The sequence below is a fragment of the Liolophura sinensis genome, chromosome 4 (assembly GCF_032854445.1).
Source record: "Liolophura sinensis isolate JHLJ2023 chromosome 4, CUHK_Ljap_v2, whole genome shotgun sequence".
In the NCBI taxonomy this organism is placed as follows: Eukaryota; Metazoa; Mollusca; class Polyplacophora; order Chitonida; family Chitonidae; genus Liolophura; species Liolophura sinensis.
In genome coordinates this window covers 3621571-3761056 of record NC_088298.1, presented here as the reverse complement: position 1 = coordinate 3761056, position 139486 = coordinate 3621571, and the positions used below count along the sequence as shown (strand labels likewise).

The window sequence follows — 139486 nt, the reverse complement described above, 5'->3', positions numbered from 1 at the left end:
CAGCACAACCAATTAATGTACCAGCCAATCAACCAATCAATCAATTAATCAACCAATCAAATGTTATAGGTACAGCATAACCAATCAGTCTACCTACCAACCTTTTGTGTGTATATCATATGTTATATATATAGCACAACCTATCGATCTATCAATCAATCAATCAGCCAACAAACCCTTTGTGAGTACATCAATCTCTCATTCAGTCAATTAATCAGCCAACCTTTTCTGTGTACGTTAAATGCTATAGTTACAGCACAACCATTTAATCAATCGACCAGTCAACTAATCAACCAGTCAACCGATCAATCGATCGATCAATCAATCAGTCATTGATTGAGTAATTAATAGTTTTTGGTTGTCGTATACGAATGTCTATTTCGATAGCTAGATCTATATTTAAATACAGAAAATCTAATCTTCCTGTTTGAATCCATCCCCAAGGCAAATTTCTGATCCTCGTGTCTCGATTTAATGCGATAACGCACGACAAGTACCTAACACTGACCACTATAGCTGCCCAGAGTTAATTTTGAAGCCTCTTCAAAATCGATGACAAGATCATGAGCTCGCGATTCGAAAACAACTGTCGTGACCCTCGCTATGACAATAATCTGCCGTTTCAATTTACAGTGTTGATGCGTGAGTGGCCTTGCGTTGGGGCTCACGAGTGTAGGATGAGAAAATTGCCAATATCTGCTCAGGGTATTGTCTTGCGCGCTTTTCGCCCCCTCCTTCCTCCTCCATCCAGATGCAATAAAATGTTCCCGATTACAGCAGTATAGCTTTAAAGGGGCTCAAGACGCCGAAGAACATGTGCAAAGAGATTTGTATTGAATTTAGGCCAACCTTTATTCATCCGCACGAGCACTGGCTGTTAGTGAAGTAATGACTAGTGGCCTGTCGTACAGCACGAAACAACCGCTTATAGCTCAAACGTCATTAACTCCTTTATGAGATGACACTACAAATTAGTTTATGTCACCCCTCCCCACCTCCTGTTTATTGGTGGAAACAATAAATGGGTGAGGAGGATGGGGGGGGGGGGGAGTAGATGAACACATGGAACATAAACGGGATTTGTATGGAAGAAAAAAAGAAAGAAGGAAAAAACTGGTGATGTTGATAAAAAAAAAACTCTTTATTTCACACGACGTCAATTTTTTTTTGTTTTTTTTTTCTTTCATGAGACAGCAGACCGTGGCTCATTGGGAAAGGCGTGCGACTCTTGACCACGCGGTAGAAGGGATGTGGCCTCAATCCCGGCCTTGGAGAAGGACTTTCTAAAATTCTCTTACAAATGTTGTCTATGGGGACCTCCGTGGCCGAGGGAGTTAGCACGCTCGTGCGGCGCAATGGCCTAGGAACCTCTCACCAATGCAGTCGCTGTGAGTTCCAGTACAGATGCTGGGTTCCTCTCCCGCCGCAAGTGGGACGGTTTTTCACCAACCTGCGGATGTTCTTGGATTTTCCGCGTGCTTTGCCCAGTTTCCTCCAACATAATGCTGTCCGACATCGTATAAGTGAAATATTCTTGGGTACGGGGTGAAACACCAATCTAATAAACAAACAAATATTGTTTGTTGACAATAAGAGGTCGCCGATGTTCGGTCTTCGTCGTTGAAGATCACTTGTCTTCAATCAATAATTATATGGTTTGCAAGTCTGTACATGTATATGTTGTGAGTCCAACCCATACTAGGTTTCTCTTGGGTCGTGCTTGGGTAGGTCTGCCTACAACCTGCGAATGGTCGTGGGTTTCACCCGGCTCAGCCCAGTGTAACATTCTTGGGTATGGCGTCATTATACTAGTAATGGCAGAAAGAATTTCACTCAGGCTAGAATGTGAAGATGTAGACAAAGTTGTGTGACGTCATCGGCGACATTCACTATCAGTATACAGTTCACAAAGCCTACATTGCAATCAACTGACTGCAACTAATTCAGTCGCGGAGAAAACCCCATTAATTAAGCGCCTTTCTAGATAAAGTTTTTAATTGTCCTTGTACTGTTTAAACAATTAATCTTTCAAAAAACATTAATTGAATAAATACGTGCAGTACAAACAATAATGTACGTGTACACGTGCGACATATCCTCTAACTCCAAATCCCGAGAAGCGTCGATAGTCATCAGAGAAGTAATCTTTATGACAGCGTGAAACAAAGAATGTATACAGGAATAAGTCCGATATGATACGATCCCTACATATAAGATCAGATATTCTGTACGCACTTGCCCATTGCTTCTTTCCCAAAAATTAACAACTTATCCTTGGCGATATATTCGATGTCGTCATACACATGTATGCATACAACATTGCATAGCGGGTATACATTATAATACCTCGAGTACAACGTTAGATAATTCGGTCATATGACGACATAGCAGGCTTGATCCAATGTCAACATATTATATAGTGCTGCCAGACACCAGAGACACCAGACACAACGCACTTTGCACCCAGTCACATTATATACAAACATCGGGCCATCCAGCATACATGATCCATCTCGTTGCTGGGTAACAAGCGAGGTGGTGCCAGGATGCAGAAGTCATGGGTATGAGAATCCCAGATGTACCGTTTACGACACAGACGTGCCACCCACTACGCCATTTCAGCTGTGAGTAAAGGTACCCATACATTTAGCTACAATGATGTACATTTGGTGTTATGGCTGGCGTTGGATGTTCGACATGGTATTTGAGTGAGGCAGCATATCTATATATCCATGGATGATTTGGACAACATCTCATCGCTAACAGTCAGCGCTGCAAACAAAACTAGAAAACGACATTAAACCGCGACCAAACGAACAGGCAAAAAGCAAACAAAAGAATAAACCATGCCAAATACTAGGTATTCTTTCCGATATATACTTTCTTGATCATAAAAGTATCACGAGTCGTCTTGCGGTGACAAAAGTTATATAAAGGAATACTGTAAAGACTACAATCCATTCCATTTATATGACACAGTTTATTACTAGTAGCTGACATTCAGCGTAGTAGGACTAATGCCATGCCTGTATCTGCCTATGACATTACATAACACAGATACGTGTGTACCATGTATGTGACGTGGCCCATGCTACATGCGCATAATATTATGTCAATCGCCCAAAGGATAGATCTAACCCATCATTCGTGGTATATAGCTATGGCTCTGTATATAGCTGTTCCTCGTTTCTCCTCTAGATATTTGTCAAACCTTGTATTTATATATATATATATATATATATATATATATATATATATATATATATATATATATATATATATATATATATATATATATATATACTACTAGGTGCCATAGCATTATATTGCCTAGGAGGTTCTAGCCAGTCTAATGCCCTTATTTAAATCTCTGTTGCTATTTTATGAATTAGTTCAATTGAACGCTAATTAATAAAAGTATAATACAACTGACATCAGATATATCACTTTTTGATAATACTGCGCACATCATGTATAACTGGCTCATATAATTTATTTTATACGAATCATTTTATCGTGCGCTTGTTGATATTTCTACTCTTTTGCAACATTTCGTTTGAAAGTTAAAGAATGTAAAACCAGAGCAGTTACGGGGGTGTGATGCTTTGCAAATGCATAGTCACACATATAACCACTTCTGATCTCACGTACCTCCCTCGTACAGAGCCCCAACAGTAGAGGTTACCGCGGGTCAGCACCTGTCTGAAATGTGCACGGTGAATTATTACAATGTTGACAAAGACGGTTTTCCTCCGCGCGCGTGGCTTACAATGGCGCGATGCGACACCCCTTCCGCTAGAGCCCCGTCCGAACAAATAGGCCTTATGTCTACCGTAAACTCTATATTTAACGGATGGCAGGCGAACAAAGGGGAATATAAAAACTGATCGGTGATAAAACAAGCGGACAAGTTGTTTCATTTTCTTTCCGCAGGGGCCGTGTTGACAACAGATATCGTAGCTAGTTTCAAGAGACTCATAGGCCTATATTATGGTATACATGTACACTAACCTACCCCCCCCCCCCCCCAACAAACAATCCGTTGAATTTAATAGAATATCTGTTGTCTGAGTGATACTATAATGTATTCTCTCATTGCAGCAGATTATTCTGTTAAATATAGCACAAATATCCTATTAATTCAACATAAAGAAGTATGTAGGCCTATGTACTCTTCCGGTTCTACGTTATGTACTTAATAATTTTACAATCATATGACGACGCCGACAAGGGGCTGCCGCCACGGAAATATCATGCTAAAGACACCAGACATGACACCCCGCCCAGTGACATTGTACTGAAACCGGAGAAACTAGTCCTACTTTCTTGTTCAAAACCTCTCATTGCTGAGCGCGAAAAGAATCAGCAACAAGTATATTTTTGTTTTTGGTCTTCGGTAAGATCCAACCTGGGTTTGATCCCATGTCTCCCTTCTTTTCGATGTATGTTGAATATGACTCAGTGGTATTTTATTACAGAATACACTCTGCAGCTTAAAACAAACATGACTTTCTGTTAAAGTTAACAGGTTATTTTTTTTTTTAGTGTATGATCCCGGATAACATTTGTACTCATGCAAGTGGTTGCTTCTAAAAATAAGCTATACGTTTTTGAAGCAGACTTAAATGTAACAATACATACATACAAATATTTACGTCACTGGGCCTGGCATTTTATATCTATGTCTGCAGTGCATGCGACATAATAGAAATACTGTACCGAAATCTTTATACATTTTTCCAGCCACTAGATATAAAAACACTGATACAAGCTGATGTCGATTAACTGATCCTGATTAACTTTTTGTTAATACTCTTTGCGATGAGGAAGTGTTTGTATATGTATATGACAAAGGTTGGCTGCCGCCATCGTAAGAGTGAAATATTCTTCATTACAGCGTAAAACATCAATCAAATAAATATATGACAAAGTATATAATACATGTACCATACAGATGTAATGGGCTTAACACTATCGGGCTATTTATGCAAGCGCATTCTTTTGCAGGCGCTGGAATCGAACTCTAAACCAACTGTGCATATATATAACAGCGCTGGCACGTCACAAATCATCTCGCTGCAAAACTTCCGCCCCATCGAACAGAAGCTCTAAATCACAGTGCCCCGGGGTAATTGCCTGTTCATATTGCATAGAGGTGCAACCAACCGAATCGAGGAGAGCGCCTGTGCGTTAAACAACGTGTTTGCGAATATTCTACAAGTTCTATTTATAACAACGTAATGACAGGTTGGTTTTATTTTAATTACAAGGGGCCCTGAAGGGGGATCTTATTATCTTACAATGGATTGTTGTCACAAATACCACACACACGTAGAGAAACAAGTATGTGTATGACGCAAGGTGTCACGTTTTGTCATGCATGCAGTAGATATGTCGGCATACATTGCCTTAGTGACAGAACAGGATAGCTCATTGGCAAATTACCCAGTTTTGCATGACCGTATTTTTTCTTTTTTTTTTGCTGTGGAGCCACGGAAGGACATACATGAAGTATTTTTTTCCGCTGAAAAGAAAGAGAATAAAAAATTTAATATTGCAATTTACCCACATGCGTTTTTCCGAGAAAAACGTTTCTGATTGGAAAACTAACACGGGTATTTCGACCCTCGTGAATTTTGTTTCATTTGACTGGTACTCAGGAATATTTCACTTAATTGGCGACAGCCAGCTTTATGGTGGGAGAAAAATGGACAGACCCCGGGGAATCTCACGATCGCCGGCAGGTTGTGACAGATCTTTACTAAACTCTCCTTGACGCCAAGGTTTTACTAAAGTCTCTCTGAACCCAAGGTTTTTCTTAGCTCTCCCTCACCCTAACCTTTTACTACCTCTTCCTGACCTCAATGTTTTACGAAAATATCCCTGATCCCAAGGTTTTAATTAAGTTCTCCCTGATCCCAAGTTTAACTAAGCTCTCCCTGATTCCAAGGTTTACTTAGCTCTCCCTGATCCTAAAGTATTACTAAGTTTTTCCTGACCCAAAAGTTTTACTAAGCTCTCCCTCACCCCAAGGTTTTACTACCTCTTCCTGACCTCAATGTTTTACTAAGCTCTCTCTGATCCCAAGGTTTTATTAATCTCCCCCTGACCCCAAGTTTTACTAAGCTCTCCCTGATCCCAAGGTTTTACTAAGCTCTCCCCCATCCCAAGGTTTCAATAAGCTCTCCCCCATCCCAAGGTTTTATTAAGCTTTCTCTCACCTCAGTGTTTTACTAAGCTTTTCCTGACCCCAAGGTTTCACTAAGCTTTCCTTGATCCAATGGTTTTACTAAGCTCTGCCCGATCCCAAGGTTTTCCGAAGCTCTTCCTGACACCAAGGTTTTAGTAAGCTTTCCTTGACCCCAAGCTTTTTCTAAGCTCTCCCTGACACCAAGGTTTTATGAAACTCTCCCTTGTCCCAAGGTTTCACTAAGGTCTCCCTGACCTCAAGGTTTTACTAAGCTACCCTTGACCCCAAGGTTTTACTAAGCTCTCCCTGATCCCAAGGTTTTACTAAGCTCTGCCTGATCCCAAGGTTTTACTAAGCTCTGCCTGATCCCAAGGTTTTACTAAGCTCTGCCTGATCCCAAGGTTTTACTAAGCTCTGCCTGATCCCAAGGTTTTACTAAGCTCTCCCTGATCCCAAGGTTTTACTAAGCTCTGCCTGATCCCAAGGTTTTACTAAGCTCTGCCTGATCCCAAGGTTTTACTAAGCTCTCCCTGATCCCAAGGTTTTACTAAGCTCTGCCTGATCCCAAGGTTTTCCGAAGTTCTCCCTGGTCCCAAGGTTTTACTTAGCTCTCCCTCATCCCATGGTTTTACTTAGCTCTCCTTGACCCCAAGGTTTTACTTAGCTCTCCCTCATCCCAAGGTTGCATAAAGCTCTTCCTGACCTCAAGCTTTTACTAAACTCTCCATAGCTCAATGTTTAAATAAGCTCTGCCCGATCCCAAGGTTTTACTAAGCTCTCCCTCACCCCAAAGTTGTACTAAGCTCTCCCTGACCCCAATGTTTAACTAAGCTCTCCCTCACCCCAAGGTTTTACTTAGCTCTCCCTCATGTCAAGGTTTTACTAAGCTCTCCCTCATCCCAAGATTTTACTAGCCTTTCTCTGATCCCAAGGTTTTACTAAGCTCTCCCTGACCACAATGTTTAACTAAGCTCTCCCTGACCACAATGTTTAATTAAGCTCTCCCTCATCCCAAGGTTTTACTAGCCTCTCTCTGATCCCAAGGTTTACTAAACTCTTCCTCATCCCAAGGTTTTACTAAGCTCTCCCTGGTCCCAAGGTTTTACTAAGCTCTCCCTTATCCCAAGGTTTTACTAAGCTCTCCCTAGCCACAATGTTTAACTAAGCTCTCCCTGACCACAATGTTTAATTAAGCTCTCCCTCATTCCAAGGTTTTACTAGCCTCTCTCTGATCCCAAGGTTTACTAAACTCTTCCTCATCCCAAGGTTTTACTAAGCTCTCCCTGGTCCCAAGGTTTTACTAAGCTCTCCCTTATCCCAAGGTTTTACTAAGCTCTCCCTAACCACAATGTTTAACTAAGCTCTCCCTGACCACAATGTTTAATTAAGCTCTCCCTCATTCCAAGGTTTTACTAGCCTCTCTCTGATCCCAAGGTTTACTAAGCTCTTCCTCATCCCAAGGTTTTACTAAGCTCTCCCTTATCCCAAGGTTTTACTAAGCTCTCCCAAGCCACAATGTTTAACTAAGCTCTCCCTGACCACAATGTTTAACTAAGCTCTCCCTTATCCCAAGGTTTTTGTAAGCTCTCTCTGATCTCAAGGTTTTACTAAGCTCTCCCCCATCCAAAGGTTTTACTAAGCTCGCCCTCATGCCAAGGTTTTACTAAGCTACCCAGGGGGCTCCGTGGATTACTTGCGTAGGGCGATAGCGCAGCGTAATGACCCAGGAGCCTCTCACCAATGCGGTCGCTGTGAGTTCAAGTCCAGCTCATGCTGGCTTCCTCTCTGGCCGTAAGTGGGAAGTTCTGCCAGTAACCTTGGGTTCAGAGAGACTTTAGTAAAACCTTGGCGTCAGGGAGAGTTTAGTAAAGATCTGCAACAACCTGTGGACGATTGTGAGATTCTCCGGGCTCTGCCAGGCTGCTGTCGTATAAGTGAAATATTCTTGAGAACGGCGTAAAGTACCAATCAAATAAATAAATAAATAAATAGCTACCCTGACGCTAAGGTTTTACTAAGCTCTCCCTGATACCCTCCCTGGTCCCAGTGTTCCACTTAATTCTTCTTTTGGTGAAAGTTTGATCATAAATATTTTTTATTGGCACTTATAGGCCTTGGCATTTCCAGGCCACCTTGAGAACTGCTTAAACTGCGCATGTGTTTCAACGCGTGACAATGGCGTCCATTTTTGAGATGAATCCATCTCCGAGATTACACAATCCCGACACAAGTTACAAAGGCTCTGTAAAGACTTTACCCCACTAAAATCGTTGTTAATAATGCGAGGCTCTTTACCAGGCATGCGCGCGCAAAGAACTCGAGGAAAAGAATCAGAGCCTATCACAACGTTGTAATTAGGCCGCGCAAGCAAATGACAAAAGAGTTATTGCGCTCTGATCCGATACGCCGTCAACGAGATTCCGTTCTAATAATGACCACACGTGCTCGCATGCAATATTACATGTTGAGGCTCCCTACGGTCTGCTTTTTCTGTGAGAAGGGTTTTAAAGTTCAGTAGAGTATATAACAACGTGGTAAAAAGAAAAATAAGACAAACTAAATAGATAAAAACAAGTAAAAAAAGCGGGAGGGCCTACATGTTATATATAGAGTACAAACTATATTAGTAAATAAAACCAATAAATAAAAAAATCAAAACTTCAAAACAACTTAACCGCATAGTTTACATGAAAATTGGTATGCGTTCAGGATAAATGTCATATTGCTGACAGACCTACCAATGCGCATGTGTAGAAGGTGAGTTTTTGATTTCACATCCATGCCGCGTGCTTCTAATTTCAGATACACGTCGTGGGTTGTTCATCTCAGATGCAAGTCGTGTGTTCCCCATCTCAGATCCACGTCGTGCGTTTTTCCTCTCATATCCATGCCGTGCGTTTTTCCTCTCAGATCCATGTCGTGTGTTCCTCGTCTCAGACCCATGCCGTGTGTTCCTAATCTCAGATCCACGTCGTGGGTTTTTCATCTCTGATCCACGTCGTGTGTTCCTCATCTCACATCCATACCGTGTGTTCCTCATCTCAGATCCTTGTTGTGTGTTCCTCATCTCAGATCCTTGTCGTGTGTTCCTTATCTCAGATCCTTGTCGTGTGTTCCTCGTCTTAGAGCCATGTCGTCTCGTATTCGGCCTGCATTCGGGATCATTCCGTGAAGCTTACATCGAACCCCCTCGACACTGGCATTTCTTATCCAACAGCATTCGTTATGTCTGCTTTACATCTTCCGCGTATCTTTGCACCGGCTGATATTGTCTCGGTTTCTCAGTTAGTGCGCATATGTGTTCTCTTCAGACGTTGACGACCCAACTGAAAATATCGGTATTCTTATTGCTCGTATAACGCGAGCGCGGACCTTTGTGAGAGCACTGAGCGAGCCACTGATAAACTGTCAATGAATTAGCGTCATGCAAGAAACAGCTGTGCGTTCTTTGTCTAACAGTTGGTTGTAAAGGTTATCATTTAACCGGTCTGTTTGCTTGGTCGCCAGGTCGAAACGAATGAGTAAACAACGTAGTGCATGTACACTGATTCAACCGTATACAACAACCAGAAACGATATTTGATGTTTCAAGAATGCAATCGAACGCCTGTAATTATAAGGCCGAATTCTTTTCTTTGTACGTGGTTCGAAGTCTGTTTGGCTCATAAACTATCCTTGTGTACAGTATACTTAACTAGTTTATGTTCACGGTAACATTTGTGATGATGTGCTTGTTTTTCGTTATTTATGGTGGTGTTTTCTTTGCGATTTTAAATTTGGGTTTAACAATGTTAACGGTATAAATTGTTTTCATTTCATCAGTGCCGCTATGGAATTTGCTGTACATTTCAGGAAATGATGTTTAAAGACACCATGATACCGCCTCCGTCCTCTAACTTGGCCGAGCAAGTAAATAACATTCATCCGCGAGGTAACTATCCTGGATGTGCAAATACTGGAATTGAACCTCGCTTTCAACATTATTTCATTCCTCACAACCACGGCGTTTTCAGTGCAGTAGGCCTGTTTATTTATTTATTTCATCGGTGTATTACGCCCTACTCAAAAATGTTTCTCCTAGAAGTCTGTCTATCTTAATCCCAGGTTTCACGTATAGGACAGCGGCCAGCATTATGGTGGGGGGTAACGGGCCAGATTTTTTTTTTTTTTTGTATAACGCCAAAAAAGTGAAGAAGTTAATTCGCCAATAGAATTCGGGCGAGTTTGACCTAAGCCACTAAAATGTTACCCAGTTTGACAATATTTTCCTCACGGCATATGTGGCACTTTGCGAGACTCTGCGAGACTACTGAGTACCAAACGAAGGAAATAAATGAGGAAGTACAGAGATTACCAGCTAAAAAGACGTCACACACGACCTGACCTCTACGGTGGGGCCTGGGACATTTTCCTTTTTTTCTGAACTTTTATAACTTTTTCTTAGGTTTCCATTTGGGTGAAACTCACATGAAACCAAATGCCTCGTTCTGATCCAAAAATGGCGGAAAATGGAAGATGAAATCATTTTGACTGCAGATAAAATTTTCGGGGCACTCGAAAGGGAGGTCGTGTGGAATTCCATGTAACTTGTCTCATCCACGCCTTTCTTCGTCATGCTGAAGTTCTTACCTATTGTAGTTCATCATCATTCTTCCCACGGTAACGAGAACGATGCTTCTTGAATCACGTGAGTTTCCACCTGGGTGAAAAGGTTTCCACTTGTTTTCACCCAGGTGAAAACCGTTTCCTCCCAGGCGAAAACTGTCTCCATCCAGGTGAAAAGGTTTTCACTCTAGTGAAAACGTTTTCACCCAGGTGAGAATCGATTCCACCCAGGGTGAAAACTTACCTCAGTGGAAACCTAAGAAAAAGTTACAAAAGTTAAGAAAAAAGGAAAATGTCATATATGGGCCATTGTGGCCCTGGGCTGTTATGTTATTTACACAGAGGTTCATTATATGTCGGATAGAGTAGCCTCCCTTATCTGACCGCCCGCCGTTGAGCGTTATCACTGCCATGTAACAGTTGCCTTTACTCTTATTAGTGAAAATGCGACAAATCACTGTAAAGACTTACTCTGCTGTAACGTGTTTCAGGAGCAATGTTCGCAACCATTCTACGATAGTCTATCACATATGTAAGGGCAATCCCCATACGCTTAAGCTCTAATGTAAATTTTAAGAATTCTGTTGTTGTCTAGCCTTTAATTTACATACACATGCACACAAGTGTAGAGCCCGGTGTAAAGCACAGACCCACACCGATTACTAGAAATAAACCCTGACGTAAAACTGCGGTCGAATTAGCTAGAGCTGGATTCGAACTCGCGACCTCACTGATGGCCATCTTGGTGCTACTCGTCTTTCGTCACAGCTCCTTACAATGCCATCGACAGTCCAAGATGTATAATTACAGGCCTGTTGTCGACTTAAATAGTAACATTCCATATAATACTTCTACTCATTCGTTTGTTCTCTTTTTTTTTTCTTTGCTACGTAGCGAGATAACTCACTTTGGCCAAACAGTGTGTTAGCACAAGGATTCATTACAGTTGTCTATAGGTCTAATCTTGTCAGAGCCGACCGTAAACGAGACTCGTATATCCGTCAGGCTATACCCATAATATAAGTGACGTGAGTTTGCCAGCTATCTGTTGTATCGATCGATTTAATTGGTTGGCAAGTCTCCAATCAGGAATGTCCTTATACGTTGATATAGGCTGATAAATAATGCAGGTCGGTCGGTTGTTAATGGGCCCAAGGCATATGTTATATCGGCGTCATTTACGGAAGGCCAGAGGGCCCACATATATAGTAGAACCTACATACGGATGGACTGATCTTAAAGGCGGTGATCTGTTCGTGCCATGACTGCTTTTCTGCCGTTGAATACTTGATATTTTCACAACTTCTGTTTAAACCAAGAACTGGTTAATGATCTCGTTTTCTGTGACTTGGTGAATGTAGGCATGCATAGTCATACAGTAGTCGTAGTTATACATGGCGAGTTTCAAAAATAAATGTGATTTAGTGAGGTAGCGCTGGATAAATTTACACGTATCTATGGCACTGTATATATTGACAGAGACAAATCAGAAAGATACAAACAAAGGTATAGATAAATGAACGGTAAGTTGTATATAATGCCGGATAAACAGAGCTGGAAACCGACATAACCACAGATTGACACACAGTTAAAAGTGTCTATGGGTAGAGATGCAGAAATACAGACAATTCAAGCAAACAGACATTTAAGTAAGCAGACAGGTTAAGACATACAAGCAGAGACGGAGAAATTCAGATATGCACAAATACAAAAACACTAACAACGTACCAGACAGTTGTATAAGCTGACAGACAAGTAAACAGAGATAGATAAAGACACAGACCTACAAGAAGATTAAAGGAAAGTAGAGATGAAACAGATACAAAAATAGAGGCTGACAGACAGCGTGCCAGATAGGAAAAAGCAAGCAGACAAACAAGTAAACGGATAAAGACATATAAGCGGGGACGGAGAAAGGCAGATATGATCAAATGCAAACACACATACAGACAGACAGACAGCGTTTCAGGCAGGTTTTGGCTGATTGACAAGAAAAGAGATATATAAAGACATACAAGCGTAGACGAGGAAAGGCAGATACGCATAAATACTGAAAGGAAAGGTAGGCGAACAGCAAGATAGAAACAGACAGTAAGGTGATACATATAAGCACGCAGAAATACACGTAAAATAAACTGATTTAAACACAGACATACATAAGGAGTCAAGGACAACCGGATATAGATATCTAGACAACGAGTTAACATTTCAACCGAGAAAAGCTTGCAATATCTACACGTATAAACCTTTAGGCCTATACTTGTATTCGTTTTCACTTGCAGTGCAAGCTTCTACAACAGTGCATGTATATTTATACGAAGTCCGTTCGATTTCTCTTCGCTGGTGTAAACACATTCGTCAGCGCTGCACGGAGCAGTCTGAAGCTCAGGTTAACAAAACAGAGGCGGTAAACGGTTTAATTTTGAGTTAATTGCTGCTAAACGTTATATACTCCATAAGAATTTTTCACTTATGCATTATGGGGGTCAAGTTTATGAATAGAGGAAGCAGCACAAGTGGTCTTCAACAAGCGTTCAGATGCCGGACTGTTCAAAATTTCCAGACTGACAAAAGCTTATTGTTACGTCCCTATTCACTAGCAGTGCATGAGAGCCGGGAGAGTTTAGACATTTCAAGGCCGGGTTAGAGTAACCGTAGTATATGATCAACAAAATCCAAGAAATTGACGCTTACTTAGTTTATTGATCCCACGATGGAAGTATAATGTGTATATATAATCCGGATAACAACAAAGATAATTTTGGACTTAACGTGGTACTATTTGCTAACTCCCGTGAGAGGTTAGCGCATGGAAACACGACTGGTTGGCCCGGTGTTAGTAAAATGTGACTGGCTGGAGTGAAGACTTTGTCGGCATGGACTCAAGCTACTACAAGACGACGCAGTATATGTACACACATACCTAATGACTGCTCGTCGTCACATGACTGAAAAATGGCTGAGTGAGACGTAAAACCTTAAGCATACATACGTACATACTCACAGTGACATACCTGACAGTGACATTATATACTTGACAGTGACTTTATTTGACGCCACGTTGACGCCACAGTGACGCCACGCGCAATCAAAGCGCAACTGAGATACATATTTTGTTGTCGACAAGTGATACTCTAGCATGGTGCACGATTTAAGTTTTGATTTTACTCAGTCGCCTAAACCATTCCTTGTGTCTTTCCAATATCATTGATTTATTTATATGATTGATGTTTTACGCCGTACTCAAGAATAATTCACTTATACGACTGCCCAGTATCATTGAGAACTGTTGACTGCTTCTCATGGATGCATGATTATCTAATGTTTTTATTCTTTATATACTTTCATTGTTCTTTTGTGGTTTGTGTCATATGTCGTTTTGGCAATTGACCTTGCTAATATTGACCTGGAATGTCCTTATTGATTGAGAGCTGGTATACGAATGTCTGCTTCGATGGATAGATTTATACCACTTAGTTGGCTTATACCTCAAAGTGACATTATCTACCGCACAGTGACATTATATAACTCACAGCAGCCAACAGTATATACCTCACAGCAGCAAACATTATATACCTCACAATGACATTATATACCTCACAGTGACATTATATACCTCACAGTGACATTATATACCTTACAGTGACATTATATACCTCACAGTGACAATATATACCGCACAGTGAAATTATATAACTCACAGCAGCCAACATAATATACCTCACAGTGACATTATATACCTCACAGTGACATTATATACCTCACAGTGACATTATATACCTCAAAGTGACATTATATACCTCACAATGACATTATATACCTCACAGTGACAATATATACCTCACAGCAGCCAACATTATATACATCACAGTGACATTATATACCTCACAGTGACATTATATACCTCACAATGACATTATATACCGCACAGTGAAATTATATAACTCACAGCAGCCAACATAATATTCATCACAGTGACATTATATACCTCACAGTGACATTATATACCTCAAAGTGACATTATATACCTCACAGTGACAATATATAACTCACAGCAGCCAACAGTATATACCTCACAGTGACATTATATACCTCACAGTGACATTATATACCTCACAATGACATTATATACCACACAGTGAAATTATATAACTCACAGCAGCCAACATAATATTCATCACAGTGACATTATATACCTCAAAGTGACATTATATACCTCACAGTGACATTATATACCACACAGTGACAGTATATAACTCACTGCAGCCAACATAATATTCATCACAGTGACATTATATACCTCACAGTGACATTATATACCTCACAGTGACATTATATACCACACAGTGACATTATATAACTCACTGCAACCAACATAATATTCATCACAGTGACATTATATACATCACAGTGATACCGCACAGTGACATTATACTCCTCGCAGTGACAACATATACATTACAATCACATTATATTCCTCACAGTGACAATATATACATTACAATCACATTATATACTTCGCAGTGACATTATATACATTACAGTGACATTATATACCTCGCAGTGATATTATATACATCACAATCACATTAAATACCTCACAGTGACATTATATACCTCGCAGTGACATTATATACATTACAGTGACATTATACACCTCACACTGACATTATATTCCTCGCAGTGACATTATATACATTACAGTGACATTATATACCTCACACTGACATTAAATACCTCGCAGTGACATTATATACATTACAGTGACATTATATACCTCACACTGACATTAAATACCTCGCAGTGACATTACATACATTACAGTGACATTATATTCCTCACAGGATGTACCTCACAGTGACATTATAGAGAGTGGGACACTTTCTACGGAGGATTCTGAGCTTAAATGACGTTGTCTAGAGGGACTCCACATGACACAACTTGCTGCATGATATATAATTCAACGAGAAAGCCTGTGAATGATAATTTATATCATTCATTCATTTTTTTTTCTTCCTTGCTATTTTTTATATTGTTTGACAAGTGTTTTGGGGGCACATTAAATTATTTTCCGGCGTAAACCCCCGACCTTTGGCAAGTTAATGACGACCTGTCTATCTGTCTGCCTCATCTGCCTGTTGCATAAAAATGTACGGTAGATTCAGGTAAGGTCAGTTTGATGCCGTATTTATAGCAGCTGATGAACTCTTCTTCACTGAAGGTTTATCGCCAAAATCATTTCCTTATATATGATATATATTCTAACACAGATGAGTCATTCTTATATGTATCTTTTTATACTTGTTTCACAGCACAGATTTTGAAGATTTACAGCATTGCACAAAACGGAGGAAATAAAACCCTTAGGGGCTTGGTTTATTCCTCCAGTTATAATATTAATTTATTTATTAGAGAACAGAGTGATGAAAAATAATTTTTGATTGGGTGCGGTACTAAAGGACAACTATAATGGCTATATGGCTAAAATATATATAAAAAAAACTACAACGGTAATAGAATCTTTTAAAATACTTCTAACAACAGTAATAATAATACCAATATGACAGAGCATTAACAGGGGTTGTCATGGTGCAGCGTGTATTGTTTCATACAATGAATTACATGATTTTACATCATGCTTTTTAGTGCATTCTTATTCCGCAAACACTCTTGTCATACAACGGGATTATCACAGTGAGTTGTTTTTACGTTCGCCATAAGGAAGTACATTTTTAACAATTAAAGGTGTCGCAGTAATGTGTACGTTCTATATCGGTAAAACTAGCAAACCTGTTCATGTTTGTTGTACCACACACTGACTATGAACAAGAATCCTTCACACAGTAATTTTGATTAAAATCCCCTTTATCAAATTCGTTTGTTTCAAAAACCGTTTCTAAGTGTCTAAGTGTCATCATATGGTTCTTTATTAATTTTATGTGAAAATCTGCCATAAAGACATTTTTAGGAAATGCATCATAATTAAATACATGTATGCCGGTTTACCATGAAGACGCTTGCAGCACATGTTTCCTCCTTCAGTAGAAGTTAACCACATGTACGGATTTCCGACAGGTGTTTCCTCATTAATTGTAAGTTAACTTCAAAGACATTTCTGCAGCGCATGTCTCTTCATCAGGAGAAAGTTACCCATAAATACATCTCAGAAGATGTTTCTTCCTTAAGTGTAGGTCATGTAAAACATTTCCCACCAAATGTTTCTTAATTATGTGTAAGTTAACAATGAAGACGTTTTCAGCAGGTTCCCATAAAATGTCTCTTTATTAAGAGTAAAATTGCCACAAAACCCTCAGAGCAGGTGTTTCATTAAGTGTATGTTTACCGCAAAGACGTTTCCAGCAGGTGTCTCTTCTTTAAGTGTATGTTCATTAAGTACCGGCCCGGATAGCACAGTTGGTAGAGCGTCCGCTTCGGGACCGGTAGATCCAAGATCAATCCTTGATCGAGTCACACCTAAGACTTTAAAAGAGGAAGTTGTAACCTCGCTTAGCGTTTAGCATGAAGGGGATAGTGCAACAACTGGTTGACCCGTATCAGTATAGTGGCGGGGCGGCTTACTTGCACTAAATAAAAGAGCGGTGGAAATCCGTCCTGCAACAAGGAGGCACATTACACGTACAAGATTCCTTCGTCGTCATATGACTGAAAAATTGTTGAGTACGACGTTAAACCCCAAGCGCTCACTCGCTTTTCATTAAGTGTATGTTTGCCGCAAAGCCGTTTCCAGCAAATGTCTCTTTATCTAGTGTTGTTTACCACAAAGACACTTCCAGCAGGTGTCTCTTCCTTAGGTGTATGTTTACCACTAAAACAGCTGCAGATGTCTATTAATTCAATGAAAGGTTATCGTCATTTCCATCAAATGTCTTTTCATTAAGAGTATGTTTGCCACACAGATAATTCCAGCAAATGTCTCTTTATCAAGTGTTGTTTACCACAAAGACACTTCCAGCAGGTGTCTCTTCATAAAGTGTATGCATACCATAAAGACGTTTCCAGGACATATATTTTCTTCAAGCGTACACTGACCAGGACAACCTTTCCAGCTCCAAGTGTCTCTTCGTTCAGTGAAATTTTATCACAGACATTTCCAGCAAATGTCTTTTCATTAAGAGTATGTTTGCCACAAAGATTTTTCCAGCAAATGTCTCTCCATTAAGTGTAAGTTTGTGCCAGTAGGTTCCTTTAAATTAAGAATGAATTAACCATAAAGACAATTCCAGTATAGATGTATTTTCATTCAATTTAAAACTACTATTGAAAAATGTCCAGCAAATTAGCTTTTTTAAAGTGTAAATTGATCATAAAGACAAAATTCCAAGCAACTGTCTCCTCATTACATGCTAACCACGAAGACATTTCCAACGATGGTGTATCTTCGCTCTCTGCGGGATAACAGTATGGAGATATTTCCAAGATGTATAGGTATGTTTTCACTAAGTGTATCGATTGCACTTCAAACGTGTCACAGTAAAAAAAAAAAGCATACTATTTTACGCCGTACTTCATGCTATTTCACTTATCCGACGCTGACCCTGCAGAAGAGTCCAGGAGAAACCCACGACCATCTACAGCTTGCTGAAGGACCTTCCAACGTACGGCCGGAGAGAAAGCCAGGAAGAGCTGGACTTGAACTCATGATGCTACATGTATTTTTAGGTGTTAAGAAAGTGAAACGGTACATCAGGGGTTAAATCCTGAGTCGAATCATGCCTGAAATAATGGTGAAATCGACGCTAAATCCAAGTGTATAACGATGTTTTATCCTTCCTTCGCAGCTATAAGCTCCCATAATATAATATGGAAGCGATTTAAATCCGGGAACATAGCTAACCGGTGTCACCATCATCTGTTTACTTCCTTTGGCTGGGGTTTAGCACCATATGCCTGCTAAACTAGAATGTTTCGATTATACGTACGTGAACGATGGTTTACAAGTGTCCGGAAACCGAACACGTATTTGCAGAGGCCTCCAGTAAGCTATATATAAGTGTTCGGTCTGCGCTATTTTTCATTGCAAACCATCTGTTTACATGTAAACACAGTTTTATGTGGCATAGGGATTTGGATATTAATCTACAGGCCATTATATTTGTAGTACTCCCTGACAGGCATTTAATCATATCTAAATAAGTTACAACACATGCCAGAGCTTACTAACTCTCTGATATCGATCCTCTTAATACATGGATAAATCTATCAATCAAGATTCCCAAATTCCAGGAAGTGCTCGTTAAATATAAAGTCCCCGTACATATGTTTACCCAGACACCGTAGCTCATTGAATAAAAGAGCCTGATCATATACTATACAGTTTCCGAAGATCAGCTGTGTTCATCAGGCCTAAGTGCACATGTGTCTACTTCCAGTTCGCGGAGGGGTTGACATTAGGTCACGTGACCCGCCGATGTTTGTCGGGAGCTTGTAGCCGTAGCGCGAGACGTCCGGTCATTCGGGCTTGTGCCGTTTATACCAGAGAATGGTTTAGAACTTACGCATCGCTTAGTTATAGGGGTTGCACACATGAGGTAAGGTCCGTGGGGGTGAGACTACAGCCTCCTTGGAAGCCTTGGGTACCTCTGGATTCGTCTGTGAGGAGGTAGGCAGATTTTACTAGGAAGTTAGGAGCGGAGGGCGAGCCTGGCGAAGGCCTAACCAGCTTGGCGGAGCACACCGCTAGGGGAAGGACTGAAGGACAGGCCGTACGGAGAGTGAGGGCTAGAGAGAGGGAAAAAGAAAGAGTAATCTCCCACCCACGGGTAAATCTCGCCCGTAATCCGCCCTCTGGCCACTCCAACCGAAAATCTACTACCGTTGGATGTAGTTTTAATCGAACATTTGCACAAAACCCTGGTGGTTGAGGCGAGGGGAGCTGTTTGTGTGTGGTATAACACGAAAGCCTGAACGAGCCCTTGTTGTTGTGTGACCGGCTAGTACTAAAGCAGTGTTATATGTAAGCGTCACAGGCAAACCCGGCCCGTCTGTTTATCTTTCAACATGACGGTTATTTGAGTGATGATTACTCATTTCCTAAACAATAGCCAATCCTATCCCATGTATAGGTGTTACTAATGGTGTCGGGTGCTTCCGTGCTGTGCTTTGCTGAATCTGTATTATTTATGTTGAGAAATACATTCATAGCAGAAAGGAAAAGTTCCATTTGCTGTTCTAAAACAGTGCACTGTACAAAGTTGGGAAGTGAAAATTTACTGAAAACCACCTTGCTGTTGAACAAAGCAGCAGTGTACAAAGTTGCTGAAGTACAAAGAGACCAAGTACAAAGTCGCTGAATACCTCAATACTATAGTACAAAGTGGCAGAGTTGCAAAGTTGCTGGCATACAGTTTGCTGGAGTTCGAAGTTTGAAGGTACAACAGTCATCACAAAGCTACTAGCATGAAAAAAAATATTGAATGTGATTTAGGTTTCTATGATGTAAAATGTTCCATGTGAGTAACTGAAACCTGTGACTGTTTCTTGATTACAAACATTTCCATGGTATACAGTCTTGTGGATTTACTGGCATCCTGTGTTACATCAGTACTAGTTCAGTTTCCTGGAGTTACGTTCGTGACAACAATTCAAACCACTGGAGTTAATGGAATGTGAAATTATGGAATAGGAAATTATCAGTTGATAAAGTGATTACCAATGTGATAAAACCGTCAGCTGAAATTTAAAAAGGAGCAGAACTGTGAATTTTGATTACAGAGTTGATGGTCTAGAAAATTGCCTGTGTGTGGGCTTGTGGAATATTGGATTACTGGTGTGCAAAAGTTTATAGCATAGAAAAGTTGAGGGTCCAAAGTTCTGGAAAAATTGAGAGAGTATTCAGAATGAGTGCTACGTCAAGTACACCCCAGCCTGCTTCCAGCACTAACACCTCCACGCCTGGGGCGCGTGGGTCAGGCAGAAGTCGTGGTGCCGGACCGCGGGGTCCAAGACGCAGCCGTGCTGCCAACAACACTGCAAGCAACGACAACTCTGAAGACAGAGTGAATTCAGCCCAGCCCCATCATTTCCGAGAAAACACCAGTCGCCGTATGCCGTCTTCAGTGACCAATGGGATGGCGGCGCGGTCAGATGCCTGGGAAATGGGTAGTGATGGTAACTCCGCCTCCTCCTCAGCGACTAACCCAACAGTTACCCTCACAAAGTCTCCAGCGCCCAATTCCGCTAAAAACGCCCGGGCGATGACAACCAGTTTGAGAAGGTGGGTTATCAGGTGTGATTGTGGTTCGCTGTAAGAAATTTTGGCACCTTCATGGATGTCAACCTGCTGTTTCAAAATAAGGCGAGTTAATTATGTAATGTGGAGGTGGAGAGGTGAGGTGGGTGGGGGTGGGGGTGAGTGTGAGAGAGATACTATGACGATTAGAAGAACTGTTATACATTTGACCTTTGTTCCTGTTTCCTGCTTAGTTTAAACTTAAATCCGTATTTACCATTGAATGTAATCTACATTGCAAGGACCAAGTAAAGGCACATAGATAAATGCACAGTTTAATATAATATAATAGGATATAAACAAGAGAATTCTCAAACATAAGAGCCTTTACTTGGTTCTTCCAATGTAGATTACATTCATTTGTAATTATGGATTTAAGTTTAAACTGATCAGGAATTTAGTAACAAAGGTCAACTGTATGACAGTTCTTTGATTGGTATTTTCATAGTGTGGCATTTAATACTTCAGTTTTTATATTTGGTTTTAGTGTATTATGGGTACTAACAGACATTGATGGCTGTTCAATGTAATTTCCCCAAAATCTTTCACTCTGTACAATACTACAATGGTGGTCAGGGTTAGAAGTGGAGCAAATCCGAGTGCCTGAGGTAAACCATCGAATAGGCAAGTTACTAACAAACTTCCTCACAAACATGGTATGATTGGCACACCATTATAGTGGATAGCAAATGTTGGACTCGTGCTGGCTCCCTGTCCAGCCTTGATTGGGTAGGTCTGTCAGCATGGGTTTTTCCTGGGCTCTACCTGGTTTCCTCCCACCATAATGCTGGCTGTCATTGTATTAGTGAAATGTTCTTGAGTACGGCATGAAACACCAATCAGGGAAATAAATAAATAACAAATGTTAGACTCTGGGGAGACAGCCAAATGAGCATTGTTAACCAATTATTCTCACCAAGGCCTCGCTAACAGTGAAAATTGGGGAATCCAGCAATTCCCTGCCCAATGCCAGGTTTGAACCTGCATCTTGCTTGCCCTAGCTGTATGCAAAAGACTTGCTTCTCAATCACTCGAACACTGCCATCTTTTTACTGCAGTAGACTTTGAGAAATGAGACTGAAGCGGGGTCCTTGGGAACTTTTATTTGATACGCAGGAGTACATGTTGATGTTTTAAGTTTCAGTTTCGGGAAAAGAGATTAATCAGGGAACACTTTGTTCTGAACTGCCACATTACGCAGATTAAGGGTTTTCTTCATGGTAGAGAATTTATTTATTTATTTATTTATTTATTTATTTTTTTTTTTTTAGTATGTGTCTCTCCCATTGTCCATGAGGCCTTGCTAGCAATAAGCGGTCCATTTGGGCAGTCTTTATGTTCTTTCACCAGTGTGGCATGGATATCTGTACATCATATCTAGGGAATGTTGGTCAGTAACTTGCCAAATGTCAGTGGTTTTATCCAGGCCATCAAGGTTTTCTCCTCCCACAAAACTGACCACCATTATATATGTTAAGAATTCTTGAGTATGAACTTATATCATTCATTTATCCACAGTAGTTAAAGTGAAAACAGCTTGAGTATGGACTTATAAAGTTCTTCATCCTTTGTTGGCATGTTTGAAAGGTGTTTATTCAAGCATATTCGGAAGGAATTATTATGTGTAGTCTGATAAAGTTACTTTTTGTGAAGGCCTGAAACTGGCCGAACCAGCCCATGTACTTTTGTCTCCAAATTGAACTTGAAAATGTGCATATGTTGCACTGTAATTTCCTCTTTTATATTTGATCGGCCCGCCGATAGCTCAGGTGGTAGAGTGTTCGCTTTCGGGGAGGGTAGATCTAGGTTCAGTGCTGGTTCAGGTCACACCTAAGACCTTAAAAGAGGAAGTTGTAGCTTCCTCGCTGGGCCTTCAGTATGAAGGGGATAGTGCAGCGAGAGGCTGACCCCATATCAATATAATGGCTTAGGCAGTGTGGCTTATTTGTCTTCGGTAAGTCGTCTCAGCAATAGACAAGAAGAGCGTTGGAAATCCATCCTGCAACAACATTACATGCACTCTAAAGACCCCTTTGATGTGACTGAAAAATTGTTAACTACATTGGTAAACCCCAAGTACTCTTTCAAATTGTGGCACAGTGAATAAATGAATCGGTTACTTTCTAGATGTTAACAACATAACCATTATTATATATTAGTTACTCCGAACGAATAAATAAATTACTAGAAGGCTGTTTGTCAAATTATGCCGTGTTATCCAAGCACGCCATATCAACACATTGTAGGTTGTAATCTTCAGGCACGAAAGATGCGATGTGTGATAACCCGAGACTGAAACTTAAATCAATTCTGTTAAAGAAATTATTGATTTATACTCAGTGTTATTGAGGCTGGTTTACAGTAAGTTCAGTAACATTTTCAGTACAACTTGGTCCTTACATGTTCCATTAACTAAGCCAATGGTTCGTAAAATCAAAGGGTTTTGGTTGCTGTCACAAGGTAGAGTGACATCAGTTCGTTAAAGAATCTCTTTTTTTTGGTAATAAACGTCCGAGAAGGGAGTTAGCAAACAAGGAAGACTTCAACCTCCCAGTGAAAGAACTGTGGCTTGGGAAGAAATTAGGGCGTAAATCTTACGTTTTTGTCTCTGGCAGAAAATCATTTTTGGAGAAAAAGTTGTACTTAATCAGAGATTAATACGTGAAGAGTGTCTGTGTGATCTATATGCCTAGATGGGTGTGCCTAATGTGTTTAGGTCAGCCTTATGTCATACTGTCCTGATTCAGAGAGTTGTGAATAAATCGCTTCCACATTTCAGATGGACGGCATTTTTTGTACCAAAAATGTTGCAGTACACAGGGGCTGGGTGCTAATTTTCACTTGATGTGTATATGACTTAACCCATGGCCAGAAATCTGGCTAAATTAAGTATCGTAATTCTTCTAAAATTTGAGATAGATATTAGTAGTGTTGAAGGTAGAATGTTACATTTCTTTACCAGTCTTTTGGAAATGTAAAGATATGAGTATGTTGTTCATTAGATGGTCTAATCATGCGAGAAAAAAGAAACTCAGTATTCCTGCTATAATCACATTTTTATTGGCTAAAATGAGCAGATCAGGTGTCCCAAATTTTAGATGAAATAAGTATCCGTTTCATTGAAATTCTTTGTTGCAAATGAGTATTCCCATTTGAAGTCTCATGCTGACGGGACCAAAACAGTGAAGTAAATGAAAATACCTAATGGAAAGCACTGAGAGGTTAGATCAGGGAGTAGGGCTAGTTGGCTTGCTGTCAGTATAATGTGACTGGGTGGGGGGTTGTTTCTGTTGTCTTTGGCATGACACTTCAGTGGCGGCAGCACTTTAGCGACATGGACTCGCCCTGCTACAAGACACTCAATATGTACACACACCTTATGACTCCTGCTAGTTATATGACTAAAAAATTGTTAAATATGACATTAAACCTCAGGTATACATATGTACATAAGTTATTTTATGTCTACTTACATTCAGCCTTCTTCTTGTGTAATTTAGCTGAATGTGAGTATAACAGTAGTATTATCAGGTGAAACTTCACCAGCATGTACATATTTCTTATTGGACACCCTACTGTATATTAGCAGATAACAGGCTGTGGTTTGAATATACTGTTACCCCTGAAACCTTTTGCATCCCCCTCCCCCCTCCCCCCTCCCCAATGCACACACTCAAAAAATCCTACCCACCGCCATGTACGTTTAAGCTCCATGCATGCAGTCATGCAGGTCAGAGAAGATCAGCCATCTGCCTGTAGGGTCCAGAACACCTGGTATACTGGTGATGCAAAACAGAGGGAGGGAGGTGGGGGTGAAGTCTGGAGCATGGATGTACCACCCAATTCATAACCCCCCCCCCCCCCCCCCCCAAGACCACGGCCAACATTCACAACAAATGAACCCATATTTCATGGGGAGATTCTGGAGTATATGTCATTCAATAATGCGATAAATAAATAAACACTCTGGGGTTGGGCTGTAGGGGGTGGGAGGTATGCATGTGCCTCATCAACCTGACCATTCCTGATGGCACCTGTTTATAATTAACAGTTTGGTTTAATTAATAATTAGCAAAATTAACCCCCAATCAGGCATTATCACCTTATTATAGGTAGGTATAAAACATTACATATTTTATTCATTTATTTTAGCCAGGTGTAGGCCTTTTTAAGTCAAGTAATTTTAGAATGGTTTTAAATTTAGATGACTATTTAGATAAATAAATAATTCAGTTATTTTTTTTTTTGTATTACAGACTTTTATGAATGACAAGAAGGTTACACAATACATTGTTCATTGTGTTATAAAGTAATTCATGTCCTCTCTGCATGTGAAGTAGAATAAGTCTGTATACAGTGTTCGACATTGTATTTATTGTGTATAGTTGGCAATAACAAGTGAGGTCTACAAATCATTTGTGCTTCTGCTTATCGTGGGTAATCACTAGTCAGTGTCTATAGCTGACGTTGTGTTGTATTTATGCTGCCGGCAATTCGATAAGGATTTTAACACTGCCTTTGTACACTGCGTAATAGGGCCTATTATTTTATATCGGCGGTCATAAATAGCGAATTGGCTTTTTATATCATCCCCCCGTAACCATTGTTTTTACTTCACGAATTATATACCATGACAAAGTAAAACACCTCATCGGGTAAGCTTTAGTGTGTAATGCTTGAAGTATAATGAGGATAAACGCGATTCAATCGACTGTTTTGTGTCAGCGGCTAGAAAAGCTCCCACTGTGTACTTTAGAGACACTCGAGCCAGGCTGAAGCCCGGCGCTGTCGGGAACCAGCTAAACCTAGCTCATTTGCATATAAGCTTTGAAGGGCTTTTGCTCAGCGGGCGCAAAAAATCTGCGGACAATATGCACATATTTAAAATCCTCGTCTGCTAAGGTTTCTGATGCTGTAAGCCTTTTGTGCCTGTGCGGCTGGGTTTTGGAAAAAATCACAACACATGATACTGGCGTTTGTGCATACGGCTCCGATTCCCCCACGCCATGTTGAATGCAGCCGCAGTCCAGCTGAACTGGCTTGTCGTTCAAGCCTCGTTCACGATGCAGTCTTTCTTTTTAATACGGTTCCAATCGGATCAATTTTTCTCTGATCTTGGGAGGCTCGTGGGTCTTTTAGTGGCAGGTAAACATTGTCTGATGTTCTCTGGAGACGTGTTAGCTAATTATTACTCCGTAAAGTCGATCGGAAAAAAAACAAAAAAAAAACGATTGACAACTGTATCTGATCGTGCATATAGTACCGCTCAGCGTGAGACGTATATATGCTGTCAAGTATATTTTATTGCTATACCATAAGTAAAAAAGAAAGTATTTAGTTTAAACTCTACAATAGTTACGCAAATCAAATAACGGCGAGATATAGTACAATGTATACAAAAAATACACTCAAACGTTGTGAAAGTTAGGAAAAAAAGTCTAATTGTTGCTGTGTTTTTTTTTTTTTTGTGACTAATTTTGAAATATACTTGATGTAAAGATGTACACATATATTGTACTTATAGCATGTATAACTTTTATATGAGGAACTGGTTGGCTGCCAGAGGGTAGGACTTATATAGAAGATAAACCTAGTTGAATGTAGACCTATACATGTAGACATCAAGCAGTATTTACACATACCTCAGTTCAGGTTGTGAGAAGCATATGCCTTGGTTTGTTGAAATGAATTGAATTAAGTTTTATTATACAAGTGTGGCAGATTTCATAAAGTCAGCACGAACACTGGCTGTGTGCATATTAGGAGTTCACATCAGTGCTGCACTGTATAACTACACTGAAAAAAAAAATAAATCTGTTAAAATATATTCTTTTAAATAGAGTAAACCTACTGTATTTTTTTTTTTTTTTTTTTTTTGATTGGTGTTTTGCACCGTACTCAAGAATATTTCACTTATACGACGGTGGCCAGCATTATGGTGGGCGGAAACCGGGCAGAGCCCGGCGGAAACCCACGACCATCCGCTTTTTGCTGGCAGACCTTCCCACGTACGGCCGGAGAGGAAGCCAGCATGAGCTGGTCTTGAACTCACAGCGACCGCATTGGTGAGAGACTCCTGGGTCACTACGCTGCGCTAGCGCGCTAACCGACTGAGCCACGGAGGCCCCCCCTACTGTATTAATTCAACATAGTTAAAGATTGTGTTAAAAAACTAACAAGATATTATGTTGAATTCAAGCTACTATTATGTTATGGAGAATACATTCTAGACTCGGTCAGGTGAATGTAGTACATTTTCCCCCCTCCGGACATTCCCCCCCTCCGGACATCCCCCCCCCACGCACCCCCCCAGGACATTCACCCCCCTGGACATTTTCACCTCGCTATATATCTACGTGTATATATGATCAGTGGAAAATATAAATATTATCTTCTGAGTTAGGTGTCTTGTAATGAATAGCCCAGGAGGTCAACATAAGCAATGTTTTTTTTTTACGTTTTCACAAAATTCAGGTATTTGTCTTCATATGGGGAAGATTTTAAGGCCTCTGTAGTCTGTCAGGGGGTCAAAACAGTATATACTGGCTACAGTCATTTTATTTGCATTGCCGGTTTACCGTTCAGAGACAATAATTTCCTGCCTGTTGTTGCAAATAATAAAACATCTATTTATCATGAATAAACTTTCCGTTTATTTTGTCTTCTGTCCTTTTCCCATATAAGGCCTAGGTTGTAGCGACTGATTGTCTTGTGAACTTTTGAGTAAATTGAACGCCAAGCTTGGAAAAGACTGCTGCAATTTTGCCAAAACTTTCCAGTTTGTAAATGTGTTAAATGTTCTAATAATTAAGATCCACTCTATGGATAATGGAGGATGGACCACTGAAGATTTTATCAGATATATTCACAAATAGGGAGGAGAAAATGTCCAGGAGGGGAAAATGTCAGTGGAGAGAATATGTCTGTGGGGGAAAATGGCCGTACCCCCAGTCAGATAAGTCTGTGTTCGTGTTAACAGATGATATTTTTTTGAGTGTATACTGCTCTGTTTTATTGCCCCTCAGAATTGTTACTATTCTTTGACTACAGGATTGCTGCCAAACATTAAAAAATTTGCTGTAGGGCACAAGGAGCGATCCAAGCAAAAAACTTAGTATTGTGTAAACTCAAGGTCATCCTTAACAATACGTCTGACCCAACAGACCCTCTAGGAAGGGCCCTATTCCCAAGTTTTTTTTTGAATCTTGACAGAATTTTGTTATTATTATTTTTCTCGGTTATTTTTATCTGCTAATCTCTTTAAAACTAGTCTTTAAAACAAAAAAAAATATTTTCTTGTACATACTGATTGTGTTTTTTTGTGATAGGGTTGGGATATGCCAAAAAAACAGTGAAAACTCATATTTGTGTGAGCAGGCTTTTTAGCTTCGAAGATCTCTGTGGTTATGATTAATATTTAATAGAATTAATTAGAATGCATAATTACATCTGTTAGGACCTCCTTTCCTTCGCACACATCAGATCTGGTTTTAATACTTAAAATGACTACCCATATAATTGGAAAATATACATCTCGATACTTCACTTCACAAGGGAAAGATGCAGGGAAATGAACAAGAGTAGACGATATTCACAGAACTACGAATGATCACAACCGGTGATTATAGCAGGTTAAACAACAGAGCAATCTACTACTTATGTGACTGTGAAGGCCGGTTATCTAGTTTTGCAGTTACAAGGCTATCAAGCAGAGGTTTGTGTTTGCATTCACTCGTACAGGTGTTGTTTAGACAATATTTTTATCTCTGTGTCATGTAGGCGTGAATAAATTGGCAAATGCCCAGATGTCCACGGTCTCGAATAGCGCGAATGTCCATCCACAATTCTTATATGGAAGCCACAGGCTGATACAGAACAGGCTGAACCTCAGGCTTTCTGTGAAATAGGAAACACAACCTGTAAAGAGCTGTATATTGTGTCCAGACCTTGTCACCATTCACATCACATCACATGATCTCTTGTATGTGTGGAACCAAGAATACAGTGTACTTTGTGAGTTGTTTGCCTCCTATGTCTGTCTCACCAGTGTTTTCTTGTGCTTAGATGCGATTATTGACCTGGAGCGCCCTTATTGGTTGATGGCTGGTATACGAATGCATACTTATGAATAGATGATTGCATAGATGATTGCATAGATGATTGCAAAGATGATTGCAAAGATGATTGCATAGATGATTTTCTTATGCATAGAGAGTTTTTGTATATGCATAGGAATGGGGTCTCCGTGGTTCAGCTGGTTAGGGCATCAACGCAGTGTAATGACCTAGAAGCCTCTCACCAATGCGGTTGCTATGAGTCCAGCTCATGCTGGCTTCCTCTCTGGCCATAAGTGGGAAGGTCTGGCAGCAACCTGTGAATGGTCGTGGGTTTTCCCCGGATTCTGCCTGGTTTCCTCCCACCATAATGCTGGCCGCCGTCGCATAAGTGAAATATTCTTGAGTATGGCATAAAACACGAATGAAATAAACAAAATAAATAAAATATATGCATAAGTAGTTTTCTTATGCATAGGAGGTTTTCTTATATGTAGACGATTTTCTTATATGTAGACATTTTCTTATATGTAGACATTTTCTTATATGTAGACGATTTTTCTTATGCATATAGGGTGAGGGTGGGAGGAGGGTTAGGGAGAGATTGCAGCCACCCATATACCAGGCTGGGTGTGGGTAGTGGGTGTGGTGGACAGATGTTTGAGTGTTGTCTTTGTTATGATAATGATTTTGGGGCACTTTTAGACCCTTAAGAAACTTTTGTACCACCTCCTGTCACAGTTCATTCATGAGTCTGCTTTGATGTCGATTAAATTAGCACAGGAAGAAGAGTTAATCAAGAACTTTGATTCATCTCTCTACTTGCGGATGGTCGTGGGTCTCCCCAATGCTCTGCTGGTTTCCTCCCACCATAATGCTCGCCACCGTTGTATAAGTGAAATATTCTTGAGTATGGCTGTCACTGTAGAATTCCAATGAAATAAAAAAACAGTTAAAAGTGTGTTCTTCAGTTCGCCTTTCATTGCAGCTCCCTGCATGAAACCTAACACACAGCATTTAACCAGGGTTACAGGAGGTGATTTGAGAAAAAAAATGATTTACATATGTTTTTTATTTTCTTTTTCATATAGGATTCAGAAGGAACTAACAGAAATCACGCTTGACCCCCCACCAAACTGCAGGTATGTACTGCTGCCAATTTTACCTCAACATCCAGCTGGCTACTCCTTTGTACCTCTTTGACCTTGTGGTAGCTCCCTGACCCCTTGTGGTAGCTCCCTGACCCCATTGTACTTTCCTCGGGACCGGTAGATCCAGGATCAATCCTTGATCGAGTCACACCTAAGACTTTAAAAGAGGAAGTTGTAACTTCCTCGCTTGGCGTTCAGCATGAAGGGGATAGTGCAATGACTGGTTGACCCGTATCAGTATAATGGCGGGGCGGCTTACTTGCCTTCGGTAAGTCATCTCAGTGAAGCAGCACTAAATAAAAGAGCGGTGGAAATCCGTCCTGCAACAAGGAGGCACATTACAAGTACATGCACCCTATGGATTCCTACTGAAAAATTGTTGAGTACGACGTTAAACCCCAAGCACTCACTCACTCACCCGTTGTACTTCCCTGACCTCATTGTACTTCTGTGACCCCACACTACCTCCCTGAACCCATATTATCTACATGTAGCTTCGGGGTCCCATTGTATCTCCCAGTCCCAGATCCCATTGTACCTCCTGGATCCCATTGTACCTCCCAGATCCCATTGTACCCCCCAGACCCCACTGTACCTCCTGGATCCCATTGTACCTCCCATACCCCAGTGTACCTCCTGGATCCCATTGTACCACCCAGACCCCACTATACCTCCTGGATCCCATTGTACCTCCCAGACCTCATTGTACCTGCTGGATCCAATTGCACCTCCAGATGCCACTGTACCCCCTGGATCTCATTGTACCTCCCAGACGCCACTGTACCTCCTGGATCCCATTGTACCTCCTGGATCTCATTGTACCTCCCAGACCCCACTGTACCTCCTGGATCCCATTGTACCTCCCATACCCCACTGTACCTCCTGGATCCCATTGTACATCCCAGACCCCAGTGTACCTCCTGGATCCCATTGTACCTCCAGACCCCACTGTACCTCTTGGATCCCATTGTACCTCCCAGACCCCACTGTACCTTCTGGATCACATTGAACCTCTGAGACCCCATTGTACCTCCCAGACCCCATTGTACCTCTCAGACCCCATTGTACCTCTCAGACCCCATTGTATAACCCAGACCCCTTTGTATCTCCCTGACACCACACTGAGCATCATTTTGATATATCCTAAGTAAAAATTTAGTAAACACGGTCTAATTGTATCATTACAGTCTATGATAAATACTTTTAACTATTTTCTTGATAAGGCTGTGTAGTAAAGCAGTGTTTTGAACTGTGTGCACTCCATCTGGATGTTCGTCAGCATCCTATGGAGATTTGATTGACCCTGTTGTTGGTATAACCAGTGTTATTGTTACGCATTGTATTCATTCCTAATGTATTATGGTAAACAATGAATGTGGTTCAGGCCACTCCAATTCCCATGTTAGTTTTATAGTGACTGGACTTACCAGCTAGGCATTTGAACCAGCAATCTCTCTGTTGGGGTCCATTAGACCAAGGGGAAGTTTCCTCCAGTCCAGAAATAGTTAGCTCTTATATAACACTCTTTTACATGCTTAACAGAAAGGGTTGCCTGCTTGAAATGTTTGAGACCTACCTAGACAAAACTTTGTGACCCCACATTGCCGTTAATGTCATGGTACTGTGTAATTAATTATGTGTACATTAAGACATCTGTAAAGAATTCTTTGTTTAGCGTGATCCAGCACTATCAGAGAAAATTATTCTTTTTGTTGCTTTTTTGGAGAAAAATGAAATGCCCAGTTTCCAGAGTTTACATTATTTACTTCGTAAGATCCTACTTTTTTAACATGCATAGCACACCTTTCCAGCTTTGTAAAGTGAGCAATATATAAAATTTCGTTAGAACATGACATGTTGAAATAAACATTTTCATCTCCCTGATCCGTTTTACTAAGTTCTTGGCTCCTCTTTGGGTCAGAATCATGTTTATTTCCAGTCTTGCTCGGTTTTGGTGGCCAACTTGAGTCTTGCTCTGGTTTGATGGCGGCCTTGATGAGTCTTGCCTGTTTTAATGGATGTCTTGAGGAGTCTTGCTCTGTTTTGGTGGCCATCTTGAGTCTTGCCCTGTTTTGGTGGCCATCTTGAGTCTTGCTCTGTTGTGGTGGCCATCTTGAGTCTTACCCTGTTTTGGTGGCCATCTTGAGTCTTGCTCTGGTTTGATGGCAGACTTGATTAGACTTGCTCTGTTTTAATGGCCATCTTGAGTGTTGCTCTGCTTTCATGGCCATCTTGAGTCTTGCTCTGGTTTGATGACCATCTTGAGTCTTGCTCTGGTTTGATGACAGCCTTGATGAGACTTGCTGTGTTTTAATGGCTGTCTTGATGAGTCTTACTCTTTTTTTTTTTTGGCCATCTTGAGTCTTGCTCTGTTTTGGTGGCCATCTTGAGTCATGCTCTGTTTTGATGGCCATCTTGAGTCTTGCTCTGTTTTGATGGCCATCTTGAGTCTTGCTCTGTTTTGATGGCCATCTTGATGAGCTTTTTCACAGATTTGGTGGTAGGATGTTTCAAATCCTTAAACTTTTTAGAAGATTTCTTTTGATTGTAGGGTGCACCAGTTCTGATTTTTGTTACAGCTGATTATTTACAGCTGAGAATAAGAGAGTATTCACTGACTGGTAATTAAACAGTAGAATTAAGTTTTCATTAACCACAATCAAACCATGCAAGTATTCAGTTAATTAAATTAAATACTTTAATATGTCTTTGTATAAGAATAGTCTGTACTTTAACGTTTGGTGTTGTCATTGTCCACCTTGTCCACAACACCACGATTAATTACCTGTCTGATATTGTATATGCGTAAGAAGCTGACTGAGTGCGTGGTAACATTTCAGAATACCTGAGCTCAGGCAGCAACCTGTTAATCACACTCAGGTGGGTGAACTGAGACAAATCTGCTAGGGTGAGGCTTTAAGTACAATGACCACCTGGCTCCCACGGTCATGTCCGTTAAGAAGTCCAGGTAACGAGCCGCACTTGTAGTCTGGAAGCGGTAACAGTTATACACAAATAATTTTGCTCAAAAAAATACATTTTTGTTATTACCAGTATCGCCTAGAGATCACTGATTCAAATCTCCATCTGGTAAGCCCTGTCACATCAGTATAATGTGACTTTATATTTTGCCCTTGTGTATGGCTTGTGAATTTGTGCTTTAAAATATATGTGACAACAGTTATCTCATAAATAAGCTGTGAATGATGTATAATACATGGCCATTGCTGGCTCAGCAATAAAAGGAGTTCTCATCACTGCTGATCAGTTACTCAGCAAATAGTGTTTTGTCCTGGGAATAGTTCTTTTATGATTATAGGTGTATCAACATTTCATTATGACTGAAAGAGTCTGTTGTGACTTGATCTTTTGACTCATTTAAGACATCATTTATTCAGTTGGTGTCGGTGTATAAACTCGGCTTTAGGGTATACGGTACCTGATAGCATCATTCACTCATGCATAACTGCAGTCTGATAAATACCTAATTTCTTTGTTGTGTTCAAGGATTTTAATTTTGTTTCCATCAAGGTTCATTTATACATAGCATTTAATAATGTGATGCTTTGTGTGAAATATGTAAAACTAGATCTGTGTATGAGGCTGTAGCCCTGAACACATGCATACAAGCACAGGCAGTAATGACATGTAATCAATTACAATATGTAACAATTCAGTGCAGACTTTGTGTTACAGAAGAGAAAAAGTTGATAGCTAGCTTACAACTGTTCTCTTCTTTGCTTAGCTAAAATACAATATTTGGCAAGGCTTTGTACCACAGTAGAGTGCTTTGTGGCCATCAGAGCTGTGAACCGGAACATAGACGTTTCTCCCCAGGAATTTAGGTGGTATAAGATCTGGACGTATACATCCTCATAGAAAGAACACCGCATATCGAAAGGAAACTGAGTTTCACCCACATTTATCTGAGTACGCTTCACACAATCCTTGCTCCTTTGAAGTATGGGTGAATCTGCCTGTATTGATCATAAGGCCTGTAGTCCCCGCCCTCAACCAGACTAGTTGCCTTCTGGATTTGGAAGAGTTAAGTTCCTGTGGGTATGTTTCACATTCTATAAACAATGCGTTGTACTATTGATAAATTTGGTTTGAAATATACTTGAACAAAATTTGGGTTATAAACTTTAGGGTTACAGTTGACTTATAGTTGGGAGACCTCGGCATCAAACCCCTGTCAGGTCATACCAAAGACTTGGAAATGGTACCTGCTGTTACCTGGCTTGGCACTCAGCAGTGAGATGTTAGAGCACGGAAACGTGACTGGTTGTCCCGGTGTGAGTATAATGTGACTGAGTGAGGTGACTGACATGTCTAGTGCCTTTAGCATAGTGCTTTAGTGGCGGCAGCACTTTGACTGCGTGAACTCGCCCTCCCACAAGCAGACAGAATGTACGTACACACACCTAATAAACATAAAACCCCAGGCATACATACAGGTACATACAGTTGATTTTACTCGTTAGAGGAAGCAGTGAGGTTAGATGTTCCAACGAGTTTAGAACAAGCTTACATTCTTTACTCCATCTTGAAAATTGAATGTACGCCTTGAATCCAGTGTTACAGCGTCAGTTGTCATGTACTTAAGCACCTGCGTGAGCCTCTGCATACATTAACATGCACAGCCTCGGGTAAATGTTCACACTTAAAGAGGTGAGAGGCCGTCAGGTTTATCTGTCAAAGTGGGACATGTAATTTACATATACCTGTTATTTGCATTGGGTGCATGTATGTCTTAAAGCCAGATTTCCAGGTTTCATCGCACCGTCGTCATGTAAGTAAAATATTGTTGAGTAAGACGTAAAACACTAATGAAATAAATAAATAAAGCCATATTTACTGCGAATGGTCTCTCGGACTTTGCTCGGTTTTCTTCCACCATGATGCTGGCTGTGATCATATAAAGTTAAATATTAAATAGACAAAGTAAATAAAGCCACATTTAAGCAAAGTTTGTTAGGTGACATGAATGATTCATCCCATAAACAGAATGAATGAAGTAAATCTGATTATATTTTACCTTCTCTAACTTATTTAGAGATCAAAAACACAAGAAGTAAAATATATAAATATATAATAGAAATAAAAACACAAATTCACGAGAAATTTTTCTGGTGAAATATTCTGTTTAGATAGAATAGAACATTGTGTCACCCAGGTGAATAACACCTGTCTGTTACAGTGAATAATAACTGTCTGTTGCAGTGAATAACACCTATCCATAACAGTGATTATATTTTACCTTCTCTAACTTATTTAGAGATTAAAAACACAAGAAATAAAATATATAAATATATAATATAAATAAAAACACAAATTCACGAGAAATTTTTCTGGTGAAATATTCTGTTTAGATAGAATAGAACATTGTGTCACCCAGGTGAATAACACCTGTCTGTTACAGTGAATAATAACTGTCTGTTGCAGTGAATAACACCTATCCATAACAGTGAATAATAACTGTCTGTTGCAGTAAATAGTCTGAGATTTCATGGAATTATTCACTGACCAATCAGATGTGTTTGTGAGAAATGACATATAATTTCAAGTAAGCAGGGTGAGTAGTAGGTGAAAAATTGCATGAAAGAAGTCGTGATTTACTGTACTTGTGGACGAATACATTAAACTATAATAATGGGGGATTCATTGTCATTTTATTTATTCACCAGGTGAAATAAACATTGAATTTAATTGTAAAGTGATCCCTAGGGAATACACCCCCCTCCCCCCAACCCATCCCAAAACCACCCACCCACCTTCCAACTATAAGGTTTGTTTTATCGCAGATAGGTGACAGAAAAAAAGAACTGGGAGATGGTGATAAACTTGTGAATATAATGCGAAAGGTTGATATATAAAAGGTGATGGCTACTGGTATAATTAAGACTTCCTCGTTAGCATCATGAAATTAGCACAAAAAGCACACCAGGTATGATTGATGTTATACCCACAGTAATGATTTTATGACTTCATTTGTGTTTAAGTAGATTAATATTGTCATGCGTGTGTGACAGTGGGCTTGTTTTGTGTATAATACTGTCTTTGTTTTTTTCTCAGGCCATGTCTGCCTGATACAGGTACGGGTATTAGATGACAGGGAAAATTTGCGTTGCTATCATTTATTTATTATCTCGGCTGGGCTGTACAAAGTACAGGTATAGCTTATGTCGTACCTTGAATGGTGGAATCCAATAATAAAGAAAGCATTGTGAAACAAAATGTTAGGGGTGTTATCATAAAAAGTACCGCAGGTATTGAGCTCTGGGTTTGCACACAAGTAGAGCACAATAGGACGAGGGGGATATTCCTATGTGTACGTATTAAATACTGTAAATTATTGAATTCCTGACTTAGTGTGTTGTGTATTAGGGTCAATGTTAAACAAAATGTTAGGGGTGGTTTCTCAAAAAGCACAGCACATCTGAAGGTTTATATGTATATAAAGCGCAGTGACACAAGGAGAATGTTCCATCACTGATGCTCTGTGTGCATATTAATGGCTGTAAATGACCAAATTCATGATTTCAGTACTTGATATGATATGAGCTGAAGGTTTGCAGTCATGTTTCTCCTACAGGTGAGCTCTTTGGTAGTCTTGCTACAAGTGAACACTTTGGTAGCTTTGCTACAGGTGAGCTCTTTGGTAGTCTTGCTACAGGTGAGCTCTTTGGTAGCCTTGCTACAGGTGAGCTCTTTGGTAGCCTTGCTACAGGTGAGCTCTTTGGCAACCTTGCTACAAGTGAGCTCTTTGGTAGTCTTGCTACAAGTGAACTCTTTGGTAGCTTTGCTACAAGTGAACTCTTTGGTAGCTTTGCTACAAGTGAGCTCTTTGGTAGCCTTGCTACAGGTGAGCTCTTTGGTAGTCTTGCTACAAGTGAACACTTTGGTAGCTTTGCTACAGGTGAGCTCTTTGATAGCCTTGCTACAGGTGAGCTCTCTGCTAACCTTGCTACTCTTTGGTAGACATGCTACAGGTGAGCTCTTTTCTAGCCTTGATACAGGTGAGCTCTTTGCTAGCCTTGCTACAGGTGAGCTCTTTGGCAGCCTTGCTACAGGTGAGCTCTTTGGCAGCCTTGCTACAGGTGAGCTCTTTGGTAGTCTTGCTACAGGTGAGCTCTTTGGCAACCTTGCTACAAGTGAGCTCTTTGGTAGTCTTGCTACAGGTGAGCTCTTTGGCAGCCTTGCTACAGATAAGCTCATTGGTAGTCTTGCTACAGGTGAGCTCTTTGGCAGCCTTGCTACCAAATGTAAGTCATGAGAACTTCATGTATGACTACATGCCGGAAATCTGACCACAGGCACTAGTCAGATTACTGTAACTGTAAAAGGAAGCATACCACAAGAAGATGGCCAGGAATTACAGGCTAACTTAACTGTAAATGGAAGTAAACCACTAGAAAATAGCCAGGAATCTGACCACAGGCTAACTTAGCTGTAAATGGAAGGAAACCACTAGAAAATAGCCAGGAATCTGACCACAGGCTAACTTAGCTGTAAATGGAAGCAAACCACTAGAAAATAGCCAGGAATCTGACCACAGGCTAACTTAACTGTAAATGGAAGGAAACCACTAGAAAATAGCCAGGAATCTGACCACAGGCTAACTTAGCTGTAAAGGCAAGCAAACCACTAGAAAATAGCCAGGAATCTGACCACAGGCTAACTTAACTGTAAATGGAAGCAAACCACTAGAAGATAGCCAGTTATCTGACCACAGGCTAACTTAACTGTAAATGGAAGGAAACCACTAGAAGATAGCCAGTTATCTGACCACAGGCTAACTTAGCTGTAAAAGGAAGGAAACCACTAGAAGATAGCCAGGAATCTGACCACAGGCTAACTTAACTGTAAATGGAAGCAAACCACTAGAAGATAGCCAGGAATCTGACCACAGGCTAACTTAGCTGTAAATGGAAGCAAACCACTAGAAGATAGCCAGGAATCTGACCACAGGCTAACTTAACTGTAAATGGAAGCAAACCACTAGAAAATAGCCAGGAATCTGACCACAGGCTAACTTAGTTGTTAAAGGAAGGAAACCACTAGAAAATAGCCAGGAATCTGACCACAGGCTAACTTAACTGTAAAAGGAAGCATACCACAAGAAGATAGCCAGTTATCTGATCACAGGCCAACTTAGTTGTAAAAGGAAGCAAACCACTAGAAAATAGCTAGGAATCTTACAACAGGCTAACTTAGCTGTTAAAGGAAGGAAACCACTAGAAGACAGCCAGGATAGCTACCGATACACCAGACATTGCCAATTATTTTTAACCTTAATCTTCTCATATGATAGAGCAAGTTTGCAGTGCAAGTATGCACATTTTTAATTTGATTTTGAAGACAAAACGACATTGGTAGGATTTGCCAGTTTTAGGGCTTCACAGAATTTTTTTTTATCAATCTACAAAGCATAATTCCTTCAGAATATGCTTGAATAAAAGTCTTGCGAACATGTGAAAAGAGTTGAAGAATTAGAATACTTGAATTTTTCTAGCAACCATTAGAGCAGTAGCCTCTAACAGTAGCCTGTAGGTTACCTGAAACTCTTTAACGCCAGATGACCTGAGGTGCAATTTAATCAATTTCAGAAAAGAGTAAAAATGAGAAATTGTGACATATCAAGCCCACATGTGTACATATGTATATGGATACATAGAAACGAACATTGTCAGACCAAAATTATACGGCATGGAACATAATGAATGATGTACAGCATAGAAGATAAAGCCAGAGCAGTGACGACAGTGTGATAGCTGGCAAATGGTCACACCTAACCTGTGAAATATGCCCTCTTGTCAGTTTATCTCAGTTAGGGTTTTATTCTAACTGGTCAGACCCTCTGCCCCTCCCATTTTAAATGTATACTTTTCTCCTTTCAGAATATTCCTGGGTAGAATGTCAAATTCACCCAGTGCCAGGACTGGTACTACCATTTTCTCTTTTCTATGTGTTACTGGGTAGAACAGCAAGTTCATCCAGTGTCGGTGTCATGGGTTCCCCTACAGGTTGGCCTGGGGTGATTGTAGGCTAAGTTCCCTGCAATTACCATAGCAACATATATTTTTCACATCGGACCTGTGGTATTTAGTCAACTTTGACTATGAAGGCTTGCAGATGTGAAATTCAGTCAAAAAGCAAAACAAACCAAACTGTCATCATCAAATACTTCTGACAACTGTATAAGAAAAATTCTGTTATTTTAAAACTTCCTAGAAGTTCTAAATATTTTTTTATATATGCAACAGTGGATTAATATCCTTTCTCAAAAGGCTGTTGGTTGAAATCTCTGTGTTGTCAGCCTATCACACATTGTTGAGAAAAATCACTGCATATTTAATGGGTTTTTTTTTTTTGCCTGTTGTGTTTTACAGTGCAGGCCCAAAGGGAGACAACTTGTATGAGTGGGCGTCAACCATCCTTGGGCCAACCGGCTCAGTGTACGAGGGCGGGGTCTTCTTCCTTGATATCCATTTTTCTGCAGATTATCCATTCAAACCCCCAAAGGTAGGCTGTGGAATATGTGAAAATGAGTGCAACTTGCAAAACATCTGTGTTGTGTTGCATGAAGGTCCCTGTTAAAGTGAATGGTCGTTGAAAAGGTTGGATCTAAAAACTTTGACAGACAGAGACACCAACTTCTCATAAAGCTGCTTTGTTGAAGATAAAAAGGTACACATTAAGTTGTTGTGAATCAAAATACTTATCTCAGTTGCGCCTTAATTGCAACTGTTCATATGTCCAACGTGTCAGTCATATTCTATAGGATGAATACACCCACCTCTAGCCCTGTGTTAATCAGAATTAGACACAGTCATGAAATAGAGTGCCAAACATTCTGGATGCAACATCTGGATGTGTCCATACCTACATACAAGGGAATTGTACCCATTGGAAAGCATGAGAAACTTCAAGGGTATGTACATACCATGTGCAGGACCCTCTGGTATATTTCTATTAAAGTATTTAAAGGATATTTTACAATGTGAAAATTGAAAGTAACCCTCTTTTCCTGTTGGCGTGACAGGAAAACACTTTGGTTTTAGTACAATTACAATTCCAGATGGGGCCTCCGTGGCTCAGTCGGTTAGCGCGCTAGCGCAGCGTAATGACCCAGGAGCCTCTCACCAATGCGGTCGCTGTGAGTTCAAGTCCAGCTCATGCTGGCTTCCTCTCCGGCTGTAAGTGGGAAGGTCTGTCAGCAACCTGCGGATGGTCATGGGTTTCCGCCGGGCTCTGCCCGGTTTCCACTCACCATAATGCTGGCCGCCGTCGTATAAGTGAAATATTCTTGAGTACGGCGTAAAACACCAATCAAATAAATCAAATAAATAAATAAACAATTCCAGATAAGATGTACCACCTGGAGAGTAGTTATTTTCTGTTTTCTTAAATAGTCTGAATGTAACACACTTTTTCATTAATTACAGCTGCTCTGTCCGGGCAATATTTACAAACATTCTTCTGCATGAAGTCAGTGTTGGGAATTTGTTTGTCCAGCCCATTTGTTAACGAGTAAAGAGATCACATTTTCCAATGTAGTTGTCAAAACATTTGTGTACCATTTCCAAAACAATGTTCTTCAGAAACCACCAAATAACTTAGACAGTGTTTAGTAGGAAATATGGACGGATTCATGCAAGGAAAAGCAGTCAATAGTTTTCAGTGATGATGGAAATGTGCAAGCACTGTTTAAGGCAAATGAATTAAATCAGTATCCAAATCATGTACAATGCTAGTTTATACGTCAGTTGTTGTTTTGCCAAAATGCATATCTCAGTTGCACTTTGATTGTGACATTGCATATCTCCAGTGTTAACCTCAGTTTTGTTGATTGATATTTCGTATTTTCACAAGGAAGCCCATGGTTTGGTGTCAGACGTAGGAGATAAGGAGATTATGTCAATGTGTTTTGACTTAATGTTTTTCATAATTATAATGATTGTCTTATGTTGTCAGGTGACATTCCGCACAAGGATCTACCACTGTAACATCAACAGTCAGGGAAACATCTGTCTGGACATTCTCAAGGACAACTGGAGTCCAGCTCTGACCGTCTCCAAGGTCCTTCTCTCCATCTGCTCGCTCTTAACAGACTGTAACCCCGCTGACCCCCTGGTGGGCAGTATCGCCTCTCAGTACCAGCAGAACCGCAGCGAGCACGACAGAGTCGCTCGTATGTGGACCAAACGCTTCGCAACGGGACTGCAGGATAGCTCATGATGATTGGTGGGTTTAGACAGTCATTTGTGCATGTGTAATGAAGGGAATGTTTGAATGTCTGAGACTTTTCTGTTGTACTGATTATGGCTGTGTGTTTGGTCTGATCAGTTTAACAATAACAACAAAAAGATGCGGTTTACTTCAAACTATCAACAACAAGATGCGGTTTACTTCAACTGTCAACAACAAGATGCGGTTTACTTCAAACTGTCAACAAAGAGTTCTGAAAATATATAACATTGTGTTGTAGTGCTGGCAATAACACAGAACAACATATTTAAGGAAAATTGCTTGATATCATTAAAATGGACTCGCCTGCAATGCAGCTTTGTGATTTTGTGTTGCTTCGGATTTTATGTTTTTGAGTGGAAGGGTGGGGGATAGAAGGCATTGAAGGAAAATTAAGCTTCTGGAGAGTCGACAGACACACACGGATTGCCAGTGCTGGATGTGTAGTCAGGTCTACAAGTCGAGAAAACACAAATGCCGCATGAGTGAAGATAGAATATATGTGATCAAAGAGAATTGATCAAAACTTTTGACCTGTCATGTTATTTATTTCAGCGGAGCACTGAACTTCTGTAGTTGTGAATTTGAGATCATGTAATATTACCTTTGTCGCACAGCCAGTTGATGCCAGCAGCACCTGTGATCATAGATTACAGATGAATTCTGACTATGGACATTGCATTAGTGCAAATTTGCATGGTAGTTGCCATGGTAGTTGCCATGGTATCAGGGATTGTCCACATGTTTGGCATCTTAGGGTAGAAATGAAACTTGTATGTGACCCAGATGTGTGATGCATTTTCTGTATCCATTGTACTTATATAGTTTTCAAGAGGAAAACTTCCTTGCCATAACTTTTGTTCATCTGATTCGCTTTTCAGTTTCACTTGTATGTTGGAGTGACAAAAGGAGTGAAAAATAAGAATAAGATTTTGTTACTGGTACTTGTCTTTGTTTTTCGTTTTCAATGTAGAAGTTATTTGGATAGATCATCTCAGGGGAAGCTTCACATAGGTTATAAACAGTCTGATGTGTAATTTGTACAATTTGTTTGCATGCAGAAGGCATTTGACCAAGAAAGGGTCAATTTGGTGTCAGAAGTGGGATACTGAATTTGCTTTCACTTTCAGTTTACTGTAGGAAAGCATTTTATAAAAGAAGAGAACGTTGTTTACGAGGTAGTCACAATGCTTGTCAAGTAAAGAGATATCAGTGTTTGTGCTGTGTTAATGGACATCAGAAGACTTAAATAGCACATGCTGAATGAAGTCTCCAAAAACTGATATCAGAGCGGTGAAACCGTATTGTACAAGACTTAAGCTTGGATGATGAACTGACACAAAAGTACAAATGGCATATTAAATTGCTTTTTCTTTAAAAGTTAAAGAAAAAGTTAAAGTGTTGTTTTGCTGTATACATAAATTCCATTAACCATGCCCTTTAATTAAATTATTGCCCTTTTTGCAACAGTGTTGCTTTTATGTTCTGCACAATGTTATAGTTTTATGTTCTGCACTGTGTTATTGTTTTGATTTAAACATACTCAACATGACATGTTTCAAAGTTGTGACACTCTTCAGTAAACTATGTTTAACCATGAATGTGAACTTTGAAAGTCAACTTTGAATTATATTGAATATCTACCATTACATGTACTGTATGCACATAAACTAAAATAATGATGAAAAAAAATATATATATGAAAGTCATGATAGGATAAGTTCTCTTTGTATGATTTGGATGAGAGAATTACCACAGCTATGTTATTTAACTACTTTGAAAGAATTTAAATGTCACTACGCTGTATCATGAACTATGAAATAAAATTTTCTTTTGTGAAAAATCGGGATATTATATTTGTTAATTCTTTTATAAAGTTGTTTTTAGATTAAATTGTATAAAGTATTATCAGTGCCTTTCAAAAAAACAAGCCTTAAATGTTACACTACATGTTTGTGTCCGTGTCTTGTAGAAAAAGAGACCGCTTTGATGGCCTAATGGTTAGCGCGTCGGCCTCAAAGTTGAGAAATCACGGGATCATACCCAGGTTGGGTCACACCATTTTTGAAAATGGTACTTGTTCCTGTCACGTTTGGTGCTCAGCACTGAGATTAGAACAAGAAAACATGACTGGGTATGGTGTCATGTCTGGTGTCTTCAGCATGACACTTCAGTAGTGCAAGCACTTTGGCAGCGTGAGTGTGGTCACAAGAAGACACAATATATGCACTCATCTAATAACTCCTTGTCGTCATATGACTGAAAAGTTAGGTACGATGTTAAACCCCAAGCATACATACATGCACAGGTACTTTCGTACCTGCCTCGGGAGATTGAGGTGGCACAGATTACTGGGATAGAATTTTGTTCATTGCTGTGACTCGACAACAGCAGAATACTCTAATTTAGAGATACAACGTTAGAACAAAGGACATTAGAGAAAGTCCTTTTGCATCACTTTGTCGCCATTTTTAGCTCACCTGTATAAAGTACAGGCAAGGCTTATGTCTTACCCTGAACGTATGCACCCAGTAATAGAGAAAGCAATGTTAAACAAAATGTTACGGATGCTATAAAGTACCGTAAATTACTGAATTCCTGATGTATTGTGTATAAGAATCGATGTTAAAGAAAGTGTTAGGGGTGGTTTCTCCAAAACGTACGGCGTGTGTTGAGCTCGGGGTTTGCGCACATGTAGAGCACAATAGCAGAAGGGGGGTAGTCAATGGTTGCTTGAGTGTGTATATAAAAGGTACCGTAAATCAGTGAATTTCTGTGTATTGCATGTGTATTAAAATTAATGTTTACCAGGATATTAAGGTTAGTACCTTAAAAAGTATTGTTTGTACTGACCTGAAATTTTACATGCATGCAAAGCACAATAATGTAAGGGGGATGTTCCATCGCTCTTTGAGCATATTAATTACCGTATATTACCAAATTCATGATTTCAGTTCTTTATGCATTCGTGCTGAAGTTTTGCATTCACGTGTCTCGTACAGATGTGCTCTTTGGCAGCCTTGTTACCAGTTCTAAGTATTGTTTATCAGGTTTATTGTACGGTAGGGTCAATTGGCCAGTTTTAACACGGGGTGCATGGAACTAAATATGTTTATCAGATTATTCTTCTGAATTATGATCTTTGTATGGGTGGGGCTGTCAATTATTCAAAAAAATAAAGTTCTGTGGGTATGCATGTATGCTTTATGTTTAATGTCGTACTTAAGAATTTTGTGATGACGGGGAATCCTTAGGTGTGTATACCATGTCTTCTTGAGGCAGGGCGAGTCCATGCTGCCAAAGTGCTGCCGTCACTGAAGTAGCATGCCGAAGACACCAGACATAACACCCCGCCAAGTCACATTATACTGACACCGGAACAACCAGTCCTGTTTCCTTGCTCTAACCTCTTAGTGCCGAGTGCCAAGCGAGGCAGCAACAAGTGTCATTTTTTCTTGGTTTGATCAGATCTGGGTCTTCTGACTTTGAGGTAGATGCTCTAACCACTAGGCCACCGATGCGATAATATATTTTGTGGGTAGTTTTAAGTACACTGGAAAGCAGTCATTTTAGGAGACAGACAGTAAGCCTTACCTAGCCGTAAAATGACAATCATTTTGCACCAGAGTGTCACTAAAAAGATTTGTATTTTGCAGCCTCAATTCCTCCAACCAAGGGCTGTGAGAAAAAGTTCATGATGTCGATGACATGACACACATTCAGATGAGCTCCTGTCCTCAAGTTTGCATGTTAACGAGCTCAAAACCAATTGGCTAATCAGAATTCATGTACATTATCATTTTGAAGGGCTAAGTGTTTGTAAAACTTGTGAACGCTTCTGTCACCAGTCTCTGTGCTCCACACTAGATGTTGCAAGAAAGATGGAGTTCTACGCTATATCAAGGTAGATCTCATTAAAATGGGTTACCTGAAGGGTAATACTAATGGATAGGGTGTCATGTCCAGCTTCTGAAAGCTACTGTTCTTCCAGGAAAGCACCAGTGCTGGTTAGTAGCGTTGGGGCAAATGTTACTGGTTGGATGGGGTGTCCTGTCCGTTGTCTCCAACACACTGTTCATCCACTAGATAAAAGAGCTGTGGAAATCCGACCTGCAACAAGGAGGCACATTACATGCACTCTAGGAATTCCTTCGTCATCATATGACTGAAAAATTGTTAAGTACGATGTTAAACCCTAAGCACTCACTCACTTGATTACCACGTGAAACACCAATCATAAATAAATAAATAAATAAATTAATTTATCAATGCTGTTTATGTTACTGTACCAGCTTTCTTCACCATAAGTGAGAAGGCCATCCTACAAGTGAAGCTTATCCTGGACCACAATGTTAAACCCACTGTCAATGGTACAAGCTGAGTTCAAAGTCCAGCTCATGCTGGTTTCCTCTCCAGTTGTGCATGGGCAGGTCTTCCAGCAACTTTGTTTGGATGGTTATGGGTTTCTCTTGGGCACTACCTGTGTTTTTTCTCACACTTCACACCAAGTGAAATGTTTTTGAATACGGCCTAAAACTCCAATGAAATATATACCGTAAATAAATAAATAGTACGCCCACACTTGTCAACCTGGCTGGCTAAACCACCCAAGGGAGGTGTTGCGCTTGGAACCACCGGCGTTTGAAAGGAAATCGTGACAAAATACTATGAAGGTACTCCGATATTTCAGTACAGGACAACTGGACTCAGAATTACACCATAAAAATAAATACCGTACCCTATATAAAAATCGACCTCCTGACACGACCGTGGTTTGAACTCGCCTCCAGGCCAGAGCAAGTTGAGCTTAACACTCCTCAGCTGGACGCGACTCTAGCCATCGTTATCATTCATCTGACAAGCAGTCAATAGCAAACACTTCAGTGCAGCAAGTAATCAATAACCGGACCAAAAATAACCAGTCTGTTCATGTTTTAATCATCAGTGGACTGTTCTACTTTTGCCGGATTTTGACTCCGTATTTTCGCATTATCCAAAATGGCGCCCTACATGGATGACATGTGTGAAGTTTATTTAGACTTGGCTGGAGGTCAACAATATTGATTTTGGATAAGCAGATCTTCGAGACTTAGCTAGATTGACACAAAAAGACACCTGCTTCATTGTTCCCATTCTGGTGGAGTGAGAGGAAGGTCTATCACTGCGTCAGAGATTTCCGTCGTACCTCTACTCGGACAACAACAACAACACCAGCAGTTGGAAGTCAGCTCATGTAACATTGACATCTCAGTACGGTACTTCAAATCACAATGTACCGAGTTGTGTGCCAAAGGGCGACAACAGTTCGACAACAGTGTCAGAGGTAAAATGACAAACCTATCACATGTAGATAGTTTGTATTTCTCTTGTCATGCGATTTTATCGTTATTTAGGGAACTGAGTAGGCCTACTGTAGTTCACATAAATTGATTCAGTGTGTAATGCTGTTGTTCTAAATTTCAAACATTCTTCGTGACGATGAATGTCAAAATCTTAACATAACACATATCGATCGACAAGGTGATTGGTTGTCTGGGATTGCTTTGTTACGTGTGGTAAAATTTTATTTGTCCAGGGATAACCCCTGTCCATGAGCACACCCCATTTAAAAACCTGATACAGTTGCTGTAGCAGTTTGTCACAGCATTTGAGACAAAACTTACAAGTCAACTATATCTCCATTTATTTATTTATTTGACTGGTGTTTTACACCGTGCTCAAGAATATTTCACTTATACGATGGCGGCCAGCATTAAACATTAAACATGAGGTTTAATGATGTACTCTGTCAGTGCATTGTTAAATCACTTTCATCATACCTTCCACTAGATACATGGATTGAGTGATCATGGTTTGGGAGCCTCTGTGGCCAAGGTGGTTAGCGTGCCAGTGCAATGCAATGACCTAGGAGCCTTTCTCCAATGCTGTCGCTGTGAGTTCTGTCCAGCTGATGCTGACTTCCTCTTTGCCTGTATGTGGAAAGGTCTTGCAGCAACCTGCGTATGGTTGTGGGTTTCCCCAAGGCTCTGCCCAGTTTCCTCCCGGTGTAATACTAGTGTAATACAGTTTACATTTAAGCTTGGGCCACCACAACTGATGGGGCAGAAATGTTGTTAATGTGGCATTGAACTACAATCATTGAACAGCTCTGAAGTATCTAAGATACCTGTAGTACCCAAATTCTTCAACCTTTTCAACAACCTCTGCAATCAGTATTTTGACACATTCTAAGCTCTAGAGCTACTGGGTGTTGGGAACTAATTTGCACACCTTTATGAAGCTTGCATCTTTAATGACATTAACGAATCATTCTAGCGTCATTTTGTAATGGTTGTATGCTTATATTCCACTGAAAAAAAGTGTTTTATTGGCTGAAAAGGTTGAAGCAAGTTCAAACCTGCTGGAGAACAGTTTTGCTGCCTATAAATGACTCTTGGCCAATGAACAAAAGAAGACCGCTTACTGTGGCCTTAAATCAGTGAGGGAGTCAAAACGAAATAACTAAATATATCACAAAAATAAAAAAATACATCAGATGATGTGTCTGGTACATGGCATAAAGTCGTGGTTTTCCCAAGGTCAAATTGTCTTTCACAAATACTGTAAATCTTCAACAATATCAACCACTAAAACACTCTTTTTCAGTGGAGTTTATGCATACAGTTATTATGAAAATGATGCCAAAATTGATGTTATTGAGGATGCAATCTCTCATAAAACTGTGCAAATTATTTCCGTACACCCTATAGTTCTCTCAGAATGTTTAAAAATATTGGCTGGAGAGGTCGTTGAAAAGGTTGCAGAAGTAGGGTAAGCCTGATTCGCTTTCATGTAAGTGAAATATTCGTTAAGTGAAATATTAGTGAATATCCGGTTGTGTGTTAAACACCAATCAGATAGGTTTTGGGTTTCTCACTGGCTCTGTCGGGTTTCCTCTCGTCATAATGCTTAACGCCCATAGAATAAATGAAATATTCTTGAGTATGGGGCAAAAACACCAATCAAATAAATAAATCAGACCAATCAAATGAATGTAAGTACTGTTATCCCATATAAGTCTTGTTCCACGCTGAAGGCATCTCTTTTTAGTTTTGTTTCTCGTTCCAGGTTGTTTTATCCTCAGAGACGTTACCAGAGTTCGGGAAATTCTTCGCTTGATGTGGCACGAGAGTATAAACCTAATGACAAACTCCATGGCTTCACGGTGAACAAGGTATGTGAACAGTATTTTGGTTGTCATTACATTGTAAGATATGCAGATGAGCCGAGCAAAGTTAAATAAAACGCTGGTGATATTTGAGATACAGTGTTTGTTGTAAACTGATTGATGATTTTATTCTGTTGGGCCTGGTGTAAACTGATTGATGATTTTATTCTGTTGGGCCTGGTGTAAACTGATTGATGATTTTATTCTGTTGGGCCTGGTGTAAACTGATTGATGATTTTATTCTGTTGGGCCTGGTGTAAACTGATTGATGATTTTATTCTGTTGGGCCTGGTGTAAACTGATTGATGATTTTATTCTGTTGGGCCTGGTTTGTTGCTTGTGCCAAATCTCTCTTCTATTGCAACTGCACTCTTGCTTATTTACCAATTTCAAGAATGCCCTATAGACACAGTCTCAAAAAAAAAAACTGTCATCTTTCCTGAAAGTTTCTTTATCTTTTGACTTTATGTTAATTGGTTGACATGCTGCTTCTATGTAATTATGTTATAAATAATCGTATTAGTATTAACATGTAGACCAAAGAAAAATTTGTTCATATTTGCCAAGGTCTTTGTTTCATATTAGGTAAGCAGAAAATGCTGATTTGTTTCCTTTTCGAGTTTTTAGAAGTTATCCCCCTTGTTTATTTCCCCACCTTTAATCAATAAGTCACTCAGTAAATCGTGCTTTGCTCCCCAGGTTGTAGAAGTGCCGGAGCTTTGTCTGGTGTCCGTCTGGCTAAATCATGACAAAACCGGAGCCGAATATCTCCATGTTGCCAGAGATGATGCCAACAATAGCTTTCAGTAAGTCTTCAGTGAGCCCTTTATCACAATGAGTTTGTTGTTGTTGCACCAGACACAGTTCCATCCCAGCAAACAGCTCTTCTCTAAGCAATGCTAAGTGAGTACAGTGCAACCAAACGCACTACCATTCCAGCAATGCTGAGTGGGTACAGTGATAGTAGAATGCATTAGAGTCCATATTGATCTGCCAGCAACCTGCGGATGGTTATGGGTTTCCCAGCGCTCTGCCCAGTTCTTCCCACAATAGTGCTTGTTGCAGTCATGAAATAAATAAATAAATGAATAAATATTTGATATTTCATTCTCCATAGTTAATGTATTATATTCAGTGGAAGTAAATAAATTCATTGTCTGACATGGTTAGTGTACCAGCATGGCGTGATAGCCCAGGTGCCTCTCACCAACACTTCCTGAGCTTTGTCTGGTGTCTGTCTTGCTGAATCATGACAAAACCGTTGCCAAATATCTCCATGTTACCAGAGATGATGCCAACAATATCGTTCAGTAAGTCTTCAGTGAGCCGTTTATCACAATGAGTTTGTTGTTGCACCAGTGTAAAAAAGGATCGTTTCTATGATGAGATCTTTATCACAAACAGTTTGTTGTTGTTGTTGTTGCAGTGTTTCTTTCCGCACGACACCGATGGACAGCACAGGTGTACCTCACATCCTGGAGCACACGGTTCTCTGTGGGTCAGAGCGATTCCCCGTCAGCGACCCCTTCTTTAAGATGCTGAATAGATCCATGGCAACCTTCATGAATGCCATGACAGGTGGGGCTATTTTCAGCTAAGGGTCGATTTGTTTATTTATTTATTTGATTGGTGTTTTTTACGCCATACTCAAGAATATTTCACTTATACGACAGCGGCCAGCATTATGGTGGGAGGAAACCGGGCAGAGCCCGGGGGAAACCCACAACCATCTACAGGTTGCTGGCTGAAATTCCCACTTACGACCGGAGAGGAAGCCAGCATGAGCTGGACTTGAACTCACAGCCACGGCATTGGTGAGAGGCTCCTGGGTCATTACGCTGCCCTAGCGTGCTAACCGACTGAGTCACGGAGGCCCCGTTAAGGGTCAAAGTCGTCATTTCAAATTTATTGATTGGAACAACAAGACCTACCCGTAGCTTGCCAGTAGACAAAATGTTAATTTGGCAGTTGAGATAGTCTTGCATTTGTTAAAGACCACGTGGAAGGAAACCGGGTCAGACAAATTAAATGAAAATAATATTTAATATTTTAAGTAAATATTGTTGAAATAAACACAGAAGAAAATATGTCAAAAAGGATTTCATGTGGAGGGTTTAGTTGTATTTATGCTAATGACTTACTTTTTGCAGCCTATGATTGGACGATGTACCCTTTCTCTACCCAGAATCCTCAGGACTTCAAGAATCTGCTGAATGTTTACCTGGACGCCGTTTTGCAGCCAAAACTGAGAGAGCTGGATTTCTGGTGATTATAATGTTTCTGTTTAACCTTGTTCTCAACATGAAAGATTTACAGCATAGACAGTGAAACTAGAGCAGCGACTACAGTGTGACAGACCTACAGCATAGAGAGTGAAACCAGAGCAGCCACTACAGTGTGACAGACCTACAGCATAGACAATGAAACCAGGGCAGCGATGACAGTGTGACAGACCTACAGCATAGAGAGTGAAACCAGAGCAGCCACTACATTGTGACAGACCCACAGCATAGAGTAAAACCAGAGCAGCCACTACAGTGTGACAGACCTACAGCATAGAGAGTGAAACCTGAGCAGCCACTACAGTGTGACAGACGTACAGCATAGGGAGTGAAACGAGAGCAGCAACGACAGTGTGATAGACCTACAGCATAGTACAGCATAGAGAGTGAAACCAGAGCAGCAATGACAGTGTGACAGACCTACAGGATAGACGGTGAAACCAGAGCAGCGACGAAAGTGAGACAGACGTACAGCGTAGAGAGTGAAACCAGAGCAGCGATGACAGTGTGACAGACGTACAGCATAGAGAGTGAAACCAGGGCAGCGATGACAGTGTGACAGACGTACAGCATAGACAGTGAAACCAGAGCAGCCACTACAGTGTGACAGACCTACAGCATAGAGAGTGAAACCAGAGCAGCCACTACAGTGTGACAGACCTACAGCATAGAGAGTGAAACCAGAGCAGCGACGAAAGTGAGACAGACGTACAGCGTAGAGAGTGAAACCAGAGCAGCAACGACAGTGTGACAGACGTACAGCACAATGAGTGAAACCATAGCAATGAAGACAGTGTGACACTTGTACAGCATAAAGAGTAAAACCATAGCAGTGAACAATGTGTGATAGCCATACAGCATAGAGAGTAAAACCAGAGCAGCCATAGAAAGTGAAACCAGTACAGCATAGAAAGTGAAACCAGAGCAGCAATAACAGTGTGATAATTGGCAAATGGTCACACGTAACTGATGAAATGCAGCCTCTTGTCAGTTTACCTCAGTGATGGGTTTTATTCCAGCTGTTCATGTAAATGCTTAAAAAGTTGCAAATTACACGCTCCTATCACCATGGCGTAAGCTGAATTAGATTAAAACAAATTGTGTTGATGTTTGGTTGCAACTTAGTGGACGTGATTGGTAAAGAATGACTAACAACGCTGTGTTGTCATCAGAGTTAACATACAATGACATTAAATTACTGCAATTGGACCAGGTCTCAGTCACTCTTTGAATGGCAGCATTTTTGGATCAGAACGTTGAAATTGTCTCTTGTTATCACTTATTAATAAGGTGGTTATCAGGTTGGCCAAAACAGTAGCCCAGGTCTTGTTGATTTGGCTGCAGGTGTAAATCAGAAAGTCTGTCCAGTACCTGCAGACAAAGGGCGGATATTTACTTTAGGCACCCCAGTTTCCTGTCGCCATGAAAAACCGATATGATTAACATGTAAATAGATTTACCTTGAGAGCTGTATGTGTGTCAGATCTGGTTTTCTTTTGGCTATGTAGTTCCATAAATAACTCATTAATCTGGCAGTTGTCAATTAAGTTTATATGCAAAACACCAGTCAAATAAATTAAGAAAGTTCATTCTTGTATTATTTTATTGCCCTAACCATTCTAATTTAGGGTGCAGATTTTAGCTCCTAACAAGTGTAAGCTCCTGCTTAAATTTAGATTAAAAAGTATATGCGATAAGTGAAAACAGAAATATTCTTGAGTACAGCGTAAAAAACCCCAATCGAATAAGTAAAAATAAACAGTATGTATGTAATCAACTTTGATATAACCAGTCAAGTAACTAAAAACATTTTTCACTTGTTTGTTGTTTGTAGCCAGGAAGGCTGGAGACTGGAACACACAGACCCTAATGACCCATCCTCACCTGTGATCTTTAAAGGTGTAGTCTTTAACGAAATGAAAGGTGCTCTGGTAAGAATATTGACTAGCTTCATCTTTGGTTTTTGCTTTTTTGTGTTTGGAGTGGCCTATTTTCCATGGTGCAGGAAAGGTGGTTTACTCCGGAGACTCTGGTTACTCCTCCTCATAAACCTGACTGCCTTCATAAAACTGATGCGGCACTGATGCAGCACTATTTACCTACTTATTTGATTGTTGTTTCACTTTTTCTAAGAATTTTTCACTTATACGTTGGTTCTCAGTTTTATGGGAGGAGTAAACTGTAGTGCCTGGCATAAACCATCGACCTGTGGCAAGTTTTTCATGAACTTTCTCACATTTGAAATGTAGATATTCATGCCACACTGGTGATGACATATAGTTAAAAGTATTCTTCAGTGATTTTTACTTTGTGTAAACTACTGCCACATGAGCATCATCAACCACTTATTGTCACAAATGTCCCACAAACACTGAAAGGGGGGATAATGTATAAATTCTGTGTCCTAGACCGGGTTTGAACCTGCGTGAGTGAAAGGGGAGCACCATTAACCACTAGGCCACAGACAGCTCCCACTCTCTATATGATTGATAAGTGTTATATCATGAAAATGTAAAAAACTAAAAATGCTAATGTTTACACCTGCAGCACACAATCTGTCAGTTCTTTAAGCAGTTAAGCAGCACATTTTACTTTGCTTTTCTTTTCTCCAGGCAGACTCACAGAGCCTGTACTCAATCGCTGTCCTCAATAACCTGCTGCCTAGCCACACTTACGGCGTTGTTAGTGGCGGAGAACCTATGGCTATACTAGACCTCACTTGGGAGAATCTTAAACAGTTCCACAGGACGCATTACCACCCGAGCAATGCTAAGTGAGTACATTTCTTCCATCTTATCAATGCTAAGTGGGTTCCATCGGACACATTGCCATCCCAGCAGTGCTAACTGACCACATGTCATAAATGCTAAGTGAGAACAGTTCTTCCCATCCCAGAGATGCTAAGGGGGTATAGTGATGATGGAATGTATTAGAGTCCATATTGGTCTGACAGCAACCTGAGGATGGTCGTGGGTTTCCCAGGGCTATGCCCGATGTCCGCTGACCATAATGTTGGTCGCCGTCGTATAAGTGAAATATTCTTGAGTACAGGGTAAAACACCAACGAAATAAATAAATAAATAGGGTTAATATTTGATTCTCCATAGTTCGTGTATTGTATTCAGTGGAAGTGAATAAATCCAATGGCCGAGGTGGTTAGCATACCAGCATGGTGTAATAGGCCAGGGGCCTCTCACCAACACTGTGAGTTTAAGTCCAGCTCATGCTGGCTTCCTCTCCGGCTGAACCTGGGAAGGTCTTTCAGCAACCTGTGGATGGTCGTGGATTTACCTCAGGCTCTGCCTGATTTGCCCCCCAACACGTGAAATATTCCTGAGTGTGGCATAAAACACCATTGAGAAATATTCTTGAGTGTGGCATAAAACACTATTGAGAAATATTCTTGAGTGTGGCATAAAACACTATTGAGATAAATAGATAAATAAATAAATAAATAAATAAATAAATAAATAAATGAAATTTGATGCTTGGAGTAACTGCTGATTCTATCAGATCATATGAAATAGCTGTAATCAGTTAGCCTAGAGCATGCCGTAGTCTTGTAGCTAGAGGTGCTTGCCTTTCATTCGCTAGGATACATGGTGGGGGATCAAATCTGGCCTTGGACAGGGAATTTTGTTAATTCTTTGAACTCTCACTGCGTGTGGGAGCGTGATGACAGGGAGCGTTTAACAGAGCTTGTGTGGGCATTTGCATTTGTCTCACATTTGTAGACCCCTTGCCTTCCACAAACATGGTGTGTATATATGCGTGTCCAATGCTTGTCAGTTTGTCAGTAATTTGCCCAAGGTCCATGGTTTATGCTGGGTATTCCGGTTTCCTCATAAAGCTGACTGCCTTTGTATAAGTGAGAAATTCTTCAGTATTTCGTGAAACACCGATAAAATAAAAAAGTAATCGGTGTGTTACCCCAAATTTTTCATATTGGTTGAGTGTGATATAAAACCTCTTGTCTGTTTATATTTTCGCCCAAAGGTTTTACTCATATGGGAATTTTCCGCTTGAAAATCACCTGGAGATTGTGAACTCACAGTACCTGGAAAAATACGAGGAGATCAACCCCAATACAGAAGTGCCGTTAGAACCCCGGTGGTCTGAGGCAGTAAGTTTGTGTTGTATACCTTTCCTGAAAGCTCTGAGGCATTTGTTTTCCCTGGGATGTGGCCGGTTTCCTCCCACCATAGTCCTGGTGGCCGTTGAGTAAGTGAAATATCCCTGAGTAGAGAGTAAAACACTGATTAAATAAATAATGAGGAATTTGTGTAAATCAGTACAAGTTTGTGATTGAAACTACCTTATATGGAGGTTTGGTATGATGCTCATCATTTGTGAAGAGTTTAGCTATTATCATGATTCAAAACTCCTGAAAAATAGTTGAACAAGATATATGACGATGAACGCCTTGTTTAATGTTTTTGAATACCATAACATTGACCAAAAACTGGTACTTGTTTCCGTCTGGTTTTTTGACTTATCCCTGAGGGGCTGGAACAAGGAAGCAGGACTGGTTGGTCTGGTGTCAGTATAATTGGGTGACTGGGTGTGGTGTTATGTGTGGCGTGTTCAACGACATAGCGGCAGCACTTTGATTGGCCATGCCTCAAGAATTTACAGTATATGTACACATGCCTAATGACCCCTTGTCATTATATATTAAGTATGACATAAAACCCCCAAGCATAGATACATACATTCATATATACATACATAACACTGATTGTAGACATATTGATTGTAGACATTCTGTTCTGTTATTCGTTCTGTTGTACTGGGAACATTGCAGACATTCTGTTGTACCATGTACATTGTAGACATTCTGTTTTACTGTGCTCATGTTGTACTTGTAGACATTCTGCAGTACTGTGTACATTGTAAACATTCTGTTGTATTGTGCCCAATGTAGACGTTCTACAGTATTCTGTACATTGTAGACATTCTGTTGTACCATGTACATTGTAGACATTCTGCAGTACTGTGTACATTATAGACATTCATTAGTACTGTGCTCATTGTAGACATTCTGATGTACCGTGTACATTGTAGACATTCTGCAGTACTGTGTACATTGTAGACATTCTGTTGTACTGCACTCATTGTAGACATTCTGCTGTACCGTGTACATTGTAGACATTCTGTTGTACTGTGCTCATTGTAGACATTCTGCTGTACTGTGTACATTGTAGACATTCTGCTGTACCATGTACATTGTAGACATTCTGTTGTACTGTGCTCATTGTAGACATTCTGCTGTACCATGCACATTGTAGACATTCTGCTGTAGTGTGTACATTGTAGACATTCTGCTGTAGTGTGTACATTGTAGACATTCTGTTGTACTGTGCTCATTGTAGACATTCTGCTGTACTGTGTACACTGTAGACATTCTGTTGTACTGTGCTCATTGTGGACATTATGCTGTACCGTGTACACTATAGACATTCTGTTGCACTGTGCTCATTGTGGACATTTTGCTGTACTGTCCTCATTGTAGACATTCTGCTGTAGCGTGTACGTTGTTGACCTTCTGTTGTAGACAATATGTTGTACATTCTGTTGCACTGTGCTCTTCGTAGGCAATATGTTGTACTAGACATTTTCAAATACAGTTTTCGTTGTGAGCATTTTTGTCACCTGTGTATATATGAAACATTCTGCCCTACTCTGAACGTTATAATCAGTTGCAAAGCTGTTCAGTGGAAATCGCATAACATGAAGATTTCACGTCATGTTGTTGTTCTGTTTTTCTCTTTTCTTTCTTCGCATTGACCTTTGTCTTTACCTTGACCTTTCTCTCCAGAAAGAGGCTGTGATTTATTGTCAACCAGACCCAATGGCTGCTGACCCATCCAAACAGACAACTGTGTCTGTCAACTTTCTCCTGTCTGAGTGAGTTAATGTACTATACTTCTGATAAAAAAACAGCAAAATATGTTGCCTGATTGGTTCATAGATTGACTTGTTGTCATATATTTCTTGATTGATGCTATAAATCATTGTTGATGATGTTAGATTTGTGGATTTCTGTCACTCATAATCCTGACAGCTACCGAATAAGAGAAATTATTATTAGTGTTAGCTGATAAAAAAAATATAAACAGTTATGAAGTTGTTGTTATCTACATTTGTGAACACAAGTAAACAGCAATGACCACGGACACAGTCTGTGATTGTGTAGACATTTTGGAAGAGATTTTCCCCTCTCTCAGTGCTTGTGGGGCCTTGATGACATTAAGCGGTCATTTGTGCTTGTAGTGTAACATTACTTGAAAATCACTTGTCTTCCACCAAATAGGCGTACATATCTCACGCATGGGAAAGTTCGTCAATAACTTGCCCAAGGTCAGTGGTTTACAACAAGCACTCTGGGTTCTTCCTCCCATATTATATAACTGCACTCTGGTTCCTTCCTCCCATATTATATAACTGCACTCAGATCTCAGATCTCTCAGATCACTCAGATAAATAAATGCTAACTATATCTTCAAAATTTACAGTTGTCTAAGATCTTATTATTCACATCAGCAATGTTTTCTTTTTCAGCATCACTGATATAAACGAAGCTTTGACTCTAACCATCTTGTCGAGCCTGCTGGTAGATGGGGAGGCTGCACCATTTTATCAGGCTCTGTTGGGGGCCAACATTGGCTCGGACTACTCCCCGATGACTGGGTAAAATAGCAGAGTGTCTCACGGGTGGGGAGGTGTGGGAATGATGTGGGATTTGCGGATATTTAAGCAAAATTAGAATAAAACCCAAACTGAGCTGACAAGAGGCCGTATTTCACCTGTGTGATCATTTGCCAGCTATCACACTGTTGTGGATGCTCTGGTTTTACTCTCTATACGGTAGCTGTATTTCACCTGTGTGACCATTTACCAGCTATCACACTGTCATGGATGTTCTGGTTTTACTCTCTATGCTGTAGTGGTATTTCACCTGTGTGACCATTTTCCAGCTATCACACTGTCATTGCTGCTGTGGTTTTACTCTCTATACTGTAGCTGTATTTCACCTGTGACCATTTACTGGCTATCACACTGTCATGGATGCTCTGGTTTTACTCTCTATGCTGTAGCGGTATTTCACCTGTGTGACCATTTTCCAGCTATCACACTGTCATTGCTGCTGTGGTTTTACTCTCTATACTGTAGCCGTATTTCACCTGTGACCATTTACCAGCTATCACACTGTCATGGATGCTCTGATTTTACTCTCTATGCTGTAGCGGTATTTCACCTGTGTGACCATTTGTCAGCTATCACACTGCCGTGGATGCTCTGGTTTTACTCTCTATGCTGTAACGATATTTCACCTGTGTGACCATTTGTCAGCTATCACACTGTCATTGCTGCTGTGGTTTTACTCTCTATACTGTAGCCGTATTTCACCTGTGTGACCATTTACCAGCTATCACACTGTCATGGATGCTCTGGTTTTACTCTCTATGCTGTAGCGGTATTTCACCTGTGTGACCATTTTCCAGCTATCACACTGTCATTGCTGCTGTGGTTTTACTCTCTATACTGTAGCCGTATTTCACCTGTGACCATTTACCAGCTATCACACTGTCATGGATGCTCTGGTTTTACTCTCTGTACTATAGATGTATTACACCTGTGTGACCATTTGCCAGCTTTCACACTGTCATGGATGCTCTGGTTTTACTCTCTATGCTGTAGTCTTTTATATTCTATATATTTAATTGATTAAGTCATGACTACAATTTGTCTGTGTACTGTTTCTTTCATTCAAGGTCTCATTGTTATTAACAAACTGTTGATCTAATTAATGAGTATTAGTAGCTTTGACCTGTGAATGTGAAATATTTCTCATTTTTCTCGGGTACAAACACTGTTAGTGTTTTTTGATTTATGTTATTTTAGATTTCAAGGGTACACGAGAGAAGGGACGTTTTCTATTGGCTTACAGGGTATCCATGACAACGATGTTGCTAAAGTGAAGGAGATTATTGATCAAACAATAGATAATGTAATCAGGTAAGAAATCTTACCTAAAATTTACCACATGGAAAGATGTATATTGATTGATTTGTAACCCCCAGTGGTACAGTAATTGTCCACGTAAATTATAATATCTATAATGGTCATCATTTATTTGATAAGAAAGAACGTAGCACTGACTGTATCAGAATGATGAAATATTTGTAGCTATGCTCTCAACCATGTGATTCGTTGTAGAGACTCCTAGAAACCAAAAAAAAAATAAAAAGTATGCGAAATTCAGAGGTGAAGTACCAATCCCCAGAAACAGAGATTGACTGTCATATTCTGATTCGTCAAATTATTTTCTCTTAGGTGACATTCAGTAATGACATCATGTGAACATGGCTTTTAAAGTATTACAAGCATGTTTTACCCAAATTTTCTATCAATAATTTATTCTTCGTGGGTTTCTCTAAAAAAATGAAATGAATATAGTTATGCTGTATCAACCATATGGTAAATTTACCTAAAATTTTGCCCCCCAAATTGCATTTTTAGAGGCAAATAAATGCCTGGACTTTTTACCTTTGGTTGTAAAACTTACATTTTTCCAGTAGGATATCATCCTGTTTTCCAAACAAACCTCAAAACATCTTCTAAGATCAGTAAAACTTTCAGAATGAGGCAAAATGTGGAACTTAGTCAAGGGTAAAACTTTGGGTCATTTATCATGAGTTAATTTTATTTTTTTTTGGTGTTGGGGGCTGATGGTCTACAAAACGTCCATGGAAAAAATGATGTGCACTAAATAAAGTACATAAACATTGTATTATTTGAAATAACTTAATTTGTTTGCATCTTTGAAGGGATGGATTTGAAGAGGACAGAATTGAAGCCATTTTACATAAAATTGAACTAAGTTTGAAGCACCAAACGTCAAACTTTGGATTACATTTGGGGCTGGTGAGTGTGAGACAAATCAAGGGGTTCTTGAGATTCAGGTTGTTTTTGTTTTATACCATATTAACGATTATCATGTAAGAAAATAGGTAAACTCTGCGGACTTCCTGTTGGGATGTAAAATAGTGAGCGTATAATCAAGATAAAAGACTTCATCAACTCTCAGTAATTAGTTTTACGTTCCATGAACACCCAGTGACGTAGGTGTGAACAATATCCAAACCGTTACTTGGATTCGGGTGAGAACAATGGAAGAAGGTGGGAGGAATGGTCACGGACAAGCCTACGTTTTATTCCTTGCTTGTTGTCGCAGTCTCCCTGCCGTGCATTTGACATCACTGTCAGATATTCCTGAGTACTATGAAAAAAAAAACATGCAGATACAGGCATGATAGTTTAGAAAATTGCAATATACACCTAAAATAACATTTTTTAATTACTTTTGCCGTGTGAAAGTGAATGATTCATTAATCACCACATTCCACACCAACCAATCAGTCGCTTTCTTGTTTACAGGCGCTAAACTCCAGTTGGAATCACGACGCGGATCCGTCTACGTTTCTCCGCGTCAATGATCAAGTGGATGAGTTCAAAAAGAGGCTGAAGTTCAACCCGTGTTACCTGCAGCAGAAATTGGAACAGTATCTTAAGGTAGTGTTCGTGGCATCGCTGGCGTTTTTCATGATTTGGACAAAGGTTTGGTACAATCCGAAAGATCAAAGCGAAAGGTGGCCCTATAAGATGTATGAATCAGTCAATCTGAATGAAGCAAAAAGTGTCTAAACTTTAGGTGAAATAGGTTACATAAAAGTTAAGAAAAGCTTGATGACATTTTTGTACCATAGTGCATAAAGTGGTGGATATTTCAGGAATGTGATGTCATTTTCTAACTAAAGAACTACTTCTCAAAATATGCATATTAATGAGCTAATTTCCATAATTTGTCTTATCAGTCCAATCGCCATAGGCTAACATTGATCATGAGGCCCAATGAGGAACTCTCCAGTCAAAAACAGGCTGAGGAGGAAGAAAAGTTACAGGCTAGACTTCGTGAACTGAATGATGAGCAAAAGTCACAGATTTTCCAAAGAGGTATTGATTTTAAGTTTTAGTTTTAGTGTAATTTAATGATACACAGATAAATTGAAATCAGATAATTCGTATATGTATTCTACCAGAAGTTTACAAATAGTGAGATGTTTGCTGCTGTATTAAATAGGGTATTTTGCATGTCTGTTCTACCTCTCATTTTATTTATTTATTTGAAACTTGTGTTTTACACTAAACCAAGGAATAGTTCACTTCTATGTATGATGAGAGGAAACCAGGTAAAGCCACGACCATCGGCAGGTTGCTGACAGACCCTTCTTCTGGTCTGATAGATCACTGGGACAGAACAATAGTATGAGGCTGGGAGAAGTCATTACTATCAAGAAGTAATTAACAAGAAGAACGTCTGTCATAAGAATTTGTTGTAACTTTTACTTTGTATTTAAAAATAGTTCAATATTATGTCTCTGTTTTTTGTTTTTCCTGGGATTGATGCCATTGATCTTAATGCCAGGTTTTTCAGTAAAATTTTAAGTTTAATTTTTCAAGGGAAAGAACTCTTGGAGAAGCAGATGAAACAGGAAGACATTTCTTGCCTCCCAACACTGAAGATTTCTGACATCTCTCCAAAGATTATTGCAGAGCCTTTTGAAATTATCCAATCAGGTAACATTCTGGAATGTCTTCGTCTGGAATGTATAAGTTCTACCATTAAAGAGGAAACAAAACATTGGAGTAGATATGTCTACTTTTTTACTGTTTGTACCGAATTTGTAGGTGTTGGATTTGTGACTTGGGGACACTAAAGCAGACCCTGTGGGAACTCGCCAACCTGCGCCAGACAGCTGACAAACTCCCTGATATACAGTAGTAGAAATTAAATTGAAAATTTAATTAATTAATTAATTCCATCCAAAATGTTTCCAATGACTTTATGAATCACAAATCAAATTTGTACGGGGTACTTTTTAGTTCATCTATTTTCCAGATGAGATTGTTTGCATATATACATAAAATTTATATCCAATCAGATACAAGAATTATGCTGTTTTTTTACTGACAGAGTGTGCTCCTCCCGCAGAGAGCCTGCCAATCTATCTGTGTGAACAGCCGACTAATGGAGTGACGTACTTCCGTGGTCTTGCCAGCATGGCATCTCTTTCACCAGAACTCAAACCCTATGTCCCACTTTTCTGCTACATCATCACAAAGTGAGTAACAGTACACATATTTACTATTTTCCCCGATTATTGAACTCGGGACGTGGGAGCGGGATAGTGGTAAGGTGTCAGTTTCATGAAGCATACTTAGTGTGAAGTAGCCCTTTGCTAAATACACTTCATATCTCTACAACATACGTCATCGTGGTAGTGAAGAGCTAATATTAATAGCTAATAATGTGCACTTAATTAAGTTGGCCCCAAGTTACCCAACCTCACATGAGCTGTGGATCCAATACCAACCTTGGACACAGAATGCAGTTTCTGACACCTTCATTATTTTTGAGATTTTGATGACAACCATTTCACCAATTTGCCCTGCAAACATGTACAAACATGCGAAGGCTCATCAGTAGCTTGCCAAAGGTTGGTGGTTTTTGCATTGAGAAGCATGACTGCCATTATACATGTACATGTATGAACGAAAATTTCAAATTCAATATTTTCAGACATGAAAATACCGTGTGGGATAAAGTTTAAGTACAAGTTACTATCATGAGTTCGTCTTTAAGTGAATGAATGAATGAATGAATGAATGAATGAATGAATGAATGAATGCTTGGGGTTTAACGGTGTACTTGGCAATTTTTCAGTCATGCATGTATGATGAGGAGGAACCATTAGGTGTGTGTGCGTACAATGTGACTTCTTGTGAAGTCACCAGACATGACACCTTCCCAGTCACATTATACTGACACCAGGCATATCAGTCATCTTTTCTTGCTGTAACCTCTCAGTGCTGAGAGCCAAGTGAGGCAGCAACAAGTACCATTTTTACAAGCCTTTGGTATGACCTGACCCAGGTTTGACATGGGTCTCCTGACTTCATTTTCTTTTGATTGGCTGTCAATGTTGCCATGGTAACCTCCTGTTTTCAGAATGGGTGCTGGCATATATGACTACATGGAGCTGTCTAAGCAGATTGACCTGTGTTCAGGTGGGCTCTCGGCCTCTGTTCATCTGTCAGAGTCACCTGACCAACCCGGACAATTTCAGGATGTAAGTAACAGTGGGCAGTGTGTGTCGTGACCCAGTGGTTGCTTGTCTTTTGCTTGCTAGGAAACACTAGGTATGGGATCAAATCCAGACTTGGACAGGGAGTTGATTCTCATTTACTCACTGTGGAAGCCAGCATGAGCTGGACTTGAACTCACAGTGACTTTGTGGGTGAGAGGCTCCTGGGGTATTCTGCTGCACTAGCTTGCTAACCACTAGACCACTTTGTCATTGTTGATACCTTACATGTGTGTCGATTTTTGAAAATTATCAATATTTTGACGTTCATGTCATCCTTTTTTTTTTTTTTTTCTAAATTAGAATCCGTGCCAGCCTAAATGTTTCAGTACTTGATCTATTGAGCTAAAGTTTTGCTTACAGGCAAAGACCTGTCTATCAAGCGTTTTGTTTATGGTAAGATATCTAGGGCTTTTGTGGCCGAAAGGGTTAGCGAGGAAGTGCAGCACAACGCCCCGGAGGCCTCTCACCAGTGCTGGAGCTGTGAGTTCATCTGCGACCGTATGTGGGAAGGTCTGTCAGCAACCTGCAGATGGTCATGGGTTTCCCCTGGGCTTTGCTAGGTTTCCTCCCACTATAATGCTGGCCACCATCGAATAAGTGAAATATAGTGAGTGAAACATCAATCAAATAAATAAATAATCAAATGTGTACTAATATAGCAGGATGTCATCCGACCTTCCAAACAAACCTCAAAACTTGTTTCAATAAAATTCTGAGAATCTGTCAAAGTAAGCAGTTTGGTCTTGGAGAGAAATTTCAATTCATTTCCAGTGAGTGAAAGATCTGTATGAATTCTCTCCATTTTCACCCAAACAGGGGATTCTGCTGTCATCGTTTGCATTGGAGAGAAATTTTGAGAGAATGCTTCAGTTGTGGACTGAAATTTTCAACAGGTACTATTAAAAATGTTTTATTTTTCTCTAGTATAGTTTTGCGATCCTTAATTTCTTTCTTGAAATAGTTTCATATAGGGATGCACGTTATTGTCACGGTAGATCTTCAACATTTTCAACTACTTAAGCACTTTTTTTACAGCATAAATTATACATATAATCATTATGAAAATGATGCTAAAATGATTTGTTTGTGCCACTGAAAATCCAAACTTCATAAAATTGTGCAAATTATTTCTGTACACCTCGTGGTTCTGTCAGAATTCTTTAAAGTATTGGTTGCAGAGGTGCCTCAAAATATTGGTTGTAGATGTGGTTGAAAAGGTTGAGTGAGGAATAAGGGCATCTGTACTGCAGTCCATCTTTTCATCAATAACATATATCAGACATGATTTTTTTCCGCTTTTTAGCGGAATTCCGCTTTTTCTTTGTTCAGTTTCGATTAATTTACCTGTTTTCCGCAGATTTTTCTAGCTTCCGGGACCTAGGCGGCCCCTGGACCCCAGCCTTTTTTGGGCTATGATAGTAAATTTCAGCTATTTTCTTGGTTCACCACAATCATGTCTGATATATGTATCAGTCAGGTTAATAATCAATCAATCAATCAATCAATCAGTTATTAACTACAGACAAGTGCCATCTTACATGTACTATCATTATTCAATTTTTACCATGTTAAGATGATGATTTTCTTAGGCAAATTTTTAAGGCATTATGCTGTCTACATTGAATTAAATTAAACGTTTTAGGAAACTTGCAAATTACTGCTGGCTGAGGAAGGTTGTTTTTGTGAACGAGGGAGAAATTTTCTGTCCCATTTCACCTACGACAGAAATTATGGCAAGATGTCTTGTATGCAGTGATAATTGGAAAGTTATTGAGCCCTCCTAATAACTATGTAAACAATTTGTTGTGTTTAAGGATTTCTTGTAAATCAGCCGAGCATCTGAAAATTTGTAACTTGAACTGATCAGTCAGTTACGTAGTCTTACATGTGTGTAATCAGCCAATGAATCTGTTGTTTATTTCAGACCAAATTTACATGGAAGCCCAAAGAACATGGAGCGACTGACAACTTTAATCAGAATGTCGGCATCCGAATTAGCAGCGTCTTTATCAGGGTCAGGACACGCATATGCGATGACGCACTCGGCCAGCACACTGACAGCTGCATCAAAACTCAGGGAGCAATTTTCAGGAATTTCTCAGGTGAAACGAGAATTGGGACTCTTAAATGTGATTTATTTACACTTTAAACGTTGCATGTTAATCCAAAAACCTAACCTATCCTAATTTTATTTTGTGTTTTTTTCTATGAGACAAAACTAAAAAATCCAAAAATGGATTAAGAATAAAAAGGAAAATTTGCATTTTTATATGTTTGATCTGTATATAGTTATGAGTTTCCCTGTTTCTCAGGACTTTATGATCATGCGAATATATCAGCAAGAAAAAATTACTGGCACAGTTCACATTTCCCACAGATTTTTAAGTTTTATGTTTATACCCTTCTTCGACATTGGAAAAAGATTTATTCTGCCCGTAAAACAACAGTTGAAATTGGTGTGGCCTGAAGTAACTTTTTGTTGGGAATTTGCTTTGTTAATTTATCTTCTGTTCTTAACCAGGATGCGAACACCTGAAGATTACCTGAAGAACATTTATCTATTTGAAAAGTTAGTGTGAATGGGCCTCTATTTAGTTTTAAAAAATAAACCCTAATTGAGTTAAGGTCCCATCTGTTTTATAGAACATCTTAGATTGAATGCCATCACCGAGATTTTGTTTTTCCTTACAGATAAACAGTATCTCATTGTTATTGATTTACAACATGTATTACAGTTTAAATTGGTAGATAGTAGTACTTGTTACTATGACAACATCCAGCATGCAGAAAGTACAGGACAGACCAAGGCTAATTATTATATGGAACAGAAAGCCAACCTGCACATATATTCCACAATCATTGGGTCATAAACACATCTGCTTCACGTTATTGTACATTATTGTTTCAAGTGGATACAGCGTTTAATTAATTAATCTAATTAAATGAGCTACTTGTGCTGTCACAGTGTTGTCTTTATATTGCCTTCGCCATGGTTTTCACCAAGGCTTCAAAACTGTTGGGGGGCCTCCGTGGCTCAGTTGGTTAGTGCCCTAGCGCAGCGTAATGACCCAGGAGTCTCTCACCAATGCGGTCGCTGTGAGTTCAAGTCCAGCTCATGCTGGCTTCCTGTCCGGCCGTATGTGGGAAGGTCTGCCAGCAACATGCAGATGGTCGTGGGTTTCCTCCGGGCTGTGCCCGGTTTCCACCCACCATAATGCTGGCCGCTGTCGTATAAGTGAAATATTCTTGAGTACGGCGTAAAACACCAATCAAAAAAAAAAAAAAAAAAAAATCAATCAAAATCAATTACCTCCCCTTGTATGTAAAGTAAGCGCGCATGTAATGTTGTCCTAGAGGGAAATGCCTTTGGCACCTTAACATAACCTTTTTTTGGGGTCTTCCAACCGAGATGGTTCCGTTAATGGGTCTGTACTTTGTAATTCTGGAGATTTTTGTGGTCGACGGTGTATAGCACTTCTCGGTCTTTGTTCATTTGTGTGACCTCCCTCCCATTCTGAAGGATGTGTATTTACTTAACTTGCAACAGTCTCCATTATACTTGTGCACGAAGCTGCCATGCAGCAAAGAAAACAAGCCAACTCAACTTTTTCAAGAATTGAGATGTATGGATAAACTTTGATAAATATTTTGGAAATATTTTCCTTCATTTTCTGTTCGATTTTCTGGATCTGCAAAAAAAAAAAATATACTATAGACTCAGGAAGCATTATTCCGTTTTCTTTCGCAGTGGTAAGAATACTGTGCAGTTGTTGATTTTGGCTTAACTTCATTTGGTGGTAGACATTTTGCAGTTATAATATCTTGGGTCAAAAGTTTAATGTTTTAGTTCTGCATAGATCTACTGAAGCATTTTTACATAATTCGCTCTGTGGGAAAATAAAAACATCCTTACAATGTCCCCAAATTATAAATTAACAATGTCATTTTTGTCCTGTGGCTAAAGATTCGACCATATTCTATAACGGCGAACATGGTGAATTAAAAATTATTATGCATTCCAATTAACAAATAGGATATGGACACACATGACTGATGTTTATTAAGAAGCATTCTGATTGGTTACTAATATTTCATAACAAGGATTATAATTGGTTACCACAGGTGAGCCTCATGAAGAGAGTGGCTGAGGCCGAGAACCAATCAAAACTGATCGATCATCTGGAGGAATTGGCCCACAAACTGTTGCAGAAGAGTAACTTCAGGTATGGCGGAATGATGTGGTTACTATGACAACAGCACACCTTGTTGGATCACACGTTGTTGTTTTGGGAGGTTTTAAGCAATAATGAAGGTATTTTGTCTGGGAAAAGTGTGGATTCTCTTGTTAGTCGGTATGTTGGTAAAGTTTGGTTTGTTCATTTGGTCTGTATATTTAGGCTAAAAGCAAAAGACCACTCTAAAATGAAGTATATATCAGATGAACGACCAGTAAAATCTTTCCAGGAAAATAGTTGGATTTATTTTTTGAAAATTTTTCTAACCGAGTGAAATTGTGTAAAAAGATCAGATTCTACTGTGGTCTTTTGTTACCCAGAAGGTATCAGTTACGTCATATCTATACTTTATGCCTGAACTAATTCATTTCAAGGTCAAATGGGTGAATGCATTCATAGATCTATGTATAAACATACTTACAAAAAGCTTATGTGATGTCACTCATAGCACTGTGGTCAGAAAAGGCAACCATAAAATAGAATATTTAGATGCATTTTACAGGGTTAAACTGTAAAAAAAATAAATGCAGCTATTTTCCTGGAAAGTTTTTAATGTTCTTTAATCTGATACATACTTCATTTTAATATTCTCTTTACCTTTAATATGGATACAACAATGCAACGGGGTGTTTTTTTTTTGTTTTTCCACCAAAATCCCACGACACGTAAACTGTCATTAACCCTTTACTACAGCAATCTGCATGAAACACAAAAATAATTTTCAAAATGACTAAATTTTTGATTTCTTACTACCTCCTTAGGACAAAAGGAAATTGATGTGAGTGTTTCAAAACATTGAAGTTAGGAATGTGGAATCCCAAAAAAGAAAGTCTGCTTACTATCGTATGCATTCAAATCTGTTGGAGTCACTGTTTTGTGGTGCCAAATTTGGACCAGATTCAGGCGGATTCCTACATGGTCTATATGGAATCTGAGGTAATCCGTTCAGATTCTGGTGGAGTCCTTCATGGTGTTAGAATCTGAGGGAATCCGTTCAGATTCTGGTGGATTCCTTCATGGTGTTAGAATCTGAGGTAATCCGTTCAGATTCTGGTGGATTCCTACATGGTGTTAGAATCTGAGGTAGCCCGTTCAGATTCTGGCGGAGTCCTACATGGTGTTAGAATCTGAGGTAATCCGTTCAGTTTCTGGCGGATTCCTACATGATAATAGAACCTGAGGTAATCTGTTCAGATTCTGGTGGAGTCCTACATGGTGTTAGAATCTGAGGTAGCCCGTTCAGATTCTGGTGGAGTCCTACATGATAATAGAATCTGAGGTAATCCGTTCAGATTCTGGTGGAGTCCTACATGGTGTTAGAATCTGAGGTAGCCCGTTCAGATTCTGGTGGAGTCCTACATGGTGTTAGAATCTGAGGTAATCCGTTCAGATTCAGGCAGATTCCTTCATGGTGTTAGAATCTGAGGTAATCCGTTCAGATTCTGGTGGATTCCTACATGGTGTTAGAATCTGAGGTAATCCGTTCAGATTCTGGTGGATTCCTACATGGTGTTAGAATCTGAGGTAACCCGTTCAGATTCTGGCGGATTCCTACATGGTGTTAGAATCTGAGGTAAGCCAATCAGATTCTGGTGGATTCCTACATGGTGTTAGAATCTGAGGTAACCTGTTCAGTTTCTGGCGTATTCCTACATGGTGTTAGAATCTGAGGTAATCCGTTCAGATTCTGGTGGATTCCTACATGGTGTTAGAATCTGAGGTAACCCGTTCAGTTTCTGGTGGATTCCTACATGGTGTTAGAATCTGAGGTAACCCGTTCAGATTCTGGTGGATTCCTACATGGTGTTAGAATCTGAGGTAACCCGTTCAGATTCAGGCAGATTCCTACATGGTGTTAGAATCTGAGGTAACCCGTTCAGTTTCTGGCGTATTCCTACATGGTGTTAGAATCTGAGGTAACCCGTTCAGATTCTGGTGGATTGATACATGGTGTTAGAATCTGAGGTAATCCGTTCAGATTCTGGTGGATTCCTACATGGTGTTAGAATCTGAGGTAACCCGTTCAGATTCTGGCAGATTCCTACATGGTGTTAGAATCTGAGGTAACCCGTTCAGGTTCTGGTGGATTCCTTCATGGTGTTAGAATCTGAGGTAATCCGTTCAGATTCTGGTGGATTCCTACATGGTGTTAGGATCTGAGGTAATCCGTTCAGATTCTGGTGGATTCCTACATGGTGTTAGGATCTGAGGTAATCCGTTCAGATTCTGGTGGATTCCTACATGGTGTTAGAATCTGAGGTAACCCGTTCAGATTCTGGCGGATTCCTACATGGTGTTAGAATCTGAGGTAAGCCATTCAGATTCTGGTGGAGTCCTACATGGTGTTAGAATCTGAGGTAACCTGTTCAGTTTCTGGCGTATTCCTACATGGTGTTAGAATCTGAGGTAATCCGTTCAGATTCTGGTGGATTCCTACATGGTGTTAGAATCTGAGATAACCCATTCAGTTTCTGGTGGATTCCTACATGGTGTTAGAATCTGAGGTAACCCGTTCGGATTCTGGTGGATTCCTACATGGTGTTAGAATCTGAGGTAACCCATTCAGATTCTGGCAGATTCCTACATGGTGTTAGAATCTGAGGTAACCCGTTCAGATTCTGGTGGATTCCTACATGGTGTTAGAATCTGAGGTAATCCGTTCAGATTCTGGTGGATTCCTACATGGTGTTAGAATCTGAGGTAATCCGTTCAGATTCTGGTGGATTCCTACATGGTGTTAGGATCTGAGGTAATCCGTTCAGATTCTGGTGGAGTCCTACATGGTGTTAGAATCTGAGGTAACCCATTCAGATTCAGGCGGATTCCTACATGGTGTTAGAATCTGAGGTAACCCGTTCAGATTCAGGCAGATTCCTACATGGTGTTAGGATCTGAGGTAATCCATTCAGATTCTGGTGGAAAAGAAAGTTTGGGAAATAAATCTGTTTTTATTGCATTAATTATTATTGTCTAAATGTTACGCCTGGATACCTTGACATCTTCTCAGTGCTATACTAGTTTCCTAGGTTGAGATTTAATTTCATCTTCATTCCAGATTTGCGTTAAATACATCAGGGCCGGCCATGAGAAAAAGCGTGAGACAGTTCCAGGATTTCTTGTCCTCGCTTCCTGGGGAAAAGATTAGGGGAAAACGAACAAAGGTTGAGGTACAGTCAACTGCAGATCATACCCCAACTTTCTTTTATCTAGTTGATTGGTGTTTGACACCGTACTCCAGAATGTTTCACTTATATACTAGCAGTCAGGCTATTAGTGAAAGAAATCAGAGTAGGCCTGCCCTAAAGGACCTAAAATTTTGTCGACAAAAGTGCATTTTTAGAGGCAAATAAATGTCAGAAAATATTATTTTTGGCGCTGAAACTTACAATCTTCCAAAAGAATATCATCCCATGTTTCAAGCAAACCTCAAAACACTAAAATTAAAATTTCTAAAATCATTAGAACTATCAGAATCAGAAAAAATGGGCAGGTTAGTCATGGACAAAATTTCTGGTCGTTGAGGGTAGAAATCCACAGCTGTTCTCCAAGCACTTTATTTTAAGTCTTTTGTGTACAGAATAGAAATTTTATTGTGTAAAACCAATATGATTGTATTTTGTAATAGTGCTGATCTGAGGCATATCTGTAACTATGACAACCTGTCCTGAAGGTATAGCATCACCATGGAGACCAATACTGAAGGTGTAACATCACCATGGCAACTACTACCAGTACGAAAGGTACATGTGTGACATCACCATGGCGATCAGTATGCCTACCGATATGGAAGGCATAACATCACCATGACAAGTAAAGTCATTACCTAACATCACCATGGCGACCACTACTAAAGGCATAGTACCGCTACTCATGGCATTCACAGTTGTAATGTGCGCACAAAAATACATGTACAAGTGCATATTGAAGCTAGTCCATGAAATGTGACCGTGACTTCTGTCGGATTGTCCTACATTTCACCTTGTCTGATTTCAGCAAACCGTATTTGAGCCGAGCAGTTGTAAAACTCACATAGAACTGCCCTTCCCTGTGAACTATGTCAGTGAGAGCTTCCAAGGGGTTCATTATACACATGAAGACTATGCAAGGTGAGGCCATTGTAAAATAGGAGGGTGGATGGGTGAGTTTCCAATGTATAGCAGATTTACCACAAGTCTGTGTGTGGCATAGGTGTAAAGTATCCAGATAGGTCTGCTCTACAGGAGCTGTAAGATCTTTGTGAACGTGCCTTGAAGTAGTACTCCAGTGAGGAGTGTAGGGGGAAGATACTCAAATTATTTCATCTGGTGTAATCTATCACAGTTTCTTTATAATTGTATTCATAAGATTAAGAGGTACCGTAGTTCACCAGCACTGTAATGTAACAGCAGAGACTGGTGTGTTTTTACTCAGCTTGTATTTGGAACCACTTTGTTTTAGGGAGGAAAGGTTTCCCCGATTTACCAAATTAGTTAAGAACGTAAATTCAGAATTTAGATAGGTGTACATGTATGGTGTAGAAACCATAGCAACCAAACAAGACCACACCCTCGCCGCTGGTTTTATCCAATCCAAGCTTGGGCAGGGATTTTTTTTTAAATTCTCAAACCCCCGCTGTTCTTGGACCCTCTGTGGAAATAAGTGTTGGCCAGTTCTAGTAGAGCCTGTGCATGATCTAACGTGAAGGTTGATGGAGACACCTTCAGGGGCCAATTCCACAGAGCCATTTCTGACTTATGTCAAAATTTGAAATATGATCTGGAAACAGATTTGTAGGACCTTTTAATTAAAATTTCAACTATCTCATAAATGTTGTCATAAGATAAACGTGTCAAAATTTCAACTTCCAGTACCAAAAAAATAAACATCATTTAAAAGGTTTTAAATTTTGGTTTAAGTCAGGAATGGAATCGTGGTTTCCCTGTGTGGATGAAAATCTGTGTATTATATGTGAGAAAGTGTGTCAGTTACTTGCCACAAGTCAAGGGTTTATTCCAGGCACTCTGTTTTCCTTCACCCAGTGAAACTGATACATGTCCTTGAAGTGAAATATTGTTGAGCTGAACTGAAACCTACCAGTCAAATGAATAAATCTATGCAGCAGTATAACGTTTTTTTGTTTTTTTTTTGTTTGTTTTTTTTCTTTCTTTCACAGACTAAGCATTCTATCCAGACTGTTATCTGCAAAATTCCTACATCGAGAAATAAGGTGGGTGAAAAGTGGTGCAGTTGTTTATATCAAGTGTGACACATGTAACTTCTGTTACCCTTGGAAATGTCAAACCATTTTTGAAGTGAAAGTTAAGCAGTAATTTGCCAAAAGTAAGTGATTAATGCTGGGACTCCGGTTTCATTCACACATAAAATGGACTGCCATCATATGAGTAAAAAATTCTTGAGTATGGCATAAAAATGGCTTTAAATAACTAATAGATAAGCAAGTCGAACAAGATTTCCTGAAGATTAGAATTAAGGAATGATTTTAGCTTTACGCCACTTTGCCAATAAATATGTAAATATTAGAATGAATATTTTAATTCACATTCATCGACAGTACTGCAGTTAAACCGGGGCCATCTGAAGATGAGTGACATATATTTTGACCAATCAGATGTTTGCGTTATTTGTGTTTCAGAGAAAAGGGAGGAGCCTATGGCAGTGGAGCGGTCTGCCGCTCCGGACTGTTTAGTTTCTTCTCTTACAGGTAACATTGCATGTCCAGAACGATTTATTTTATAAATGCATTGATATGTAAAGTTTTCAGGTGGTTGCCTGATTTCTGGTTTAATGTTCATGGATTTCAAGTTTTCAGTCCCACGTTAAAGTAAAAGAGAGCTAAAATATGAAGTAAGGTTCATCATACAGACAACTGAAAACTAGGCATAAAAATACTTTCGTGTATGTGTTTACATTTTTTTGAACAATGTTGAAAGGCATTCAAATACATGAATGGTGTCTAGGAACTCTGAGGTCACATCACCTTTTTCCTGATGTTCAACAGAAGGAAGGAATTTTTGAGAACATTATTTCAGTAATCTTTTACTCATGGGTTGAAAGAGTTATTCCTTCCAACATTCAGTGTCGTGATTAGACTTGGGAAAACTTCCTGTGACGTCAGATTTCCTAACCTCTGATTGTATGATCCATAAAGCTCACCCCAGAATTCAAACATTTGAGTGAGTGAGTGCTTGGGGTTTAATGTCGTACTCAACAATTTTTCAGTCATATGACGACGAAGGAATCATTAGGGTGCATGTACGTGTAATGTGCCTCCTTGTTGCAGGACGGATTTCCACCGCTCTTTTATTTAGTGCTGCTTCACTGAGACGACTTACCGAAGGCAAGTAAGCCGACCGCCCGAGCCATTATACTGATACGGGTCAACCAGTCGTTGCACTATCCCCTTCATGCTGAACGCCAAGCGAGGAAGTTACAACTTCCTCTTTTAAAGTCTTAGGTGTGACTCGATCAAGGATTGATCCTGGACCTACCGGTCCCGAAGCGGACGCTCTATCAAACATTTGAACTCTCTTCACAAAAATCTAAAAAAAAAAAAATAAATTAAAGTATGTTTATGCATAGTTTTAAGTGATCAATTAAGTGATGCCTACTTCAATTTTAGAGGTCTTTTCCTTTAACGCAGTAAATTTTTTTCTTATTTGTAAGAAAATAAGATGTAGTAAATAGGTCAGTGGTCTTTTCAGACTTTTTGTGCAACACTCACTTACATGTACATCATTGCTGTTGTCGAAAAAACATCAGGAGTATTCAAATTGTGGTTTGTAATTCTTAACACCAAACGTTGTCCAATAATTCTCATTTAACTCGCTCTAGGCAAATCAATGATATTCAGATTAGTGTTTGTACATATTGTTCTCCGAATCCCGAAAGGCCCACAAGTCAGATAAATAGTTAGCATTTATTCAGCATTCCCACAAAAAGAGTTAATTCCTACAAACAGTTTGAGAGTAACGCAGACATGTACATACATGAATAACGACCGAAACGGACCAATGAGGTCACATTATCGAATTTAGGTCCTGCTTGCTTGCTTGCAGCTTTAATGCCAAAAACTTGTTTGTTTGCTTGTACAGCAGTTCTTTACTGCTGGAACCCTAATATCCTCAGCCCATAACAACATTGAACATCAGGCAAATAAATAAAGGCAACTTGCTGCTTGAATGATTAAAATTAAAAAAAAAAAGGTTTGCAATCTCATCATTTTCATTTATTAAGCCAAATCCAGGATGATGTTACATGTATGTTGTTGTTGTTTTGTTTCTCCAGAGACCCTAATTCCTTGAAAACGCTGGATGTTTTCAAGCAGTCTGTAGACTGGGCTCTGGATGGAAAGTTTACTGATGCAGACATAGATGAGGCCAAGTTGTCCATGTTTCAGCAGGTAAAACCATGTTACCATGGATACAGAAGTTATCTTTGTAAACTCTGTATTTTGTGTCACGGAGCAGCATTCATTATTGATACCTGTACATGTAAATGGGAAGGGTATTTTGTATGACTCCCAGCGTTGGTTAAACAACACCGCTTTTGCTCTCATGCCCTCTTCATTTCATAATAGTATGTTTGAAAAGAAATAGAAGAGAATTGTAGTGTTCAAATGACAGATAATGCACACCAGATGGGAGTTGTCCACTGTTTGAGAAGAAGCCTCCCTCGTTCCCAAACAGTGATAACTCCTGTCTGCTGTGCATTAACCAGGTGATTTGGGCATGGCAAACTACATTCTTAAATATGAAATGGGTGTAAGGCTAGAAACTTGTCTTGGGTAAATAATTTCTGTATGTTTGTTTTATAGCGGTGATTTATTTGCAGGAAAGCAAAAAAAGTATTTGCATTGTATTAGATTGTTCATGGAGACGTAATGTTCAAAGTTGCATGCGACATTGTTAATTCTACAGTTGGTGAGATTATGAGGGTTTGAAAGTCAAAGAAAGTTAATAAATTGAATTCAGGCTTATCAGATAGACACCTAAATAGTAAGTGTTCGTTGAGAACGCCTCTGAAAGTTTGTATTTCTACTCCAACACAGATAGACAAGCCGGTACCCCCAGGGTCTAAAGGGCTGACCTACTTTACCCAGGGGGTCAGTGATGAGATGAGACAGAGGAACCGTGACAAGCTGTTTGCTGTCAGCAGAGAGGAGGTCATGGATGTCACGGCCAGGTAAATGTACAGGTTAACCACGTGATAACTTCTTTTGTTATATATACACCTGAGTTTTCCCTGTTTGGCTTTCCTCCTACCATAATGCCTGTCATAGTCATGGCTCCGACCTCACCAGAATTTCAACACTGTAGATAATAAAGAATTGCTTCACTTAAGACTTAGAAATAGAAAGATCTTGTGTATTTCAGTCATCTCTCAAGGCTGATAGCATTATCTGTTGTCTCTGCCATGGCAGTCAACTCTAGAGGTTCCAAAACTCTTGAGGTACCAAAACTCTTGAGGTTCCAAAACTCTAGTTTGCTGTTATGAAATAAAGTCAAGATCAAGTAATGTTATGATATGGGGACGTGTCATTGGTAAAATGTAGCACATTTTTGTGAGGCCTTGGCTGGGTGTGTACAGCATTTAAGCTGTTGAGTATGGTGGTTGTTTATTGTAGTTTGTTGTTTTTGTGAGGCCTTGGCTGGGTGTGTACAGCATTTATGCTGTTGAGTATGATGGTTGTTTATTGTAGTTTGTTGTTTTTGTGAGGCCTTGGCTGGGTGTGTACAGCATTTAAGCTGTTGAGTATGGTGGTTGTTTATTGTAGTTTGTTGTTTTTGTGAGGCCTTGGCTGGGTGTGTACAGCATTTATGCTGTTGAGTACGATGAAGGTTTATTGTAGTTTGTTGTTTTTGTGAGGCCTTGGCTGGGTGTGTACAGCATTTATGCTTTTGAGTACAGCGGTTGTTTATTGTAGTTTGTTGTTTTTGTGAGGCCTTGGCTGGGTGTGTACAGCATTTAAGCTGTTGAGTATGATGGTTGTTTATTGTAGTTTGTTGTTTTTGTGAGGCCTTGGGTGGGTGTGTACAGCATTTATGCTGTTGAGTACGATGGTTGTTTATTGTAGTTTGTTGTTTTTGTGAGGCCTTGGCTGGGTGTGTACAGCATTTATGCTTTTGAGTACAGTGGTTGTTTATTGTAGTTTGTTGTTTTTGTGAGGCCTTGGCTGGGTGTGTACAGCATTTATGCTTTTGAGTACAGCGGTTGTTTATTGTAGTTTGTTGTTTTTGTGAGGCCTTGGTTGGGTGTGTACAGCATTTATGCTGTTGAGTACAGTGGTTCTTTATTGTAGTTTGTTGTTTTAATTAACTTGCTTGATACTAGAAGTTTGTTGTTTATGGAAGCGTTAATAGGCCTTACAATGTTCCAACTATAAAATTGTTGAGACATTTCTCATATCATTTATTTTATGATTGTATGAAATATTGTTGAAGACTTGCTCTTAGTAAATATTTTTTGGTCAATTATTTCTTCACCCTAGATACCTTGTTCCTGGCCATAAACTGAACTCTGTAACATTCCTGGGTCCTGAGAATGAGGTAACCAAGGGAGACAACTCCTGGAGAGTTTTGACTGAGTCATAATGTGGTCAACACGGTTACCACGCCTACCAACTCCAAAGAGTTTCTTACATTTCTGGATCAGTGGCAAATGAATGCAGAGACATATTCATGAGAATCAACAGGACCGTAAACATTAATTAGGACTTATTCTGCCATTTAAGATCATTTTTAATCTAATTTGGTGCTTGGTTACTGGATTTTTTATTATGAGTACCTACAAAACACTTCACTCACGTGCCGAATGTGTCCATTTAAGGAGTACTGGTATCTAACATTCATTAAAAACCACTCAGTTTCCACCTATAAGGTATGCCTTTCGGCGTGGTACACATGGGAAAGTTCGCCAGTAACTTGCCAAAGGTGAGTGGTTTGACCAGGTGCTCCACTTTCATCCACAATTTAAGCGGAAAGTGAACAGCAGTGCTATATTAACATACTTCTTAAATATGGTTGCGTGATTATGTGGTTAATATTAAGTCTTATCGCAAGATTTCTGTCTGCCCATGCTGGTACAATTTTTGTATCTTTGTGAAGCCTGGAAGTTTGTGAATCCCAACTAAATCAAATAGTAAGTGTTCAGAAATTCAGCCTAAACCTGGATGGTAATAGAGTGTTCAAAATTGGCCGTTAAAAGAGGCACAAAGAATGAAGATTGTAAGAAAAGAAGGTTGAAGAATGAGGATTGTGAAGAAGGGAAGGTTGAAGTATGAGGATTGCGAAGAAGAGAAGAAAGGTTGAAGAATGAAGATTGTACAAAAGGGAAGACTGAAATACGATGATTGTAAAGAAAGGAAGGTTGAAAATAAGGATTGTGAAGAAGGTTGAAGTATGAGGATTGCGAAGAAGAGAAGAAAGGTTGAAGAATGAAGATTGTACAAAAGGGAAGACTGAAATATGATGATTGTAAAGAAAAGAAGGTTGAAAATAAGGATTATGAAGAAGGTTAAAGAATGAGGATTGTAAAGAAGGGTGAAGAATGAGGATTGTAAAAAGGGTAGACTGAAATAAGATGATTGTAAAGAAAAGAAGGTTGAAAATAAGAATTGTGAAAAAGATTAAAGAATGAGGATTGAGAAGAAGATGAATAAACTCAAGGAAAACTGGAAAATTGAAAGTAGATCTAAATCTAACGATTATTCTACTTTCCTCACCAACTCTACATAAATAGTAACATTAATACAGTAGCTACTAGGTAGATGTAAAGCACGTAATACCTTGCTCATCACTGCTGGCACCACTAATAACTGATATGTAGACTTTCTTGCTTCTATATTGGCGTAAATTCAGTCCTGTTCTGTATGAATCTCAAAATGATCGCTATGTATAATGATGCTTATGTGGAAGCTGAAAAATGAAGTGTGGGCCTCCCAAAATATTCACAACTAACGACTCCTGAAAGTATCTGCGACGACATCTTACGCAAAAGTCAGTCAGATACAGTTTTGTGGCTTTTGTATTTGACATTTTGGATTGGTTATAAAAATTCGACTTTTCCATTCAGGGAGGTTTTGTATTTATATTAGTGCTTTGTGGTTTTAACAGTATTCACTGCTTTCACTGTTTCACACTTTGTGTACATCAGGTTTTGTGTGTCAACCCAAATACTTAGAGCTACCTATATAGTATACACAGGTGCTAAATTGTTATCTTAGGAACAGTCCTATATTGGGTTTTAAGCCCTGTAAATAAAAGCAATATCTTTGCAAAAATACAAACCTTAACAGTACTTCCTTGCTTTTTTTGTGTTTTTAGACTTTGTTGTGTTCATTTTATATGTGACCCAACAACAGAATTGGGCGCAAAAAGCGTTGAAGAAAAGTACCTGTACGACAAAGAAGGCGGCTAAATTTAAAAAAAAAACTTTCCCTACAACATTTACTCGCCTCTCATTGATGCATGATTTCACATATTTTCTTCGTTTGATTGTTGCTTAATGATATACTGGTATTCAAGAATTATTCACACCTACAATGGCGGTCAGTTATACAGTGACGGCCAGTTTTGGAGGAGAAGGGTGGTGTATTCATTGTTGAGTAAGATCGCCGTGTTGGTTACATGAACAGTGGAAATCAAGGTGCAACTGAGGTACGCAATTTTATTAACGACATCTTCAGAAATAGCATAGTGCACGATTTTGATACTATTTCAATTCATAGGCTTTTGACATTCCTTCGGACGCCAGCGTTTTTCCGTCGTCATTGATGGTTTGTTTTAAAGGTTGTTTTGAAAATCGATCTTGCAATTACAGACCTGGCCCCGGGATCAGGAAGCAATCTTGGACTTTCAATGATTTCAGTGATTAAACTTGGTATGTTCCAATCCGTTATTTTAGCTGAAATTTGTTTTCCGGTAACTTACCCAGAATTTACGTTGTCAAGCAATGTTTTGACCTTGTTACGTGCGAAATACCAGTTTTAAAATGGTTTGAAATTTTGGCTTAAGTCTAAGATCGCTCCGTGTCCCCGGGACCTGGAACGCTCATTATGATTGACATCTGGCATATGAATGTGTTTCGACGCTTGGATCCAAGAAAACATGAGTTAATCAGCGGACTATGTCGGAGGAGATGTAGGCCTACCCAATGCCAAGCGCTTTCTCTCGTACATTCCAACCGCTACACTCGAGGTGCTGGTTCTAACCAGGGAATTTGTAGATTCACCGGGCCAACACAAAAAGTGTCAGTATGTTATGATAGGATGGTGTGGCATTTCCGTTTTCTTGAAGTCGGAAGACCCGGGATCAAACCCCAGACGGGTCATACCAAAGACTTCAAAAATGGTACTTGTGGCTGCCTCACTCTCAGCACTGTGAGGTAGAGCAAGGAAACAGGATTGGTTGGTCCAGTGTCTGTATAATGTGACTGGGTGGGGTGTCGTGTCTGGTGTCTTCAGCATGACACTTCAGTGGCGGCAGCACTTTAGCAGCATGGACTGGCCCGGTCACGAATGAGAGAGTATGTGTACACACATCTAATGACTGCTCGTCGTCATATGACTGGAAAAGTACGACGTTAAACCCCAAATATACAAACATACATACATTTCCCTTTTCCCTCACAGTCATCCCTGAGTGAAATATTCTTAAGTACGGCGTAAAACACCAATCAATCAATGTCATCCCAGCAATTTAAGTGTGTTATGATGTGTTGTGACAGGGTAAGGATTTTAACACAATTCCTCCCCACAATTACATTATTAAAATCACATCTGATCCACCCTTTAAAGTGTCAAAGCGAGAAAAAAATTCAAAACAAAAAATATTGACTATCAGATTAAATTTTTCTTTCAATTTTTTTGAAATTTTACGTGTAAATATTTGTCAATAAGTTATATACCGCAAAGTTTATTTATAAGTTCAAGACGTATTTTATGTGGTCACCAATCTCACACAATCTTGTACTGATGCTTCAACATGACCCTGAATCCTCTTGGAGCAGGGACTTCGAGAGCACGTTCCTTAAAAAACGCAACGTTTGACAAGTTTAAATTATCGGAAGTTGGTTGAAGTAGAATTAATCGATTTCCACCAGTTGAATGAAAACAGAGCAAGCTTTATTTCATATGATGGGAACTATGGAATTCTAGTTGCTTATCGAGGCGAAATTTCAGATGTCCTATTCTCATATGTCCAGCCGATACAACAATTCTTGTGCCCTTTGTGAACGTGGCTTACAACGAAAACGTCACAAGTAATATAACATTCAGAAAGATGGTGGAAACAGGTGTAAACGCCCACTGCCGTTCTTGCGTGTGTGTGTGTGTGTGTGTGTGATTCACCCATTGTTCATTCCTACCTCTGGGGTGACGTTTTATGGGCAAAGTGGTAATTTACTCAATGGGATACCGGCGGGTTTTCTTCTCATAACAGGTGGCGCTAGTGTGAATTTGGACTTCACGTCACAAGTCTTTTGTTGCGCTACTCCAAACATGCTGCACGCTGCACTTTCATCTGTGACGTATTTGGTCTACCCACTGTGACGTATTTGGTCTACCCACTGTGACGTATTTGGTCTACCCACTGTGACGTCGCGCTGTTGACGCCGTACGTCCCATTTCGGATCTCTGCCGGCATCCCATTCGGGGCCTCAAAATGTCCGCAACAAAGATACGGGGTATACCCTATATATATATATATATATATATATATATATATATATATATATATATATATATATATATATATATATATATATATATATATATATATATATATATATATGCCTTGTGAAACAGACACGATTATGAAACGACTGACGTTATAACAAGTCCGTGTAAAGGACGTCGTTCGATCGGAAAACCTCGGAAGGTGCCGCCGTGCTATAGCCGTCACATGATTTCATGACGTCACAATCGCTCACGCGCTTGGGGATATTGCCCCAGTTGACGAATCGCCGCACAGAAAAGATGAATGTTTTCAGATTTTCTTTGCTCTTTCTTTTCAACTATTGTGTACAGAAGACATCTGCCCTACCGCTGACGGGACGAGGAACTGTTACCAGAACAGCTAAATCGACTGGTACTACCGTACCGACTGCAAACACCCTGCTAGGTAAGATTCGAAAGGGAATTCAATAAGATATTGGTAAGCTAAGACATGTTTGTGAATGTACCCTCTTCATCTTTAAAAGAAGACCTTTGAATTATTTACAACACCAATCTAAATGTTGCGGGAAAGTTGACAAAAGGTGAACAGGTATTTGGGGAAAGAGGTGGGGGTATTTGTAAAGGAGAGAATCTGACGGACTATATATAGAGAGATCCAAACCGTTTGGAAAAACCTTTCGTTGCTTCCCCCATGCCGCCCCATGCTACCCCATGCTGCCCCATGCCCCACGCTACCCAATCCTGCCCCATGCTGTCCTATCCTTCGCATGCTACTCTATGCTGCCGCATGCTACCCCATGTTTTGTTTTTGCCCCATGCTACCCCATGCTACCCCATGCTGGCCCATCCTACCCCATGCTGCCCCATGCTACCCCATGCTACCCCATGCTGCCCCATGCTACCCCATGCTGCCCCATACTACCCCATCCCACCCCATGCTGCCCTATCCTCCCATGCTACCCCATGCCGCCCCATGCTACCCCATGCTGCCCATGCTACCCCATGCCGCCCCATGCTTCCCCATGCTGCCGCATGCTACCCCATGTTTTTTTGCCAAATGCTACCCCATTTTTTTTTGCTCCATGCTACCCCATGCTTCCCCATGCTACCCCATGCTGCCCCATACTACCCCATGCTACCCCATGCTGCCCTATCCTTCCCATGCTACCCCATGCCGCCCCATGCTACCCCATGCTGCCCTATGCTACCCCATGCTACCCCATGCTGCCCCATGCTACCCCATGCTACCCCATGCCGCCCCATGCTACCCCATGCTACCCCATGCTGCCCCATGCTGCCCTATCCTTCCCATGCTATTCCATGCTTCCTCATGCTGCCGCATGCTACCGCATGTTTTTTTTTGCCCCATGCTACCCCATGCTATCCCATGCTGCCCCATGCTACCCCATGCTATCCCATGCTGCCCCATGCTACCCCATGCTATCCCATGCTGCCCCATGCTACCCCATGCTACCCCATGCTATCCCATGCTGCCCCATGCTATCCCATGCTGCCCCATTCTACCCCATGCTACCCCATGTACCCCATGCTATCCCATGCTGCCTCATGCTACCCCATGCTATCCCATGCTGCCCCATGCTACCCCATGCTATCCCATGCTGCCCCATGCTGCCCCATGCTATCCCATGCTGCCCCATGCTATCCCATGCTGCCCTATCCTACCCCATGCTGCCCTATCCTACCCCATGCTACCCCATGTTTTTATTTTGCTCCATGCTACCCCCTCTAACCACGTGCTGCCTGCCCCATGCTGCCCCATACCTAAGTGTGATAATGAGCACACATATACCAAAAATGTGAAATGCTACATTGGGCAGCTCTCTTAAATGCATATTCGCTATTCTAGCTCTGATAATTTTCCCAGCCCAACCAACGTTTATACAACATTTGTATTGGCACTTTGGCTTCCAGTCATGATTTGTTTATGTGTTCATTTGAATATTGCTTCTCAAGAACTTTTGACGTATGGTTTTACGGGTTGAGAAAGCCGGAGTGCCTGGAGAAAACCACCGGCTTTGGTAGGTCATTGCGGCCAGAACTTTCCGTAAACTTTGGCCTAACGATGTACACACCATATTGGTGGAATACAAGCCATTTTTGACAAACGATAGACTGCGCAAACCGCCACGATAGACTCCACAAATGGCCACGATAGACTGCGCAAACGTCCACGACAGACTACGCAAACGTCCACGATAGATTGCGCAAACCGCCGCGATGGACTGCACAAACGTCCACGATAGACTGCACAAACGTCCACGATAGATTGCGCAAACCGCCGCAGTAGACTGCACAAACGGCCACGACTGCGCAAACGACCATGATAGACTGCGTAGACGGCGGCACGAGCTTCATCTCCGGTTTACTGTCAACTAGGCACTACAAACAGCTGTAATTCTTTATAATTGGGAACATTATACTCACTTAGAGAAATTCTGGAAAAAGTGATGTAGTCATGTTGCTCATTACTGTGTTCTCTATGACGTTTTGTTGCCGAGCAGTCAACATTATACTTTTGCATTACAAGAACGATGAACGATTCCACTCAGACCCACTTCGCTCGTGCGTAAGCAAATATGCCCCATAAGCACCTTGTGCTTACGGACGGTGGCTACAGACAAGAACACTGAACATTGTATACGTTACCATTTACATGGCTCACAACTGCTGGACAAGTGGGAACAGGTTATTTTAGACATTCAAAGATACTCATGCTGTGGGCTTTTATATCAGTATATACACTGGCAAGTAGAAGCTGTTGAAAAGCTTCAAGCCTGTAGCTGTTTTCATATTTGCGCGGGCTTTAGGACTTTCACTGAACAAAATGGTTTGGCCTTTTATATGATTTAAAAACAGATGAACGGACTTGAAGTCGTTTATATAAACATTGATTTTTAACTTGACGTTACGAAGTGTAAGACGAGTTTTCACGACGACGTGGGAAACTCACTGCGCTGGTGTCCAGTTAGACATTTTCATTGTTGCGTTGTGGCGATGGTATGCAGATGTCCGTGTGGTTTTTGTTAGCAAGATGGAATTTTGACTTAAAAACCCGAGACCTTTACAACTCGAACCTAGGTTTCATCAGGTTACCACTAACAAGATTCCTCTTTAATATTTCTATAAACCCTATCTGGACCTTAGTGGCACATTGATTTCCTTCGAGTCCTATCGTAAATGTCATGCTATTTGGATGTACGAATAAGTATGTTGATAGTGTCATGTAAATCAATCAATCTATTATTAATACAATCAGTTCGTAGATTAATCTATCGTATTTTGCCTTGTAACAAATACTTACACATGCCTAGAATTGTCGCAAGCCCAAGTTGTCAAACATGTTCACAGGTTGAAACTTTGTGTCATCTTTTTCCTTGAGTGTGACAACGCCAGACAGTTCTGACAAAGATTTGAAAACTGTTGGTCATTAGATATGTATAATATAAACCCTTTAACAAAAATGTGTTTTATTTGAACTTTATTTGAGTATTTTACTTGAAATTTTATTCGAGTATAGGCAACAAAAATATTCTGTTGAATTTTTTGCGTTTTGGTAGGAAAATGACCCTAGCATAAATACAAGTTGGATAACAAACGCTGCGAGTTCATGTTGTACCTATACAAGTTACAGTACATCATTAAACTAGAAAAATATATCTCATATCTCAGACTGTGTCAAAATTCCAGGGAAAATGGCAGAAGATGTCCATGTCTTTGGAAAATCGTTTTAAAGTAGACACTAGTGCTTACATATACTACTGTATATGAAAGTCATTGGTGGTTGCTCTACTGACATGAATGTACACATACTGTGTGACTCGGAAAAAGAAAATGGAAAAAAAAAAACAGCTTGGAACAAAAAATCAGTCTGTTCGTTTAAATATGGAGTAATTCAAATTTTACTGGTATTTCTTCTCCAGAGCCCGGTCCAACCCCTGACACGTCATCAACATCGTCATCACCTGACAATGACATATACATCGTTATGGGCGTGGTCGGCATTTTGCTCCTCCTTCTTTTCTCTATAGTGGGATATTACTGGTATATGTCGTCCAATAGAAAAGCCCAGTAAGTTATTTGCATATTTCCTATACATGGTCACAGTCAATCGTTCAATTTTTTCCCTCTTTTCCTGTTTCTGAGAAAAGAACACAATATCGTACATGGAAAGATCTGCCCACAACGTGCGGATGTTCGTGGGTTTCACCCGGGCTCTGCCCGGTTTTCTCCCAGCATAAAGCTGGCCGCCATCGTATAAATGAAATATTCTTGAATACGGCGTAACACCAATCAAATAAATAAATAAATAAACAAAACAATAAGGTGGATGGAGAACAAATAGTATGACTCCGATAAACGACAAATTTCCTGAAATTTTGGTAACTTGTTTACGCGTGAGCTAAGTAAAAATTAATAAAATAAAATCGACTATTTTTTCTTCCAGGAGGGATTTTGAAAGATACGGTCGTGAAACGGATCCGGGACAGTTTCCCCGTTGTCGAATAGGAAAGGATGGTGAGTTGCTTAATTGTTGTCTTTACATATCGCTAGCGTATTCTGTAAATATTTAAATATTTTATATGTTTTCTATGAATCTGTGCACAAATTATAGGATTAATTTGCGTTCTAAAGCTCCTGTCGGGTCCAAGCTGTTTAATATGGTTTGTTGTTTATTACGACTTCATCTCCTGTTGATCACCCTTTAACTGATATTAATTCAGGTCATGATGCCAGGCAGTGGGAAGTTGATTATTTTGTATTCTGTCTGTTGTTTCAGGTCGAGCTGTGTGGACAGACATGTACGGCCCGTATAACGCCCAGGACGCCGTCGACATGATTAACATATTCATGTTGACCCATCACCGACTCGGGGAGCGGAAACTGCCGATCTACACCATCGAGGGACAGGAGTTAGCCAGCATCGAGCACGCCTTTGGTCACCTCCACATCGAAAAGCGTCCATGGTTTACTTTCGAGAAGGAAACCCGAGACAAGAAGCACGAGGCGTGGCTTAAACGGAAAGCACAGCGAGAGAAGGAGAAGGTGAAAGAGGCGGAGAAGGAGGCCAAGCGAGAACGGGAGAAGGCGAAGCGGAAAAAAAACATGGTCGACATTTCCGGCAGAGAGGATGTAGTCTCGGTAAAGTCCGCCACATTCGGCACGGAGGTCATCCCTGTTCACAGAGTGGACGCCGGCAGCAATATAGCCATTGAACAAGAAGAGTTGCCAGAAGGTCCACGAGAGGAAGTTTTCGTTCCTCCTAACAGCCACGGAGATGACCTCGTCGAGAAAAAACCTTCAGAATTATCTGCTCCTGATAAAGTAGAGGCTCCTCCTCCTCCTGCTGACCCCTTTGCTGCTGGAGAAACATCTCTACCTGTGGCAACAGCCATTATGCCTGAAGAAGACCAGGGAATGAGCTCTCTGCTTCTGAGAATGTAGGCAATGCAAAACTGAACCGATCCCATACAATTAGCCACTTCTTACATTTCAAAAGTTCAGCTTCATAACCGACTAAAACTTAAAGAAAACACACACAAAAATATTTAGATTTGACTTTTTTAATCTACAGCAAAAAAGAACACATTTCCTGACACAAGATGACTCTCGTAACACTACTGCCTGTTACCGAGTAGACTTAGAGCTTGATGACCCGAAATTGTTAGCTTCGATCTGGTAAACATTTTCAACAACTTAATTGTTACACATATCATATCACGCTGTACTTTCTAACTATTTTAGTTAAAATAAACTAAAATACGACCGTGGGGAATGGATTATTTTTTTTTTCCTGTTGTTGTAAATATCGCTTTTATTGTTCATGTCTTAATTACTTAGCGGAAGATTATCAATGAAGCGACGTAAACACGTTCTTTGGCACTGAATATTGCTGAGTTTGCTTGTTTGATAGAATGGAGTTTAACGTCGCTTTCAACGTAGTTTTGTTCATATCACAACTCTGTCTCCTTGTAGCAGTCTGTTTGTAATGCAGACACTGTTTATAGTGCCGCCTAACTAGATCGCCATGCTGAAGACACCAGACACGACGCCGCACCAAGTCACAATATACTGACAATGGCGACATGAACCTTGTCCATCGGGGCCTCCGTAGCTCAGTTGGTTATCGCGCTAGCGCAGCCTAATGACCCAGGAGTCTCACCAATGCGGTTGCTGTGAGTTCAAATCCAACTCTTGTTTGCTTCCTCTCCTGCCGTACGTGGAACGGTGTGGCTTCAACCTGCGTATGGTCGTGGGTTTTCCCCGGGATCTGCTCGGTTTCCACCCACCACAATGCTGGTCGCCGTTGTATAAGTGTAACATTTTTCAGTATGGCGTAAAACACCAATCAAATAAATGAATAAATAAATAAATAAATCACTTGGTCCATTCCTCTTATGCTGAGCGCCTAATGAGATAGTATATGTCAAGAATACTGATGCTATAGCCTTATAGCTATGATCTGGGATTGAACCCTGTACCCGCCGTCTACGAAGCTGACACACTATAGATACTACGCCACGATACGTTACTTCCCAGATACGACTTGTCAGTTGGTGCCAATGTCTTTCTGACAACAGTGGGATATCATCCTTCTTTGATAGTATGGCTTCTCAAAAGATGTTGGGCTGCTTAATAGCTAAACAGTATACGCTGTACATAACATCCATGCATGAAAGATGTTGCGTGTTGTTATGTGGTGTAGTTGTTGGGGGTAGCGCCGGTTTATTTAACGAGTATATAGGTTTGAGATAACATCAGCTCATTTAACGATCTGAGGTTTGGGGTAATAGGCCAAACAGCTCACTTATACATTTTAGGTTTGGGTACTAGACCCACCAGTATTAAACCATCTTAGATTTGAGACACTAAGCCCATCAGCTAATTTCATCGTCTAAAGTTTGTGGAACTATGCCCACCAGCTCATTTAACCATCATGGGTTTGGGGTACTATACCCACCATGTGTTCATTTAACCATTTTAGGTTTAGTCTACCCGTTCATTTAACCATCTTGGGTCTGGAGTACTGGGCCTACCTGTTCATTTAATCATCTTAGGTCCACCGCCTCATTTAACCAGCTTAAATTTGGGGTAATGCCAGCTTGAGTTAGCACTGGTTCAATCACAATCCCTGGTTTCAGTTATTACCAGTTCATTTACAATCAGTGACTTGAGTTAGTGCCGTTTCGTTTACATTCCGTGGCTTGAGTTATCACCGGTTTATTTATCTTAATCTATCAGAGAGAAAGCCAGTTCTTACTGGTGATATAACGACTTTATGTCAGTAAGATTGTTGGATATCTACATGGCTCAGTGCGGTGGTTTCCCAGACTTTGGTTTGGGTTTCGCAAACATGACTTACAAACTGATCGAATGGGGGAACTCGCAAAACTCCTGTATCAAGACGGCCCATAGCTGTGAACTCATTTGTTCTTTCCTTTATTATGTCACAATTATCAGTGTACGTGACATCATAAAACATATATGAAGTACACACGCACTGCAACGATGCAGCAGAAAACAATGGGTTTTACTGTCATTTGGACCGTGTGTGTAGCTCGTCCTTGAGTCGCTCATTATAAAAAGTTAGCGGAAACGACGTCGTTCGATCGGAAGACGTCGGGACGTTCCGCTGTCCTATAGACGTCATATAGTTTTATGACGTCACAATCGCTCACTCGCTTGGGGCTATTGTCCCAGTTGACGAATCGCCCCACAGAAAAGATGAACGTTTTCAGACTTTCTTTGCTGTTTCTTTTCAACTATTGTGTACACAAGACATCTGCCCTACCACTGAAGAGACGAGAAACTGTTACGACAACAGCTAAATCGACTGGTACTTCTGTGCCGACTGTAAACACTGGGCTAGGTAAGATTTGTAATAGAATTCAATTTAACACTGGTGAACTAAGGCATATTTGATCTACTGCTTCCCTCTTCATCTTTAAATGGAGAGCCTTTGGTGCAAAAAGTAAATACGGCACCAACCTGTATGTTTTGGTGAAATTAAAAAACGTTGGACTGAGGGGAGTTTTACGGAAAAGTGGGGGTATTTGCAAGTAGGAGAGACTGTTTACAGAGGTCCAAATGGTAGAGAAAAACACTTCTGCTTGTGTATGTAGCTGAGTGTGCTTATGAGAACACGTACATGAAAAAGTGTGACCACATGCTAGAAGTACACGTAAGAACTAAAGTGTAGCCTACATGGCTTTGGGCGGTTATTTAAGGCGAGATGGCGTTTTACGAATTCTCTATTCTAGTTGTGACAACTTTCCCTGCACACATTATGTGCATATTGGCTCATTCGTTTCCGGTAATTATTTTTGTGTTGATTTATTTAATTGTTTCTTAACACCGCTCTAAAGAATTTGTGACAAATAGTTTTATGGGCAGAAAAAGCCGGAGTGCCTGGAGAAAACCACCGTTTTTGGGTAGTCAATAAAAAGCTTTACGTAAACTAGGGCGGCCGCGAAAAGATACACACGCCATATTTGTGGAATATGCTACAAGTTGTCTTTAACAAACGACAGAATGCGCAAACGTCCACAAAAGACTGCGCAAACGGCCAGAATACACTGTCCAAACCGCCACAATTAGACTGCGCAAACGGCCACGATTTTCACCAAGGCACTACAAACAGTTCTAATTCTTCATAATGGGAAACATTGTACCATGGAGGTATATATATCTCCATGATTATACGCCTAATGACCTAAAGTAATTTGGACTAAAGTGGTATAGCTTCAAGCATGTAGCTGTTTTCATATTTGCGCGGGCTTTAGGACTTTCAGTTAACAAAATGGTTTGGCCTTTTCAAATGATATATAAACAGATGAACGGACTTGAAGTCGTTTATATAAACATTCATTTTTAACTTGACGTTACGAAGTGAAAGGCGAGTTATCGTGTCGATGTGAGGAACTGGTCGCCTTGGTGTCCGGTGAGACACTGTGTTGTATTGTGGCGATGATATGTAGATGTCCGTGTGGTTTTTGTTAGCATTCCCTGAATTTTTTCCAAGTATAGAGTATGGCTGTTAAATAAGAGTTGTGCAAGTTGGATAACAAACGCTGCGAGTTCATGTTGTACCTATACAAGTTACAGCCCACCAATAAACTAGAAAAATATATCTCATTGAAAAATGAGACTCTGTCAAAATTCCAGAGAAAATGGCAGAAGATGTCCCTGTCTTTAGAAAATCGTTTTAAATTAGACACTAGTGCTTACATATACTACAGTGTACAAATGTCATTGGTGGTTGCTATACTGACATGAATGTACACATAGGCCTATTATGTGATTAGGAAGAAAGAAAATCGAAATAAAGGTCAGCTTTGGTCAAAAAGTCAGTATGTTCGTTTATATATTGAGTAATTCATATTTTACTGGTATTTCTTCTCCAGAGCCCGGTCCAACCCCTGACACGTCATCAACATCGTCATCATCTGACAATGACATATACATCGTTATGGGCGTGGTCGGCATTTTGCTCCTCCTTCTTTTCTCTATAGTGGGATATTACTGGTATATGTCGTCAAATAGAAAAGCCCAGTAAGTTAATTGCATATTTCCTATATATGGTCACAGTCGATCGTTCATTTTTTTTCCATTCTTCCTATTTCTCTGAAAAGACAACAATATCGTACGTGGGAAGGTGTTTCATCAACCTGCGGATGGTCATGGGTTTCCCTTGGGCTCTGCCCGGTTTCCTCCTAGCATAATGTTGGCTGCCGTCGTATAACTGAAACATTCTTGAGTAAGGCGTAACACCAATCAAATAAATAAATAAACAAACAAAACAATAAGGTAGTTAGAGAACAAATAATATGACTACGATAAACGACAAATTTCCTGAAATTTTGGTAACTTGTTTACGCGTGAGCTATGTAAAAAGTAAATAAAAAAAAGACTTTTTTTTCTTCCAGGAGGGATTTTGAAAGGTACGGTCATGAAACAGATCCGGGACAGTTTCCCCGTTGTCGAATAGGAAAGGATGGTGAGTTGCTTAAATGTTGTCTTTACATATCGCTAGTGTATTCTGTAAATATTTAAATATTTTATATGTTTTCTATGAATCTGTGCACAAATTATAGGATTAATTTGCATGCTAAAGCTCCTGTCGGGTCCAAGCTGTTTAATATGATCTGTTCTTTATTACGACTTCATCTCCTTTTGATCACCGTTTAACTCATATTAATTCAGGTCATGGTGATAGGCAGTGCGAAGTAGATTATTTTGTATTCTGTCTGTTGTTTCAGGTCGGGCTGTGTGGACAGACATGTACGGCCCGTATAACGCCCAGGACGCCGTCGACATGATTAACATATTCATGTTGACGCATCACCGACTCGGGGAGCGGAAACTGCCGATCTACACCATCGAGGGACAGGAGTTAGCCAGCATCGAGCACGCCTTTGGTCACCTCCACATCGAAAAGCGTCCATGGTTTACTTTCGAGAAGGAAACCCAAGACAAGAAGCACGAGGCTTGGCTTAAACGGAAAGCACAGCGAGAGAAGGAGAAGGTGAAAGAGGCGGAGAAGGAGGCCAAGCGAGAACGGGAGAAGACGAAGCGAGAAAAAAACATGGTCGACATTTCCGGCAGAGAGGATGTAGTCTCGGTAAAGTCCGCCACATTCGGCACGGAGGTCATCCCTGTTCACAGAGTGGACGCCGGCAGCAATATAGCCATTGAACAAGAAGAGTTGCCAGAAGATCCACGAGAGGAAGTTTTCGTTCCTCCTAACAGCCACGGAGATGACGTGGTGGAGAAAAAACCTTCAGAATTATCTGCTCCTGATAAAGTAGAGGCTCCTCCTCCTCCTGCTGACCCCTTTGCTGCTGGAGAAACATCTCTACCTGTGGCAAGAGCCATTATGCCTGAAGAAGACCAGGGAATGAGCTCTCTGCTTCTGAGAATGTAGGCAATGCAAAACTGAACCGATTCCATACAATTAGCCACTTCTTACATTTCAAAAGTTCAACTTCATGACCGACTAAAACTTAAAGAAAACCCACACAAAAATATTTAGATTTGACTTTTTTAATCTACAGCAAAATAGAACACATTACCTGACACAAGATGACTCTCGTAATCCTACTGCCTATTACCAAGTAGACTTAGTGCTTGATGACCCGGAAGTGTTAGCTTCGATCTGGTAAACCTTTTCGACAACTTAATTGTTACGCATATCATATCACGCTGTACTTTCTAACTATTTTGTTAAAATAAACTAAAACACGACCGTGGGGAATGGACTATTTGTTTGTTTTTGTTCCTGTTGTTGTTGTAAACGGCGCTTTTATTGTTCCTGCTTTAATAACTTAGCGGAAGATTATCAATGAAGCGACGTAAACACGTTCTTTGGCACTGAATATTGCTGAGTTTGTTTGTTTGATGGAATGGAGTTTAACGTCGCTTTCAACGTAGTTCTATTCATATCACAACTCTGTCTCCTTGTAGCAGTCCGTTTGTAATGCAGACACTGTTTATAGTGCCGCCTAACTAAATCGCCATGCCGAAGACACCAGACACGAGGCCGCATCCAGTCACAATATACTGACAATGGCGACCAGGACTTTGTTCATAGGGGCCTCCGTAGCGCAGTTGGTTAGCGCGCTAGCGCAGCCTAATGACCCAGGAGTCTCACCAATGCGGTTGCTGTGAGATCAAATCCAACTCTTGTTTGCTTCCTCTCCTGCCGTACGTGAGAAGGTGTAGCTGCAACCTGCGTATGGTCGTGGGTTTACCCCTGGCTCTGCTCGGTTTCCACCCACCACAATGCTGGTCGCCGTTGTATAAGTGTAACATTTTTCAGTATGGCGTAAAACACCAATCAAATAAATGAATAAATAAATAAATAAATCACTTGGTCCATTCCTCTTATGCTGAGCGCCTAATGAGATAGTATATGTCAAGAATACTGATGCTATAGCCTTTTAGCTATGATCTGGGGTTGAGCCTCATACCTGCCGTCCACGACGCTGACACACTATACATACTACGCCATGATACGTTACTGAGCAGATACGAATTGTCAGTTGGTGCCAATGTTTTTTTTGACAACAGTGGGATATCATCGTACTTTGATAGTATGGCTTCTCAAAAGACTTTGGGCTGCTTAATAGCTAAACAGTATACGTTATACATAACATCCATGCATGAAAGACGCTGCGTGTTGTTATGTGGTGTAGTTGTTGGGGGTAGTACCGGTTTATTTAACGAGTATATAGGTTTGAGATAACATCAGCTCACTTAACCATCTGAGGTTTGGGGTAATAGGCCTAACAGCTCACTTATCCATTTTAGGTTTGGGTACTAGACCCACCAGTATTTAACCATCTGAGGTTTGGGATAACAGGCCTAACAGCTCACTTATCCATTTTAGGTTTGGGCACTAGACCCACCAGTATGTAACCATCTTAGATTTGAGACACTAGGCCCATCAGCTAATTTAATCGTCTAAAGTTTGTGGAGCTATGCCCACCAGTTCATTTAACCATCTCAGGTTTGGGGTACTATACCCACCATGTGTTCATTTAACCATTTTAGGTTTAGTCCATAAAGCCTACCCGTTCATTTAACCATCTTGGGTCTGGAGTACCGGGCCTACCTGTTCATTTAATCATCTTAGGTTCGGGATACTAGGTCCACCGCCTCATTTAACCAGCTTAAATTTGGGGTAATGCCAGCTTGAGTTAGCACTGGTTCATTCACAATCCTTGGTTTCAGTTATTACTGGTTCATTTACAATCCGTGGATTGATCTATTACCGGATCATTTATAATCCGCAGTTTGAGTTATTACCGGATCCTTTAGAATCCGTGGCTTGAGTTATTACCGGATCATTTACAATCCGTGACTTGAGTTAGTACCGTTTCGTTACAATCCTTGGCTTGAGTTAACACCTATTCATTTACATTCCTTGCCTTTAGTTATCACCGGTTTATTTATCTTAATCTATTAGAGAGAAAGCCAGTTCTTGATAATGATTCAGCGGCTTTATGTCAGTAAGGTTGTCAGATATCTACATGGCTCAGTGCGGTGGTTTCCCAGACTTTGGTTTGGGTTTCGCAAGCATGACTTATAAACTGATCGAATGGGGGAACTCGCAAACCTCCTGTATCAAGATGGTCCATAGCTGTGAACTCCTTTATTATGTCATAATTATCGATGTACGTGAGATCATAAAACATATATTAAGTACACACGCACTGAAACGTCACAGCAGAAAACGATGCATTTTACTGTCATTTAGACCTTGTGTGTAGCTGGTCCCCCAGTTTCTCATTATAGAAAGTTTGCGGAAAGGACGTCGTTTGATCGGAAGACTTCGGGACGTTCCGCTGTCCTATAGACGTCAGATGATTTCATGACGTCACAATCGCTCACGCGCTTGGGGCTATTGTCCCAGTTGACGAATCGCCGCACAGAAAAGATGAACGTTTTCAGATTTTCTTTGCTGTTTCTTTTCAACTATTGTGTACACAAGACATCTGCCCTACCACTGAAGAGACGAGAAACTGTTACGACAACAGCTAAATCGACTGGTACTTCTGTGCCGACTGTAAACACTGGACAAGGTAAGATTCGTAATGGAATTCAATTTGACACTGGTGAGCTAAGTCATATTTGATCAAATGCTTCCCTCTTCATCTTTAAATGGAGAGCCTTTGGTGCAAAAATTAAATACGGCACCAACCTGTATGTTTTGGTGAAATTAAAAAACGTTGGACTGAGGGGAGTTTATGGAAAAGGTGGGGGTATTCGCAAATGGGAGAGACTTTACACAGGGGCTCAAAAGGTGGATAAAGCACTTCTGCGTGTCTTTTGCATTTAACTAAGTGTGCTTATGAGAACACGTACATCAAAAAGTGTGACCACATGCTAGAAGTATACGTAAGAACTAAAGTGTAGCCTACATGGCTTTGGGCGGTTGTTTTAGGCGAGAATTCTCTATTCTAGTTCTGAAAACTTTTCCTGCACACATGTTGTGCATATTGGCTCATTTGTTTCCGGTAATTATTTATGTGTTGATTTATTTAATTGTTTCTTAACACCGTTCTAAAGAATTTGTGACATATAGTTTTATGGGCGGAAAAAGGCAGAGTGCCTGGAAAAAACCACCGTCAATGAAAATCTTTACGTAAACTAGGGCGGCCGTGAAAAGATACGCACGCCATATTTGTGGAATAGGCTACAAGTTGTCTTCAACAAACGACAGACTGCGCAAACGTCCACAATAAAGTGCGCAAACGGCCACAATACACTGTCCAAACCGCCACAATTAGACTGCGCAAACGGCCACGATTTACACCAAGGTACTACAAACAGTTCTAATTCTTTATATTGGGAAACATTGTACCTTGGAGGTATATATATCTACATGATTATAGGCCTACTGACCTAAAGTAATTTGGACTAAAGTTGTGTAGCTTCAAGCATGTAGCTGTTTTTATATTTGCGCGGGCTTAAGGACTTTCACTTAACAAAATGGTTTGGCCTTTTATATGATTTATAAACAGATGAACGGACTTGAAGTCGTTTATATAAACATTGGTTTTTAACTTGACGTTACAAAGTGAAAGGCGAGTTATCGTGACGATGTGAGGAACTGGTCGCGTTGGTGTCCGGTGAGACACTGTGTGTTGTATTATGGCGATTATATGTAGATGTCCGTGTGGTTTTTGTTAACATTCCCTGAATTTTTTCCAAGTATATAGTATGGCTGTTGAATAAGAGTTGTGCACGTTGGATAACAAACGCTGCGAGTTCATGTTGTACCTATAAAAGTTACAGCCCATTAATAAACCAAAAAAATATATCTCACTGAAAAATGTCAAAATTCCAGAGAAAATGGCAGAAGATGTCCTTGTATTTAGAAAATCGTTTTAAAGTAGACACTAGTGCTTACATATACTACTGTGTACAAATGCTATTTGTGGTTGCTATACTGACATAAATGTACACATATTATGTGATTTGGAAAAAACAAAATCGAAATAAAGGTCAGCTTTGGACAAAAAAGTCAATATGTTCGTTTATACATTGAGTAATTCAAATTTTACTGGTGTTTCTTCTCCAGAGCCCGGTCCAACCCCTGACACGTCATCAACATCGCCATCACTTGACAATGACATATACATCGTTATGGGCGTGGTCGGCATTTTGCTCCTCCTTCTTTTCTCTATAGTGGGATATTACTGGTATATGTCGTCCAATAGAAAAGCCCAGTAAGTTATTTGCATATTTCCTATACATGGTCACAGTCGATCATTAAATTTTTTCCCTCTTTTTCTGTTTCTGAGGAAAGAAAACAATATCGTACGTGGGAAGATCTGTCCACAACCTGCGGACGGTCGTGGGTTTCTCCCGGGCTCTGCCCAGTTTCCTCCCAGCATAATACTTGCTGCAGTGGTATAAATGAAATATTCTTCAATACGGCGTAACACCAATCAAATAAATAAATAAATAAATAAGCAAAACAATAAGTTGGTTAGAGAACAAATATGACTCCGATAAAAGACAAATTTCCTGAAATATTGGTAACTTGTTTACGCCTGAGCGAAATAAAAAGTAAATAAAATAAAACCGACTATTTTTTCTTCCAGGAGGGATTTTGAAAAATACGGTCGTGAAACAGATCCGGGACAGTTTCCCCGTTGTCGAATAGGAAAGGATGGTGAGTTGCTTAAGTGTTGTCTTTACATATCGCTAGCGTATTCTTTAAATATTTAAATATTTTATATGTTTTCTATGAATCTGTGCACAAATTATAGGATTAATTTGCGTGCTAAAGCTCCTGTCGGGTCCAAGCTGTTTAATATGATCTGTTGTTCATTACGACTTCATCTCCTGTTGATCACCCTTTAACTGATATTAATTTAGGTCATGATGCCAGGCAGTGGGAAGTTGATTATTTTTTATTCTGTCTGTTGTTTCAGGTCGGGCTGTGTGGACAGACATGTACGGCCCGTATGACGCCCAGGACGCCGTCGACATGATTAACATATTCATGTTGACTCATCACCGACTCGGGGAGCGGAAACTACCGATCTACACCATCGAGGGACAGGAGTTAGCCAGCATCGAGCACGCCTTTGGTCACCTCCACATCGAAAAGCGTCCATGGTTTACTTTCGAGAAGGAAACCCGAGACAAGAAGCACGAGGCGTGGCTTAAACGGAAAGCACAGCGAGAGAAGGAGAAGGTGAAAGAGGCGGAGAAGGAGGCCAAACGAGAACGGGAGAAGGTGAAGCGGGAAAAAAACACGGTCGACATTTCCGGCAGAGAGGATGTAGTCTCGGTAAAGTCCGCCACATCCGGCACGGAGGTCATCCCTGTTCACAGAGTGGACGCCGGCAGCAATATAGCCATTGAACAAGAAGAGTTGCCAGAAGATCCACAAGAGGAAGTTTTCGTTCCTCCTAACAGCCACGGAGATGACGTCTTCGAGAAAAAACCTTCAGAGTTATCTGCTCCTGATAAAGTAGAAGCTCCTCCTTCTCCTGCTGACCCCCTTGCTGCTGGAGAAACATCTCTACCTGTGGCAACAGCCATTTTGCCTGAAGAAGACCAGGGAATGAGCTCTCTGCTTCTGAGAATGTAGGCAATGCAAAACTGAACCGATCCCATACAATTAGCCACTTCTTACATTTCAAAAGTTCAACTTCATGACCGACTAAACCTTAAAGAAAACACACACAAAAATATTTAGATTTGACTTTATTAATCTACAGCAAAAAAGAACACATTACCTGACACAAGATGACTCTCGTAACCCTACTGCCTATTACCAAGTAGACTTAGTGCTTGATGAGCCGAAAGTGTTAGCTTCGATCTGGTAAACCTTTTCAACAACTTAATTGTTACGCATATCATATCACACTGTACTTTCTAACTATTTTGTTAAAATAAACTAAAACACGGCAGTGGGGTATGGATTACTTGTTTGTTTTTGTTCCTGTTGTTGTTGTAAACGGCGCTTTTATTGTTCCTGTCTTAATTACTTAGCGGAAGATTATTAATGAAGCGACGTAAACACGTTCTTCGGTACTGAATATTGCTGAGTTTGCTTGTTTGATGGAGTTTAACGTCGCTTTCAACGTAGTTTTGTTCATATCACGACTGTGTCTCCTTGTAGCAGTCCGTTTCTAATGCAGACACTGTTTATAGTGCCGCCTCACTAGATCGCCATGCCGAAGACACCAGACACGAGGCCGCACCCAGTCACAATATACTGACAATGGCGACCAGGACTTATGGGCCTCCGTAGCTCAGTTGTTTAGCGCGCTAGGGGCAGCCTAATGACCCAGGAGTCTCACCAATGCGGTTGCTGTGAGTTCAAATCCACCTCTTGTTTGCTTCCTCTCCTGCCGTAGGAAGGTGTAGCTGCAACCTGTGTATGGTCATGGGTTCCCTCTTGAGATCTGCTCGGTTTCCACCCACCACAATGCTGGTTGCCGTCGTATAAGTGAAATATTTTTGAGTATGGCGTAAACACCAATCAACTAAATAAATAAATAAATAAATCACTTGGTCCATTCCTCTTATGCTGAGCGCCTAATGAGATAGTATATGTCAAGAATACTGATGCTATAGCCTTATAGCTATGATGTGAGATTGAACCCTTTACCTGCCGTCTACGACGCTGACACACTATAGATACTACGCCACGATACGTTACTTCCCAGATACGACTTGTCAGTTGGTGCCAATGTCTTTCTGACAACAGTGGGATATCATCCTTCTTTGATAGTATGGCTTCTCAAAAGATGTTGGGCTGCTTAATAGCTAAACAGTATACGTTATACATAACATCCATGCATGAAAGACGTTGCATTTTGTTATGTGGTGTAGTTGTTGGGGGTAGTACCGGTTTATTTAACGAGTATAAAGGTTTGGGATAACATGTGCTCATTTAACCATCTGAGGTTTGGGGTAATAGGCCAAACAGCTCACTTATCCATTTTAGGTTTGGGTACTAGACCCACCAGTATTTAACCATCTTAGATTTAAGACACCAGGCCCATCAGTTAATTTTATCGTCTAAGGTTTGTGGAATTATGCTAACTAGTTCATTTAACCATCTCAGGTTTGAGGTACTGTACCCACCAGTTCATTTAACCATCTTAGGTTTGGGGTACTATACTCACCAGTTCATTTAACCATTTTAGGTTTAGTCTATAAAGCCTACCCGTTCATTTAGCTATCTTGGGTCCGGAGAACTGGGCCTACCTGTTCATTTAACCATCTTAGGTTTGGGGAACTAGGTCTACCGCCTCATTAAACCAGCCAAAATTTGGGGTAATGCCAGCTTGATTTAGCACTGGTTCAGTCACAATCCTTGGTTTCAGTTATTACCGGTTCATTTACAATCCGTGGCTTGAGTTAGTGCCGGTTCATTCACATTCCGTGGCTTGAGCTAACATCGGTTCATTTACAATACTTGGGTTGAGTTAGCACTTGTTCATGTACATTCCTTGCCTTTAGTTATCACGGGTTTATTTATCTTAATCTATTAGAGAGAAAGCCACTTCTTACTGGTGATATAACGACTTTATGTCAGTAAGATTGATGGATATCTACATGGCTCAGTGCGGTGGTTTCCCAGACATAGGTTTGGGTTTCGCAAACATGACTTACAAACTGATCGAATGGGGGAACTCGCAAAACTCCTGTTTCAAGATGGTCCATAGCTGTAAACTCATTTGTTCATTCCTTTATTATGTCACAATTATCAGTGTACGTGAGATCATAAAACATATATGAAGTACACACGCACTGCAACGTCACCGCAGAAAACGATGTGTTTTACTGTTATTTGGACCTTCTGTGTAACTCGTCCTCGAGTCTCTCATTATAAAAAGTTAGCGGAAACGACGTCGTTCGATCGGAAGACTTCGGGACGTTCCGATGTCCTATAGACGCCATATGGTTTCATGACGTCACAATCGTTCACGCGCTTGGGGCTATTGTCCCAGTTGACGAATCGCCGCACAGAAAAGATGAACGTTTTCAGACTTTCTTTGCTGTTTCTTTTCAACTATTGTGTACACAAGACATCTGCCCTACCACTGACTGGATGAGAAACTGTTACGACAACAGCTAAATCGACTGGTACTACTGTGCCGACTGTAAACACTGGGCAAGGTAAGATTCGTAACGGAATTCAATTTGATACTGGTGAACTAAAGCATATTTGATCAAATGCTTTTCTCTTCATCTTTAAATGGAGAACCTTAGGTGCAAAAATTAAATACGGCACCAACCTGTATGTTGCGATGAAATTAAAAAACGTTGGACTGAGGGGAGTTTTACGGAAAAGGTTGGGGTATTTGCAAATGTGAGACACTTTACAGAGGTCCAAATGGTAGAGAAAAACACCTCCGCTTGTGCAAGTAGCTAAGTGTGCTTATGAAAACACGTACATCAAAAAATGTGACCACATCCTAGAAGTACACGTTAGAGCTAAAGTGTAGCCTACATGGCTTTGGGCGGTTGTTTAAGGCGAGATGGCGTTTTACGAATTCTCTATTCTAGTTGTAAAAACTTTCCCTGCACACACTATGTACATATTGGCTCTTTCGTTTCCAGTAACTATTTATGTGTTGATTTATTTAATTGAATCTTAATACCGTTCTAAAGAATTTGTGACATATAGTTTTATGGGCGGAAAAAGCCGGAGTGCCTGGAGAAAACCACCGGTTTTGGGTAGTCAATAAAAAGCTTTACGTAAACTAGGGCGGCCGCGAAAAGATACACACGCTATATTTGTTGAATAGGCTACAAGTTCTCTTTAACAAACGACAGAATGCGCAAACGTCCACAAAAGACTGCGCAAACGGCCACGATTTTCACCAAAGCACTACAAACAGTTCTAATTCTTTATAATGGGAAACATTGTACCATGGGGGTATATATATCTCCATGATTATAGGCCTACTGACCTAAAGTAATTTGGACTAAAGTGGTGTGGCTTCAAGCCTGTAGCTGTTTTCATATTTTCGCGGGCTTTAGGACTTTCAGTTAACAAAATGGTTTGGCCTTTTCATATGATATATAAACAGATGAACGGACTTGAAGTCGTTTATATAAACATTCATTTTTAACTTGACGTTACGAAGTGAAAGGCGAGTTATCAAGACGATGTGAGGAACTGGTCGCCTTGGTGTCCGGTGAGACACTGTGTGTTGTATTATGGCAATGATATGTAGATGTTCGTGTGGTTTTTGTTAACATTCCCTGAATTTTTTCCAAGTATATAGTATGGCTGTTGAATAAGAGTTGTCCAAGTTGGATAACAAACGCTGCGAGTTCATGTTGTACCTATACAAGTTACAGCCCATTAATAAACTAGAAAAATATATCTGACTGAAAAATGAGACTCTGTCAACATTCCAGAGAAAATGGCAGAAGATGTCCCTGTGTTTAGAAAATCGTTTTAAAGTAGACACTAGTGCTCACATATACTATTGTGTACAAATGCCATTTGTGGTTGCTATACTGACATGAATGTACACAAATTATGTGATTGGGAAAAAACAAAATGGAAATAAAGGTCAGCTTTGGACAAAAAAGTCAGTATGTTCGTTTATACATTGAATAATTCAAATTTGACTGGTATTTATTCAAATTTGACTGGTATTTCTTCTCCAGAGCCCGGTCCAACCCCTGACACGTCATCAACATCGTCATCACCTGACAATGACATATACATCGTTATGGGCGTGGTCGGCATTTTGCTCCTCCTTCTTTTCTCTATAGTGGGATATTACTGGTATATGTCGTCAAATAGAAAAGCCCAGTAAGTTAATTGCATATTTCCTATATATGGTCATAGTCGATCGTTCATTTTTTTCCCATTCTTCCTGTTTGCCTGAAAAGAAAAAAATATCGTATGCGGGAAGGTGTTTCATCAACCTGCGGATGGTCGTGGGTTTCCCTTGGGCTCTGTCCGGTTTCCTCCCAGCATAATGCTTGCCGCAGTGGTATAAGTAAAATATTCTTCAATACGGCGTAACACCAATCAAATAAATAAATAAATAAACAAAACAATAAGTTGGTTAGAGAACAAATTATATGACTCCGAAAAACGACAAATTTCCTGAAATTTTGATAACTTGTTTACTTTTTAAGTAAAAAGTAATTAAAAAAAACCGACTATTTTTTCTTCCAGGAGGGATTTTGAAAAATACGGTCGTGAAACGGATCCGGGACAGTTTCCCCGTTGTCGAATAGGAAAGGATGGTGAGTTGCTTAATTGTTGTCTTTACATATCGCTAGCGTATTCTGTAAATATTTAAATATTTTATATGTTTTCTATGAATCTGTGCACAAATTATAGGATTAATTTGCGTTCTAAAGCTCCGGTAAGGTCCAAGCTGTTTAATATGGTCTGTTGTTTATTACGACTTCATCTCCTCTTGATCACCCTTTAACTGATATTAATTCAGGTCATGATGCCAGGCAGTGGGAAGTTGATTATTTTTTATTCTGTCTGTTGTTTCAGGTCGGGCTGTGTGGACAGACATGTACGGCCCGTATGACGCCCAGGACGCTGTCGACATGATTAACATATTCATGTTGACGCATCACCGACTCGGGGAGCGGAAACTGCCGATCTACACCATCGAGGGACGGGAGTTAGCCAGCATCGAGCACGCCTTTGGTCACCTCCACATCGAAAAGCGTCCATGGTTTACTTTCGAGAAGGAAACCCGGGACAAGAAGCACGAGGCGTGGCTTAAACGGAAAGCACAGCGAGAGAAGGAGAAGGTGAAAGAGGCGGAGAAGGAGGCCAGGCGAGAACGGGAGAAGGCGAAGCGGAAAAAAACATGGTCGACATTTCCGGCGGAGAGGATGTAGTCTCGGTAAAGCCCGCCACATCCGGCACGGAGGTCATCCCTGTTCACAGAGCGGACGCCGGCAGCAATATAGCCATTGAACAAGAAGAGTTGCCAGAAGGTCCACGAGAGGAAGTTTTCGTTCCTCCTAACAGCCACGGAGATGACGTGGTCGAGAAAAAACCTTCAGAGTTATCTGCTCCTGATAAAGTAGAGGCTCCTCCTCCTCCTCCTGCTGACCCCCTTGCTGCTGGAGAAACATCTCTACCTGTGGCATCAGCCATTTTGCCTGAAGAAGACCAGGGAATGAGCTCTCTGCTTCTGAGAATGTAGGCAATGCAAAACTGAACCGATCCCATACAATTAGCCACTTCTTACATTTCAAAAGTTCAACTTCATGACCGACTAAAACTTAACGAAAACACACACAAAAATATTTAGATCTGACTTTATTAATCTACAGCAAGAAAGAACACATTGCCTGACACAAGATGACTCTCGTAATCCTACTGCCTATTACCAAGTAGACTTAGTGCTTGATGACCCGAAAGTGTTAGCTTCGATCTGGTAAACCTTTTCAACAACTTAATTGTTACGCATATCATATCACGCTGTACTTTCTAACTATTTTAGTTAAAATAAACTAAAACACGACCGTGGGGAATGGATTATTTGTTTGTTTTTGTTCCTGTTGTTGTAAACGTCGCTTTCATTGTTCCTGTCTTAATTACTTAGCGGAAGATTATCAATGAAGCGACGTAAACACGTTCTTTGGCACTGAATATTGCTGAGTTTGCTTGTTTGATGGAGTTTAACGTCGCTTCCAACGTAGTTTTGTTCATATCACGACTGTGTCTCCTTGTAGCAGTCCGTTTGTAATGCAGACACTGTTGGTAGTTGAGAATGTGGCTTTGGTGTCGTTTTGAGGAGGAGGTTTGAGGAGGAGGTTTTGAGTGTGGTGATGTGGTGGTGACGTCACACCAGCCGCCAGCCCGAAGGGCTGGCGGCAGGTGTGACGTCACCCCCTTCCACGCTTCGCTGGGCCAGTTGGGTGGGGGAGCCATTCTGATAGATATCAACCCTAGCAAATATATATATATATATATATATATATATATATATATATATATATATATATATATTAACTCTACAAAACCCCTATACAGTTTTGGAACAAAAAATAAAGAAAGTTACTATAAATTACTCTTTCCAGACACGTATTGACGTTTGACATTTAGAGTTATACCCCTTATTTCCATTATTCCAACAAAAGTAGTCGCCCCTGCTACGCGTATTCCATCAGGAGTTAGCCCCCTTGTTTACATACATTTGACACCGCACACATTCGTGGATTTCTACTACGAAATACATAAGGAAATATCCTCTAAGCTACTCAGGCTTTCTATCTAGCTTTACTGGAGTTACAAACTATTAAAAGACACAACTATCCTTAAATATAATGAACTAAAACTACTGTTATTTCAATAAGAAATCTAACGATCTCAGCTGTGGATAGTAAATTATCTAGTAAAGAAGTTTTTTATACTTTTTCATATACTGTTACAAACATGTAACATGAGATAGCTCTTACTGTTTTAAATTAACTTTCAAGAAGCAAAGCGGGTTCAGGGGAGAAAAGAAGACATCTAAGCCTATAATGACCACTTATTTAATTGACACTTATACACGTAGAAATCACAACCACCAGCCGATGCAGTATTAGACATATTGCATATATATAAGATATATACATAGCAGGCGAGTTGAACACAACCCCGGCTGACAACAATGTAGCGTCACGCGCACAGCTCTGCCGGGCTGATGATTCTGTATGAAACGGGCGGGAGAAAACATAAAAGCCCGCTCGCACTCATCATCCAATCAGTGGGCTGATAATTCCTTTTGTCGTGCTTTCGCCCAGGCCAGGGTTAGAAGTATATATAGCATAACCGCGGGTTTGAGTTGGTCAGACTGAGCACAAATAATATCTACAGCTTGTATCGACATTTTATTATTATGGCTCTTTTTTTGGGAGATCTCGACGATGAGTGGGCCACAACCTCAGAGAGTGAGGAATCACCATGGGATGACGACAACGAAGGAGCTTGGGTTTGGTCTCCCCCGTCCGACCCAACAATCGTCATACCCGAGTCACCAGAGTCACCAGAACAGTAACAACAACCTACTACCCAAAATGTCGAACCAACAACCGAACAACAACACCACCAGCTGGAAAATACAGAACGACCCGAGCAACAGCCCCAGCTGGAATTGAACCCCAACCGGGGAAGACGAGCTGAGCCCTGCACCTGCGCCGGGTGCGGTCGAGTGAGGGAGGGAGTTATGGCGACATCCCCCAGCACGACCACCACCGAACCACCATCACCAAACATCCAGGGCGGGCGTGGGCGAGGTAGATTAGCCGAATTAATAACCCTCGCCCGGGAGGGGCGTTTAACCCAGCCTAATATTAATCGGTTCTTCAGACCGAGGAGTTCCCTGGGGCGAGGTGTCGGGCGGGGGCTACCCCGGCGGCTTGACCTGGACGATATAACCGAAGGGGAGGATGAAGAACGACTACGTGGGAGTCCAAATCCAGACCACGGCGAGAGTGAGCGGTTGATGGAAGTAACACCACCTCCACCACCACCTGGCTGGCTATCCGCTCGTCGGGGTCGGCCCCGAGTTCACGTCCCACCCCAGCCTCGGGGTGGTGACACCCGCCGTGGGGTTGAAGAACCAACAGCGACAGCTCCACAGCCACAGATACCAGTCGAGCAAGCGGGGGAGGTGAGGCCTGTCAATTCCCAAAATTATATTAGCCTAGAGGATAGGCAAGCCTTAGTTCGCCACACTGAGGCTCGATTGCGAGCCGACCCTCCCCTGCAGTGGTTTTTAATCCCCGCGGCGGTGGGAGCAATACCACTGACGCCAGCTCCGGGGTCGATCCCACCACCACCACCAGCCGCACCACCCGCACCAGCACCAGCGTCATCAACACCAGCCGACCCACCACCAACCAACCCACCATCACCTGAGAGCGGTGCAGGTGAGGCACTTGCTGCGTCCCCACAGGGGAGGAGGAGACACACATCGGACGGTTTTCCGACACGTGAGTGTCGGATTTGTTATGTAAGAGTGGCCGATGCGTGTCTCTTACCCTGTGGGCATGCAGCGATTTGCCTTACCTGTGCTCGTCGTTTCGCACCCCACCGGTGCCCATTTTGTAATTTGTATATATTACGTATTATTCGTCTCTTTTATTAATTGTTTGTCAATCTTGTTTTAATCGTTTTTCATGTTGTGAACCTGTTGTATTTGTTGTTTTAAAAAAGAAAAAAAAACAGCTGGCTGTTTAAAAAAAAAAAAAAATGGCTGTTTAACCCATATCCGCCCAAGTACGGCGTACGCCGTACGTGTTTTGAAAGCTGAATATGCCCAGATACGGGGTATTCCGTATCATCATTTAGGTCACGCTTTTCTTGGTTTGGGGAATCCCCGTAGCATTGATGTGACGTCAGATCTGCTTCAGCGGGCTTCCGTTGTAGTTGCAGTCTTGTGTTTTGCGATTTTGAAGAAATTTACATCGATTGTTCAGTAAAATTAGTGGACAGTGCAGGCGGGGCGTGGCAGGTTTTGTTTGCACACGTGTTTACCCTGTGCGGACTGAGCATCTCGCGCTGTTGGAGGTGATTTTTGTGTGTAAAAATGGCAGAAGACACGGATTCTTCGGATGATAACATTCCTCTCGGCATTGTTCGTGGCATTCAAAGGAAAAACGAGGAAAAAAAATCTTGGTATTTTCAAATGTGTCCAATTACATGTCATACAATGTTTGCAAAAATTGATTTGAGCCATGATATTTGATGAGAATATCCCCAAAATAAATCAGTTTACCTGGACAGAGTGATTGATAGTCTGTAATTTTATTTTATTGTGTTTATGGACATGTTACATGGTTACTGTACATTGAAATGGAGCTGCAACACTTCTGGATATTCTAACTTGTGTAGTGACGTTATATTTCAAAACAACACACCTGTAATTAATTCTCACCTGTTACCTTATACTGTAGCTAAGTAAGTTGTGATGTCTGTCTCTGTGTACTACGCCAATACCTCTACAGTATCCAGGAAAGAAATCATTTTATAGCTTTATTTCTGATTTTATGGGTGCAGATAAACCTACAACTCCACTGTTGTGATAAATTTACCCCCACTATTCTTAGTTTTCACAGGTACGGTAACCATGACAACAGCAAAAATGTTATGTAATAAATCATTCCATGTTGTAGGACAGTTATTAGGCTTTCTAACAGTATATAACTTGACATAGTTCCTTTCAAACCAAATGTGTAGAATCTACATTTTCTGTTCACTGTGCAGAAAACAATAGTTATTTTTCTATAGGGCTGGGCAGATTCAGCTTTATTTACTAAAAATGGCTTGGGCGGATATGGGTTAAAAAAGAAAAAAATGGCTGTTTAAAAAAAAAAAAGAAAGAAAACAGCAGCACTGTCCAACGGCCCTTTTCAGGGCCACCCAACTCTTCCCGAAAGAGTACTTTCTCAAATCTAAGCACTAAAAAAAGAAAAGAAAAAAGAAGCCCCACACCAGACACAGTCTCCCCATTTTTTTTTTTTTTTTATCCCAAATCCTCAAAGTCTTCCTAACCTTCTACTCCACCTAAAACTCTGCCTAATTCATATCCACCCTGAAACAAACAAACCACTGTTTTCTCTATTTATCTATCTATATCCACATCCCCTTGTCTTGTGTATATACGTAATGTATTGGTGTTACTTAAAACTCTGCCTAATTTATACCCAGCCTGAAACAAACAAACCACTGTTTTCTCTATTTATCTATCTATATCTACATCCCCTTGTCTTGTGTATATACGTAATGTATTGGTGTTACTTAAAACTCTGCCTAATTTATACCCAGCCTGAAACAAACAAACCACTGTTTTCTCTATTTATCTATCTATATCTATATTCCATATACTGTTATACTGTGCTCTAGTCTACTACACGCTATATCACGCTAGTATATACACATACATCCCGCGGCGTGGAAAAAAACCACCAAAATTTCTTGTGTGTGTATAATGTATTGCTGTTACTTATGTATTTCCAATGCAGGCTGGTTGGGAGGTAGGCAGGCAGGTCAGTCGGTGCAGGGTAGGGTTGTCAGTATTAGACATATATACATATATTACATATATAGATAGCAGGCGAGGTGAACACAACCCCGGCTGACAACAATGTAGCGTCACGCGCACAGCTCTGCCAGGCGGAGGATTCTGTATGAAACGCGCGGGAAAATGTAGCCGAGATGGATATATGAAAACACGCCCGCCAATGATACATCACTTTTAGTGCTCTCACTTAGGCCCGCGCCCTGCGTTTCCCTCCAACTTTACAAGCCGGGGTTGTCTTACAAAAGGTCGATCACCTCGGTGGTACGCCACTCTACAGCGCTATCTTTTCTAAGACTCAGGTTTTGATGTATAGACAGTGGATCCAAAACTGAAGTCAAGCAAACTCCGTATCAGTCTGATGTATACACTCGCCTTGTCTACACGGACAACAAACCAGGATTATAATGCTCTACTGGTTTTGTTAGTTCTTTGTGGGTTCTTTCATATAATCAACCCGTCTATAAGGTCGAATATTCCGGCCTAGAGGTACGCGAATAAACGGCCCAGAAAATAACATTCTTGATGAGAATCAATTTTTATTTTAATTTATTTAAAAATTATCTTTTTAAAACACGGAGACCTGATCTTCAACTGCCTGATATACGTATACAGCAGGCGCCGCTTGATTACGGAGGTTGAAAAGCCACCGTATTGCATGAATAACCGGTTGGCTCAGTCGGCAGAGCGTCGGGCTAATAACGCGAATGTCACGGGTTCGAGCCCCATACCGGCCAGCTGACATTTTTCATTTTTGTTGGTAGGCATTGAGTTTTTTTCATTTTCGTTTCTTTGCATACTATTTCGTTTTAAATAACGAGTATGTTGACTTTTTGGATAGTCTTTGAAGTCCAAATGTTGAATCATGTGCATGTATGAGTAGTTGCTTTCCACATTCAGCGTTGGTCATCTCAGACTTGGTGACAAAAAGGGTCCGTTTCCAAAAAATCATGCGCACAATAAATGTACATATATAAATCATGTACATGTACACAGGCCTGCACGTACAACGTATTCAGCATATACATGTATGTAGTTATGAGCGAATGTGTTAATATCCATTAAGAAATGTAAACAGTTCCAGGTAATCGTTCAAAACAAACACTCTGACCCCCTCCATGTAGTATACCGTCACACTCTGGATTTGGTGCCTTTTCTATGTAAATTGGAATAAAACAATAATTATTGGACATCGTAGATGACGCTGTAGGGCTCGTCTCATATTTTGTACTATGAACGGTTCAATTTTCGATACTTGAGACTCACGGGTGAACTGCTTTCGCAGTGGCACAGCGAGTGCTACATAACCGTATGCCTCCAAGTTATCAGCTTATTTTTTACCTATATGTTGCCTTACACGTTTCTGTGGTCCTATTCTCTGGATTTGGTGCCTTTTCTATGTAAATTGGAATAAAACAATAATTATTGGACATCATAGATCATGATCGTCGGCCTGGCTGAGCCGTGCGCGTGACGCTACATTGTTCCCAGCCGCGGTTATGTTCAACTCACCTGCTATGTATATATGTCTAATACTGACAAGCCTACCCTGCATCCGTCGACCCCATCGACGAGACCACCTTTGAAGTGACGAGTAGCAAGACCATTCGCTACAATCCCCCCCCTTGCAAATAGGGTGCATGGTCTACCAGTATGCCAAACTCCCCATGCTGGAATTTTATTACGATTTCATGGCTCGTTTTTTCGACAAGGCGGATTGGCAGTACTGTGAGATGGACACAGACTCTGTGTACATGGCTTGGTCTGACCCAGACTGGGAATCCCTCGTCAAACCCGAGCTGCGAGCCGTGTACGAGACCGAGCGGGATTTAATTTTATGCAAACTCATGTCACAATTCATTTAAACACATTGTATTACTTTATTTCACTTAATTTACAATATCCCATGAAAATTAATTATGATTTGTTGTTATTTAAATCGGGTACTCATTTACCATCCTTGAGACGATCGCCAATAGTATGGGTCAGTGTGTCAGTGTGTCATGCTAGGGTTGATATCTATCGGAATGGGTCCTATGTATTATATGTATTATATAAATTTTTAGCGGAACATATGTACATATGCACATATGTAAAAAGATGTGATTGTCTATGTAAGTGATAGAGAGCCCTAAATGACTGAGAGCACTTATTGGCTGTTCCTATTCAGTCATACGTAACCTGACGAATGGACAGCTCAGTATTGCCCTGGATGTTATGTGCCTCCCTGACATGATGGCGGAGGGCATCAAGGCAAATGTAGCGTTTGTAGCAGGTGTTACAAATGTAGTGATTACAGTGCAGCTTCTGATGAGCCTCCATGTCCGTGTCATTGTTCAGTAACAGCTCGCAAGCCTCACAGTACGGCTCTATCATGTTCTTGAGAATGGGCACCTCATGTTGGTAGAATCTGTGGAGGTGGATAAACCTCTCATTGTGGGTGACATACCAGCAACAAGAGCAGAGAAACATCACTTTTTTATCTTCAGAAGTGTTCTTTTCCAGCTCGACTTTTTCTTGTCCTTCCTTAGTGTCTGCAAAGATCAGCTCACCTGGGAAATGTTTACGAAGAATGTGCTTCTCACAACTTTCCACAGAACTAAACAAAAAATGACAGAGGATACAGGAGATATGAAATCCCCCTTTGCAACCATTTCTCACAACAGATTATGGTAGTATCAGTTTTTCCCATCCTTGTTTGCTATTTTGTCCATTGCATCTTTTCCCAGGCTAACATCCCTGTATTTTGAGTTGGGGGCATCATAATTTCTCAATGAATGCGGTGTGCTGTACGAACTTTTGTAATTTTTTATGCCCCGTGCCCGTACAAAGCACGACGCCAAAGCTTCAGTACTTCCCTGGTGATCTGTGTCAAAGGTTGACGGGACAGCAGTTATAGCTGCCGCTGCTGCTGGTGCTGCAGGTATTGTGGTTTTGATCACGCCCTTGCTGATAAGAGTGGCAGGATCTTTCGACTGTTTCACTTCTGTGGTTGTTGTAGCTTGCTGCTTTACAACTTGAACATAGGTCTTGAGCTGGGCGTCGCCGCTGGTAGAAGGAAAGGAGGGGTACTTTGGTAGAGTCTCCTCTTCTGTGTTTCTTACGTCAATAGACTTCTCTACTGCTGTTGTTGTCTTGCCATTCGAGGTGACAGCCAATGGTTGACGAGAGTAGCACCTGTTGGTAGAGGCGCATGTACAATTCTCACAGACTGGTTATTAGTCTGCTCTGTATCTCTCTTCTGCTTTTTGACAGGCTCAGAATCCACAGGCTCTATGGTTTGAGGTTTAACATAGTGAGTTCTTCCTCGCCTTTGCTTCCTTCGCTTATATTTGTAGTACACAGGAGGCGTGTGCGGTTTAGTTGCTGCTGCACCGAATGCAGCGACCTGCTTAACAAGGCAAGGTAGCGGATTAACTGTGGTGGCCTTCTCCTTGTTACTCAAATCAGCAGTGTCACCTCCCAAGCCTATGGAATCTGAGTCACTGACATCACCAATGTCAGCCAAGAAGCTGGGATCTTCTACCTTTGGAATGACTGAGTCCATGTCTGTGACCTGTTGTACGATGTTGGGACTTGTTCCACTTTTACCAGCAGACTCATTAGACTGGGTGACACTGGCAGCTGGGGACATGTCTGGGAAATCGTCAACAGGCTCTTCTTTAACTTTTACCATTTTGAAATCCTGGGTAGGTTTTACCGCGGTGGAATTCTTACCTGGTTTAGCCCCAGCAAAGTTCTCGGAAGATTCATCAGCTGGCTCTATCTTGTTGGGAACGGGTAGAGGCCTGGCATCAGCCATCCACTTCTGTTTGTGACTTGTCAGTTCTCTGTATAGCTCCACTTTATCCACAGGGGGTGGGATCTTACTTTCTGTCAGGCTTGTGACCGTGGACTGGTCAATGACCGGCGGTGCGGGTACAAAGCTGGGGCCAGGCTTAGGGCTGGACTTGGTACTTGATGCATGTGTTGTAGCTACTTCCTTTGTCTGCCCTACTTTCCACATGTCATTTAAAATGGGAGTCTGACTGGTCACACCTATCTGAGAGTCTGCTAGTGGAGTTCCTGGTATGAATGTGGCTCTGAAAAGTGCACAGAGAGCCACCACCTGAGGGATGTGAAGGGTTTTGGCTGCCTTGGCTACACCCTGACATGTCTGTGGGTTTAACTGCATCTTACCACAGTAAAGATAGTTAAGAAGTTCCTTGAGGTCTGCCATAGTAATACCTGATCTGTTCAGATCCAGCACAGCATGTTTCGTGGTTTTCCGGATCTGACTGAGGGCATCACAGAGATCGTTACTCGCCGCTGCCAGAACCAGCTGATGTGCCTGCAACAGAAAACACACTTCTTAAAAATCATCAATGTTACGTCTTATCTATTTATTTGACTGGTATTTTATGCTGTTCAATGTTATGACTTATGTTAACATTACCGTGTACTACCAATGCTCAAAGAATAAAGGAGGCGCGGAAGTACAACAAAACAGTTCCCTGTCTGAAATTAGCCAAAAATTTATGTGAAACTTAAACACACCTATCTTGTAATTAAACAGGTGGCTATGTCCTATCATCTCACTGCTGATCTCACATGCGCATTATTTATGTGGCAATGGGATATCAATGGCTGTTTCTATCACAGAAGGGGTGATGCAGTCAATCAGGACTTGCAGATTTATACCGCACAATGTCAAACATGTTGCATGCTACAGTTCTATTTATGACGTGCATAGTCAGCTCATACAGTAAAATGTTTACATCACTAGAATGATGTAATACGTCCCATTTCAAAATTCCCACTGACCAATGCATGATTCACAAAGCAAGCTTAGTGTTATGAACACTAAAAATTACCTTGATTACAAATACAGAATGCATTATACTGGCGCGGTATTATAAAAAGTTTAGAATGCTAGGAGTGATTTTGTGAAGCAAGCTATTATAGGTTTACTACTAAATACCACTGGTCGATAAGTTAGAAAGCCTCTAAGAGCTTACTTGCACTTCCTGACCATCGGCCCGGAATGTTATGTCCAGCATCTGTTTGTTATTCCATAGTTTCTGTACATTGGTCAGCAAAATATTCTGGTACTGCTGATTCTCAACACCAGTTGAGGTCAATACCAGCGAGTTATCCATGTTGCCGCTAGACTTCTGTCAACAATAAAAACAGTCAATGATTTTACAGTAGATCAGATCTGTAACAGCTTAAGAAAATGGAACATATTGCGCTGTCTAAATCTATCAACCATACATACATTATGACACTAAACACACTGTATTCTGAATTTCCTTAAAATTTTTGGTTATATACCCAGTATGACACACAAATAATGAGTTTCAATCTTTGTTACAATCTCATATTGCGAATATGAATTAGCCCAACCCACCCTCCACCGTTTTTGATAATCATATTACAGCAAAAAATATGCAAATCAGATCTAAGGGTTCCCAAAATGAAGCAACATACAAAATTAAATAAAATTAGACCATATAATGAGCAGTACAAAAACCAATATCCAGTCAGAATCATGGAATGCATACAAGAGGCAAAGCTTGAGGATTAAATTGCTTTTGAAGTCTCCATCTTTTTATACAGCTGATCGAAAAACTATACTTTCACTCAAAACATGACCACATTTTGGTAATAATGTACAGGATGCCACTGAATTACCTCCCCTGAGTTTACCAACATGGACTCTACCTTTCCAATTTGGGTTGCCACTGATCTAGTTACAGGTGCTTCTATAACAACCTTCTCTGTCATCACTTGAAAGCTTTCAGCTTCAGAAGGTAAATGGCTATTTTCTCCAGATGTCTCAGGATCAGCATTTTCCTTGTCTTTTTCGAATTCCTCCAGGAGTTCATCCAGTGCCTAAATAGTGAAATAAGTGTTTAAATACAATATACATAAAAAAATAATAATTTTATGAACTAATGCTTATTGATTATGTTGAACCACAGTAAAAAATATTCCACATATGGTAGCATTGTGGTAGCTTTAATACTAGGTAGAAGTGAACTGGTGAATACTATTGTTTCTATAAAAAAAATGTAAAGATGTGACAAACTGTTTATAATTTAACATCTTCAGTCGCAGTTATACAGGGCTAAACTGAAAAACCATACCAAAAATACATATAACTTTGCAGACACGCCGCAGGATTATTATAAATTAAAAATAACACCGTATACTACTTTTTAATAGTAACTGGACTACATGACAACATAGCTATATATAGGCCTATATATTATCATTATGTACTCTATACTTTGCTCTGAGACTTTTACTGTAGTTTTCAACAGTTTTATTGTTGAAAAAATTAACTGGGAAAATTCAGTTTTTTACAATATTTGCGAAATCATTTTGACACCTACCCTCTTCCTGTTACGTTTTGTGAAAGCTTTTCTGTGGGGTGTGCTGACAGGTCGAACAGACTGTTGTTGTTGTTGTTGTTGTTTCGGTACTTCAGACAAAGGACTCGATATCTCAATTGACAGGGGAATGTCCGGTACAGCACCTGTTGTTAGCCGTGCTACTGCATTTTCATAGCCCAGGCTCGCCAACTTCTCTGGGTCTCGATCAAACATGCATTTGGAGAAATGCTTACTGCACAGTTTGTGGTGGTACTTGAGATCGAAGTCCCTCTTGCAATAATGAAGCCAGACTTTCCTCGTGGTCGCATCTTTTGGAAAGGCAAAGAAAGAAATTCCACCTCCCTTGACAAGCTGACTGTTGCATCCGTAAGCTGCACAGATCACAGGCATAACTACCTTTCAAAAATTTCTCAAACAACAGCAAATTTGGGTCGAAATAAATGCCTTTTGGTCGCGTGTTTATAGCCTTCTATTATAGAACTTCTGCACGCATGGAGCCAGAGTCTTCTTACCGTGACGTCACGGGCTCAGCAGCCTCGCTTTGAAATTCACAATATGCATATTCAGCCGAGCGGTATTCGTCGCCGGTTGCATCAGAACGACTACAAGCAGGCCGTTTGTGGTTACAGGGGCCCAAATACTATCAATATGATCTTTTTAAACAGTTTGGAGGCACAAATAATTTATTTTCTTGACAGTATTCCTTTAAGGATTGAATGTAATTTTTTTGTTATGAACAAAAATAATGCTGTGTGAACTGTATGAATGTACTTATGGTCATCAAATTTATTTGCACAAATGAGGTATGAAGATTGCTGGTGGTTTGAATTATTTTTGAAAAGTTTGTATACGACAGATTGAAAATACATGTTTTACATGGGCCTGGTCCTGTATATTTTTAGTAAAAGTAATCTGGACGTGGCAGAGCATAAATATTTTTTGGGTTCATCATGGTAGGAATGCAAAAAATTAACCAATCAGAAAGCTCGCTATCACCTGAATACAAATGAAAGTTCATTATTTAACGATAAACTTTTAATAGTTATGTTTTTTGTGTGTAGGCATGTGAATCTCTTGGCGTGGTTTTCAATGGATGTCCTGTTTTGTTTTGTTTTTTCCATTCTGTTGTCTAGAAGAGAGTTGTTACAGTAGCAACACAACTGATTGCATCCTTCATTAGGGACGGAAATTCAAGGTAGGTACACCTGCACCCACTTGCACAGTCTGGTTCAAGACTACTTGTTGGGTCACACTTCAGAGCAGGTAACTTACACAGTGTCCATAAATACATTTATAAATAATTCCAGGTGCTGATGTGTGTGTTAATGGGACTTTGTACTTTGAGTCGTGAAAAAATAAATAGTGAAGGCTGTGACCCTGGTCTGTCCACATCCTCTTACATAAATCTGATGACCAGAAACAAGGACTTAATATTCATGTACACATCTACTAAACAGATTTGTAGGGATTGTCTTAATACAATCAGATGGACTTCATGCTATTACTACTTCGTTCGGCTCATCTGTCGCTTTTACAGCACCCTAGTCCATCTGGTATGTTTTTTTCAAATTTTAACTTCATCTTTCCATTACTCTCAAGAAATGTGCTGCACACTTCTGAACGTCAAATTGATGGAACCATGAGGTCCATGCTGATGCCACTCGTTCTTTTTACGCCCTTCTGGGTTGGATTATGAAGACTGAAGTTGTGCCTACAGACAGCAGTGAAAATATGACAGTTTTCTGGAGGATTTCAATGCCAGAGCTTGGTTACAATTCAAACCCATATGCAAATCATTTGACATTTCAAAATGGCTGTCGATGGTGAGGCCCTCAGTTCCACATAAGTTCTAGCAGTTTATGCAACCAATGTAAGAGTCGAGTAGTCTTTTCAATACTCCTAATCATTAGCGTTCTCCTTGACTGGTCAAAAGTCACTAGTTCACTTTTGTAAAATTTTAAACAGAATCGAATGGTATGAATTAGTATGTAAGGCATTGGTCAAATACAGGGCATGGTCGCCATTAAAGGTTGGTTTCATTTTAACATGTGGAGATGATCCTCGAGACTGGAAGGCTGCTAATAAATATGTCAGGCTATCAAAATCGTTGCGCGCATATTTGTTGAGGTCTGTCTTTCAGACTCACTGGGAGACACCCTGTAAGTGCCTCAGGTGCGCATCGACAGAAAACATAAGGATGCATGATTGTATAATAGTGACCATGAAATAATATCGGAGTGAAGGTGCCATCATGCAGCACTACATCCATTCGCAGTGATTGTGGCAAAGCTAATTCAAAAGACCACAATCCGCTAACAAAACTTTTTAAATCATATTCATCTAGCCTTTTATGGACATTCCTTGCCTTGAACTTGTTATGCAGTTTTTTTAAATTGCAAAAAGCTGTTACGGTAGCTGATGGTTGAAAGACCTCAACCATATTCAAAAGCTTCTGATAAATCTTGTATGTAAATGCTTGACACAGAATACATAGGGTAAAAAAGCGCCACCTCGTGGCGGAAGTCTTTTTTCAGACAACTCAGAGACGCCCAATGTAAGTGCCGCAACTCTTGAATCTACTCGCATAGACCGTTAAATTCCATTGTGCTTGAACAACGTAAAATTAAAGGCGCAGTCGCCAATGTGAAATACACTACCGTATCGGTCAAATCTGTATCCAAACGACAGCACAATTTTTCCACGCCGAGCAGAGGGCGCTGTTTCAGTGTTCCAACGCCCTCTTCAGTTTCTTCAGGGGAAGTTACTCTACCAGAAACGTGTACGAGATTCCAGTTCTTCCAGCCAGCTGGTGCATCCATACATAATACATAGGAGCTATCGGGATAGATACCAGCCCTAGCCTGACACACTGACCCAGTCCATATAAAAAAAACAAAAAACAAAAAGAAAACACAAAAACCGGGGATGGATTCCATAGTAAGGTAACAGTATAATTATTATTTACAGCAATGTACAGGTATGTAACACGGAGCGTTGATAGACCTCTGTGTGGTTGGGAGGGAGTCGCACTTCGTACATTAACATGGGACGAACAATCTCTACGTAATACGCTTGAATAGAGCTGAGATTCCATATACGCGGTATGCGGTTTGCGGTATACGGCACGCGGTACGCGGATACGGCATGCGGTATGCGCTTTCTCTGATTCCATTTATGCGGTAACCTATGCGTTTTCTTTCATTCATGGTGCGTTTTTATCAGAGCAAACATGTCGCATTCCTCCATTTCACGACGTGTGGCTTTAGAGCAAGATTCAGACCTTGCCATAATAGCAATGTCATATAAGTTGTTGCAACTAAAGAAGCGTAAAAAGAGAAAACACCGATGGTGGGTCCACAGTATTTTGCGGCAAAGAGCTCAGCAGGGAGCTTTCCGAAAACTTGGTTTCGGAATTGCAGCTGGATGGAGAAAAATTCCAACAGTACTTTCGTCTAACCAGAGAACAATTTAAACAAGTTCCGACCACGTGTCGGGGAAACACCCCACCAGTGACGTCATTTCTTGGGATACCCTGTCCGGTTTTGAAAACGCATACCGCACCGATCGCTACATGGTGCGATTGATTTTGCCGTATACGTTTCCGCATGAAAAAACGGATCCGCGACCGTACCTATGGAATCATTGCAACTTATTTTAACTATTTCGATTTTTTGCCGCGTACCGCATACCGCGTACCGTATACCGCTACCGCATGTAAGGAATCTCAGCTTAGGTCGGGAATCCTCGACATGCTGACAGACGTCTTCAGTGTACGCTCGCAGCACCTGCAGTCGGCTCTCGTTCACCCTACCATCCGCAAACATACTACGAAGTACCCTGGTGTAGCTTTGCAGGTCGGTGACGAAAGCTACCCAGTCTTTCCATTGCGGTGTTGTACGGAGCTTCGCCAGGCTAGAAAAGACATAAAGAAGACACCGTCGTCATTCTAATGCCGTCACCGACCGAACCCTAGCCACATCAATCAAAACGATAGATAGATAGATAGATAGATAGACTATCCCTTCACCAACAGGTAAAGACAATAACCAACACAAAAGACCAGGGTCGTCAACCTGAAAACTTTTTTTATTTATTTTTTTCGAACTCGAACAGTGAACACATCAACGAATGAACGAATAAATACATGCTGTAAGTGTCCATTATTTTGGTGTCACGGTGAGATATGTCTCGTGATGACGATTGTATCGCCAATATGAAAGTCCCGACATTGGTCAATGTTTATAACGCGCACCACCCTAGTCATCTCCCTGTAAAAAACACACATAGGTAAAAACAAAACGAGAATGTATGAAGGGAAAAACAAAACAAAAACAAAAAAACAAAAAAGCAATCTCCATCTCCAACCATTCTCGCGCGCGTATAGGTCCGTTTTGGGGGCCGTCCATTGGTCCGTTTTGGGGCAAATCCCGCTCACCCATTGGTTCGTTTTTGGCGACAAAGAGCTCTTTTCGAGCTGTCCCACTCAACTTTACAAGCCGACGTTTTGCCTCTTTTTTTTTCACTCCCACTACCACCACTGCCCCTATACTATACTCTATTATACTACACTCCACTCTAGTATACACACACCGTCGTGGAAAAAACCCACCACCACGACTACCTGACACACACCTGACACGTCACAAGTGTGACGTCACTCCCAGCCATGCGTAAATAAGGCAAACACAGCAGAGCAGATTAAAATGACTGCATCTTGGGAAGGGCAACCCAAATTACCGAAAAGCTCCTGATTAACCTTTGAATGACGAAGGCAATTCAAGAATGAATAACCATTTATGCGCATGTCTCATAAATTCTTGAATAATGTTGAGTCGTACATGTAGCGATAAGACCATATGTGATATAGGGGACAACAAAAATAAATCTGTACTTCCACTTCACTGCCAAATGTTAACAAGAATGTGGAATAACCCACCTTCCAGCTACAGGTTTTCAAATGACTTAATGCTTGAATTAAAAAGTATACATATGCAAAAATAAAACAAGCATCATTACGTTGTCTTTTTTTACCTGAGACACGCGTAGTGATATCACCCATGACCTAACCACTCCCATCACCATCCGCCCACGCTAAATAGTCCTCCTTACATAACTCGTTCTCGCACGCTTATCTACATGAAGTAGAAAAAAACACATCCACTTTTTTTTAGTGCTTAGATTGAGAAAGTACTCTTTCGGGAAGAGTTGGTTGGCCCTGAAAAGGGCCGTCGGAAGTGTCACAAGAGCACAGGAGCACAGGAGCAGGGTTTGTAGAGTATCCATAGCACCGTTCTACAGATCTAAATAGGTGGTCGTCGAATGGCGTCGGTGCACGTTCACTTGAAACAGGCTTTCCACCGTGTCCTGCGCACTGAGGAGTACTCCGCGGAAATACCTCGGCTCCATCTCCATTTCCTCCAGATACCTGCGGCCTGGTCTAGATGGACGGCCAGACACCGAAACAAACACAAATAGTCCCTGTAAGGACCATGAGCTCCACCCACCAACGTGTGTAACCCCTTGTTTCCCGTCAGGTGAGAGGGTAACGTTACCCCACCTTTACCGATAGGCTGATGTGGCAGTTTGTGGACGAAAAACAGCACGTTGGTGATGAGGTCGACGGTCCATTTCGTATTGGGGCGTTGTTTTTGGGCCCAGGTAAGCGGGTCTTGGGTGAGGAGATGCTGGGTGTGGAATCTTCGCAGGTCAGCCCGACTCGCCACGCGGTACGGTGCGTCGAGTACTCGGGTGTTGTTGGTGCTCGGGTAATAATACCGCACCTGGCCCGTCTCTTTGTGGCGGAGGATATATCCAAAACTGTAATTGATAGTGAAAGTAGTCGGCTGGTCTTCGTAAATCTCGTCTACATAGGCTGGGATAGCACCGAGATCACTCAGTCGGTAATTATAGCAGTCTTGAATTGGTTTGTGGCGATGGAAACGCGTCCTGATCGATTGCCAATGCCGCTGGTACAACTCCCGTACGTCACTGTCACCGCTCGGCAAGACAGCCTCGTGAGGCTGTACCGGGTCGGGCTCGAACTGGCTCGTTGGACTGTTTTTTCTTTTCTTCTTCTTCTTTCAGCGAGGCATCCCCCGCTAAACTCACTTGAGCTTTACTCGTGCTGGGTTTGTTGTCGTCGGTGGTGGTGGTGATGGTAATACAAATAAAGTAATACAATGTGTTTAAATGAATTGTGACATGAGTTTGCTTTACACAAATATGAACTAAATGAAATAAATCTATATATATACTGATACAATTGTTAACTCTGCAAAACCCCTATACAGTTTTGGAACAAAAAAATAAAGAAAGTTACTATATATTACTCTTTCCAGACACGTATTGTCGTTTGACATTTAGAGTTATGCCCCTTATTTCCAAAATTCCAACAAAAGTAGTCGCCCCTGCTAAGCGTATTCCATCAGGAGTTATCCCCCTTGTTTACATACATTTGACATCGCACACATTCGTGGATTTCTACTACGAAATACATAAGGAAATATCCTCTAAGCTATTCAAGCTTTCTATCTAGCTTTACTGGAGTTACAAACTATTAAAACACAAAACTATCCTTAAATATATTGAACTAAAACTACTGTTATTTCAATAAGAAATCTAGCGAATACGAAGCGTAATATTACGTAATATTAATTAATTGGAAACAACAACAACGTCTGAAGGTGACCGATAGACAACTACTTTATACGGTAATCTACTAATTAAAATGAAGCGTCAATCCGCTAAAAAAAAATTTTTTTTTAATACATAATGCATAGGAACCATTCCGATAGATAGCAGCCCTAGCATGACACACTGACCCAGTCTCTTTTTTTTAATACATAAAACATAGGAACCATCCAGATAGGTATTCCCGTTCACCATTGTTCAGGAAACATATCGTTGTCAGCTGTGCTTTGTTTAGACACGTGGTTTTTGTTTTGATCGGCTGCATAGTAATTTTCAGCAATGAAATGCAGCATGTCTTATTGCTGAGATGACCAACGCTGAACGCGGAAAGCAACTACTCATACATGCACATGATTCAACATTTGGACTTTAAAGACTATCCCCAAATTCAACATACTCGTCGTTATTTAAAACGAAATAGTATGCAAAGAAACGAAAATGAAAAAAATCAATGCCCACCAACAAAAATCAAAAAATGTCAACTGGGTGATATGGGGCTGGAACCCGTGACATTCGCGTTATTAGCCCGACGCTCTGCCGACTGAGCTAACCGGCCATTCACGCAATACGGTGGCTTTTCAACCTCCATAATCAAGCGGCGTCTGCTGTATCGCGTCTTTTTCTCACACCGACATTTAAACAATTGATCAGCGTTGACCTAGTTTTCGCTGAGGATTAAAATCGCGCATGCTATGTTACTCCGCCATAATTCCTTCAAGAACAGGAACTACATCCCCACATACGTATATCAGGCAGCGGAAGATCAGGTCTGGGTTTTTTTTTGTTTTTTTTTTCAAAGATAATTTTTAAATAAATTAAAATAAAAAATAAAAAAGAACTTACCGGGCCGTGTTTCCCACGTTGATGGGTCCGCCAATCCCACAACCGGTAGAAAGACTTCTCGCAGTCTTCGCAATGCCACACACGTTCTTTTTTGTTACCATGTCGCTGTGATGTCGGATCAAATTCGCCCGGTGAAAAAACACCCGGCCCAGGTCGGGCAGGTGAATCTTTTGTTTGTCTGGGGCTGGTGATGCGTCCGCTGGTGCCGGAGCCAGTTATCCTCCCGGGTAAAATGCTGGGCACACACCCGGCAAAAATACTTCTCCGTCTTCTTCTTTTCCTTATCACCGTGCTGTGTTTTAGCATGCCGTCGCCAGTTATCGCGTCGGGTAAATCCTCGTTCGCACACCTCGCAGGGTAAATAGCTTCTCCGTCTTCTTCTCCTCCAACGTCTTCTTCTTCTTCTTGTCTGTACCAGCCCGAAATCTTCTCGATCCATCGTCGCTTGTTTGCTCGCTCGTTCGCTCGCTCGCTCGGTGTCTTCGGGTGAAGTGATCTGCTATTTTTGTTTATTTACTGGTTTTAGGGCCACTTTCCTGGCGGATATCGTGGCCCATCAAATCAGTGTTTTATTTATTTTTTTTTTTTTTTTAACACATGAATATTTTGGCTACATAACAGCAGTGCGTTGGTATACTATTTACATATGTACATGAGTCAATTAGTGGGATTAACCTCTTTGTGGTAGCATGTTACAGCTTAAGTGATCTGCTACTGCTGCACCTGTCTTTTTGTACCTGAGACACGCGTAGTGATACATGACCGCACCACGCCCATCTCCATCCGCGCACGTGACATAGTCCCCTTACATAAGCGAAAGTAGTCCCCTTACATAAACCGATTGGTTCATTTTTTCCCCTTCGCCCCACGGATAGGTCCGTTTTGCGGGCCCCCCATTGGGCAGTTTGGGGGTAAATCCGGCTCACCCATTGGTCCGCTTTGGCGCCCGGGAGCTCTTTTCGAGCTGTCCCACTCAACTTTACAAGCCGACGTTTTGCCTCTTTTTTTCTCTTTTTTTTTCCTATACTGTTATACGGTTATACTATACGCTAGTCTACTACACACATCACTCCTTATCACTCCTTATCACATATGCCCCGCGGCGTGGAAAAAAACCCACAAAACTTCCCCAGCGAATGTTTGGAAGGGGTGACGTCACACCAAGCGTCAATCCGCTAAAAAAAATTTTTTTTTAATACATAATACATAGGAACCATTCCGATAGATAGCAGCCCTAGCATGACACACTGGCACACCGACCCAGTCCCTTTTTTTCATACATAAAATATAGGAACCATCCAGATAGGTATTCCCGTTGACCATTGTTCAGGAAACATATCATTGTCAGCTGTGTTTTGTTTTGACAAGTGGTTTTTGTTTTGAATCGGCTGCGTCTTGTATACATTGTATACATTGTTGCCAGTCAGTCAACCAGCCACTGCGTCAGCCACTGCGCCAGCGAGCTGGGGAGTACACCCTTATACATGTCACCTACATGGAGTGGAAACCATATCGACACACCATCTACAGGTGATGGAAAACACATTTGTCGCAAGTGCTTACATAACGGTAAACAGCTCTGAAAAAGTAATTTTCAGCAATGAAATGCAGCATGTCTTATTGCATATGATCCAGTAAAGAAGTTTTTTTTATACTTTTTTCATATACTGTTATACTATACGCTAGTCTACTACACACATCACTCCTTATCACTCCATATCACATATACCCCGCGGCGTGGAAAAAACCCACCCAACTACCCAAACGGCCCCAGCGAATGTTTGGAAGGGGTGACGTCACACCTGCCACCAGCCCTTCGGGCTGGCGGCAGGTGTGACGTCACCACCACATCACCACACTCAAAACCTCCTCCTCAAAACGACACCAAAGCCACATTCTCAACTACTACTGTTTATAGTGCCGCCTCACTAGATCGCCATGCCGAAGACACCAGACACGACGCCGCACCCAGTCACAATATACTGACAATGGCGACCAGGACTAGGGGCCTCCGTAGCTCAGTTGGTTAGGGCGCTGGCGCAGCCTAATGACCCAGGAGTCTCACCAATGTGGTTTCTGTGAGTTCAAATCCAGCTCTTGTTTGCTTCCTCTCCTGCCGTAGGATGGTGTAGCTGCAAATTGGGTATGGTCGTGGGATCCCCCTGAGCTCTGCTCGGTTTCCACCTACCATAATGCTGTTCGCCGTCGTTATAAGTGAAATATTTTTGAGTATGGCGTAAAACACCAATCAACTAAATAAATAAATAAATAAATCACTTGGTCCATTCCTCTTATGCTGAGCGCCTAATGAGATAGTATATGTCAAGAATACTGATGCTATAGCTTTATAGCTATGACCTGGGGTTGAACCCCGTACTTGCCGTCTACGACGCTGACACAATATAGATACTACGCCACGGCACATTACTGAGCAGATACGAATTGTCAGTTGGTTCCAATGTCTTTCTGACAGCAGTGGGATATCATCCTACTTTGATAGTATGGCTTCTCAAAAGACTTTGGGCTGCTTAATAGCTAAACAGTATGCGCTGTACATAACATCCATGCATGAAAAACGTTGCATTTTGTTATGTGGTGTAGTTGTTGGGGGTAGCGCCGGTTTATTTAACGAGTATATAGGTTTGAAATAACATCAGCTCATTTAACCATCTGAGGTTTGGGGTAATAGGCCTAACAGCTCACTTATCCATTTTAGGTTTGGGTACTAGACCCACCTGTATTAAACCATCTTAGATTTAAGACACTAAGCCCATCAGCTAATTTAATCGTCTAAAGATTGTGGAACTATGCCCACCAGTTCATTTAACCATCTCAGGTTTGGGGTACTATACCCACCATGTGTTCATTTAACCATTTTAGGTTTAGTCTACCCGTTCATTTAACCATCTTGGGTCTGGAGTACTGGGCCTACCTGTTCATTTAATCATCTTAGGTCCACCGCCTCATTTAACCAGCTTAAATCTGGGGTAATGCCAGCCTTCGTTAGCACTGGTTCATTCACATTTCTTTGTTTCAGTTATTACTGGTTCATTTACAATCCGTGGCTTGATTTATTACGGGATCATTTACAATCCGTGACTTGAGTTAGTACCGTTTCGTTACAATCCTTGGTTTGAGTTAGCTCCTATTCATTTACATTCCTTGCCTTTAGTTATCAGCGGTTTTTTTATCTTAATCCATTAGAGAGAAAGCCAATTCTTGCTAGTGATTCAGCGGCTTTATGTCAGTAAGGTTGTCAGATATCTACATGGCTCAGTGCGGTGGTTTCCCAGACTTAGGTTTGGGTTTCGCAAGCATGACTTATAAACTGATCGAATGGGGGAACTCGCAAACCTCCTGTATCAAGATGGTCCATAGCTGTGAACTCATTTGTTCTTTCCTTTATTATGTCACAATTATCGGTGTAGGTGAGATCATAAAACATATATGAAGTACACACGCACTGCAACGTCACAGCAGAAAACGATGCGTTTTACTGTCATTTGGACCGTCTGTGTAGCTCGTCCTCGAGTTTCTCATTATAAAAAGTTAGCGGAAACGACGTCGTTCGATCGGAAGACTTCGGGACGTTCCGCTGTCCTATAGACGTCACATGATTTCATGACGTCACAATCGCTCACGCGCTTGGGGCTATTGTCCCAGTTGACGAATCGCCGCACAGAAAAGATGAACGTTTTCAGATTTTCTTTGCTGTTTCTTTTCAACTATTGTGTACACAAGACATCTGCCCTACCACTGACTGGACGAGAAACTATTACGACAACAGCTAAATCGACTGGTACTACTGTGCCGACTGTAAACACTGGGCAAGGTAAGATTCGTAATGGAATTCAATTTGACACTGGTGAGCTAAGGCATATTTGATCTACTGCTTCCCTCTTCATCTTTAAATGGAGAGCCTTAGGTGCAAAAATTAAATACGGCACCAACCTGTATGTTGTGGTGAAATTAAAAAAACGTTGGACTGAGGGGAGTTTACGGAAAAGGTGGGGGTATTCGCAAATGGGAGAGACTTTACACAGGGGTTCAAATGGTGGATAAAGCACTTCTGCGTGTCTTTTGCATTTAGCTAAGTGTGCTTATGAGAACACGTACATCAAAAAGTGTGACCACATGCTAGAAGTACACGTAAGAACTAAAGTGTAGCCTACATGGCTTTGGGCGGTTGTTTTAGGCGAGATGGCGTTTTACGAATTCTGCATTCTAGTTCTGAAAACTTTTCCTGCACACATTATGTGCGTATTGGCTCATTTGTTTCCGGTAATTATTGATGTGTTGATTTATTTAATTGTTTCTTAACACCGTTCTAAAGAATTTGTGACATAAAGTTGTATGGGCGGAAAAAGCCGGAGTGCCTGGAGAAAACCACCGTCAATGAAAATCTTTATGTAAACTAGGGCGGCCGCGTAAAGATACACACGCCATATTTGTGGAATAGGCTACAAGTTGTCTTTAACAAACGACAGACTGCGCAAACGTCCACAATAAATTGCGCAAACAGCCACAATACACTGTTCAAACCGCCACAATTAGACTGCGCAAACGGCCACGATTTTCACCAAGACACTACAAACAGTTCTAATTCTTTATAATGGGAAACATTGTACCATGGAGGTATATATATCTTCATGATTATAGGCCTACTGACCTAAAGTAATTTGGACTAAAGTGGTGTAGCTTCAAGCATGTAGCTGTTTTCATATTTGCGCGGGCTTTAGGACTTTCACTTAACAAAATGGTTTGGCCTTTTATATGATTTATAAACAGATGAACGGACTTGAAGTCGTTTATATAAACATTGATTTTTAACTTGACGTTACGAAATGAAAGGCGAGTTATCGTGACGATGTGAGGAACTGGTCACGTTGGTGTCCGGTGAGACACTGTGTTGTATTATGGCGATGATATGTAGATGTCCGTGTGGTTTTTGTTACCATTCCCTGAATTTTTTCCAAGTATATAGTATGACTGTTGAATAAGAGTTGTGCAAGTTGAATAACAAACGCTGCGAGTTCATGTTGTACCTATACAAGGTACACCCCAATAATAAACCAGAAAAATATATCTCACTGAAAAATGAGACTGTCAAAATTCCAGAGAAAATGGCAGAAGATGTCCCTGTGTTTAGAAAATCGTTTTAAAGTAGACACTAGTGCTTACATATACTACTGTGTAAAAATGCCAATTGTGGTTGCTATACTGACGTGAATGTACACATATTATGTGATTGGGAAAAAAGAAAATCGAAATAAAGGTCAGCTTTGGACAAAAAGGTCAGTATGTTCGTTTATATATTGAGTAATTCAAATTTTACTTGGTATTTCTTCTCCAGAGCCCGGTCCGACCCCTGACACGTCATCAACATCGACATCACCTGACAATGACATATACATCGTCATGGGCGTGGTCGGCATTTTGCTCCTCCTTCTTTTCTCTATAGTGGGATATTACTGGTATATGTCGTCCAATAGAAAAGCCCAGTAAGTTATTTGCATATTTCCTATACATGGTCATAGTCGATCGTTCATTCCCCCCCCCCCCGTTTTCCTGTTTCTCAGAAAAGAAAACAATATCGTACTTGGGAAGGTGTTGCATCAACCTGCGGATGGTCTTGGGTTTCCCTCGGGTCTGCCTGGTTTCCTCCCACCATAATGCTGGCCGCCATCGTATAAATGAAACATTGTTGAGTACGGCGTAACACCAATCAAATAAATAAATAAATAAACAAAACAACAAGTTGGTTAGAGAACAAATAATATGACTCTGATAAACGACAAATTTCCTGAAATTTTGGTAACTTGTTTACGCGTGAGCTAAGTAAAAAGTGAATAAAATAAAGCCGAATATTTTTTCTTCCAGGAGGGATTTTGAAAAATACGGTCGTGAAACGGATCCGGGACAGTTTCCCCGTTGTCTAATTGGAAAGGATGGTGAGTTGCTTAATGGTTGTCTTTGCATATCGCTAGCGTATTCTGTAAATATTTAAATATTTTATATGTTTTGTATGAATCTGTGCACAAATTATAGGATTAGTTTACGTGCTAAAGCTCCTGTCGGGTCCAAGCTGTTTAATATGATCTGTTGTTTATTACGACTTCATCTCCTGTTGATCACCCTTTAACTGATATTGATTCAGGTCATGATGCCAGGCAGTGGGAAGTTGATTATTTTTTGTTCTGTCTGTTGTTTCAGGTCGGGCTGTGTGGACAGACATGTACGGCCCGTATGACGCCCAGGACGCCGTCGACATGATTAACATATTCATGTTGACCCATCACCGACTCGGGGAGCGGAAACTGCCGATCTACACCATCGAGGGACAGGAGTTAGCCAGCATCGAGCACGCCTTTGATCACCTCCACATCGAAAAGCGTCCATGGTTTACTTTCGAGAAGGAAACCCGGGACAAGAAGCACGAGGCGTGGCTTAAACGGAAAGCACAGCGAGAGAAGGAGAAGGTGAAAGAGGCCGAGAAGGAGGCCAAGCGAGAACGGGAGAAGGCGAAGCGGGAAAAAACCATGGTCGACATTTCCGACAGAGATGATGTAGTCTCCGTAAAGTCCGCCACATCCGGCACGGAGGTCATCCCTGTTCACAGAGTGGACGCCGGCAGCAATATAGCCATTGAACAAGAAGAGTTGCCAGAAGATCCACAAGAGGAAGTTTTCGTTCCTCCTAACAGCCACGGAGATGACGTGGTCGAGAAAAAACCTTCAGAGTTATCTGCTCCTGATAAAGTAGAGGCTCCTCCTCCTGCTGCTGACACCCTTGCTGCTGGAGAAACATCTCTACCTGTGGCAACAGCCATTTTGCCCGAAGAAGACCAGGGAATGAGCTCTCTGCTTCTCAGAATGTAGGCAATGCAAAACTGAACCGATCCCATACAATTAGCCACTTCTTATATTTCAAAAGTTCAACTTCATGACCGACTAAAACTTAAAGAAAACACACACAAAAATATTTAGATTTGACTTAATTACTCTACAGGAAAATGGGACACATTACCTGACACAAGCCGACTGTCGTAATCCTACTGTCTATTACCACGTAAACTTAGTGCTTGATGACCCGAAAGTGTTAGCTTCGATCTGGTAAACCCTTTCAACAACTTAATTGTTACGTATATCATATCACGCTGTACTTTGTAACTATTTTAGTTAAAATAAACTAAAACACGGCCGTTGGGAATGGATTATTTGTTTGTTTTTGTTCCTGTTGTTGTTGTAAACGGCGCTTTTATTGTTCCTGTCTAAATTACTTAGGAAGATTATCAATGAAGCGACGTAAACACGTTCTTCGGCACTGAATATTGCTGAGTTTGCTTGTTTAATGGAGTTTAACGTCGCTTTCAACGTAGTTTGGTTCATATCACGACTGTGTCTCTTTGTAGCAGTCCGTTTGTAATGCAGACACTGTTTATAGTGCCGCCTAACTAGATCGCCATGCCGAAGACACCAGACACGACGCCGCACCCAGTCACAATACACTGACAATGGCGACCAGGACTTTGTTCATAGGGGCCTCCGTAGCTCAGTTGGTTAGCGCGCTAGCGCAGCCTAATGACCCATGAGTCTCACCAATGCGGTTGCTGTGAGTTCAAATCCACCTCTTCTTTGCTTCCTCTCCTGCCGTACCTGGGAAGGTGTGGCTTCAACCTGCGTATGGTCGTGGGTTTCCCCCGGGCTCTGCCTGATTTCCACCTACCATAATGCTGGTCACCGTCGTATAAGTGAAATATTTTTGAGTATGGCGTAAAACACCAATCAACTAAATAAATAAGTAAATAAATAAATTAATAAATCATTTGGTCCGTTCCTCTTATGCTGAGCGCCTAATGAGAGAGTATGTGTCAAGAATACTGATGCTATAGCCTTATAGCTATGATCTGGGGTTGAGCCCCGTATTTGCCGTCTACGACGCTGACACACTATAGATACTACGCCACGGCACATTACTGAGCAGAGACGAATTGTCAGTTGGTTACAATGTCTTTCTGACAGCAGAGGGATATCATCCTACTTTGATAGTATGGCTTCTCAAAAGACTTTGGGCTGCTTAATAGCTAAGCAGTATACGCTATACATAACATCCATGCATGAAAGACGTTGCATTTTGTTATGTGGTGTAGTTGTTGGGGCTAGCGCCGGTTTATTTAACGAATATATAGGTTTGAAATAACATCAGCTCATTTAACCATCTGAGGTTTGGGGTAATAGGCCTAACAGCTCACTTATCCATTTTAGGTTTGGGTACTAGACCCACCTGTATTAAACCATCTTAGATTTGAGACACGAAGCCCATCAGCTAATTTAATCGTCTAAAGATTGTGGAACTATGCCCACCAGTTCATTTAACCTTCTCAGGTTTGAGGTACTATACCCACCATGTGTTCATTTAACCATTATAGGTTTAGTCTATAAAGCCTACCCGTTCATTTAACCGTCTTGGGTCTGGAGTACTGGGCCTGCCTGTTCATTTAATCATCTTAGGTTCGGGATACTAGGTCCACCACCTCATTTAACCAGCTTAAATTTGGGATAATTCCAGCTTGCGTTAGCACTGGTTCATTCACATGTCTTTGTTTTAATTATTACTGGTTCATTTACAATCCGTGGCTTGATCTATTACCGGCTCATTTACAATCCGCAGTTTGAGTTATTACCGGATCATTTACAATCCGTGGCTTGAGTTATTGCCGGATCATTTACAATCCGTGACTTGAGTTAGTACCGTTTCGTTACAATCCTTGGCTTGAGTTAGCACCTATTCATTTACATTCCTTGCCTTTAGTTATCACCGGTTTATTTATCTTAATCTATTAGGGAGAAAGCCAGTTCTTGCTAGTGATTCAGCAGCTTTATGTCAGTAAGGTTGTCAGATATCTACATGGCTCGGTGCGGTGGTTTCCCAGACATAGGTTTGGGTTTCGCAAGCATGACTTATAAACTGATCGAATGGGGGAACTCGCAAAACTCCTGTATCAAGATGGTCCATAGCTGTGGACTCATTTGTTCTTTCCTTTATTATGTCACAATTATCGGTGTAGGTGAGATCATAAAACATAGGCCTATATGAAGTACACACGCACTGCAACGATGCGGCGGAAAACGATGCGTTTTACTGTCATTTGGATCTTCTGTGTAGCTCTTCCTCGAGTTTCTCATTATAAAAAGTTAGCGGAAACGACGTCGTTCGATCGGAAGACTTCGGGACGTTCCGCTGTCTTATAGACGTCAGATGATTTCATGACGTCACAATCGCTCACGCGCTTGGGGCTATTGTCCCAGTTGACGAATCGCCGCACAGAAAAGATGAACGTTTTCAGATTTTCTTTGCTGTTTCTTTTCAACTATTGTGTACACAAGACATCTGCCCTACCACTGACGGGACGAGAAACTGTTACGACAACAGCTAAATCTGTGCCGACTGTAAACACTGGGCAAGGTAAGATTCGTAATGGAATTCAATTTGACACTGGTGAGCTAAGGCATATTTGATCTACTGCTTCCCTCTTCATCTTTAAATGGAGAGCCTTTGGTGCAAAAATTAAATACGGCACCAACCTGTATGTGGCGGTGAAATTAAAAAACGTTGGACTGAGGGGAATTTACGGAAAAGGTGGGTGTATTCGCAAATGGGAGAGACTTTACACAGGGGTTCAAATGGTGGATAAAGCACTTCTGCGTGTCTTTTGCATTTAGCTAAGTGTGCTTATGAGTATATCAAAAAGTGTGACCACATGCTAGAAGTACACGTAAGAACTACAGTGTAGCCTACATGGCTTTGGGCGGTTGTTTAAGGCGAGATGGCGTTTTACGAATTCTGCATTCTAGTTGTGAAAACTTTCCCTGCACACATTATCTGCGTATTGGCTCTTTCGTTTCCGGTAATTATTGATGTGTAGATTTATTTAATTGTTTCTTAACACCGTTCTAAAGAATTTGTGACATAAAGTTTTATGGGTGGAAAAAGCCGGAGTGCCTGGAGAAAACCACCGTCAATGAAAATCTTTACGTAAACTAGGGCGGCCACAAAAAGATACGCACGCTATATTTGTGGAATAGGCTACAAGATGTCTTTAACAAACGACAGACTGCGCAAACGTCCACAATAAAGTGCGCAAATGGACACGATTTTCACCAAGGCACTACAGACAGTTCTAATTCTTTATAATGGGAAACATTGTACCATGGAGGTATATATATCTCCATGATTATAGGCCTACTGACCTAAAGTAATTTGGACTAAAGTGGTGCAGCTTCAAGCTTGTAGCTGTTTTCATATTTGCGCGGGCTTTAGGACTTTCAGTTAACTAAATGGTTTGACCTTTTATTTGTTTTATAAACAGATGAACGGACTTGAAGTCGTTTATATAAACACTCATTTTTAACTTGACGTTACGAAATGAAAGGCGAGTTATCATGACGATGTGAGGAACTGGTCGCGTTGATGTCCGATGAGACACTGTGTTGTATTATGGCGATGATATGTAGATGTCCGTGTGGTTTTTGTTAGCATTCCCTGAATTTTTTCCAAGTATATAGTATGGCTGTTGAATAAGAGTTGTGCAAGTTGGATAACAAACGCTGCGAGTTCATGTTGTACCTATAAAAGTTACAGCCCATCAATAAACTAGAAAAATATATCTCACTGAAAAATGAGACTCTGTCAAAATTCCAGAGAAAATGGCAGAAGATGTCCCTGTGTTTAGAAAATCGTTTTAAAGTAGACACTAGTGCTTACATATACTACTGTGTAAAAATGCCATTTGTGGTTGCTGTACTGACGTGATTGTACACATATTATGTGATTGGGAAAAAAGAAAATCGAAATAAAAGTCAGCTTTGGACAAAAAAGTCAGTATGTTCGTTTATACATTGAGTAATTCAAATTTTTCTGGTATTTCTTCTCCAGAGCCCGGTCCGACCCCTGACACGTCATCAACATCGTCATCACCTGACAATGACATATACATCGTTATGGGCGTGGTCGGCATTTTGCTCCTCCTTCTTTTCTCTATAGTGGGATATTACTGGTATATGTCGTCCAATAGAAAAGCCCAGTAAGTTATTTGCATATTCCCTATACATGGTCACAGTCGATCGTTCATTTTTTCCGCTGTTTTCCTGTTTTTCAGAAAAGAAAACAATATCGTATGTAAGAAGGTGTTGCATCAACCTGCGGATGGTCGTGGGTTTCCCCCGGGCTCTGCCCGGTTTCCTCCCACCATAATTCTGGCCGCCATCGTATAAGTGAAATATTCTTGAGTACGGCGTAACACCAATCAAATAAATAAATAAATAAACAAAACAATAAGTTGGTTAGAGAACAAATAATATGACTCCGATAAACGACAAATTTCCTGAAATTTTGGTCGCCATGATATGGCTGAAATATTGCCGATGTGGCGTTAACCCATAATCATTTATTCATTCATTCCTGAAATTTTGGTAACTTCTTTACCCGAGAGCTAAGTAAAAAGTAAATAAAATAAAACCGACTATTTTTTCTTCCAGGAGAGATTTTGAAAGATACGGTCGTGAAACAGATCCGGGACAGTTTCCCCGTTGTCGAATAGGAAAGGATGGTGAGTTGCTTAAGTGTTGTCTTTACATATCGCTAGCGTATTCTGTAAATATTTTATATGTTTTCTATGAATCTGTGCACAAATTATAGGATTAATTTGCGTGCTAAAACTCCTGTCGGGTCCAAGCTGTTTAATATGATCTGTTGTTCATTACGACTTCATCTCCTGTTGATCACCCTTTAACTGATATTAATTTAGGTCATGATGATAGGCAGTGGGAAGTTGATTACTTTTTATTCTGTCTGTTGTTTCAGGTCGGGCTGTGTGGACAGACATGTACGGCCCGTATGACGCCCAGGACGCTGTCGACATGATTAACATATTCATGTTGACTCATCACCGACTCGGGGAGCGGAAACTACCAATCTACACCATCGAGGGACAGGAGTTAGCCAGCATCGAGCACGCCTTTGGTCACCTCCACATCGCAAAGCGTCCACGGTTTACTTTCGAGAAGGAAACCCGAGACAAGAAGCACGAGGCGTGGCTTAAACGGAAAGCACAGCGAGAGAAGGAGAAGGTGAAAGAGGCCGAGAAGGAGGCCAAGCGAGAACGGGAGAAGGTGAAGCGGGAAAAACCCATGGTCGACATTTCCGGCAGAGAGGATGTAGTCTCCGTAAAGTCCGCCACATCCGGCACGGAGGTCATCCCTGTTCACAGAGTGGACGCCGGCAGCAATATAGCCATTGAACAAAAAGAGTTGCCAGAAGATCCACAAGAGGAAGTTTTCGTTCCTCCTAACAGCCATGGAGATGACGTCGTCGAGAAAAAACCTTCAGAGTTATCTGCTCCTGATAAAGTAGAGGCTCCTCCTCCTGCTGACCCCCTTGCTGCTGGAGAAACATCTCTACCTGTGGCAACAGCCATTTTGCCCGAAGAAGACCAGGGAATGAGCTCTCTGCTTCTCAGAATGTAGGCAATGCAAAACTGAACCGATCCCATACAATTAGCCACTTCCTACAATTCAAAAGTTCAACTTCATGACCGACTAAAACTTAAAGAAAACACACACAAAAATATTTAGATTTGACTTTATTAATCTACAGCAAGAAAGAACACATTACCTGACACAAGATGACTCTCGTAATCCCACTGCCTATTACCAAGTAGACTTAGTGCTTGATGACCCGAAAGTGTTAGCTTCGATCTGGTAAACATTTTCAACAACTTTATTGTTATGCATATCATATCACGCTGTACTTTGTAACTATTTTAGTTAAAATAAACTAAAACACGACCGTGAGGAATGGATTATTTGTTTTTGTTCCTGTTGTTGTTGTAAACGGCGCTTTCATTGTTCCTTATCTTAATTACTTAGCGGAAGATTATCAATGAAGCGACGTAAACACGTTCTTCGGCACTGAATATTGCTGAGTTTGCTTGTTTGATGGAGTTTAACGTCGCTTTCAACGTAGTTTTGTTCATATCACGACTGTGTCTCCTTGTAGCAGTCCGTTTGTAATGCAGACACTGTTTATAGTGCCGGCTCACTAGATCGCCATGCCGAAGACACCAGACACGACGCCGCACCCAGTGACAATATACTGACAATGGCGATCAGGACTTAAGGGCCTCCGTAGCTCAGTTGGTTAGCGCGCTAGCACAGCCTAATGACCCAGGAGTCTCACCAATGCGGTTGCTGTGAGTTCAAATCCAGCTCTTGTTTACTTCCTCTCCTGCGGGTGGATGGTGTAGCTGCAATCTGCGTATGGTCGTGGGTTCCCCCGTGAGCTCTGCTCGGTTTCCACCCACCATAATGCTGGTCGCCGTCGTATAAGTGAAATATTTTTGAGTATGGCGTAAAACACCAATCAACTAAATAAATAAATTAATAAATAAATCACTTGGTCCATTCCTCTTATGCTGAGCGCCTAATGAGATGCTATATGTCACGAATACTGATGCTATAGCTTTATAGCTATGATCTGATGTTGAACCCCGTACTTGCCGCCTACGACGCTGACACACTATAGATACTACGCCACGATACGTTACTTCCCAGATACGAATTGTCAGTTGGTTCCAATGTCTTTCTGACAGCAGTGGGATATCATCCTACTTTGATAGTATGGCTTCTCAAAAGACTTTGGGCTGCTTAATAGTTAAACAGTATACACTGTACATAACATCCATGCATGAAAAACGTTGCATTTTGTTATGTGGTGTAGTTGTTGGGGCTAGCGCCGGTTTATTTAACGAGTATAAAGGTTTGAAATAACATCAGCTCATTTAACCATCTGAGGTTTGGGGTAATAGGCCTAACAGCTCACTTATCCATTTTAGGTTTGGGTACTAGACCCACCTGTATTAAACCATCTTGGATTTGAGACACTAAACCCATCAGCTAATTTAATCGTCTAAAGATTGTGGAACTATGCCCACCAGTTCATTTAACCATCTCAGGTTTGAGGTACTATACCCACCATGTGTTCATTTAACCATTTTAGGTTTAGTCCATAAAGCCTACCCGTTCATTTAACCATCTTGTGTCTGGAGTACCGGGCCTACCTGTTCATTTAATCATCTTAGGTTCGGGATACTAGGTCCACCACCTCATTTAACCAGCTTAAATTTGGGATAATGCCAGCTTGCGTTAGCACTGGTTCATTCACATGTCTTTGTTTTAATTATTACTGGTTCATTTACAATCCGTGGCTTGATCTATTACCGGCTCATTTACAATCCGCAGTTTGAGTTATTACCGGATCATTTACAATCCGTGGCTTGAGTTATTGCCGGATCATTTACAATCCGTGACTTGAGTTATTACCGTTTCGTTACAATCCTTGGCTTGAGTTAGCACCTATTCATTTACATTCCTTGCCTTTAGTTATCACCGGTTTATTTCTCTTAATCTATTAGGGAGAAAGCCAGTTCTTGCTAGTGATTCAGCGGCTTTATGTCAGTAAGGTTGTCGGATATCTACATGGCCCAGTGCGGTGGTTTCCCAGACTTAGGTTTGGGTTTCGCAAGCATGACTTATAGACTGATCGAATGGGGGAACTCGCAAACCTCCTGTATCAAGATGGTCCATAGCTGTGAACTCATTTGTTCTTTCCTTTAGTATGTCACAATTATCGGTGTACGTGAGATCATAAAACATATATGATGTACACACGCACTGCAACGATGCAGCGGAAAACGATGCGTTTTACTGTCATTTGGACCTTCTGTGTAGCTCGTCCTAGAGTTTCTCATTATAAAAAGTTAGCGGAAACGACGTCGTTCGATCGGAAGACTTCGGGACGTTCCGCTGTCCTATAGACGTCAGATGATTTCATGACGTCACAATCGCTCACGCGCTTGGGCTATTGTCCCAGTTGACGAATCGCCGCACAGAAAAGATGAACGTTTTCAGATTTTCTTTGCTGTTTCTTTTCAACTATTGTGTACACAAGACATCTGCCCTACCACTGACTGGACGAGAAACTGTTACGACAACAGCTAAATCGACTGGTACTACTGTGCCGACTGTAAACACTCTGCAAGGTAAGATTCATCACGGAATTCAATTTGACACTGGTGAGCTAAGGCATATTTGATCGAATACTTCCCTCTTCATCTTTAAATGGAGAGCCTTTGGTGCAAAAATTAAATACGGCACCAACCTGTATGTTGCGGTGAAATTAAAAAACGTTGGACTGAGGGGAGTTTATGGAAAAGGTGGGGGTATTCGCAAATGGGAGAGACTTTACACAGGGGTTCAAATGGTGGATAAAGCACTTCTGCGTGTTTTTTGCATTTAGCTAAGTGTGCTTATGACAACACGTACATCAAAAAGTGTGACCACATGCTAGAAGTACACGTAAGAACTAAAGTGTAGCCTACATGGCTTTGGGCGGTTGTTTTAGGCGAGATGGAAAACTTTTCCTGCACACATTATGTGCATATTGGCTCATTTGTTTCCGGTAACTATTTATGTGTTGATTTATTTAATTGTTTCTTAACACCGTTCTAAAGAATTTGTGACATATAGTTGTATGGGCGGAAAAAGCCGGATTGCCTGGAGAAAACCACCGTCAATGAAAATCTTTACGTAAACTAGGGCGGCCGCGAAAAGATACACACGCCATATTTGTGGAATAGGCTACAAGTTGTCTTTAACAAACGACAGACTGCGCAAACGTCCACAATAAAGTGCGCAACCGGCCACAATACACTGTCCAAACCTCCACAATTAGACTGCGCAAACGGCCACGATTTTCACCAAGACACTACAAACAGTTCTAATTCTTTATAATGGGAAACATTGTACCATGGAGGTATATATATCTTCATGATTATAGGCCTACTGACCTAAAGTAATTTGGACTAAAGTGGTGTAGCTTCAAGCCTGTAGCTGTTTTCATATTTGCGCGGGCTTTAGGACTTTCAGTTAACAAAATGGTTTGGCCTTTTTTATATGATTTATAAACAGATGAACGGACTTGAAGTCGTTTATATAAACACTCATTTTTAACTTGACGTTACGAAGTGAAAGACGAGCTATCATGACGATGTGAGGAACTGGTCGCGTTGGTGTCCGGTGAGACATTGTGTTGTATTATGACGATGATATGTAGATGTCCGTGTGGTTTTTGTTAGCATTCCCTGAATTTTTTCCAAGTATATAGTATGGCTGTTGAATAAGAGTTGTGCAAGTTGGATAACAAACGCTGCGAGTTCATGTTGTACCTATAAAAGTTACAGCCCATCAATAAACTAGAAAAATATATCTCACTGAAAAATGAGACTCTGTCAAAATTCCAGAGAAAATGGCATAAGATGTCCCGTGTTTAGAAAATCGTTTTAAAGTAGACACTAGTGTTTACATATACTACTGTGTAAAAATGCCAATTGTGGTTGCTATACTGACGTGAATATACACATATTATGTGATTGAGAAAAAAGAAAATTGAAATAAAGGTCAGCTTTGGACAAAAAAGTCAGTATGTTCGTTTATACATAGAGTAATTCAAATTTTACTGGTATTTCTTCTCCAGAGCCCGGTCCGACCCCTGACACGTCATCAACATCGTCATCACCTGACAATGACATATACATCGTTATGGGCGTGGTCGGCATTTTGCTCCTCCTTCTTTTCTCTATAGTGGGATATTACTGGTATATGTCGTCCAATAGAAAAGCCCAGTAAGTTATTTGCATATTTCCTATATATCGTCATAGTCGATCGTTCATTGCCCCCCCCCCCCCCCTTGTTTTCCTGTTTCTGAGAAAAGAAAACAAAATCGTACTTGGGAAGGTGTTGCATCAACCTGCGGATGGTCTTGGGTTTCCCTCGGGTTTGCCTGGTTTCCTCCCACCATAATGCTGGCCGCCATCGTGTAAATGAAATATTGTTGAGTACGGCGTAACACCAATCAAATAAATAAATAAATAAATAAACAAAACAACAAGTTGATTAGAGAACAAATAATATGACTCCGCTAAACGACAAATTTCCTGAAATTTTGGTAACTTGTTTACGCGTGAGGTAAGTAAAAAGTAAATAAAATAAAACCGACTATTTCTTCTTTCAGGAGGGATTTTGAAAGATACGGTCGTGAAACGGATCCGGGACAGTTTCCCCGTTGTCGAGTAGGAAAGGATGGTGAGTTGCTTAATTGTTGTCTTTACATATCGTTAGCGTATTCTGTAAATATGTAAATATTTTATATGTTTTCTATGAATCTGTGCACAAATTATAGGATTAATTTGCGTGCTAAAACTCCTGTCGGGTCCAAGCTGTTTAATATAGTCTGTTGTTTATTACGACTTCATCTCCTGTTGATCACCCTTTAACTGATATTAATTCAGGTC

General features: G+C 40.7%; 3 protein-coding genes across 3 annotated transcripts; 2 read left to right on the top strand and 1 right to left on the bottom strand.

Moving 5' to 3' along the window:
* The first annotated feature begins 19295 nt into the window (after window positions 1–19295).
* Window positions 19296–43340, top strand: LOC135464967 (ubiquitin-conjugating enzyme E2 E1-like). The gene is made up of 4 exons (XM_064742552.1): window positions 19296–21029; window positions 30190–30240; window positions 39642–39774; window positions 41227–43340. Exons 1-4 carry the CDS (start codon window positions 20653–20655, stop codon window positions 41488–41490), a joined length of 825 nt encoding a protein of 274 aa, XP_064598622.1. The 5' UTR covers window positions 19296–20652; the 3' UTR covers window positions 41491–43340.
* Window positions 43341–46517: 3177 nt separating this feature from the next.
* On the top strand, window positions 46518–77144 carry LOC135464625 (presequence protease, mitochondrial-like). The gene is made up of 27 exons (XM_064742080.1): window positions 46518–46822; window positions 48607–48712; window positions 49406–49512; window positions 50133–50284; window positions 50857–50971; window positions 52823–52919; window positions 53601–53761; window positions 54985–55111; window positions 56807–56895; window positions 57550–57678; window positions 58894–59007; window positions 59820–59916; window positions 60430–60564; window positions 60867–61005; window positions 61513–61629; window positions 62027–62174; window positions 63062–63182; window positions 64017–64093; window positions 65125–65302; window positions 67323–67423; window positions 70491–70602; window positions 71429–71541; window positions 72588–72641; window positions 73068–73136; window positions 74720–74834; window positions 75483–75616; window positions 76923–77144. The coding sequence occupies exons 1-27, from the start codon at window positions 46770–46772 to the stop codon at window positions 77023–77025; spliced, it is 3063 nt and encodes a 1020-aa protein (XP_064598150.1). The 5' UTR covers window positions 46518–46769; the 3' UTR covers window positions 77026–77144.
* Window positions 77145–113791: 36647 nt separating this feature from the next.
* On the bottom strand, window positions 113792–115251 carry LOC135464601 (52 kDa repressor of the inhibitor of the protein kinase-like). The gene is made up of 2 exons (XM_064742044.1): window positions 114547–115251; window positions 113792–114043 (listed from the first exon to the last, which is right to left on the bottom strand). The coding sequence occupies exons 1-2, from the start codon at window positions 114934–114936 to the stop codon at window positions 113792–113794; spliced, it is 642 nt and encodes a 213-aa protein (XP_064598114.1). The 5' UTR covers window positions 114937–115251.
* Between the last annotated feature and the right edge of the window lie 24235 nt (window positions 115252–139486).

Coding starts and splice junctions, on each gene's coding strand:
- LOC135464625 (XM_064742080.1), top strand. CDS start 46,770: ATGTACCGAGTTGTGTGCCAAAGGGCGACAACAGTTCGACAACAGTGT. Junction 53,762..54,984: donor TACCACCCGAGCAATGCTAA/GTGAGTACATTT, acceptor TTTCGCCCAAAG/GTTTTACTCATATGGGAATT. Junction 75,617..76,922: donor GTCATGGATGTCACGGCCAG/GTAAATGTACAG, acceptor TCTTCACCCTAG/ATACCTTGTTCCTGGCCATA.
- LOC135464601 (XM_064742044.1), bottom strand. CDS start 114,936: ATGCCTGTGATCTGTGCAGCTTACGGATGCAACAGTCAGCTTGTCAAG. Junction 114,044..114,546: donor CAAAACGTAACAGGAAGAGG/GTAGGTGTCAAA, acceptor TTCACTATTTAG/GCACTGGATGAACTCCTGGA.
- LOC135464967 (XM_064742552.1), top strand. CDS start 20,653: ATGAGTGCTACGTCAAGTACACCCCAGCCTGCTTCCAGCACTAACACC. Junction 30,241..39,641: donor GACCCCCCACCAAACTGCAG/GTATGTACTGCT, acceptor TGTGTTTTACAG/TGCAGGCCCAAAGGGAGACA. Junction 39,775..41,226: donor ATCCATTCAAACCCCCAAAG/GTAGGCTGTGGA, acceptor TTATGTTGTCAG/GTGACATTCCGCACAAGGAT.